Below are 141,996 nucleotides of genomic sequence, written 5' to 3'. Positions count from 1 at the left end.
ATGTGTTTATTAATGTCACGGAAGCTTGTCCATGTGCTGTTAATTTCTGCTGACTACTGTATTTCACTGTGAATAAACACTTTACTCTGTCTCTTAAGCGGAGTACTAACGGCCCCGTGAAGCAGCTCAGTCTCTGTGGCGCAATCGGTTAGCGCGTTCGGCTGTTAACCGAAAGGTTGGTGGTTCGAGCCCACCCAGGGACGAAGGTTTTTCTTCTCCTCCCTCTTAGTCCTTTCCTTTAATCACACTCTGGTAGTATCCTACCAGATTGAGATTAAGAAGACCGATCATGAAAATGTGTTTGTATGTACATAACCCTTCCGCGAGGAAAAATAGTTCCATTCCGTCACACATTTAACGGTTTTTTGGTCTGTGAAAACTACCAATAGTACCTTGTTGTTGAACAGTATGTATTTGTACTTTTAAAATCCTAAATATAACGGTGTATACCTGCTTTTAACACGTATGTATTGCCTCCTTTAAATATTGTGCCTGATCCACTCAGCAATACTATGCAGAGCAGCAGATGGACTAGTCTTTAATTGTAGAAGTGCTCCTGTATGATCGGTTCAGCTGAGAGAATGGATCATGAGTGTAGAAACAAGGAGGAGGTCATAACTTTATGGCTGATCGGTGTAGATACATAGCCAACGTTTTGTCGCTGTGGCGTGACGTCTTCCGTGGTTCCGATTTTAACATTCCTTTAAAAGCTGTGTTGTCAGCCCGGCTAGCTCAGTCGGTAGAGCATGAGACTCTTAATCTCAGGGTCGTGGGTTCGAGCCCCACGTTGGGCGAGATGTTTTTCCTTCTTTGTGGGGCCTGATCTGCATTTTAATGAGAAGTCTAAAGGCGTAGAGATCTTGTTCCCTTTTTGTTCTAGCTCCCTTAACCAGGAAGGGCACTTTCTAATAACATGCAGCATGATGGCTGAGATATGTCCTTACCATTTACCCATTAAATTCTTTGCGAGCAAGATCGTTCGCATATCGTTCTGAATATAATATATTTACATAGACAAAGTGCTTATCATTTGAAAATAAGCCTCTAGCCACAGTGAATTAACTGAAAGTCCTGTCTTTAGACACCAGGTGCAACCCAGTCTCTGTGGCGCAATCGGTTAGCGCGTTCGGCTGTTAACCGAAAGGTTGGTGGTTCGAGCCCACCCAGGGACGAAGACTTTTCTTCTCCTCCCTCTTCTTCCTTTCTTTTAATTAAACTCTGATAGTATCCTACCAGATTAAGATTAAAAAGACCGATAATTGGAAATGTATTTGTATGTACATAACCCTTCCGCGAGAAAAAAATAGGTTCGTTCCGTCACACATTTCTTTTTGCTATTTTCAACGAACTCTGGATCTTTATCTTGTGCGATGTTAAACTCGTCTAAATCAGGACAGAAGCAGGGATAAACGCATCAAGTCAATAAAATATCATGGTTTAACCGTTGTTTACAACGAATTCAGATCGTAGTCAAATCATACACTAAACGGTGCCAAGTGCTCACTGTTTAAGTTAAAAGTGAGTATTTTAGAGTATCGCTCCAAAGCTGTGCTGCGGAGTTTGCGAACGAGAGAACCGGAGAAAAAAAAGACGCCGCGATTCGAGTTAAACACAATCACAGAAATAAGAAATAAAGTGCGCGAACGGAAAATGAACCTGCTCCCGTTGGGGGAAAAAGTCCAGGTTCTGTCTTGTAAACCCGGGCGTCGTTGATAGGTTGGTTACATGTATTTTGCGGAGTGATACCTGAAGACATTCGGTCAGAGTGCTGTTATCGTGTAATATTATGGAACGCCGTTGGTCTCTAAACGTGTTGGATTCTCCGTGTTAACACGTAGCGTATAATTTCGTGTTAACACACTAAGGTATTTACGTGTTATCGTGTTTCGAACGTTAAATACGTATCCAGTGGAAATTCACAAACATTAATTTTACTGACGTCCTTTGGTAAAATTGCATTACCTCAGCTCCCCACAAATAACTAATCCAAATAGTTCTTTTTGTCCAAATAGGTCCAAAAATGCTGCAACTACACTAGTTCAGACATCTCCAGTCTGAATGTCCATGACATTCGGAATCTATTTGCTGTAATATTTTTCAATTAAAATGTTTTACGATTGTTTTTATTGTTTACAAGAAATTATTTATATTAAATATTTTCTGAAACATTGATTTAGCTCATTGGGAGCACAGATTAGGTCACTTTATAACCAGTCCAAATAAACATGTTTAAATGTTATTCATCTTTAATTTCAAAACACAAGCAAATATTTGGATGCTACCAAACCAGTTAACTCGTCGTCTACAGGCAGTAAACCTGAATGTGACATTTCTGCAGATTTTGGTTCATAAATACTGTCCGTTTTTTTAAGGTAAAAGAAATTAATAATATAATGTAACTAGATTTATACTGACTTATTTCAAGGGTTCCGATTTAACACACCAGTAAAAATAAAAGGAAGTTGCTCTTCATTGAGTAGGTAACTCAAGTTTAGGAAAATGAGGAAAATGAGGAAGGGAAATGTGGTGGAACTGAAATAAACTGTGATCTGTGCTGGATTCAAACCGCCAACCCCAAGGGCAGCAAACAAGCACTTTACTGTTACGCCAGTGAGGCACCTTTAAAATGGGTGGGTAAGCAAAAGAAACGCCAACCTTGGTGTGCTTATACAAAGACAATATTTAAACAGGTTGTAAACTGGCCATTTGCTGAATTTGACCAAATTTGAATGTGTATTACTTTCTAACTTTCTAACTGGAATAAATTAAAATAGTTGGTATTTTGTGTAAATTATCCCTTTAAAGTAGAAAAATATGTGGTTTTTGACCATAAGAAAGTGTACATATGCTACCAACTGACTCCTGAATGCCCAGAAATTTCGACGCTCAGTTTTTTTTGTTTGTTTGTTTGTTTGTTTACACGTTATGTGACTGTAGAAACTTCATCTGGTATCCAGTTTGTGGCTCAGATGTGGATCTTTATGTAGAAATTTACCAGAAAAATTTTGAGTGTTCCAAATTTATCTCAATAGAGCATTACATGTGCTGCGACAAAGTGTTTTTTTTTTTTGGGAATCCACAATAGGTTTTTGGTAAAAATACTGTATATTTTATAAATTACTACAAATATACATTGCATGGCTTATGTTTGGGCCATGAAAAGTCATATTGAGCAATAATGGTTTCTAACAAGCAATAATGAACTTACTAAGTGTGTAATAATTCGTTCTTTTTGAAAAATTGGGGTAATAAATCTCCAAGTGTCAGAAACCGTGTCAGACTGCTCCATTACATTGAATAAAACGCTAAATAAGAGTTTAGGGTGCTCTCTTGTCGCAGGTAAAAGGTATCGCATGATAATGTTCAATTCAGCAAAAATATAACATACAAGAAAACAAGGTTTTCAAAAAAAAAAAAAAAAATACGCATGCGCAGTCCAAAATGCCCTGGGCAATCACTCAAAAACGTATCTACAAGCTATAAGTTTTACGTCTGAGATTTTTTGTGCGATTCTTTTTTTTTTTTTTTGGCACAAATCTGATTCCATACGTTTGGAGCGATTTGAAGGGCGCAACAGACGTATTCTTCGTTACCAACAATTCTCTGCGCATGAATGGCTCTTTGGAGAAAATAAAGAAGACAGTGAAAAAACGGTGTAAAATAAGTAAACTATCTGTCGCTATACCATATTTAATAAAAAAAACCCTATGTACCACAGAAAGCATATATTTAGTAGTAGTATTCATTTTTAATCTCACCTGAAATGTAAAGGTTGAAGATTGTTTGAAAGGTAAAGAAAAGTAAAGATTGTTTGAGTGTTTATAGGTTGTATGTAAGAATGAGTTTTAATATTTTTTACATAGTATTGTCGTGCAGGATACTAATAATAAGCAAATACAGCTTATTTTAACTCACGACGCAGCTTCCTTTTGACAATTTCATTTATGTGATCAGGTCTTAGGACACATCCTACCTTGGCTGCAGCCTAGGCTTTGGAACGCAGCTCATAAAACAATCACTGTAAAAAGCACCAGGTAGATTAATCTTGATTTTGACTACAATTTTAATTACTTTTCACACTGAAATACATTATTTTAATGCAATTGGTCCATGACTGCTTTAATTAGCTTCTTATATATTAGTCAAACTGTTGGGAACTGTCTTTTCTGGTTTGCAAACCTGTTATGTTGGTGGTGATGGTCTTTCTTTGACCACCACCACCATCACCCTTATCACACCTACCCCTCCTCTCACTCCTATTTTCTCCTACCACTCCCGATTTCCATCCTCTCTCACCTTTTCCCTCCTTCCTGCCTCACACCTCCTCTTCACACTTACCCCACCTCTCATTCTTATTCTGCCTCGTACTCCTCTCCCGATTACCATATTCTTCATCATCCTCATTCTACGTACCCCTCCTCTCACTTCTCTTCTTCCTCTTATTTCCTTCCCCCATTTCTCCAATTCTAAAATATTTGGTGTTAGACTGGACTGAGAACAGACTGAATTGGGTACAGAATGAACTGGCTATAGACTGAACTGGTGACAAACTGATGACCAAGCTGTGCCTGTGCTTTTCTGCATGCACGTGAGGAAACTTCTGAACCTCCTGTTTCCAAACTTCAGATCATCCTGAGATAGACAGATCACCCAGTTGTACTCATAAATGATCCTGTGTATGTGTAAATAAACTCCAGTCAACGCCGAACTCCAGTCTCCTGACTCTTCAATGCCGAATTTCCAACGGTGAAGACGTGCCGAACGGGTTCCAAATTTTGTTCGCGAACCGTTCTGGTTCCTCATTGGTGGAAAAGTGCTGTGTGTTGTGAAAATGTGTGATTTCTTTTAAATATTGTAGGACATTCAAGGAGTTAGGTAAATTACAAATTATATTTCATGCATCTGTTAGACTTATTTGTGTTTAAGAATGTGACATATTTAAGATGCAGTTGATTACCAAGTGTTAAACCTCATGGTTAAACTTCAATAAAAGGTTACAGTCCAGGTACAAATAACATGAAATAACCAAGTGTAACAGAATCATTGTAATTTTTGCGTTTTGAAAACACTCAAAACATTCAAATATTAAACCCAGTTTATCTATTTATTTATTTAAATCTATATATTTAGGATACATGTATAGTACTGAGTTGTCAAAGTTGCAGGTACATCACACAAGAAAATATAAAATAGACCAAAGTGATTAAGTTAATAAGATGTGCTATCTTGAAAAAAATGGCTGAACAGATTAATGCTTCTACTGTATCAGTACTCAGTGCTTTGGTCGGTGACTTGAGCAATTTCAGGGAAATACTCAACATATCTATCTGTAAAACCTGATGCCCCAAATGTATGCATTCATAAAACTACCCATAACCGCTACATACACATGCATCTTCAGCGAGTAAATATCAGTTTTTATTCATATTTGTATCTAAACTTAAGGTATTTGTGGGGTATCAGAGAACCTTTGTGCAATAACAAAAAAAAAAAAGAAAAAAGAACACACGTTAATGGCAGTTCTGTTTGAATTCACTATGTAGTTTTGCCTCCGAAGGTGTGAGATTGCTGTCTTTGTTTGTAGCTTTAGACACTTTTGGCCGATTGTCCAGAGCTAGCTGCATGGCCCAGATGCTAAGAGGTCTCATGTAAGCCAGAGAGCGATATATTCCTTTCTCACAGTATGCCTCAGGTGTCTGAAAAGCCATTCCTGACCGTTCCCACACTGTTCGGTAACAACCTTCAGCAGTGTGCAGACCCTCTTCCAGCATGCCCTGAGAGTTACAGTAAGAGACACAGCCAGTTATTAACAACATACAAAAATTACTCTATTTATTTATTTATTAACACTGACAGGGCAAAAATCCTGTTTTTTATCTCAAACTTCAGGAACAGATCCCACTTCAGATGAGATAATAAGAAAAAGCACTGCAGCTGTAGATGACAAAGTATGTGCTTTTTGAGGAAAGACCTTTTATTAGCAAATTGCATTATCCTTGTTTTTAGTTGTAGAGTAATGGCAGCTTCATTAGAAAGTTGCACCTTCTTCTTAATCACATCCTTAAGAATATTTCATCATCAATGTGCACGTGGTAACGCATCTTAACCCAGTTTCACTGAATGATCTGCTTGTATATTTTCTCAACGAGTTTCCATGTTTCCGTACGTAGAACAACAAATCATAATTTAAAAAAATACCAGCACAAGAACAGATCATTGACAACTTGATCAACATTGCACATCCTTAATCACTGATGTTGGAATTGTTAATAATTATTAATCTCTGCTTACCTCATGAATCATCGTAGCTGCCAGTCCATAAACTACACCAACCCAGACTTCATCTGATTGAACACTGGAACGGTCAGGCACTCCCTCTGGCCTCATTCCATTCACAGCCCCCATTTGTCCTCCGCCAAAGTTCATTACGTTCATATCAAACACTGATTTAAGAGCGCTGCGTATCTTCTCTTCAGGGAAAGCCTGTGAAAAGAACTCACAGTATTGCTAAGAGCACATTACTAACAACAATGCTTTATGAAATTAATGGAACATTAGCATAAGCAAGGCAACTTGGACTCGACTGAACTTCATAAAACCAAATTTTAGCGGCTTTATAATAACATTAATGAAAATGAGACTGCAGCTATAACATATTTACACAAATAAATAAACATTATTAAAGGATATTCAAAGAAAAACAAGAACAATAATTACGAAGGATTTTCAGAGCTAACCTGGAATTCATCATTTCCCAGTCCAGATGCCCTCAGGAACCAATGGCCTGCACACTGATCAGACATGATGCTGTTGGACAGGCTTCGCCCACTGCTGTCATAGTTATAGTATTTTCCTGAAAAAAAGACAGCCAGAGGGAAAATGTAACAACCAATAATACCATGACCTACAATAACAATCTAATATTGATACACAGTTTAACAGTCCACCCCATTTTTAGACAAGTAATGATAATTGCGCAACCACATTTGTACTGGTGCTATGCTCCTTGCAATGCTTTCATGTCGTATATGATGATATCTTTTTATACTGGTCACATCTAGAAGTTTTAAACACACACAAAGTACTATCCCAGACACATAAATTTAATAATCTACCAAACACAAATTTCCTTACTTTTTGTATTTTGTTGTAACAGTTGGCAATAAATCTTATACCTGTTGGGAAGCCTGTTAATTTCCCTTTTAAATGGTGCCACATTTGTAAGGAACATGCATTTGTGGGAAGAGTATGTGGGTTGCCCATGAAAAATTTGCCAAACCTTTTCTGCCATTGCCAAACAGCTTATTTTGCTGTTGCTATTGACACTTGTTTTGAGCTTCTGGTACCCCCAGGTGCCTGACTGGTACTTGATTGGCAGCACCTGTGAGCATGGGCCCTGCTACAGTGGTCAGTAGGTGTCTGCTCCAAGAATCGACATGCCACGTTTGACTGATCTGTATAGGGCAAGTTCAAGCTGGTGTTCCACAAAACCAAGTTGCGGCATTATTTGGAGTGCGCCCTAGTACCATCTCCAAATTGAAAGCCAAGTTCCATGTAACAGGGGATGCCAGAGACAGGCCACGAAGTCTCCAGGATCGTCTCCTCATCCTGTCAGCACTTAGGTACTGTAGGCAGTCTTCTAGAGATTTGAAGTCAAGGTTTGCAGGACGATGTGGCCGACAACTCTCTGCACAGACAATCCGGAACAGACTGCACGCAGCCAGTCTCTGGTCTCATCGGGCTGCCAGGAAGCCTGCCATGACTGCCCTTCACCGCCAGGCCTGTTGCGTGCACTGGAACCTGAACATGTGGAGGAACGTTATGTTCAGCAATGAGTCCAGATTCTGTCTACAGCAGATGGATCGTAGGGTCAAAGTGTGGAGAAGACACGGAGAACGCTATGCTGCTTGCTGCACCGATAGAGTAACATCCTTTGGTGGAGGCAGTGTGATGGTGAGAGGTGGGATCTTCCTCACTGGAAAAACAAGGCTTGTCATCATTGGAGGCGATCTCATTGCAGAAAGATATGTAGATGAAATTCTGAAACCAGTGGCAATCTCTTATCTCCACAGTCTGGGACCGAACTCTATCCTCCAAGATGACAACACTCACCCCCACAGAGTGGGGTTTATCAGAGACTACCTCCAGAATGTGGGAGTGGAGAGGATTGAACGGCCTGTCAGCTCCTGACCTCAACCCCATTGAACCCTTGTGGGATCAGCTTGGGCGTGCTGTTGGTGCCAGAGTGACCCACACAACCTTGTTGGCTGACTTGCGAAAAAAGTGCTGGTTGAGGAATGGGATGCCATCCCACAGCAGTGTGTGATCAGGCTGGTGACCAGCGTGAGGAGGAGGTGGAGGCTGTTGTGGCTGTGTATGGTTCTTCCAAACATTACTTTTACACACGTTTGTTAAATGTATAAATTGTTAAAAATTGCCAATATGTCTTGTTTCTTCAAACTTCAATCATCCAGTCCACCACCGAACACCAAATGAGTCAACGGCAGAATAAGCTGTATGTCATTGGCAGAGAGGATTTGGCAAATTTTTCATGGGCACAACGCACATAGTCAGCTCTGATGCTCATCCCACAAATGCATGTTCCTTACAAATGTGGACCATTTAAAATGAATAATAACAGTCCAACGGTATAAGATTTATATAAATAAATAATCTACCACACACAAATTTCCTTACATTTTGTGCTAAGTTTATGCTATGTCATTTGGTCGAGTACCATAATTAAAACATAGGCATATGACTGTGGCATAGATTATGGCAAAATGCAACAGAGAAAAATGAAGTGTACAAATTTCGATTAGTTAACATTATATATTTTGGAAACATCTATTGTTTACAAGTCATTTAAAAAAAACAAAAGCCATATCACCACTAACCATTCCAAAGTAGCTTATCGAAGGCAGCGCTGCCTTGCTCCAAGATACCTCTATAGCGCTTGTATACAGAATCATTCTTCAGAAGCTGTGCCATCTTACACATCACACAGACTGAGGCTATCCACAGACCACCACAGTATGCGCTGAAACATGAACCAAATGAATACAAAGGATTTAAGATAAGATAATCCTTTAAATATCCCAAAGCAGGGAAACTTATCATTTACATTATATTGTTCAGAATTACACCTATGCAATAATTTATAAACTTTTAATCCACAACTAACCTGGGCCCGGTCACAGTCCATCCATCATATGTCTGGTCAGCATAGCCAGAGTTCTCTATCAGCCCATCCCCATCCTTATCAAACTTCATTTCAGTCTCCATAACTGCCTACAAAACCCAGCAAAGTACCTATTACTATTTGTGGATCGTAACTCGAAACAAAGACTAAATAACATCCTGAATATTTCATTGTTAAAAATATGCAATGGATAGTTTAATCCTGTGTAAACATGTCAGGATGATACATCACTCTGCAGCTCACCTGGCAGATGGGCCACATATCCGTCAGGTACTGGGTATCTTGTGTTAGGTGGTAGTCACGGTAAACTTGCAGAACAAACTTTAAGTTCAGGTCTTTCCAGTCAGCCGTGTCATGAATCTGGTAAGCATTGACACGTAGCCAAGGCTCGTCATCTGGTGAAAATAACAGAAATTTTTACAGCTACCGGCTTACAGTGAAAAGGGAGTAAATGCAAATGCAAAATTCTCTTAATAAATCATTTGACCACACCAACAGTCGGACTAATGCTTTGGCAGTCAAACAGTTCCACGTTTGTCAAATTAATGTCTCCCAACATAAAGGAAGCAGGAAGAATCAGTCAGGCAGCATTTACTGACCTGGATCTCCAATATCATGAGGTACAACATTGCGGGTCTTGACTGCTGAGCAATGACCAGACATGAGATTGATCCTTTCTGTAGGGTCATGTTGTACCACACTGCCAGCTAGGGAAGATGAGAGGGAAGTTTGTTGTAATAACAACCAGAGAATGAAGAGGACTGAAGGATGTTACTTAGTTTTTACAGTAACAGCAAGATTCATCTTACCAATGTCATACTGCATACTCAAAGCCAGTTTGGGCCATAGCATGATGAGTGCAAATGAGGCATAAAAGTGCACATCATATGTGTTATACATCCTGTACTCCTGACCTGGGAAGAAAGAGAAGCTTATATGCATTGGAACTTAAAGGTTAACACTTTATTTGACTAAGCTGAGATCAGGAAGCAATGGCGTAGGTTTGTTGTTGACATAGGAGGGGACCTATGAATCTACCCTTTGCTCCGTGATAAAACAAATGTAAGAGAACTGACAATTGGTAGTTTGTTGTGCAGTTAATGTCCATACCATTCATAGCTACACACAATTTTAGCCTAATGTTATTATTCATTCATTCATTGTTTCATCTGAAACTGCTTATCCAATTCAGGGTCACAGTGGGTCCGGAGCCTTCACAGGGCAACACACACAAAACTACGGACACTTTTGAGTCGGCAATCCACCTACCAACGGGTGTTTTTGGACTGTGGGAGGAAACCGGAGCACCCGGAGGAAACACACGCGGACACAGGGAGAACACAACAAACTCGAGCAGAGAATGTGATTTAACCCTTTCTGCACCTCTAGGTTAATGAGACGCTAGCTGCATCTCAATTCAGGAGCTGCATCTCAATTCAGGGGCTGCATCCTTCGAAGGACGCATTTGTAGACCGATTACGCCACAGCATCACAGCTAGACTGTTCCACTTCGGAGGCTCCTTCATATGCGTCCTCTTTTCCTATCCTTCACCAGCCGAGATATCCCATGGTGCATTGTGTACTTTCAGAATGTTGCAACGTTAGAGGAGCGAGCAGAACGCATTTTGTTTTAAAGATTACGGTTATGTGTGATGTGTTTTACAACTACTAGGAAGAGAGCAGAGCTGGAGAAAGATGAGCCGAGGGAGAATTTTTTTGTTTAATTAATGAAGTTCATTAAACAACTCCAATATCTACTGTCATCATTGTGTTTTTGTGGAAAAAAATAAAATGAAAGTGTGCACTAATGATTCATTCATTCAGGGCAACACAGACACACACACCCCTACGGACATTTTTGAGTCGCCAATCCACCTACCAATGTGTGTTTTTGGACTGGGAGGAAACTGGAGCACCTGGAGGAAACCAACGCAGACACAAGGAGAAGACACCACACTCCTCACAGACAGTCACCAGGAGGAAACCCACGCAGACACAGGGAGAACACACCACACTCCTCACCGACAGTCACCCGGAGGAAACCCACTCGGACACGGGAAGAACACACCACACTCCTCACAGACAGTCACCCGGAGGAAACCCACTCGGACACGGGGAGAACACACCACACTCCTCACAGACAGTCACCCAGAGGAAACCCACACAGACACGGGGAGAACACACCACACTCCTCACAGACAGTCACCCGGAGGAAACCCACACAGACACGGGGAGAACACACCACACTCCTCACAGACAGTCACCCGGAGGAAACCCACGTGGACACAGGGAGAACACACCACACTCCTCACAGACACTCCTTGCAGACCTACCTGCTGCACCACCCTGCACTAATGATTATTACTATAAAAAAATAACCAAAAACAAGCATATAGAGCCACAAAGGTGGTAAATGCAACAGGAGAACATTCGATCAAAAAGGCTGTTTCAAACTATGATTTATTTATTTATAATTTTTTTCAGTGAAATCCAATTTGATCTTCAGCTCCAGATCTCCAGAAAACGTATGGCTCGGCCTTTAAGGTGCAGGAGCAGCGTTTAGTGATGGCTCTGAGTGACGGTAACAGCTGTAAAACAGGAAATCTGCCATAGAGTAGACTGTCCCATTTCGGTTTAGTTTTCAAAGGACATTCAACAGCCTTCGAAGACAGGCCTCCGTAGACCACGTCCTTCAAAGGATGCAGCCCCTGAACTGAGACGCAGCTGTTGACAGATTGGGATTTTTTTTTTTTTTTGGCAGGGGATAAAATTATTGGTGGAGTCAATTCAATAATTGCTGGAGATCGGTAGGGACACGTCACCTCGGTCCATGCTAATTCCACACCCTTGTCTGGCACTAATGTCTCATTATAGAGGATGGTCTAGCACTTCAGCTAACATTCATGAACACTCACCCTCTAAATAGGCAATACGGCCATACTCCTTGATGATGGGTGGCTGGGCTATTAGACCACCATCTTCAGGGCGGAGCCCTCCACTGATGTCACAGTCCTCAGGAAGTTCCACCCACACAGTCCCACCATCCACAACAAAGTACAGCTCATTAAATAAAGCTGATTTATACCAAGAAGGGAGTGAACTAAAACATACACAAACAGCAAGCACAACGTGGTTATTTCAGGGTAAGCAGCAGGACAAGAAACTTATATTTAATTAGTCAACATAATCAGGAACAGCGACTTTATAAATGATTTATAATGTAGTAAATACATGCAGTATATTAAAACATTTCTTTATCTTTATTATTTCTTTATTTATTTTTTGTCCACACTGACATTCTTGCAGTTGGGTTGGTCCACTTCTTTTAAGTTTTGTATATTTTTAAATGAGAATGTTTACCTATCTTCCAATATGGGTGTCTGCCATTCCTCAATTCTCTTTTCCCAGTCTTTGTAGTGTGTCAGTGCATAGTGTGAGAGGGAAGGGCCTGCATCCCCTTTGGTACCATAGTAACGAGTGTATCGTCTGTACAAAGAGGGGGGAAAAGAACATTGAGTATTGCTTTGTTGTTTAGGCATATGCTTCCTTCAAATATTGCAGAGGAATAAAGTAAATGGCTGCACTTTATGGGTTGGATACAGTTGTTAGGTTTGATATCCAAACCTATTATTTTATTATATTATATTATAAACAAATAATTTCCAAAATAACAACAGTACACTTGAGCAAACTGATATCGTTTAAGTTTTCACAATAAAATCCAAATTATTTAAATCTGTTAATTTTGTTGATGAAAAATATAAACTGACATATGTTTCACAACAAAAATATGAATGAGAAAAAAAATTGTCATTTGAAGCGGCGAACCAATGACAGAACATTTAGTACAGGGTGGGCCATTTATTGTGTTGGATTGTCAGTGCAACCCTCTTCTCACACTCTTCACACACTGATAGCAACACCGCAGGAGAAATGCTAGCACAGGCTTCCAGTGTCCGTAGTTTCAGGTGCTGCACATCTCGTATCTTCACAGCAGAGACAATTGCCTTCAGATGACCCCAAAGATAAAAGTCTAAGGGGGTCAGATCGAGAGCCCTTGGGGACCATTCAACTGGCCCACGACGACCAATCCACTTTCCAGGAAACTGTTCCTCTAGGAATGCTCGGACCTGACACCCATAATGTGGTGGTGCACCATCTTGCTGGAAAAACTCAGGGAACGTGGCAGCTTCAGTGCATAAAGAGGAAAACACATCATCATGTAGTAATTTCACATCCAGTGGCCTTGAGGTTTCCACTGATGAAGAATGGCCCCAATATCTTTGTACCCCATAAACCACTCCATACGATCAAGATGTGCAGCACCTGAAACTACGGATACTGGAAGCCTGTGCTAGCATTTCTCCTGCGGTGTTGCTATCAGTGTGTGAAGAGTGGGAGAAGAGGGTTGCATTGACAATCCAACACAATGGGCAGCAAATTTTATAAGTGGTTAGAAACTTGTAAATAACTCATTAAAGAATAAAGTTACCATTGTTTTTCTTGTGAAATTCCCAATAAGTTTGATGTGTCACATGACCCTCTTCCCATTGAAAAAACAAAAGTTAGATCCAAAATGGCAGACTTTAAAATGGCCGCCATGGTCACCACCCATCTTGAAAATTTCCCCCCCTCCCATATACTAATGTGCCACAAACAGGAAGTTAATATCACCAACCATTCCCATTTTATTAAGGTGTATCCATATAAATGGCCCACCCTGTACTTTCAACCCAATAAAAATTAAACAATGTCAAAGGAAATAACACATGTATATGCTCAGTCTGTGTGCTGCTGTCAGGGTGAAATATTTTAAATGGCACGAGTTGACTCTATATCTTAAAAAAATTAAATAATACCTCTACTTTTTTTATTTAATGGACTAATGTTAGACTGAAACTAAATTAAGGCTAAAAAAAAAAGAATTAAATGGTTAAAATAAGGCTAAATCTAATACACCTTTGTGTCAAAAGACAGAAAACTATTTCAAAATTAGCACTGATTTACAAACATGTTCATGAATTTATTTATATGCAATAGCATTAACTTTGTAAAGTCAAGAAAATGTACCTAACATGCTGCTTCTCTCTTGAACCAAAAGTAATTTTTGGCATGTCCCAGGCCAGGCTGAACTCCATGTGGTTGTGTCCATGAGCAGGCACCGGACAACCCACTGCGAGTGCAGCTGCCACCTTGTCTCCTTTTTGCGTGGGTGGGCTGGAACCCATGGGCGAGTCCAACCGTCCATCATTAATGAGGTCACTCCAAAGAGTGCTGCAGGTTCCCTTTGGACTGAACGCAGTCCAGTGGCTGATCTCTTGGTCAGACTGATACATACAAAACAAGAATAAAAATATGGAATTGTTAGTCCCCTTTGAAATTTATAGAAGTAGCTCAAAGTGAATTCCACAAATTCTGTGAAATTAAAAAACTGGATTTAAGTTATTCAAAGCAGATTGTAAGAAAATGTGCTGCAGACACTGACACCTGGTTTCTTTTGAAAAATCAGCCATGTTAATATGTGCTGCACATAATGAAGTTCACAAAAAGTATCGCTATGACTGACTGGGCAGGTCAAGTTTGGCCACTAGTGGCTACACCCTTGAATGCGATTCAGAACCTGACTGCCTTGTTCTGTGAGCTTGTGCAGATTCCTGGATTACAGATGTGCTGTCCTTGTTCCTATATGTTCCACTTCATAATAATAGCATTTGGTTTTTGCAGGTCTAGCAAGGCAGATAACTAGGTTGTTGGACAGCAGGCCATCTGTGATTTGTGCTAAATGTCACTGAACCCTTCAGTACGACATATTCTTTTGCCAGTGATTGTCTATGACAATGACAAAGCTGTATAATTCATTTTATGACTTTTTTTCCTGTTATGGGTGTGATTAAATCTTTAAATCTAGATTAAAAACCTACCTTTTCAAACAAGCTTTTGGTTAATCACTCACTTTTAAGTTACTCCTTCTATATTGGTGTTCGAGCTGGTTTTCATATTATCACTGTTCTGTATTAACCCGGTCATATGACCATAGCTACAGCTCTTTTAGTTAGCTTTCTAGTAACCGCCAACACGCTGTCTGCCGCTGGGTTGCATGTCTGTCGCTGGGTTCTCTTGCCTGACCCGTGGAAGCGCTATATAAATAAAATTTGATTGATTGATTAAATAAGCCAGACCTAGTCATTGTAAAGAATTTCCACATAAATCTTCTTCATCCTTAACCAGGGGATGTAAAAAACTACTCTCTTTGAGCATTCAAGGTGGTTAAAACCCTTTTCATTTGTTATGTTGTTATTCTGAAGATGTGTCACCTGTTTTCGTGCTGCCATGCACAGAGTGTACGGATTCACAGGAGTGCAGTGGTGGAGCAAGACCCCTGACACAGACTCGCCGTCCTTGTCCAAGTGAAATGGTTCATTCCAGTGACCACCACTTTTATCATCCTTGTGGCCTGACCCATTCACCATAGTGAACATGATGGAGACGTCCAATGTGTAGTCATTCTTGTTCTCTATGTCCCACACAAACACAGCAACAGGAAGACTGGAATCCTGTAATTGAAAAAATGTGTTGGTTAATCCTTGTGGTATCCTTGTGGCATGATAATAACGTTTCATTTGTACAACAGGGGACTGTGTTAACTTGTGTTACCTAGGGGTATGGGGTGTCCCATTTAATGACGACAAATACTATACTATATCCAAGCGGACAAAAAAATGAAACATTAGCAGAACCTCACCTTGTAGTCATGAGGAATGACAGGTGACACCTGCCTGCAGGTGAGTGTTACATTCTGTCCTGGCAGCTGGTAGACAGTCCAGGCTCGAGGGTACAGTGCATGGTAAAATGCATATTCACCACAATATCCCCAGTTCCAAACCTGCAGGGTGTGAGGTCTCTCGGTGGACAGCACTTGCTGGTAAACTGTCTGCCCACCTCTGCGTAGACATACTGTAAACTGAAAGAAATAAAGCTCATTTGAGGAAATAGAATAGAGGAATCAATGAAGTGTACACATCTTTAACATGCACAAAAACATGCTTATTCAAACAAGAATATATTTAGAATCTGTCTGTGCAAACTATCTGCTATTCAGATTATGTGGCTTTTTTATAGATCTAACAAAACAATATTTATAACATTAATTGTTTGTTTCCCTGTGACGGACTGGTGCCCCCTCTAGGGTGTGATTCTGCCTTGCGCCCAGTGATTCCGGTCAGGTTCCGCGACGCTGAACTGGATAAGTGGTTACAGACAATGTATAGACTTGTATCTGTTTTTACTGGTGGTTGTAATGAAAGTTATTCTTTCTATTTTTTAAAATATGCATTAATTAAGTGCTCTTGTAATTTATTATTAGTTTTTGTCCAAATTGTTTATTCAAAATTATGTTAAATTATCTTAGATTTTAAACTTTACCTGGTCAGCAATGACTGTTTTGTAGTGGTACATTCCTGGGTTGAGCTGCCACCTGCAAAACTCCCCCTTCCATCCACGTGTAATGGTACCACCCCCGATGCCACCAAGAGGTGCACCTACAAAAAGACAACATGAATGATTATTGTGCATGATTATGAGCAAATGATAACAGTGTACTGAGATATTTTCTGTATGTTCCTCTGGATAAGAGTTCTGCACAAGAGTTACCATAAATCTGCCTTAGAGGTAATGCCCCAAACATGTCGATGAAAGGTGCTTTCTTTTCCACCTGTGTTTTCTTGTACCACCATCTTAGGTACCTGCACACACAAACATACACTAAGGATGCAGTTTTAGGAAACAAATTCTAAAAGATCTTTATACAGTCTCCATAATCATTATATTCATTCATTGTCTGTAACCCTTATCCAGTTCAGGGTCGTGGTGGATCCAGAGCCTACCTGGAATCACTGGGCGCAAGGCAGGAATACACCCTGTAAGGGGCGTCAGTCCTTTGCAGGGTGATACACACTCACACATTCACTCATACCCATGGACACTTTGAGTCTCCAAACCACCTACTGAAGTGTTTTTAGACCGTGGGTGGAAAACCACGTGGATACAAGGAGAACACACCACACTCCTCACAGACAATCACCCAGAGGAAACCCACACAGACACGGGGAGAACACACCACACTCCTCACAGAGAGTCACCCGGAGGAAACCCACGTGGACACAGGGAGAACACACCACACTCCTCACAGACAGTCACCCGGAGGAAACCCACACAGACACGGGGAGAACACACCACACTCCTCACAGACAGTCACCCGGAGGAAACCCACGTGGACACAGGGAGAACACACCACACTCCTCACAGACAGTCACCCGGAGGAAACCCACACAGACACGGGGAGAACACACCACACTCCTCACAGACAGTCACCCGGAGGAAACCCACGTGGACACAGGGAGAACACACCACACTCCTTACAGACAGTCACCCGGAGGAAACCCATGCAGACACGGAGAACACACCAAACTCCTCACAGACAGTCACCCGGAGGAAACCCACGCAGACACAGGGAGAACACACCAAACTCCTCACAGACAGTCACCCGGAGGCAACCTACGAAGACACAGGGAGAAAACACCACACTCCTCACAGACAGTCACCCGGAGGTAACCCACGCAGACACAGGAAAAACACACCACACTCCTCAAAGACAGTCACCCGGAGGAAACCCACGCAGACACAGGAAGAACACACCACACTCCTCACAGACAGTCACCCGGAGGAAACCCACGCACACACAGAGAGAACACACCACACTCCTCACAGACAGTCACCCGGAGGACACCCACGTGGACACACATTGTATAGCATTCTGCTCCTTCCTCTAGGACAGCAGTTTTAACACAAAGTGCAAGAAAGTACTACTTAGTCAGAATACTGGTTTTTGGCACGGTATTTAAAAATCTGCCCAATTGGTCCAGGTGTACTATTTTACAATTTATAACTATAGGAACATGTATATAAAATATATATGCCCTGTCTTCTGAGTACATACCAATAATCATTCAATCATAATTCTCAAATTAGCCATTTGATAGTCTCTTAACCTCTCGCAATAACTTTCTAACTTGATTTATTTTTCTCTGTAGTAAAAGGCTTGCACAGCTGTCTGCAGTTCTGTAGTCCTGTAGCACTCAGCATGAGAGCTGTTGGAAACAAGCCTTTGACCAACAGAAAAGGAACATTCTGCATTATGGGACAAGGGATAATACTGGGAATTGTCTCTGTCTGGCTAGGGTTAGGGCTTTTTATAGACCAATGACCTCAGCTTCCTCTTCTCAACTCTTTAGTGTTCTGTATTTCAGAGAGAAAACTGTTCTCAGATCAGTAACAAAGGCTAGACTGTGCATGTTCAACAGTTTGTTTGTTGGGTTTGAATGGCAGCTCAGGTTTTGTAGCCGACAAAGTAAATGTTGCTTTTATAATGACTTCCTGAGATTAACCATATAATTTTCATACACCAGTTAATTTGCCATAACCCAGTATTAAGTATTCTCTGTATCACTGTTATAGCAGATGTATGTTAAGACTTACATTTTGCCAGTTCACTGATTAATATAAAATGGAGTCTAATCTCAGCTTTGTTAAAAAAAACCCTGTTTAAATGTGATATATCTGACCAGTTAAAAAGTAATTTTTGTAAGCAATTAGAGCCCTGAACATCAGAGTCCATGGAAACGTTTATACATGATGGTTACTTTGGCAAACATGAATCCACTGGTTGTGGTGAAGAAGTTTCAATCATTAACAAATGTCCAAAGTATTATTTAAGATCATTGTGGATCAATTATTAACTCTAACTTCCTTAAGGGCTCCAACATCCACAACCAGACATTGCGCAAGTCCTATAGCACATATAAGAATTAAGATTGTATTGAGAAAAAAAAGCAAATACGCCCCTCTGGCCATCTGTCCAATCTAATGACTTGAACACGGTTCTGAAAACAGAGTCACTGCCCTGTTTTTTGGAACACTAGTCAGTTTATGAAATTTGCACTTTGTTACTCAGAGGCAGAGGTTAGGAATTCTGATAACTCATTTTCAATCTGGATGTAAAATAATGTGACTGTTAAATATTCTCAGTAGCAAAATAACTAAGTAATAGAGTTGTTAAACTGTTCCCTCGTGGTTTGGGGTCATGTCTAAACGAACACGTCTGAGTCTGAGTCATTATCAGAGATGGCCATAAAATACTTGTGCTTTGAGTGCGGTGCATCAGTTGGATCTTGTAATAAATGTATCCAAGTGTAATCTACTACTTTTCATCTCAGTTAAATATATACTTGAAATTATCTTGAGAAATAATGTTTACAAGTGATTATGCAATAACACACCCATTTAACAAGAAAGCACTTGATTAGATGAATGTAGTGGTCTAATAAAACTGCTTTTTGAGGATTAAGCCCACTATTCTAGAAATAGGTGAGCGTACACTCCAGTAAGACAAAAACGAACCAATGGTTATCATCTGTAGGTTATAAATTTATGTTCATATATTTATTATAGCATTTTATTAAGCTGTGTATACACTCTCAGAAATAAAGGTAGGGTAGAAGGACGTTATTGGTCAAGGTACAAACAGTGTAAAATGTACCTTTAAAGGTCCAGTTGTGTTCCCTAAAGGTACATTACATACTGTTCTCCAGAAGGAAAAGTGAATATTTATTCGTTTCATTATAGAACTGTGTCAAAAACAACTCCTGGAGATGAAACGGGGCGTATGAAATAAACACAATTTTAAAATCTACAATTAGAATAATGTATAATTATGTTCCCTAACTAAAAGGTACAAATATATAACCTTGAGGGTACCACCACAGTGACAAATTCTCTGACAGTGTAGGGGCTTCCAAGAACATCTTGCTAGAAACTGGATGATCAAATTTAAAAAAGTCAACAAACCTGAAACACAAGTCTTTAGTGAAGTTGTGCCAAAGATCAACAGCATCTTAAATTGGATTTAGCCGAAGAGAATTGTGATTACGTTTTGCAATTCAATACCTTAGGCCTTACTTATGAGTGCAGTCCATAACATACATGCAACACACTGCCGTTTAAATACTTGTAATGACATTAGTTACTGCCTTGATAAGAATTTAGTAAGTACTGTTTATGTTTACAATAACACAATATTAATCAAATATGATGACTTTAAAACATAATTTACCTGTATCAATCTGCCCTGCAGTAACTGATTCTGTGATTAATTATGAGTATTATAGAGCGTAATGCAGAAGTAAAGGAGAATAATTGTTTCATGACATAATATTATTACATTTGGGGGAAAATGTAGTAAGTGATTGTTAAAGGATTACTTTTAAGGAACTACTTTGACACTAGGTCTGCACAATACATTGTTTCACCATCTTCACTCAGATCTTAGTATGTGCAATAAAAAGAGGAGGAAAAACGGAAAGTACCGTATAATATTCAATGTATAAAATCCAATATCTTACTCACAGATAAAACAAACATTTGGGGTTTACGTCTTCCTCAGCATGCTCATGGTGCACCAGCCAACAATGCTATACAGACCAAACACAGGTGTATACCACCAATCTTGCATGTGAAAATGATTTATCAAAATCAGAATGATATGCTACAGTTGCAACCATTTACATAAAAGTAAAAAACACTCTAATTATTTAAAATGAGAAATTTGCAATATGGGGGGCACGGTGTCATCGTCACACATCTCCAGGGGCCTGGAGGTTGTGGGATTTTTTCCCGCTCTGGGTGACTGTGTGAGGAGTGTGGTGTGTTCTCCCTGTGTCTGCATGGGTTTCCTCCGGGTGACTGTCTGTGAGGAGTGTGGTGTGTTTTCCCTGTGTCTGCGTGGGTTTCCTCCGGGTGACTGTCTGTGAGGAGTGTGGTGTGTTCTCCCTGTGTCTGCGTGGGTTTCCTCCGGGTGACTGTCTGTGAGGAGTGTGGTGTGTTTTCCCTGTGTCTGCGTGGGTTTCCTCCGGGTGACTGTCTGTGAGGAGTGTGGTGTGTTCTCCCTGTGTCTGCGTGGGTTTCCTCCGGGTGAATGTCTGTGAGGAGTGTGGTGTGTTCTCTCTGTATCTGTGTGGGTTTCCTCCAGGTGACTGTCTGTGAGGAGTGTGGTGTGTTTTCCCTGTGTCTGCGTGGGTTTCCTCCGGGTGACTGTCTGTGAGGAGTGTGGTGTGTTCTCCCTGTGTCTGTGTGGGTTTCCTCCAGGTGACTGTCTGTGAGGAGTGTGGTGTGTTTTCTCTGTGTCTGCGTGGGTTTCCTCCGGGTGACTGTCTGGGAGGAGTGTGGTGTGTTCTCCCTGTGTCTGTGTGGGTTTCCTCCGGGTGACTGTCTGTGAGGAGTGTGGTGTGTTCTCCCTGTGTCTGCGTGGGTTTCCTCCGGGTGAACGTCTGAGGAGTGTGGTGTGTTCTCCCTGTGTCTGCGTGGGTTTCCTCCAGGTGACTGTCTGTGAGGAGTGTTGGGTGTTCTCCCTGTGTCTGCGTGGGTTTCCTCCGGGTGACTGTCTGTGAGGAGTGTGGTGTGTTCTCCCTGTGTCTGCGTGGGTTTCCTCCGGGTGACTGTCTGTGAGGAGTGTGGTGTGTTCTCTCTGCATAAGGCTTACAGATAATGAATGAATTTGCAATGTGTACAAAATGTTCAATTAGGAAGGCAGCCTGTTCTACTGGTTATGAACAGGTTGTATCACAGCCTATGTGATGTAAAATAAAGCAAATTAAATCAAACAGATCATACTATCAGTTTTTTCTTCTTGATGCAAAAAGATAACTTACAGAGTTCTTATTTTCCTTGACTGACCTACATGACCAATCTGATTACATTTATTCCAATTTCTTGGATACAGTTTCACAATAACCCAATAAATCCCAAATCACAGTCATTCTTGATCAGTTGACTTTAGCTTAGATCGACGGAAAGGTACTAAAGAGTACAGTGGTAATGGTGAATTAACTAGTGTATTAAACCATTACATAAAAATCATTTCAGCAGATTAGTTTTGGTGTGGTGAAACCAACTGTACAGCATTAAAGTGAAAGAGAGATGGTTCAACATGGTAAAAGTCTGTAGAGAAAAAAAGTTATTTTCCATTTGTTTGTTTTATTTAACCACATCATCGTGTTCAGCATCATGGTTGGTCTGGAGCCTGCCTGAAAACACTGTGTACAAGAGGAGAATACACCCTGGACAGGGCACAAATCCAAATTAAATATTATTATTATTCAATGTGAGTACACTCTTCTACAAAATGACTCCAACTAATCTAGAATGATGAACTCTTTCCAATAAAAAGAACCGTTTGTGCAACTGGTGAAACTTCCTGTAATTCTCACACTATACTTCTGTACATACTGCAAGGACAACAATATTACATTGTCAGTTTTTTTCCCCAATAGTGTGCAGGCTTCCCTGACTGTTAAGATTAAACCCGTCCAACACGTCAGACAGCATTATGTCTCTTTAAAGCTGGGACACGTGATTGGTCTTAAAAACCGTTTTTGACGTAATTCTTGAAACACTCTCTATATACCAATAGTATAAATACATTAAATGTAAATATACAGTAAAATTAAAAGTAAATTAAATACTTTGACAACATAAAACTTGTAAAAACCCTGTCCAATTATTTCATTCAGGCCAAATAAAATGATTGGATGTGTTACATGCCATTCTACATCCCCCTGCTCCGTGCATCTGTGGAGACACACAGTTGGAGGCAGCGAAGGTTACTTCTGCTGAAGCTAAACAAAAGGATGGCGGTGGAGAAGGCTTCCAACAAAAAAAAGGCTGAACGAAGCCAGAGTGAACATCTGTGTAGCTGTTGGGTGTTTTCCTACATGTGAACGAGACATGATATAGGTGGATAGGGTTTAAACATGACTCGATATAGTTAGAAAATCACAGGGTTCCTGTGTTAGAGAAGGGCATTTTTAGGTGGATTTTATTTTTACAAAATGTCTTATACATATTGGTTTATACAAAATCACCTACTCTAGATTTAAGAGAAGACAAAGGTTATAGACATTTTTATTTCAGACAGGGAAGATTTGTATAAAAATTTCTTGTTTCTGCAAAATACAGGAGGTCCTCGGGTTACGTCAGTCCCGAGTTACGATGTTCCGTGGTTACGACACATCTCCCATTTACTGTATAAAGCCTTGTTTTGACTTCAGTGGTTTTGCGTCATAAACGTCGTAACGTGAACTTCGTGTTTGGTGTGTGCAGCGCGGCGGAAGAATACACGGTTACGCGGCTCGGGACCGAGGAGGATAGGTGTTAGGACAGGATAAGTGCTTACAGTATGTTATTTACGTACAGTATGTACGCATGTTCCAACTTACACCGAAAATCGGTTTACGACGCGACGTAGGAACCGATCAACGTTGTAAGTCGAGGACGCCCTGTATTTCTTAACTGAACATGGCTAAGACCACATGCACACATCTGTTTGGGACCTTCCAACACCTAATCCTCAAGGAGGGTGCATGCACATGCACACACACACACACACACACACACACACACACACACACACAAACCGATATCTAATCTAATATGTAATCTAATTATGGCAAAAGGTTCCTGGCCCAAAACTCTCCAAAACAAGAAAAGAGTTGATTGAGTATTGCTTATTGTTGTAAGCCTTTGTCAAGGTGATAAAGCGCTTAAAACACAGAGGTTTCTTTGGGCTTTACTCATAGCAACGCTAATGGCTAAGCACTGAAGAAAGTAAATAAAGCAAGCATTCATGTGGGTTTGTCTGACTCCGAAAAAAAAAGTTGACTTCCTTGTTCTGAAATAAAATCTAATGGTATGATGGGCTAGAAATAAAAAAAAAAATTCAACAATATTAAAAATAGCTAATCTTGAAAATCCATTACATAATAAATTTTACCCAGTGATTGTGGGTAGGCTCCGGAACCCACCACAATCCTGAACTGGACAAGCAGTTACTGTGTGTTAAATGTAGTACCATGTCCTGGAAAAACTGGAGGAAAGAGTAACAACAAATTTACAAATGACTTGAACAAATCCTGGAGTTAAACCAGTGCAGACTAAATTATAGACACTTTTCTATAACATTTTGTTCATCTGTTTGAGTTCTGTGGTTGTATGCAACATAGCAATATCAGAGGAAATACAAGCGGCACTTGTTAAAAGTGTGCCACGCCATGGATATGTCATGCTTTCCTCATTCTGTCCAAAAATTCAAACCATGTTACCAACAATGGGAAAAGAATTCGGTGTTGCTCACCTGAGCCCTAAGCCAAAATGCTGGGCTATGTTGGAGAGTGACACATCTTTGGCCTGGAAGGGCTTTCTTTTCTCCTTGAATTCATGGGCCAAGCAGATCCTCCATCCATCCTTTGGAACACCGTAACCCGTTTCAGTCGACCGGTATGTGGCCATAAGTTCGGCCAGGGAGATGCTGTCGTTTAAATCCATGACCTAGGTATAGTTCTCAGTGCCCAAAACTGGCTCTCAAATCCCCTTCACAGTTGATAGTCCTGGTAATATGAAATTCAATAAACAACCTCAACGTGAACCTTATGGCTGACTACAGCTGATCTATACCTTTACAGCATCAAACCATAACCCGTGACAGACCACAGGACTCTGCTACAATGGCTGATAGTCATATCAATGAGCGAAGTGCAATAATGTTGTTCTGACGTTGGATTGACCTGAAGCTACCTGCTATCATTACTATACTGAGTTGTAAATAAAACCTAACATAGGTTTATGTAATTCTTAGCATTAAAACCACTGTGATGATAAAGCAGCCACTACTGTGTACAAGAAATGTAGACAGAGAGCTGCACAAGAAAACAGACCCACTAGGGTTCAGTCATCAACAATATCTTCATCTAAATATCCATTATCTCCTATATTAGTCCCGTCCAACTCGCCTAGACCCCTTCTCTAAATCAATCCTATACTCAGCTAGCCGCAATGTAGCCTCGACTAGATCTTCCAGATCTGTTTCACAAGTGTCGGTGCAGGTGAGTCTCCTCTGATGAAGAATTGTACACTATCACCGCACTGCCTTCCCTCGGCGGACTGGCTTTTCAACCCTGTGGACAAGGCTCGTTGGGGAATTAGAGGAATATCAACCTTCACCTACACAGCTGTCCGTTGCTACACTGCTGTGCAGTTTCATCATGGGAGAAAACCCGTATCCGGGGCGAAAACACGAGCGTTTTCCCCTGGGAAAGTGGAGCAGTAACTGAACTCCCGTCTACACATTATAAAACGTACTGTATGTACAATGGATCTGCACTATGAAGTTAAACAGGGTCAAACCAACTTCAACAAGCAGGAGGCGACACTAAATTGTACTCCTACTTTATTTTCATTTATTTAAAAGCAGTACTTGTGTAGTCCACATGTTTTAAATACAATCTGAAGTTAAAGTTGCTCAAGAACAATTAAATCTAAATGCGCACTGATGATGTTTGCTAAAAGAGTACCCCTTTTTTGTTTGGTTTCGACTCCTTCCTGCGTCACTTGTGCCACGGGGCTGTGTCTGTTGGCCAGCCATAAAACACCGCGGAGTTCACAGAGCCGCTCCGATCCAGAAACTATGGAGTCGACACAATTATGAATAAGCGTTGAATAGAAACGTCGATAAGACAAAATTAAAAACGAGGCCAGAAATGGTACAGAATGAAACAAATAAAAAAGACAGCAACAATTAGTCTTATGTTATATTAACAATAATGTGTATCGAACTTTCTCTGTCAACACTTAAAGGGGTGTAGAGAGCTTTCATTTAATTTGGCACTGAACTTAACTTTACCATTTGCTGTTTTACACATTGTTAACAGTAGAAAAACAGCAATGTATGCGTAAACTGTCGAATGGTGTTTTTTATTTCAGATACTTTTATTACAGGCTATTTAGATAATAAAAGCCAAATCGTTTGAATCGACTCTCTGAATATAACAAGTAGATGAATCGATTCAGTTTTTAGATCGATTCCCAGCTTTCGTTGTTTTTATGGTATTTGTTTTTTTTTCGTAATCAAATATATGTGAACAGAATAGCGAGGAAGGCAAGGTTGCCCCTGAAGAGTGGTCAGACTATTTCTGCAGCGATTTGTCGGTGTCCAGTAGATTCTCCGTCGTTCGGAAGTAGAGGTGACTCGGGGAAGTGTTATGTTTGGCCGGTATTTTAAACCAGCTCTCGGCTTGTTTTGTTTTTAAGGGTCTTCGGTGTATTCGCCGGTCGACTCGAACAAGTCCTTTTTGATTTTAAGCGTTAAATCTCAACACTGGAGACCGGGAGCTAGTGAATTTCTACTTTAACCAAGGCCAAGGTAATTTACTCTTTATACGTGATATATACGGAGTTAGTTTTGGACAGTAGTGTTGTGTCGCTTGTTAACTTTGGTCTGAGAGGTTCGGTTACTACAGGCCAGTGGTAGTTGAATTGTATGCTGTACACTAAAACCCTTTAATACAACTATAAGGTGCTTCTGTATTGTCGAAGGAGCGGATTAATTGGAAAATGAATGTAGGAAAAATAGTTAATTTTAATTGATCCGTGTTCATTAGGTATTTTTCTATAAATAGGCTACATCCCAATACTTTCACACTACCAACATGACCACAATAATGTCATCAAATTTATTTAAATCCTCACATGCTGTTACACTAACTCTAACTAGGCCTGCAGAATGATGTTCTCTTGTTAATTAGTGCAGTTGCTAAGTGATGTGTGGCTGTTATCCACAGCATGTTTAGCAAATTATGTTGTTTATTACAGTATCACAATTTATAACAATAAAATAATGCAATATTTCCAACCACTTAGGGCTGTGCCATAACATATAATTCAAGATAATATTTCATAATCATAACCTTTAAAATGATTTTAAAAATTAATATCATGATAACAGTGATATTCTGATTTGTTTACGCAGTGTCGTCATGCAGTTACACATAACATGGCGTAGGTTCATTACATCAGTCATTTAGGCACAGTGAAGTTTGGTGGAAAGTGGCTCTGAGGTAAAGGGATTTGCTCCAAAAAAGGGGAATGATTTCAGTCGTGTGGAGGTGGTTTGGTTACAAAATACCAGATGTACAATAAACCGTGGTATTATTTAACAAATGAATGGTTGTGTGGTGGGTGGCACGGTGGCACAGCAGGTAGGTGTCGCAGTCACACAGCTCCAGGGACCTGGAGGTTGTGGGTTCGAGTCCCGCTCCGGGTGACTGCCTGTGAGGAGTGTGGTGTGTTCTCCCTGTGTCTGCGTGGGTTTCCTCCGGGCGACTGTCTGTGAGGAGTTTGATGTGTTCTCTCTGTGTCTGTGTGGGTTTCCTCCGGGTGACTGTCTGTGAGGAGTTTGATGTGTTCTCTCTGTGTCTGTGTGGGTTTCCTCCGGGCGACTGTCTGTGAGGAGTGTGGTGTGTTCTCCCCGTGTCTGCGTGGGTTTCCTCCGGGTGACTGCCTGTGAGGAGTGTGGTGTGTTCTCCCTGTGTCTGCGTGGGTTTCCTCCGGGCGACTGTCTGTGAGGAGTGTGGTGTGTTCTCCCCGTGTCTGCGTGGGTTTCCTCCGGGTGACTGCCTGTGAGGAGTGTGGTGTGTTCTCCCTGTGTCTGCAGTCCAAAAACAAACGTTGGTAGGTGGATTGGTGACTCGAAAGTGTTTGTGAATGTGTGTGTTGCCCTGTGAAGGACTGGCGCCCCCTCCAGGGTTTGTTCCCGTCTTGCGACCAATGATTCCAAATTGTAATCAGATTATACAAATCTGGTTATTAAGTTTTATTAACAGTTATAATATTGGTTAATTGGGCCACTTGAGAAGCTAGAGTTTGTTAGAGTCATTTTAAAAAGCTTTAACTTAGTCAGAATGACTGCATATTCTTAATATGTACCAACATTTTCTTGCTCTAAAGTTATTATGGCCTATTTGTCCCCTCAGATGATAGAGGTGGTGGCCTCCATGGCCCGGGGGCCAGTATTTCTGGCTGGAGAGGTTTTAGAGTGTCTCGTCACCTTCACCAACCCCATGTCCCACCTTTCTACTAGTGCAAGCAGGTAGGCATTGCATTTTTATTTTGGTGTATGTATCATGACTTTCCCTTGCCAGGATTCAGGCTGAGTACCTCTGCTTTAAAGTAGAAGATATTGTGTCCTCTCTCAGTAAGATTTTAAGCTCTGATTGGCAGCACAAAGTAGCAGCCAACGACAGCAGTTTGCAGAAGGCAATGCCCACTAGCTGCCACTAACTAGTCAGTGTGCAGGCGACAGCTTCTATTTACTGGTCAGTTCCTGTTCCATCATGCTGCCAGCTGTCAGAGACTCAAAATGTTCCTTAGAGATGCAAAATGCTCATTATTATAATGCTATGTACTAGGTCCTAGTTGCCACTCATGGTCAGAGGCAGCAACCAATGACTGTGGGACCAATCTGCACTTTTTTGATCTGTACAAGCTACTGTAAACATTGTCTATAACAAACAGGTTATATGTTTCCCTTTATGCATGCAGTGGAAAATATAACCTTACTGCCTCTTATCATGTCTCCTTTATTCTTAGTGAGATGCTTGCATGGGCCAGTGCTCAGATCCACTGCCAGTTTCATGCTAGTGAAAGCCGCGTAGCTCTACCCAGCCAAGGAACCAAGCAGGACGTACAAGCTGAGAGTGAAACTGTACTCATCCCCAGCAGAGGTGAGACCTGCACTGACCTTAAAGTGGTGTCACTACCATATCTTTCAGGACATGATTATGGCCAATTAATATAAAAATGTCAATTCAATGTCAATGTCATATTCCCTTTTCTTTTTTTAAGGAGTATTTATTAATAATTAATAACCTTTAAAAAGAAGTCTCTCTTTCTCTCTCTCTCTCTCTCTCTCACACACACACACACACACACACTTCTTACACCATTACCTATTTATTACTTCTCTACCTACCCCATTTTTAGAAAAGTTGGGACACTGTGCAAAATAAAATCAGAATTCAGTGGTGTGCAAATTATTTAAACTTAAAGGAGCGATCTGTAGGATATTTACTGTACTTAGTCATAAAATGTGCAGGGTGTGTGGTCATAGATTAAGGAAACACTAAGCTAAAACACTGCTGCCTCTCACAGCATTGCTGAAGCAGTATATTCTCCTTCCTCTGAGGTCCTGCCTGTGTCCCAACCTCTGTCCAATCATTTTACAGTTCACCGTGTGGCCTGGTCTACAAACAGTGTCAGTGAAATGACCAAGTGAACATATAGTTAATGTTATATTTGGAGGCAGTTTAGAAGCAGCAACACTACAGAACAGAGCCAGAGCTGGATAATACACCCTGGAATGGTGGAATACACCCTGGAGGGGGCGCCAGTCCTTCACAGGGCAACACACACACATTCACTCACACCTACGGACACTGAGTCGCCAATCCACCTACCAACGTGCGTTTTTGGACTGTGGGAGGAAACCAGAGCACCCGTAGGAAACCAACACAGACACAGGGAGAACACACCACACTCCTCACAGACAGTCACCCGGAGGAAACCCACACAGACACAGGGAGAACACACCTCACTCCTCACAGACAGTCACCCGGAGGAAACCCACGCAGACACAGGGAGAACACACCACACTCCTCACAGACAGTCACCCGGAGGAAACCCACGCAGACACAGGGACAACACACCTCACTCCTCACAGACAGTCACCCGGAGCGGGAATCGAACCCACAACCTCCAAGCCCCTGGAGCTGTGTGACTGCGACACCTACCTGTTGTGCCGCCCGCATAATATACAGGATTTGGAAAACTAGATCATAATGCAGTCAAACAGCTAACCATCATATGACTACAGTGGAAATATTAGCCGTCTGAAAACATGATGCATTTTTTATATTAAACACTTAATAAATACAATTAAAGTCAGAATGGGAAGATTTCCTCATTTCCTTTTAGTGTTTTCAGGGTGATTTTTCAATCTTTCTTTAACATATACCCCTTTTTTTTGCTAATGTTCTTTATGTCCAGTCATTACTGGCTGTTCTTTAACTGGCAAAAATCTCAATAGAATTGTATTTCTGTGTTACTTTTTTCTATGTAATATTCTTTCCTCACACTGTCCCAGTTTATAACACAGGTAAAAGTCCAGATATTTTGAACTTTGTGTAACCATGTGAAAAGGATTAGATTGGGCATTTTATGTGTATTAAGGACACCACTCATAAATAAGCTCCAATTTCAACATTATTCAAGGAATAATGTCCAGCATGTGACTCAGCCACCCAGGGGTTTACGTGTGTTATAGTGTTTTTTCCCCCTGTTAAATAATGATGGTTTACCCATGATTTTCTTCTCCACATTCCCTGACTAGGAGAGCGAGGTCAGTGTATGTTGGACACTCCACCAAAGATCCTGTTCTGTGACCTCCGGCTGGACCCTGGAGAGAGTAAAACCTGTAGGCAAATGTTTAAATCTGGACAATGAACTAGACAACTTATTTATTTTTATTTTTTACATGTTATGCTTGATGTAAGCTACAGCTAACTCAAATATTTGACATGCTTAGATATAAAATAAGATATATATATATATATATAAAATTGTGTTATAATACACAAGAACAGTAATTGATGCAGAATGTTCACTGATAACTCGCATATAACTTACAAATTATTATTATTATTATTTTTTTTTTGTACAGATTCCTACAGTGAACTTGTCCCCACAGATGGCCCTCCTAGTTTTCGTGGTCAGGCTGTGAAATATGTCTACAAGTTAACAATAGGCTGCCAGAGAGTGAACTCTCCTATCAAACTGCTGCGTGTTCCCTTCAGAGTGCTTGTGCTGCATGGTAGGTCTTATTACCTGCTAAAGCTTAATCACTAGCTTACAGTAGCATCATCGGTACCCTGGGAACTTGTTTTCTGGTCTGTAATGAATGCAATAAGGGCAGTCTGTGGTGGTCTGATAAATAAATAAATTTTGCGGTACAAAACATAAAAGGCATTGTTCGAATTATTTCCTGCTAACGCCCAGCAGAAACACAGATGACTGGGATTACGTCTAATATCAGAGGAAAATGAGTTTATTTGTATTGGGTGAGAACCCAGTTGTGCTTTTCACATGTGCTTTGATCATAGTACAACGTCATCATGGATTGTGTGCATTATAGGGATGCCAGAGCCCCCTTTCCCACAAGATGAGGAAGTAGCCCCTTCAAACCCTTTTTTAGAGGAAGAGGAAGGAGGGAGGAGAGACACAAGAACACTGGAGCAAGCACTAGACATGCTGATGATCACCACGTCACGCCGCTATCCACGTGAGTGTATTAGTAAGCATTGTTCCTTTAACTGTTGTTTTCAGTTTGAGTGTTTTGTTTAGTGTCTTATCGCTTTTTTCCCAACTACATCTACATCACAGTTTGTTTACTGTTAATCACAGTTCGCTTGTGATCTCAGCATGCCTGAATTTATTGTATAATTTAGGTTTCCTTCATTCACAGATCTGTTTAATATTACAAACATGAGAGGGAAGGTGGCCAAATTCTGTATCTTTAAGACTGTATACAGGCTAGGAGAAGACATTATTGGAACATTTACCTTCTCAGAGGGGGACATCCCGTGTTTACAGGTACAAAACAAATGGAAACCTTTCTTCTTTGTCTTTGTTGCTACCTAGTACTCCTGAGGTGTTTTTTTTTTTTAATATTCCTTTTTAAATATACATTTCATCTTGAATATTAATATAGAATTCATGAATTCTAGAGCCTGTTTGCCTAGTAACTGTTCGCCAGGTTAGTATGAGATGTGATACTATAGATCCAGATTGTAACTTGCAATATTTAATAGAAACGTCACAAAAAATTAGATCTTGAAATTTATATGGGGCTTCCAGAAATTCACCCATCGAGTGGGTTTGATTCCCACTCCGGTGACTGTCTGTGAGGAGTGTTTTGTGTTCTCCCTGTGTCTGCGTGGGTTTCCTCCGGGTGACTGTCTGTGAGGAGTTGGTGTGTTCTCCCTGTGTCCGCATGGGTTTCCTCCGGGTGCTTCTGTTTCCTCCCACAGTCCAAAAACACACGTTGGTAGGTGGATTGGAGACTCAAAAGTGTCCGTAGGTGTGAGTGTGTGAGTGAATGTGTGAGTGTGTGTGTTGCACTGTGAAGGACTGGCGCCCCCTCCAGGGTGTATTCCTGCCTTGTGCCCAATGATTCCAGGTAGGCTCTGGACCCACTGCGACCCTGAAATGGATAAGGGTTACAGATAATGAATGAATGAATGAATGTGTAAGTGCACCCCAGTGTTCGGTGGGTGGAGATAGGGGTATCATATAGATAAAGTTTAATCTAAGAAGAATATTCATTATCACCACCATAATCCTGGCCTGTGGAGAAGTAGGGAGTTTTGTCCAGTTAAGCGTATCAGATTTAATCAGTCTGAAAACACCTTAAAACTTTTTATTGGCAATATTATTCAAAGAGGTATATACATCTGCTCCTAAATATTTCAGATGCTTAAAGTTTAAATCACATCCATTTCCAGCAAATCAAATTTGATGAGTGTTGTTCTAAAATTGAGACATTAGTATCCACTCGTATATTTGGGGAAGTGAGGATAAACGAATTATAATCTTTCCCTAATAAACTTTCATCCATCTTATTGAACGTATATGGTACACAATCCTACTGTAAAATTTTAAAGCATTTGGAAATTGTGTAGTATGTGTATGTTTATTCTTATACATAGCTATGCACTCTAATCCTTTGTGTGTGATGTTAGTACTCGGTGAGTCTTCAGAGTGAGGAGGAGGTCCATGAGCAGTACCAGCGTCGGCCGGGTCAGGCTGTAAGCGTTACAGGTCATGGGCGGCACCTAGAGTCTTGTCTCCACACGGCCTCCAGCCACTTCTCCTTACCTATTCCCCTCAATGTGACACCTGGCTTCAGCACAGACATTGGTCAGTACACTTCAAGGGTACCCTTTCTTTTTTAATTAACTGAATATTTAAACGGCTTTGTTTCGTGGAATCGGCTTTACACGCTGCAATTAAGCTTTGGAATTAGCCGAGTATGTTGTTTTTGGACCTGATTTATGCCTGTGTCTGTAACTTAATCACTAAAGGATTTCTTTCTCGTTCTTTCTTGTTTTTGTAACTTTGCCCAGTGGCTGTAATTATCAGAATGTTAATCATACAAAGTACATCGAATACGGTTCTATAATAACTGTAAAGACAGCTTGATTTAGAGAAGAGGTACATTACATTTGAAGGGGTACAGAGCCTGTAAGAAGTATTCAATCTCTTGGATGTTTGCCTGCTTTGTTGCTTTTCTAAATGGAATCTTGGTCAATATATTTTGGCTAATTTGACAAATATATGTATATTAAAAAAAAGTAAAAGATTTATTAAGTATCCAGAAGATGCATTTTTGGCCACAATCACAGCACCGAGTCTGTGTGGATGGGTTAAAATCAGGCATGCGCCCTCTTCCAGTTGACCTTGGAGTCTCAAATGCCTTTGGGTGAAATGTAGTTTAGATTTGAGTTTTCTTCCTCAGTGGTTTCTCTTTTACCACTTTTTCTGTTTTACCACTTTGAAGCTTGGACTAGTGAAGAACCCAGGCAACAGTTATCGTATGCAGAGTCTCTCACATCACATAATAATAATAATAATAATAATAATAGGTGTCTTGGTTGCCTCCTTCACTATAATAATACTTTGAAATTCTATATATATACAGGGCGTCCTCGACTTACAACGTTGATCCGTTCCTACGTCGCGTCGTAAACCGATTTTTGGTGTAAGTCGGAACATACGTACGTACTGTACGTAAATAACATACTGTAAGCACTCATCCTATCCTAACACCTATCCTCCTCGGTCCCGAGCCGCGTAACCGTGTATTCTTCCACCGCGCCGCGCACACCAAACACGAAGTTCACGTTACGACGCAAAACCACTGAAGTCCAAACAAGGCTTTATACAGTAAATGGGAGATGTGTCGTAACCACGAAACATCGTAACTCGAGACTGACGTAACCTGAGGACCTTCTGTATATATTTTAATATATTTTTATAGGCACTGAAGTAATTGCCTGTTAACTCTTTACAGCATGTCAAGGACTGTTGCTCCTTACTTACTGTAGTTACTGTAAAACATACTGGACATGATACCTCTATGAGAATCACCAAACTTTAGTGAATGTTTTTTTTTTTTTTTTTTTTTCTCTGTTTAGTGGCACTAAGATGGCGTCTGCATTTTGAATTCGTCACAGCAAGGGAGCCAGTGGAGTTACCCACTGTTCTTCAGAACCAGTCCGAAGTAACAGTATGGACTGGGACAGAGCATGTGGATGTAGACACTTTCAGTTGGGATCTTCCAATCAAAGTGCTACCTACCAATCCTGCACTATCTTCATATGTTTCACAGTTTACTGGGACCAACAGCATCACTATCTGAGTTGAAAGTGTGTGTGGTTCTTGCGTGCTATTCCAGATCAAAAGCCAGCATCATAGTCTTTCTGGTTGTTTTATTTTTTTATCTTTTGCAGTGCAATGAATATATATGTATTTGTCAGCCTGTGATAAATGTTTTTAACATTTCAGACATGACCACCCCAAGTCTTTATTTTCCATATTTATTGTAATTTTCGACCTGCTAATATATAACGTTTTACATTACGTCTTGCCTGGTGAGCTGCTCTTTTTTTATGGAAATTGTATGTTTTTCTGTGTTTCTAACTAGTGTTTGGAACTTTTACAGTGGCAAAATAAAATTGTGTAATTGCAGAGGAATACATATGACTTTTCTTTACATGAATATGATTTATTTTCCTCGTGTTTTAATCACAGAAATGTAGTAAGGAACATTAGAATCAAATACATGTTTAACAAGTGCAAAACTGCAATTATTTACAATAGTGCGTTGTTATATAGACATAGGAACCACAACATTGCTTTGTGTGCTGACAAACATGAAATATAATTAATAATAAGGGAGAATAATATCTCCAAAGGTGCATATTAACAGGGTATGTATGCTGCTTTAAGATTTGTAAATAAAAAAAAAACCCTACAAAGAGAGAATCCTACAACTTAATTTTAAATCTTAAAATTTTAATCTTAGTTTTAAAGGGGAAAAAAAAAACATTTTAAAACTGAAACAGCTGCATTATTTCTGCTTCACTGAAAAATCAAATTAAGGCCAACTTTAGTTTGTAGCTGGTCTAAAATGGTTAAACGTGGTCAGCTACCATCATCATCTTGGGGGGGAAAAAAGCAGGGAATTTATTTTCTGGACATGCATACTTATTGGCAGTCAAGTGGCCAATCAGATCTTGTTGGCAGGTAACAAAAACATCCATCTAAAAGAAAATACCCTAAATATTGGTAAATCAGTGGGACTGCAAATCAGCTGAATTAGCTCTAACCAGAGCAAGCTATGTTTTTTCAGAATCAAAACCTCACATCGCACTGACTTGAAACTCACTCATACACATCCTTAACTGTGTCCTTTTTAAATGCACCCAATATAAACATATAACACTGCACAATGAGAAAAATAACCACTTAGGATTTTCAATCATGTTCTAATCCCTGCTGTAGAGAACCTTTAATCGCACCAGAGCCAAAGTCATAAAAGCAGTACGGTTTACGAACATGCGCAGTAAAAATAGACCCAGAGAAAAGCTATGTATCATTCATTGTATAATAAAGGTAAATTAATTTTAATGTAACATTCTTACAGATAGAGGAAGTGAAACTAGATGCTAAGCTTATTGTGGAAAAAATAGCAATTGACCCACTACTTTGTGGCCTTGTTAGCCTGCTAGCTTCATGTTCATAACTCCATGGCTGGGGTCCAAACTGTTCCCCTCTCCAGGGATACAGGGAAGCCGGGGGTCAGAGGTTAAAACCAGGGTCACTTTACAGACCGGAGACTCAACACGAACTTCACACCAAGGAGGGAAGTCCACAGGCCAGTGAACACTGCAAATGAAGGACAGCAGATTTAGCACTGTGAGTTGAGCCATTGTTGAAATAGGTGTTTGATAACTATCACTAGTAAGGTAGTGTGATTCATTGATTTGTAAATTTGGAGTATTTTTATTGGTCGAAAACACTGTATATACACAGTATATACAACTGCTTCCCAAAGAGACAATGTTTTGCTCTGATAGTACAGATATGTTTTGATTTGGATAGTGACATGCTGGTCATAATAGATGACCGTTTAAACCAGCTATTTGACTATTTCTAGGAATCTGCAGGAGGTGTGGGTCTCATGTTTGAAAAATGGTGTTCACATGAGACAAATAACCAGAAATGACTCAGTCATTGTAGTATTTTACAGGGCTGTCCTCTAATCTGCTAAGATGTTAAGATGGCATTTCCAAAAAGCACATGTGTCAGCAGAGAACTGTTAGCATGTACTTATACAGTAACTGGCTTGTAGTCAGTATTATCATTGCTGGAATAGAAGGGATAATGATCACTGACGTTTCACAGCATCCAACTCCGACTGGATGTAGACAGGTGCACTGCAGACAGCCTTCCATCCACGTATCTCCCATAGAATAGAGTCTCCCCTCATACTTACACAGAGCTGTGGAGCAACAGAGATGCAGACTTTTACCACACATGCCTCTTTCAGCAGACAGTTGGTAGCACAACTTCATAGGTACATTATTCATTATTCCAATGCCTAAGGTCTTATACCCCTTTTGCTGACACTAGGCACTGGGAATGGTCATCTTAGGCTCATGTGCCACTGCTTCAGATCTATTCCCAAATGCTGTTAGCATAACGTATTAGCCTAATCCTAGTTTCCACTCCCTACTTCGAAGTAATTGGATGGTGGTGGTTTTGAGGAATGGGAGAAAGTAATGTATCCGTATTATTCAGAAGTCAGACTTTGACCCTGGAATGTCTTGTTTTCTAATAATTTAAGGTGAGTTTGAGCAAAAACATAAATGGTGTTGGATTCTAACTCTCCAGCACCAGAGTTTGATGCCCGTACTTTGGATTATATTTAGGTATGATATTGTTTTTATATATGACACTTGAAGAAATTGATCTTACCTTGTGAGTTGAAGTGGCATTCCATTGGAGCTGCTGAACACATGGCCCAGAGCGAGACCCCAATCAAGATTATCATCACGGTCCGCTGTCCTGCCATCTCTTCTCTCTTCCTCTATCACTTGTTCTCTGAATCCCGCTCTCAGTTTACGCGCCTCATGTATATTCTCCAGACTTTTATAAAGCCAGGTTGGGAGGGATTTGCCCCCAGCTCACGGCGTAGCTCTGGGGGAGGGCAGGTTTGTTTTTGGGGGTTTGTAGAGGAAAAAGGCTGTGGCTTGGCACCATTTGATCTGTTTCTCCGGAGATTGCCATTCTCCGCTCCACTGGGCATGACCTTGAAAAACGATAGAAATACTGACACATCCTGAGATGACTAAGAGCAAGGGAAAGGAGGGAGAGGTGAGCATGTGGAGAGAGGTGAGACTGAGGGGGAGAAGATGGCGTAGCCAACAACGACCATCCTTTTACACATCCTAGGCCATCACATCAACATTACTGATGCCTTAACACCTAATATACTTGTCACCTGGTGCGTTAAACTCTGATGATTCTGTGTTAAGTATTGCTCCTGATGATGGTCAACTTTACATTAACAGAGTCGCAGAGACATAACTAGGTTCACCTCAGGCACACAGATATAGGTTTCCTTCATGACCCTCTGGATGGACAGAGCGTCATCTGTTTCCATGTAGTTATACTATAATGACGATGTTATGGATGTGTCTCCATGTTGTGACCTCACATGGGCCTGGTCCAGCTGAGGCTTCGCTGGATGTTTGGATAAGGGAAGCCCATAAAGTGAAGAAGAAGTTTGAAAGAAATTGGCTTTAACTGCCCCACTGCTGCAGGTGTGTTTGTGTGTGTTCTTGGGAGTACATACATCTCCCATCCAAAGTTTTTATTTCAAAATGTTATACATAAATTAGGTATGTTTTATTTGTGGTTTTGCATCAACTGGAAGGGGTTTACCAAGCTAAAATAAATGCTGGTCTTGCCTTATTCTGAAGCAGTTCACTCTGTCCTTTAAACACATTTACTTATCCAGTTCAGGGTCACGGTGGGAGTATGGAGCCTATTCGGAATCACTGCGCACAAGGAGGGGACACACATTCTGGAGAGGGCACCAATCCATCGCAAAGCAACACACACTAGGCAGTCCACCTACCAGTGTGGGTTTTTTTTTTTTTGGACTGCGGAAGGAAACCGCACACACAGACACGAAGAGAACAAACAAAACTCCTCACAGACAGTCACCCGGAGGAAACCCACGCAGACACAAGGAGAACACACCACACTCCTCACAGACAGTCACCCGGAGGAAACCCACGCAGACACAGGGAGAACACACCACACTCCTCACAGACAGTCATCCGGAGGAAACCCACGCAGACACATGGAGAACACACCACACTCCTCACAGACAGTCACCCGGAGGAAACCCACGCAGACACAGGGAGAACACACCACACTCCTCACAGACAGTCACCTGGAGGAAACCCACGCAGACACAGAGAGAACACACCACTCTCCTCACAGACAGTCACCCGGAGGAAACCCACGCAGACACAGGGAGAACACACCACACTCCTCACAAACAGTCACCCGGAGGAAACCCACGCAGACACAGGGAGAACACACCACACTCCTCACAGACAGTCACCCGGAGGAAACCCACGCAGACACAGGGAGAACACACCACACTCCTCACAGACAGTCATTTGGAGCGGGAATCGAACCCACAACCTCCAAGCCCCTGGAGCTGTGTGACTGCGACACCTACCTGCTTCACCCCCAGTACTAATTGTCAATGTAATTTTACTGCAGCAGCATTCATATTAATATTAATAATTTCAGAAGAAGAAATGCTGGATAAGCAGGTGTCCACATAATGTAGTGCCCATAGAGTCTATATACTGGGAAAAGAGAATTAATTTTAAAAATAGTTAAATAGTCTTTTATGCATCTGGAAGAAAACTACATGAGGTTGTTTAAGACTTACTTCATAAGCACACAGTATAAACAAAATTGAAAGAACATATTTTTTGGTTTAGTTCCTTTAAGATCTTTAGTCCACAGTTTATTTTGTGTTCAGCTTTCTCCACAGCCTCGTAATGAGGAGGTGAAGAGGGTACGTTCTGCCGAGAGTCCTGGGGCTGGAGCTCCTCAGAGAAAGTGTGTAGGGGCCGAGGGGCAGTGAGTCACTCTGTCCACCCTGTGGGATGTCATCCAGTCAGTAAGCAGCAGCACACTCGCCTGACACAGCAAGAGCTTTCAACACCTCTCAAACTACTGTGGGGGTGACAAGGCCATGCATGCTCCAAACACAGAAATGTGAGGCCCCTGGGTCCCTTAAAGAAAAGGCCTGTTTCTCCTATCACAATTTTTTCCACCTTGATAGTGAAGGGGATGAGAGATGAGCTAATGTGAGGGTGAGCATGTAATGTTTGGTTCTGACTCAAAAAGCATTACATTCCAAGCATTGTTGTTCCATACATACACAAACCCATGTCCTCCCATCCTTTCTCTTCAGGACATAAACATAAACACAAACCCATCACATTCAACACCTAGCTTCACTAAAAAGACCTTGAATGAGGGAAATGAGTCCTGTTCAAAGACGTTACATTTTTCTATCCCCATCTGACAGACAAAACACACACTTCTACATATCATTCATTCATTCATACATTCATTCATTGTCTGTAACCCTTATCCAGTTCAGGGTCATGTTGAGTCCAGAGCCTACCTGGAATCATTGGGCGCAAGGCAAGAATACACCCTGGAGGGGACGCCAGTCCTTCACAGGGCAACACACACACACACACACACACACACTCACACCTACAGACACTTTTGAGTCGCCAATCCACCTACCAACGTGTGTTTTTGGACTGTGGGAGGAAACCGGAGCACCCGGAGGAAACCCACGCAAACACAGGAAGAACACACCACACTCCTCACAGACAGTCACCCGGAGGAAACCCACACAGACACAGGGAGAACACAACACTGTCCTCACAGACAGTCACCCGGAGGAAACCCACGCAGACACAGGGAGAACACATCATTCTCCTCACAGACAGTCACCCGGAGGAAACCCACGCAGACACAGGGAGAACACATCATTCTCCTCACAGACATTCACCTGGAGCAGGGCTCAAACCAACAACCCCAGGACCCTGGAACTGTGTGACAGTGAAACTACCTACTAATGCAATGGATTTGGTAATTATATTCCCGTATGTGTTTTGTTTCTGACACCAGGAATACATTATTAGACAACTTTACACATCAAATACCTGTGCAGCATTGGAGAAAGAAACAAAAAGATAAAAAGGCAAAAATCACAGCCCCTTGGGGATCAGCAAAAAGAGGATAATTAAAATTTAACAGGCTACATATGTTCAGTGAAAGTTTAATACTCATTTTGTACTGCAATGTCTCCGATTTTTGTTATTTTGGGATGTGTTGATATGTAGCAGCAGTCACACAGCTCCAGGGACCTGGAGGTTGTGGGTGCGATTTACGTTCTGGGTGACTGTGAGGAGTGTGGTGTGTTCTCCCTGTGTCTGCGTGGGTTTCCTCCGGGTGCTCCGGTTTCCTCCCACGGTCCAGAAACACACGTTGGTAGGTGGATTGGCGACTCAAAGGTGTCTGTAGGTGTGAGTGTGTGAGTGAGTGTGTGAATGTGTGTGTTGCCCTGTGAAGGACTGGCGCCCCCTCCAGGGTGTATTCCTGCCTTGCGCCCAATGATTCCAGGTAGGCTCTGGACCCACCGCGACCCTGAACTGGATAAGGGTTACAGATAATGAATGAATGAATGAATGAATGAATTAGTACTGGTATCACAAATACCCCCTTAAATCATTTCAAATGTATTTCATTAAGCACCATTACTCTGTTTTAATGCTACAGCAATGGGGATGTAGATACCCTAATGCTCCAGGAGTTTGCTGAATGGCATGGTGGCACAACAGGTAACGTCACTGTCACATAGCTCCAGGGTTCGAGGGTTGTGGGTTCAATCCCTGCTCGGGTCACGGTCTCTGAGGAGTTTGGCATGTTCTCCCTGTCTCTGGTTTCTTCCCACAACTCAAAAAACACATGATGGTATGTGGCTTAGTTATTCAAAAATTGTCCATTGGTGTGAGTGAATGTATGAGTGTGTGATGCCCTGTGGCGTCCTGTACAGGGTGTGTTCCTGCATTATACCCAATGAATTCAGGTAAGCTCTTAACCCTCCATAACTCTGAAGAGGATAAACTGGTTACAGGAAATTAAAGAAAGAACTAAATTAAGTTCACTAACGGTACAGTCAGGACCTGAAAAAAATCCCAGAATATTCAAATGCTCTTACACCTCTGAACCTGCTTTGAGATGTTTAGAGAAGCCAGGCAGTTACTGTTTCCACATCTGTAAACATTAGATGTCAGGTGCTTTGGAGCATTTCTCCTCGTATCATCATTTATATTTGCACAATATTATGTGCATTTCCAAAACGTTTCGTACAAACAGCGCCACACAGTAGATTACGAGCAAATGCCTGTAACTTCATTAGAATGGTCCCAGAATTAAGTATTTATGTCAGTAAACATCACGCCATTTCACCACTCCTGTTTATCCTCTGCATTGACTGCATTGGTCCTGGCCGATCTTCAAGTGCCCCACCCATAGTCACAGACAATGTCTTCCTCACGAATGACACCTGTGGGGGCTCACAACAGCAAATCCAGCAATGGAGGACCTGTCTGGATGATTACGGCATGCGCCTCAACACCAAGAAGACATAATACATGGAATGCGGCCCCGGAATGACGGCACCATCTGCATAGGTAGTGAAGACATGGATACCATGGCTCCATCATAAGCAGTGATGGCAACACCCTTCCCAGTGTCCGAGTTTGAGTAAGTGAAGAATGGCAGAGATGGTGACAAGTCACAGGGGTACTCTGTGGCCACCATGTGCCTGACCACCTTAAGGCCAAAATGGCACAGAGTGCTGGCTAATGTCTGTAAAACATGAGCAAATCCTCCATGTCATGGAGATGCCCATGCTTCAGTGGAGCTAATGAGGTGGGACCACATCAACAACAAGTACGTCCGGAAATGCCTGAGTATCACCTCTATCCAAGAGAAGATGAAGGATGCAAGGCTGGTACGGACACATCATGCAGCACGGAATGAATCTTTTTGAATGTCTTATCCAGGTTCTACATACATCAATGGTGATGACCTCACAAATCTAACAGAAATGTATAAAATATGCATCACAGCTCTTGACAAATCAATGCAGATCTTAGAAATGCTCCAAAGTGGAACATTGAAACATTGGACTGATGTTCGTGCACAGCGTAAAGCTCATTTTCTACCTTTGGCCATTGACTGCCAAGAGAACCCCACATAGTGCCGCAGCATCAAGCCCCAGGAATGTGTGTTTGTGTCAGGGAGAAAGGCCAGAGCGCTAGCTGGGAATGTGGAAGGGCAATTGTCCTTGTCCTCTTAAACAGCTCTTAAACTAAGAAGAACATGCAATGGAGCGAGGTACGGCGCTGGTGTGGACACTGACTCATCACACAGTGTTATATAACCTCAGGCCAGCACATAGCAGGGAAGAGTGAGTTCTGTATTTGTAACTGGGCACTGATCAAGCTGAACCCAAACTGTTTCTAAAAAATGTGAATTAAATGAAGGAACACTGAGTTCTTCTGCTAGTTTCATTGGCTTGGTCCTTCTTCTTCCCTCGAACATAAAGGTGAATCGTACATTTTGCATGCAGTATTGATAGATGATGTACCTGTGTACCTGTGTACACTGATCAATAATCGACTGTGCAGCCAAAACTGTCAAGAAATCATGATTACTAAAGCCCAAAAATGTTCTTGCATTGCTAAAACTGATCAAAGGTCAGTGATCTGAAAGAGGTCTTGCCCAAATCAGCCCATCTTTGATCTCGACGTATTACAGAGTCACTTAATATTTTTGTTTTAGGAATGGAGGGTTTCAGTATTTGAGTAAAGTGTGGGACATCCTTGCAGCCGTGAAACAAGATGCTGACAACACCATGGCAACACATTTGCCCAAAGGTCTACCAAATTTAAAATGCTTAGGTATACAGTTGTCATGAGATGTTGATAAGAGAATAGTATTTAACTGCAATGTCCAGTTATATCATTCTATTTTAGTTTACCATTTCGGTTTGATGACAGATATGAGCAGTATATCAGTTAAATGTATTGACATGTATAATTACATATGAGAATGGTATAATTTGTGAAAGGTGGCACGGTGGCGCAGCAGGTTGGTGTCGCAGTCACACAGCTCCAGGGACCTGGAGGTTGTGGGTTCGATTCCCGCTCCGGGTGACTGTCTGTGAGAAAAGTGGTGTGTTCTCCCTGTGTCTGTGTGGGTTTCCTCCAGGTGACTGTCTGTGAGGAGTGTGGTGTGTTCTCCCTGTGTCTGCGTGGGTTTCCTCCAGGTGCTCTGGTTTCCTCCCACAGTCCAAAAACACACGTTGGTAGGTGGATTGGCAACTCAAAAGTGTCCGTAGGTGGGTGGGTGTGTGTAGATGTGTTGCCCTGTGAAGGACTGGCGCCCCCTCCAGGGTGTATTCCTGCCTTGTGCCCAATGATTTTAGGTAGGCTCTGGACCCCCCGCGACCCTAAATTGGATAAGCGGTTACAGATAATGGATGGATGGATGGATACAGATAATGAATGAATGAATAATTTGTGAAATTGGTAACAAAACACTTGAAATACTTGTATTTGTGTTTCACTGATTCATCCATCTATTTTATTTTTATATTAGACACATTTTTATCGCTAAGCTTCAGCTCTGACAAAACAATTAGAAGGATAAGCCTTATCTGCATCATGGAGCCTGCCAGGGATCAAGTGAAGTAATTTTTGGAGGAGTGTAAAAAATCTGTACATATGAATGACACTAAAAACCAGCAATTATACATTAAGACCACCTCCTTGTTTCTATATTCACTGTATTTCTCTCAGTTCCTTCACCAAACTGACAACACAGGAGCACTTTAGCTCTACAGTTACAGACTCTGCTCTGCGTGCTTTGTTTGCCCCCCTTTACCTTGCAGTTCAGTGGTCAGAACGCTTCATAAAACCACCAATGGATGGTAAATCATTCTCAGCGCAGTGACACGATCTTTTCTATAACCTCTAAGATCAGGATCATGCTAAGGCAAATAAATATTTGATTAGTTTGTATTATCAAATTACAAATGATCATAAAACCAGTATCACATACAATTTTGTACCTTCAACCATTTGATGAGCAACTGGCAATTTGTAACAAGATACTTTTTGATGTATTTGTGCCCTTCTCTGATGGAATTCCCCAGTAATTAAAAATAAATAAATAAATTAATTAATAAATGACTCAATTAAATTAATTTCTTCCATCATCATCATCATCATCATTTTCTTCTCCGCTTCTCCATTTCAGGGTCGCGGTGAATTTCTTCCATAATAATGATAATAAATATAAAAATACATAACGTCTGTCTGTGAGGAGTGTGGTGTGTTCTCCCTGTGTCTGCGTGGGTTTCCTCCGGGTGACTGTCTGTGAGGAGTGTGGTGTGTTCTCCCTGTGTCTGCGTGGGTTTCCTCCGGGTGACTGTCTGTGAGGAGTGTGGTGTGTTCTCCCTGTGTCTGCGTGGGTTTCCTCTGGGTGACTGTCTGTGAGGAGTGTGGTGTGTTCTCCCTGTGTCTGCGTGGGTTTCCTCTGGGTGACTGTCTGTGAGGAGTGTGGTGTGTTCTCCCTGTGTCTGCGCAGGTTTCCTCCAGGTGCTCCAGTTTCATCCCATGGTCCAAAAACACACATTGATAGTTGGATTGGCAACTCAAAAGTGTGTGTGTGTGTCTGTGTTGCCTTATTGACTGGTGCGTTCTCCAGGGTGAGTTCCTGCCTTGTGCCTAATGATTCCGGGTAGGCTCCGGACCCACCGTGACTGTGAACTGGATAAGCTGTTACAGACAATGCATGAATTTATTTCTATAACTATTTATGTTTCCATTTTCCTTGCTCTTATATAATAATAAGGGGGCTGTCCATCAATGTTACTGAGTCTAAACATTCTTATTGGTGTATCGATGCCTGATGCCATAGATCAATTGTACATGTCTTGCAATGCGATGTCATGCAAACTGTAGCTGGGCGAACTCCAAGGACATAAATGCCACATGACAGATATTACTCCATTTCATTGAGGTCGAGCAGCTGCCTTTCTCATCCAACACCAACCTTCACCCTGACATTTGTGCTCTCAGACACTTCTATTAGACTCTACTGCTCTGTTCTGGAGTTGATTGCTAAGCCTGAAGGTGAAAAACATGGCCCTTCATTAGCATATGACTATATAGAAAATGAATAAATTTAATAAATAAATGGATAAGTACATTAAACAAAAATATAATTATAAAAAAGTCATTTATATATATATATTCCAGAAATAAATATACTGAGTATATGCACAAAATGTATTTATTGGTTTTATATCCCATATTAATCAATTAAGTATTAATTAATTCATTTGATTTTATTTTTATATTCCTCACTTCTTGTTTTCTTTTTTAATTCCACTTGTATTTATTTATTTATTTATTTATTTTACTTTTGGAAGGTTTGGTCCTCCATAAACTGTAGGTTCACACAGCCCAAATATAAACTTATATAAACTATAAATTTAAACTTAATTAAAATTTTTCAAACTGTATTATTGCCAAATTCTGTTTTTGTTTCTTCTTACCAGAGTACTAAATGTTTATGTGCAACTTTTAGATGTATTTATATGTACTCATTTTTGTGTAGTTTTACGTGGTGATTTGTGTGTAATTTTATTGTAATGTGTGATGGTATAATAAAACAGCAAAATAATATTGTATTAATACAAAAATATTATTAATCTTTCATAAATCCATACACATTTTCAACAGTTCTTAAATACACGTCCAATTCACTAAGAACCAAACCTGATACAAATAGGCGTTTGCCGTAGTTTTCTTTTTCTATGAAGTTTGTCCCTCTTCACTTTCCGTCCAGACGTTCACCCAGACAGAACTAATCGTATCAGATCGGCGGGCCGAACTGTAAGAGCCGGCGCAAAGCTCTGTGCTCGATTGTGTGGATTTGTTTTTTAATAACAGTTCTGTTGAGCTCGGTAAAAACGGAGCATAGCATGGAACCGCAGAGCAGCATTAAACTTTCTCCCTCTACTCCGTAACTTCGCTTCAGCCCAGAGTCTCATCCTCGGGCTCCGTCAGCACATCCCCTTATTCACAGAAGAGCTCTTTAGAGACACAATACATTCTCTCTCTCTCGCTGTGAGGCCTGCTGCAGCTTCAGTATCAGTTTAAGTTCCTTTATCTTAGATTTCCACACGGTTTTCTTACACAGTGTTTCTTTGAAGCTTTTAAATACCCGAAGATGGACACTGACAAGTTTAACTATGTTTACAGCTGCGACCTGGACATAAATGTTCAGCTGAAGATGTAAGTGTTTCCTCCTGAGTCATTGTTTTGATGCTATTCGTCAGACTCACTGTACAGCCGTTATAGCTTTCTGAGAGAAGTGGGTCTGTTAAATGCTTAACTCTAACTGACCGTTAAACACCTGCGGACAAGAGTCTGAAAAGTAATGTGTTGTTGACTTAGAAATAGTAATTAAAGGCATCTTCAACAGAGAGCACACTTCTTTACAGTGTAAGGCACTGCTAAGTTGCTGAATTTTTATCTTAAATTTTAGTGATCCCTCAACTAAGGAAACAGGTGCAGTGTGAAGAAAAGTGTTCACTAAAGTGGCAGAAGACGCCATGATTTTCTGTGCCCTGTGGAGAATGTAGAGAACTTGTCATTTGGCCGAGTATCCACACTTCTGCTCACTGCTGTTCCATCACCAATACACTGTTAATGGATATGTGTTTATTTCAATAATGTTGATTACAACCAAGTGGAAAAAAAGTAAGAGTAATTTCAGAATGCTTCACAGAGCAGTATCTTCTCTGTTCATTATTTTACAAAGTATTGTTTTTACTACTTTTATTAATTTATCTGCATTTTTTACGTATTTCACAAACATTCCAGAAAGTTATTTGGATGCTTTAACCTTCATTCATTAAAGTAACGTAGGGCCAAATCCCAATTAAACATTAGCACATGAAAAATCAGTTTCATCTTGGGAATACGTCTGTGATCAAACTCTCAGCTGGTACGAGTATATGTGAATTTGAGCATGTGTATTTACATTATACCATCTCCCCCCCATTATTTAAAATTTTGGTCATTAAGTGTTCAACATTTAAGCTCCGCTTATGATCACAACCATTGGCTCACGAGCGTCTGAATTCCATCTTGTCATTGGGTCACTATTAGGACATGCCTCATGTAAATAAGGCACGTGCAGGTGGTGCTTAATTTCATACACTGAAGCTGATTCATCAGCTGTGCTCAGAATCTGTTGTTTTGAATGGTTAAATTGTTTAAACATCACATGAAAATATTACGAATCACATGATAATTAAGTCATTAAGTGGTGTCAAATCTGCATTTGTTTTTAATGCAGTTCTGAGGGAACTTTAGTTGAAATATTGGTTTGATAGTGGTTTATGCCCACAATGTTTTACTGATAAAACGGGCGTCAAATTGAGACGTTAATTACAAGAACATAAGTCATATTTCTAAATGTTAATACTTTGAACGATGCAAGACATTATTTTAATAAGATGGTATGTTTTTATATTAAGTAACTGTCTGAAGGAAAGAGTTATTATTTAAGTTAATTAAGTTGGCAGTGCTGCAAGAAATAAGAAATCTTATAGAGGAAGGTCTTCACATCCGTAAACCTGTTAGGCTTGTGTTGTTGCTCTGTAACATGAGCCCCCCTCCCTCTTAGACCCAGAAGACACAGAGTTATGAAATGATATATGCATATCTCAGAAATGTTCCTCTTCTCAGAACTTGTTTGTTTTTTGCAGAGGTAGTTTGGAGGGCAAGCGTGAGCAGAAGAGCTACAAATCCCTGCTGGATGACCCAATGCTACGTTTCTCTGGCCTCTACCAGGAGAACTGCTCTGACCTGTATGTTACCTGCCAGGTGTTTGCAGAAGGAAAGCCACTGGCCTTACCTGTTCGTACATCTTATAAAGCTTTCAGTACCCGCTGGAAGTAAGTAAACTAAAGAAGTCTGGCCCTCCATTTTGGGTGCTGTAGAGCAATTGAATATATTCAGTATTTTGTTCAGAGGTTAATGGAGCAGTAGTTTGTACAGCAGCAAAAAAATAGCTTACAATATATATATATATAATTTAAATGGTTGTTTATGATTTTTGTAAGTGCAACATGTAAGTGTCTGAGACAAAGAAAATAACTGCCTTGTAGTTCCTAAATGACCCAGTGTATGCTACATAGTGGGTCGCCCAAATAGGTTTAGTGTAAAATGTTTTTACTTTATGCAACAAACATATGTTGGCTGATTTTGGGTGAGGTTGATATTTAGTAGCGGCATGGTGGCGCAGCAGGTAGATGTCGCAGTCACACAGTTCCAGGGACCTGGAGGTTGTGGGTTCGATTCCCGCTCCGGGTGACTGTCTGTGAGGAGGGTGGTGTGTTCACCCTGTGTCTGCGTGGGTTTCCTCCGGGTGACTGTCGGTGAGGAGTGTGGTGTGATCTCCCTGTGTGTGCGTGGGTTTCTTCCGGGTGACTGTCTGTGAGGAGTGTGGTGTCCTCACAGACAGTCACCCGGAGGAAACCCATGCAGACATGCTCCGGTTTCCTCCCACAGTCCAAAAACACATGTTGGTAGGTGGATTGGTGACTCAAAAGTGTCCATAAGTGTGAGTGTGTGAGTGAATGTGTGTGTGTCTGTGTTGCCCTGTGAAGAACTGGTGCCCCCTCCAGGGTGTGTTCCCGCCTTGTGCCCAATGATTCCAGGTAGGCTCTGGACCCACCGTGACCCTGAACTGGATAAGGGTTACAGATAATGAATGAATGATATTTAGTAAATATGATTTCTCACTGAGCTATCATGGTAATGTTAAGGTTGGTTTCTTAGTCAGTTTCAGATATTATAGTGGATTCAAAAAAGGAGGGCATAAACACTATTTATTTAAAAGCAAGTTACTCGGTGTCCCTTACCTCACATAGACTTTGTATTTGTGAAACAGTAAAAAGATAAATTATAATGAATGTATATGTTTGATTATTTTATTTATTCATCTTGTGGCATGTTTGTTTTTTGTTTGTAGCTGGAATGAATGGCTACGGTTGCCAGTGAAATATCCTGACCTGCCTCAGAGTGCTCAGGTAGCTCTGACTGTGTGGGACGTTTATGGACCAGGTCGGGCTACGCCTGTAGGAGGCACCACTGTAACCCTGTTTGGGAAATATGGGTGAGATTCCATTACACAAACATGTAATACAGCAATGACTAAAAGATTATTTCTAATGATTTTCATTAGGGGCTTAAATTATTTAGTTAAATTATGTTTCTTTAGGGAACAATGTAGTGCACCTGGGCACAACTTTAGGGAAAAAAAGTGTATTTCTTTATGCCTATTAACGCCTCCCTTCCTGTCCTTCATTTCAGAATGTTCCGGCAGGGCATGCATGATCTGAAGGTCTGGCCAGGGGTGGAAGGTGACGGAGGAGAGCCCACCTGTACGCCGGGCAGAACCAGCAGCACTTTGACTGAGGATCAGATGGGCAGACTTGCTAAGGTTAGAGTGGGAACATAATTATAATCATACACAGGATAAAATAAGGTAAAATATCCTAGACCTTCACATAGGGCCCACCACACACTCTTCCTACCTGCAGCCACAAAATTGTTCCTACACCTCAACACTAAGGTTGCTGTGGCCGTTTATGATCCAGTCAGCTACATCTAGAAACACATATACGTGTGTTAATATGGCGGAATGTTGCACTATATCTTTAAAAATTGATCCCTCCTGTGAAAGGAATGAGTGGAGGAACAATGAGAAGGACTGTATTCACACAGTTTTAGATAATGTAAGTTATCTAGTGTGAGTGAGAGAGAGATATGAAAGGTCATGGTTTAACTGCTATCTGTTCCAGGGTCCAGACCTGGAGCTACTTAGTGATGTGAGTATAAGAGTAAACACAGGACAGGAATGCTGAATGTGTGATTGTGTGATGGCCCAGGCACACCAAACGGATGACAGAACTACCCTCAAATGCAGGACAAATGTGGAACAATGATTGCCCTTCTTTCAGCTAATATTTGTCTCTTGTAAGTCTCTTGTAAAAATATACACTCAAATTGACCCTTCCTGCCTAGCCAATGAGGGTGAGGCCAGTTGACATGTACTCCTGGATTAGTTAAGTAGTCAGCATCTGACAGCTTGGTGTGACAGGCCCTAAATGTGTGATTGAATGGTTGATTGTTTGAATGTCAAGCAGTGTGTTTATTCCTATAATGGATGTGGTTGAGAGCTTATAAGCTTCTCTCCTTAATGTTCGGTCCACGGTATGCATTCATTGTGGTTATATCTGCTCTTTGATATGGAAACTTTGCCTGTGGACAGCAATTTGATTCAATTTCTGTAACTGATTTGCCTTTTAGAATGGATTTCTCTTTGTATGATCACACTGTAAATAAAATAAAAGTTAACCAAGTGTCTAAAGTGGCTATGAATCATCTGAAGCTTCATCACTGTAACAAACCAGAGAGTTAGACATGCAATTATCTGCATTGTTTAATTTGAAAACATAGGTGGGCAATATTATATGTTTCAGTCATTATCATGGTTTATTATCTATAGTGTGAACAAGTATATTTGTTAAAAAATGATAACTAATGTAGAATTAAATTCTGTGCCTATGTCCACTGTATTCCTATGCATATGTCAGTGTCAATACTGATACAGAACTTATCCAGTTCAGGGTCACGGTGGGTTGAGAGCCTACCTGGAATCATTGGGCGCAAGGCGGGAATATACCCTGGAGGGGGCGCCAGTCCTTCACAGGGCAACAAACACACTCACACATTCACTCACACGCTCGCACCTACGGACACTTTTGAGTCACCAATTCCCCTACCAATGTGTGTTTTTGGGCTGTGGGAGGATACCGGAGCACCCGGAGGAAACCCACACAGACACAGGGAGAACACACCACACTCCTCACAGACAGTCACCCGGAGGAAACCCACGCAGACACAGGGAGAACACACCACACTCCTCACAGACAGTCACCCGGAGGAAACCCACGCAGACACAGGGAGAACACACAACACTCCTCACAGACAGTCACCCGGAGGAAACCCACGCAGACACAGGGAGAACACACCACACTCCTCACAGACAGTCACCCGGAGCGGGAATCAAAACCACAACCTCCAGGTCCCTGGAGCCGTGTGACTGCGACGCTACCTGCTGCGCAAAAGTGCAGGGAAAAGGAATGAAATATGCTGATGCTGATGTCCTACTGTGCACTTTAATCATATGAGAGGTTTAATTTGAGTTTTTTTGATTTGACAAGATATATATCCCAACTGCAATAAAATGTACTGAATTAACCTCAGTCCTGAACTACATATTTAATCCCTCTTCTAAAACTATCTGTTTTCAGGAGCATAATTACCTCTATTTGGGTGTAGTTTATCCAAGAAAAACTAATTTTTAAAAAGGATTAATTTTTTCCAAATATGAAATTTTCATGAAATAATTAAAATATCAGATTAATTTATACGAGTATTGTTCAAAGCCACTTAACAATTTGACCACCTCCATTCTTTGCCTCTTTGACTTTTGTACTTTAACAAATGTGGAATCTTACTAACCGTGCTCTAGTAGGAGACGTGTGAGCCGCTCACTGAGTGATTTGATTGACTTAAAAGTTTGAATGCATGTGTGACGCTGTGTTTTGTTGGCACAATGAATTGCTCTGTTTACACAACAGGCTTCTTCCACGGTTAAAGTTTGAACTTCTTTGTCCATCACTAATTTGTGTCCCCCCCCTCCCCTCCAATGTCTCTCTCTAGCTGACAAAAGCTCATCGACAGGGACACATGGTGAAGGTGGACTGGTTGGACCGCTTGACCTTCAGAGAAATTGAGATGATTAATGAGGTGAGATGCAATCGAAGAAGTAATGTTTGAAATATCATGAGGTTAATTTTAGAACACATGAAAGCCTGGCATCAGAGCCAGTTACCTGGGCTGAAAGGAGGGTCAGTGATATGTTAACAGCCAAACCTGTGTTAACTCAAATATGCTGTGTTTCTCTTTTCAGAGTGAGAAACGTAGTTCCAACTTCATGTACCTCATGGTAGAATTCCCTCGAGTCAGGAGCGGAGAGAGAGAATACAGTATTGTTTACTATGAAAAGGTATGTCCCCTATAAGATAACTGTCAAACAGTTCATTCTTAAAACACAAGTAAAATATTCATGCCATATTTGTCCCATTGTACATTTTCAGTGAAAATATAAAGGCAATGCAATATTCCCCTTGTCTCATATGTGTTTTAGTTTCCCAAGACACAGTACATGGATTTATCCAACACCTAGTTTATACGTTTTTAAATAGTTTTGGTGACAAACATCAAATTATTTTATATAGATGCTTCTCCAAGTACAACCTACTTTTGCATGTCTGTAAATCACTTCCTGGGGCTGTTGCCTGGGCGACTATTGAGTGAACAGACTTACCTATAAGGACTTTGACCAGGGTTTTCAAAGTCACATGTAATTGATCTTGTTTCTACAGGATGGGGATGAATCCTCCCCTTTGCTGACCAGTTCAGAGATTGTTAAAGTCCCTGATCCACAAATGTGCATGGTGAGTCGAGTATAGAGCTCTTTAAAACTGGATGTACAGTTGAAAACGTAATGTGTTCATCGGGCATTCGTTTGGGATATGCTGATCTTGTGATGTCTGTACTGTAGGAGAATCTGGTGGAGAGCAAACATCACAAGCTGGCCCGAAGTCTGCGGAGTGGACCGTCTGATCACGACTTGAAGCCGAATGCTGCCACAAGAGACCAGCTCAATGTGAGTGAGAGTAAGCCCTTGAGTGATTGGTGTACATGTAAACTCAACACATTGAAGTCATATGCTGCTGGTGAAATACATAGGTCTGAAGTGCACAGATTAATGCATAGTTATATTTCTATTAAATTTTTAATTAAGATTTGAAAACTTGAATAACATTAAATAACTGAAATGTGAGAAAAGCACAGGATATTGGTTTATATATATATATATATATATATATATATAATGTGTGTGTGTGTGTGTGTGTGTGTACTGATTTCTTTCTTCTATAATTTGAGTGGGTGATAGTTTGCAACTTCAAAAACAGCCTTTTTCAGTATTTGTTTGCATTTGATATAAATGTTAATTTCTGTGGAATGTCATAACTGTTTGATTATGATATTACTGTCTATATTGTAAATTAATCAGATTTGATTAAAAGAGCAGAAAAATGCATTGGCGACTAACGCGCTAACAGTGTTCAATTAGTCCCTATGACAAAAATGCTAATATGGCTAATAGCATATAATGCCATTTTTCTCCTCATTGTGCGACACTGTGGAATCCTGTGGGCCTCTGCTGGAGAGAGAGTTAAAGTAGGCAGAAGCACACAGGGAGAGGAGCTGTGTTTAAGATAAATATATCCATCAGTCCCATCTGTTTACAATACAAAATCAGACAACTGGTCTCCAATATGGCACCCATGCCAAAAGTCACATGGCCCCAACCCATGAATAAATTTCATGTCAAGGCTGATCTCACAAGGCTGATATTACTGTCTATATTGTAAGTGGTAGTTATCAGACACTGAACACTAAGCTCCTGATGGAGCCAGTAGATCCTAAATCATGGGCAGAGCTTTATTACTTTCCATTGTTTGTAATAGATGTGGAATCTCAGAAGAACATGTCTTCCAAATTTCATACACACTGACCTTTTGTTCAATATATATATATTGAACAAAGCTGAGTTAATTATTGTGATCATCCCTTGAAGGGGGAGTTTCAACTTCTTCCATCAGGTTGACGTTATAGTCTTCTGAAAATACGCTGCAATAGATTTAAGAATTATTTTATTCTTGGTGCAATTTTATTGTTAAATAAGAGAGCAAAGCAGGGTCCTTAGTTCTTTGCTGTATACTGTTTGTTTTTGGTGTATATGAACTTGTTTGCTAATGTTTGTCTTTTTACTGTATGTAAGAAATAAATCCAAATATCTTGAAAACAGTACTAGACTAGATTTGACTAGACTTATATTAACATAGTTGTTGAATTTGGTAAACGTTACTGAGGGTCTATAGCCAAGTATTTTAGTTTCTTACTGCTCCTAATTTCTATGAGCTTATTTTTTTTCTATAAAATGTTTTTATGTCCACAGATCATTGTCAGCTACCCACCAACCAAGCAGCTGAGCTCAGAGGAACAGGATCTTGTGTGGAAGTTCAGATATTACCTCACTACTCAGGAAAAGGTTTGTGCAGCATTAATGTCAGTGTTTTTTTTTTTCATTACTACAGGGACTCAAATAGACATTGAGTATTTTACTTAACCGTCAACACAACGTCTTTTTTTCAGAGTTAAAAATGTTTTGTTGCCTGCAGAAATGTTATTTCATTTTCTCTGCAGTCGTTCATTGATTTCATAAATGTAACACAGTGTAGTTTGTTTATACAGAGCACAAAGGTAAAAAACCCTGTTATTTCAGTGTTATTTCATTTAAAATTTCAAAAGGGTTTTGTGGCTCCCAGTGTTTTCTTTACTGTGTGAAACGGGTCCAAACGGCTCTTTGAGTGGTAAAGGTTGTCGACCCCTGGCTTAGTTGAACAACAATGAATCGTTCCCTCCTATACTATGAAGTGCAAATAATGATGATTATTAATATATTGTGGTTGGTTTCTCAAACACAGGACAAGTCATTCTGTAATCAGTTTTTTTCTAAATACAAATTGCTAAGCAGTTTGTTAATAAACCTACAAGGGATGAATTTATGTGATGTAACATTCAGTTTTTCGCAGGTTTCATATAACATGGAGTTTGTGGTATATATACTATACTTTCAAATGTTTTTATGACTCTAAACTGCACATAATGCCTTATCACCTTTTTGTAGTATAGCATAGTACTAATTGTTTGCTGTTCTCTAGTCCTGTTTGAAGATAAACAAGATCAGATCAAGGATATGCGTGTGCTAAAACCTTGAGGTGCATAGTTTATCTGATCTAGGAAATCTTAGAGTGCTGTCTATATGGTAACATGATCCCATGTAAATGATCCATGTAAAGTCACTGTGGAGTACGGGATGGCTTTACCCATCTACATTGAGTTTTACAGTACACACGTGTGTGAGTGCACAGGGAAAACTTCTCGCTGAAAAGTGCAGATATTAAAACTCCAAAAGAAGTGGTTTGAAGTGGCCCATCGTAGTTGGTGGCAAACCCAAATCTATGCCCTTGGCCAGACAACATGCTTTGCTGCTGTAGTTAAAGGGGCCAGGCAAGTGAAAGCAGGGGCTGTATATGGCCAGTGGCCCGTAGTTTGAAGACCCTTGGTGTAGGTCTGTGCCATATCGTATCGTTTGCAATAATATTGTCATCATTTTTAAAACGATTTTAAAAAGTCAATAGCGTGATATTCTAACATGTTTACCTAACGACTTCATGCAATTAGCCATAATATGGCATACATTCTTTACATGAATTAGACACAGTGATTTAATAAATAAAGCCATTTAATACTTTTAATATATACTATATATATTTAATATAATTAATAATAAAATAACACTTTTTTTGTTGTAGTAGTGTGTTCTTAAAATTAATCAAAGTATTTTTTATTGTTTCCTCATATCGCCAAAGACATCGTTATCGTGAAAATACCTTCAAATATTGTGATATTATATTAAGGCCATATCGCCCATCCCTACCCTGGTGTGTCGTTTCTGTTTTAGACAGACTTTATTCTGCTTCTTCCAGCTGTCCTTCTATCCATCCATACATACATATCTGGTTTCACTTAGTTGGAAAGAGTCACCTTTTTTTCCTAATGAATAATACATTCATTCTCTCCTCCAATGCAAACCTTTGAATGTTTCAGGCCCTGACTAAGTTCCTGAAGTGTGTGAACTGGGCATTACCACAGGAAGCAAAGCAGGCTCTGGAACTGTTGGGGAAGTGGAGGCCCATGGATGTGGAAGACTCTCTGGAGCTACTTTCCTCCCAATTCACCAACCCCACCGTCAGACGCTACGCTGTGGCTCGTCTGCAGCAGGCCGATGATGAGGTGAAAATCTCATGTGGACTTCATCTGTTTGATTTTCTGTTCATAAAATAATGCTTTATAACATGTTACATACATAATGTTTGCATTTATCATCAGTTATTTTAGTCGCACTCAAAAATCCATGGGTTGCGGGTGGCATGACTGTGGGTAGTAGCCGCCATATTGAGTACTTACTCATTACTCAGACACAACTAACTGTTTTATTGTTTCTTTCAACATTCTTAAAAGAACTGTTAAAGACATATAAGTATGCATCCCTGATCTATTTATCCATGCCACGTTTGTAAACAGAGTCCTGTTGGTCTCTGTCAGTCAATATAGAAGAGCTCAGGCTTCAAATTAAATAGCATAATACTCCATACATAGTGGGTGTAGGGAGACATTGGATTGGCCACAGACCGTCATGATAAAACATTATCCTCCAAGTTTCACTCTGAGTGTAGGGATAGCAGGATCAGTTTATTTACCCTGTAAACAGGGGAAAAGTATTAGACAGAATAATACTTGTTTTGTATCTGTAGCTTCCTATACACTAAAACAAAACCCTTGTTAAATAAAACGATCACTGAAGCTTGTATATAATCTGTGTATGAATAAATTAATCAGATTTGATTAAAAGAGCAGAAAAATGCATTGGCAACTAACGCGCTAACAGTGTTCAATTAGTCCCTATGACAAAAATGCTAATATGGCTAATAGAATATAATAATTTATAAAATAAAATAATTTTAAAAATAAAATAATTTTTCTCCTCATTGTGCGACACTGTGGAATCCTGTGGGCCTCTGTGCTTCTGCCTACTGTAACTCTCTCTCCAGCACAGGGAGAGGAGCTGTGTATGAGATAAATATATCCATCATTCCCATCTGTTTACACAGCTGGTCTCCAATATGGCACCCATGCCAAAAAAAAATCACATGGCCCCAACCCATGAATAAATTTCATGTCAAGGCTGATCTCACAATTCTACAGTCACCGTTTAAATTATTGTCTCCCTGTGTAGGATCTGTTAATGTACCTGCTGCAGCTGGTTCAGGCTCTGAAGTATGAGAATTTTAATGATATCCAGGGTGGTCTGGAACCTGGCACTAAGAGGGACAGCCAGGGAGGCCTAGCTGAGAGCTCTTCTCTTGGTGATGTGGACAGGTAAGGCACTAAAAAGCTCTGTCAATGTACTTTAATGTAAGTTAAAGTAAAATGGTTCTTATTCATTTCTAGTGGTGCACTTGTCAATAATTTTTGATAAAATATATATGGTGTATATGGCATTTTCAAAAAATAAAATTTCAAAAATGGAGATAAAACTTCCCACAGCAACAGTATATTCCAATATAGTCAAAAGACATGTTTTCTGTCTGAAGTTTGCTTCACTGGATAGCTATATTTACCTTGCAGCATCAGTGCAATCAGGCATTCCCACACTGATTTTTGAATGCCTAAATGCATCAAATGATTTTTGAATTGTTGGGTCAAATAGACTTGCTTTTAGCTTATGATCAAACACTGGCAGAATTCAGACATTAGATGATTTTGGCTACAGTTTTTGGAGATCTGTATGAGATTTAAATCCAGAAATGTAACACAAATCGAAAACATTATGACCACCTATTTGTTTCTATACTCCCAGTCCATTCTCTTAGCTCCATCATACCTGCACTGTGGTGGTCCTGATTGTTGAAGAACAGACCATTGAAAGGGGGCAAACAAAGAATACAGAGCAACAAATGTACTCCACTCTGTAATTGTAAAACTACAAAGTGGAGCTGAGAGAATGGATCGTGAGTTTAGAAAGAAGGAGGTGGACATAAAGTTATGATTGATCTGTGTATGTGGAACTATGGAATTAAGGAAATTATGTTGGATCAGTTCTCAGATATCATCAGCTGCTATGACAGCCCCCAGCACACAGAAAGGAAAAGAGAGCACCGATGGAGAGAATCTGGAGGTGAGATATCTGGGGCTTGTTTTATAAAATGTACTGTAATTTTTACATTTAATTTGTCTTACAGTTAGCATTTCAATTATACAGGGTGGGCTATTTATATGGATAAACCTTAATAAAATGGGAATGGTTGGTGATATTAACTTCCTGTTTGTGGCACATTAGTATATGGGAGGAGGGAAACTTTTTAAGATGAGTGGTGACCATGGCGGCCATTTTGAAGTCGGCCAACTACGGATACTGGAAGCCTGTGCTAGCATTTCTCCTGCGGTGTTGCTATCAGTGTGTGAAGAGTGGAAGAAGAGGGTTGCATTGACAATCCAACACAATGGGCAGCACTTTGAACACATTTTATAAGTGGTCAGAAACTTGTAAATAACTCATGAAAGAATAAAGAACAAGCACACCATTGTTTTTCTTGTGAAATTCCCAATAAGTTTGATGTGTCACATGACCCTCTTCCCATTGAAAAAACAAACGTTGGATCCAAAACACCCGACTTCAAAATGGCCGCCATGGTCACCACCCATCTTGAAAAGTTTCCCCCCTCCCATATACTAATGTGCCACAAACAGGAAGTTAATATCACCAACCATTCCCATTTTATTAAGGTGTATCCTTATAAATGGCCCACCCTGTATATAAAACTTTAGTGTTCATATATTGCACATGTGCTTAATTACTCTGGCAACCTGTTTTTATTGTTTTCATCACATTAACTCCTCATGTCTATAGTTTGTAAATCACAACACTGATGTTACACCTTTTCACTTGATCATTTTAAGGTACATGTGCATACAATCATTGTAGAAATGAGGCATGTGTGTTTTAGAAGAATAGAGGGATGATGGTGATGGTTGGTAACTGTGTGTATATATGATGTGTATTCTGCAGCAGGATCTATGTACCTTTCTTATATCACGTGCCTGTAAGAACTCAACGCTAGCCAACTACTTATACTGGTAAACATACTCATCCACAATCAATAATTTTCCACTTGTGCTTGCACAAATGACACACAAAGTGTGCTTCTTGCTTGACAAACCATATGTGTGTCTGTGTGTGTTTGTTCTTTAAAAGGTATGTAATTGTGGAGTGTGAAGACCAGGACACACAGCAGAGAGACCCAAAAACACATGACATGTATCTGAATGTGATGAGGAGATTCAGTCAGGCTCTACTCAAGGTTAGATACACACTAATACACACGTGTGAATGAACTGGGTTGAACTGCAATTATGTATTAAATCACATATTTCTTGTTATCTATTTCCCTAGGTAAAAATCATAGAACTTGATGAAAATTGATGTGTTTCTCTTTCTCTCTCAGGGGGATAAGAATGTGAGAGTGATGCGCTCTCTGTTGGCAGCACAGCAGACGTTTGTGGACAGGCTTGTACAGCTCATGAAGGCTGTTCAGAGAGAGAGTGGCAATCGCAAGAAAAAGGTAAATATCACACACATAAACCTCACTAACTCTGGATATAACAGAATTTTTAGAACTGTTGTAGACAAACTAAAACAGTGTTTTTGGTTTTGGTTGAAGTTAAGGTTCAGGCATAAAGCCTTCACACCGAGTATGATTTTTTTTTCGCACATAAATACGAATGCGATTTTTATCGTAGTGGAACCTTCATGCCAAGTCCGACATGTTTTCCGTCTCAGCGCTCTGCAATCACAGGAATTAGCCTTCCTGCTAATTTGCTTGGTCTGTAACCATGACAACAGCGCTCTGATTGGTCAGCCTGATTTTTAACGCATCCGTTAAACGCAGAAAATTAAAAAGGTTCTAATTAAAAATTTGACAAATTGTCGCACTTTGCCAGTTTCAGACTTGGTGTGAAGGACACTGTTAAAATGTGTGTTTGTTTTCAAAATGTGATGTGTGGGGTTTTTTCAGACTTGGTGTGAATAGGCCTTTACAGATCCTAACATATCATACACATGGAGCACATTGCCACATATATGGGTATCTTAAACACATGTCGTAACAAAAAAGAAGGACACTGCATTATTGAATAGGACACCTTGAGGGACATTTTGTGTGGGTGAATATGTGAATCACAAGCCAGTTCTATGGCTTTCTTTAGTGTATTACATTATAAGCAGCCAATAGGAATGCTCCAATAAAGACATATCTGTCTATATTGTCTTGAAACTTTTCAATCTACATTATCTTTTTTTATTTTATTTCAACTCAATTATACGTTTTTGTATTTCACAAGTGTGTATTTCCTTGCAGACGGAGAGGTTGCAGGCTCTGTTGGCCGATAATGAAAAGGTGAGTCTTTCTGAGATTGAGCCTATTCCTCTCCCACTGGAGCCTCAGGTTCGCATCAGAGGAATCATACCAGACACCGCCACACTTTTCAAGGTAGAGATTTATCATATATTTCCTTACTTTTTTAATCAGACCATCCTTCTGTTCCTTTATTTCATGGTCTCCTGTGGTTTGATTTGTGCTGCCACTATTTGGGAAAAGCTGACAGCCTTGACTTTGAATGTTTTTTTTATATAAACCTTCTCTATGTCTGTCTCTCTCACTCTTCTTTTATTGACTCCATCACCCAGAGTGCTCTGATGCCAGCTAAGCTTATCTTTAAGACTGAAGATGGTGAGCAGTATCCTGTTATCTTTAAACATGGAGACGACCTTCGACAAGATCAGCTTATACTACAGATCATCTCATTGATGGACAAGGTCTGACACCATTATATACACACATAGATGGACACAAACATTCACATGTAGGTCTTTGTGCCTTTTGGTGGTTAACTTTGTGTTCTTAGTTGAAAACTTGTTTAGTATACCTGCAATAGAAATAGCTAATAATATTAATTTTAGAAGGGTCTGTGAGGAGTGTGGTGTGTTCTCCCTGTGTCTGCGTGGGTTTCCTCTGGGTGACTGTCTGTGAGGAGTGTGGTGTGTTCTCCCTGTGTCTGCGTGGGTTTCCTCCGGGTGACTGTCTGTGAGGAGTGTGGTGTGTTCTCCCTGTGTCTGCGTGGGTTTCCTCCGGGTGACTGACTGTGAGGAGTGTGCTGTGTTCTCCCTGTGTCTGCATGGGTTTCCTCCGGATGACTGTCTGTGAGGAGTGTGGTGTGTTCTCCCTGTGTCTGCGTGGGGTTTCCTCCCACAGTCCAAAAACACGTTGGTAGGTGGATTGGCGACTCAAAAGTGTCCGTAGGTGTGAGTGTGTGTGTTGCCCTGTGAAGGACTGGCCCCCTTCAGGGTGATTTCAGGTAGGCTCTGGACCCACCGCGACCCTGAACTGGATAAGTGGTTACAGATAATTAATTAATTAATTAATTAATTTTAGAAAATGGTTTACAGACAAAAAAAAATATATCATGTTTTATGGGGAGTATCAGTGTATTTTCCAGCCATGAATAAACTCCATATGTTTTACCTTCCTCAATATTAATAATGATTGCTTAAGTTAATCACAAATATATTCTGTGCAATTATTTTCTTGGAAGAATAGAAAAACACTAAGTCAATAGAGAGGTAGTCACATATTTTGTAGGTGTGCTGTATTTGCTGTATGCCTCAAAATCTTTTGTTGTCCACAGCTGCTAAGGAAAGAGAATCTAGACCTGAAGTTAACGCCATACAAAGTGTTGGCCACAAGCACTAAACATGGTCAGTCTTGGACTCCAGTCTCTTTAGTTTAACCTGGATGCGAGAGTGCAACATACATTTATTAATCCATACATCCTCCTTGTTTCTGTTTGCCTTTTCAGGTTTTATGCAGTTTGTGCAGTCGGTTCCTGTGGCAGAAGTTCTTGCAACCGAAGGCAATATTCAGGTGTGACATATGAATGCATTTTGACGACTAATAGAGTGTAGTTTGTGAGTAACTCGACAGGGGCGATGTAAAACAAGGCTGTCATTTCTATATGACTTTCCTGTGCTAGTGAGCTCTTAAACCTGATTCTATTTTTATTTCAAATGCACAGGTGTTTCTGAACCCTGGTCCTGGAGGCACACTGCCTTGTACATTTTAGAGGTTTCCCTGCTTTAACATACACCCTGCATATCTGAAAAAGCTTGATAATAAATTAAATATGTGGTGTTGGGAGAAGAGAAAGCATTAAATGTGCAGGTCAGTGTGCCTCCAGGTCCAGGGTTGAGAAAAATCTGAATTACACTGGAGAGCGGAACAGGAAAGAAGCCCTTCATTATGTAATTACTTACAGACTTGACTAATACAGCCACTAGATGAGAACAGTGCCAAGTTTATACAAACTATTATTATTATTTTTAAGGGAATTTTTTCCTGTTAAAATCAAAACTCAATCAAAACAAGATGAAATGTGTTCCACTGCTGTGTGTAAAACCACACTCTCAAACCAGAGCGGGTAGGTTTCAAGAATTGCCCGCTTTGAAAGCACTATTTGACTAACACTTTGTGGAAACATCGTCTTCAGATGAACCTTTGCTGAAGTTCAGTAATGTGGGTGTGCAGTAAATGAAGCTTTGGATGTTACTGATCATGTCACGGTTAGCGAATTGGTACGGTAGGAACGACAAAAAGCTAAGAAGGATTGAATGGAAGAATCAGTTGCCCATTTTAAATAGCATCCGGTCGTCTAGCTGACTGCGGTTTTGAGTAAGAAGTTGTCTTGTCCCAATCCTGCAGTTAAGGAGAGGTGGTGGAATTATTTTCTTTCCCTATATTGTCTAAAAATTGAGTCTGTTAACAGCTGACCCCTGTTTCCACTCTTCAGAGTTTCTTCAGGAAGCATGCTCCTAGCGATAAAGGACCTTATGGTATCAGCTCTGAGGTGATGGATACCTACGTCAAGAGCTGCGGTGAGATAGACCCCTCTCTAAGCCAGCTATATGTTTTCTATGAAGGGAAATGCATATTGTAAATCTCTGGATGGGTTTTCTTTCCTCTGTGGGTGTACGTTTTTTTATGCTTGTACTTTGTGTGTATTGCAGCTGGCTACTGTGTGATCACCTATATCCTTGGTGTTGGGGACAGACACCTGGACAATCTGCTTCTTACTAAAACTGGTAGTTATTTGTACCCTCTTCTTAATAGTGTAATATAGTGCCAAAATGTGTATAAAGCACTGCATGTGTAGATGACTCAGCCTTTCCTCGCTCCTGCAGGGAAGCTGTTCCATATTGATTTTGGCTACATTCTGGGGCGGGACCCCAAACCGCTGCCTCCACCAATGAAGCTAAGTAAGGAAATGGTGGAGGGCATGGGAGGCATGCAGAGTGAACAATACCAAGAATTCAGAAAACAGTGTTACACTGCCTTTCTCCACCTGCGCAGGTAACTTATAATTACATTTGGCATCAATAGACATTATAAATAGTTGGATCTTCATCTGTATCAACATATTAAAGCTTGATTGATATTTCAAACCTGTAAAAAGTTATTTATTCGTGTACTCAAATATAGCAGAATATGTATGAGACGCTGGGGTACTGTGCTAAAATACATTGTATTCAGTTTATGTTTCTAATCGTCTGTAAATAGATGTTAACTTTGTCTGTTAATGATAATCCTGGAGTGTCTCTGTTCTGTGTTCATTATTTCATAGGTACATTTTACCATATGTACAATACAAACATGATATTTTCATCTACTCACATTTCCATATTTGTGCATCATAATGTTAAAATGTGTTTAAAAAAGTACAGGTCTCTGTCTTAAACCCTGGCATTATGTCTAACCATAACTTATTCATAACTGTGACTACAAGCCTAATTAAGCGTACAAAACCACTGTTTTGAAGCACAGAATGTTGCTGATAAAGCGCAAAAAAATCACAGGATATCATTCCACAGTGTTGCTTTTTACCTGAAGTAATGAGAACAAAAGGTTTTTAGCTATGGCATACCTACTATTCAGTGAAAGTATGTGGTGTTTTCTTCTTCTAGATATTCCAACCTCATTCTGAATCTCTTCTCCCTCATGGTGGATGCCAATATTCCTGACATTGCTCTTGAGCCCGACAAAACAGTTAAAAAGGTATGTGCAATTTTGTCCAGTGTTTCAGTTTATTTCTGTTCTGGGGAAAGAAAATGTCATTATTTTGCAACTGTAAGAGCAACAAAACATTGCTCTCAGAAATAATAAAAATAAGTAATTGAATAAATGAGTTTGTGTTTATGTGAAACTATATGAAACATACACTGTTTTGGTGATTACATTTTTTTCAACAGATCCGCAGATATTCATTCAATGTCTGTAAGCACTTATCCAATTCAGGGTCACGGTGGGTCCGGAGCCTGGCAGGAACACACCCTGGAGGGGGCGCCAGTCTTTCACAGGGCAACACACACTCACACATTCAGATCACCAGATACAGGAGGTCATCGGGTTACGTCAGTCCCGAGTTACGACACATCTCCCATTTACTGTCTAAAGCCTTGTTTCGACTTAAGTGGTTTTGCGTCGTAAACGTCGTAACGTGAACTTCGTGTTTGGTGTGCGCGGCGCGGCGGAAGAATACACGGTTACGCGGCTCGGGACCGAGGACGATAGGTGTTAGGATAGGATAAGTGCTTACAGTATGTTATTTACGTACAGTGTGTACGTTTGTTCCGACTTACACCGAAAATCGGTTTACGACGCGACGTAGGAACGGATCAACCTCGTAAGCCGAGGTTCCCCTGTATTTACTTTTCAATTCCATTCCTTCCAGGTGCAGGATAAGTTCAGATTGGACCTGTCAGATGAGGAGGCTGTGCATTACATGCAGAGTCTAATCGATGAAAGTGTGGGAGCTCTGTTCGCTGCTGTGGTGGAACAGATACACAAATTTGCTCAGGTACGTGTGAGACAAGGGGTTTGGTGTGATCAGAGGAGGAAGGAAAACACTCAACTTTATTTGTTCTGTTTAAACCAATCTCTGAACTGAATTCCATTCTAAGTTCTCACTCATACACCACTGCTATGCACCTGGCAATAAAGTAGTATTTCAGTGAGATATATACATGACCAAGCCAAAGTCTTTAAACGTCCTGTCAGTGAGATATTAAACTTAATAGTTGTTTTGGAAAAGTCTTTGTTGTACAGCACAATATAGAATTGCATGGTTCAGTCTTATTCTTGCTAAGGAATGTGTCATGTTGCCTCAGTTTATTCACCTGTTTTACTCTCCCCATACAGTACTGGCGCAGGTGAGGTGTGCAAGTGGCCGAAATTCAGAAGTTGCCATAATAATGTAAGCAAGACAGATCAAATGCGAGTGAAGGGACAGAAGGTGCCAAGAACAAAGGTCGCTAGCTTTTTTTTCCCCCTCTCCACTGGAAAGGCCTTGGTCTGGATAATGTCTGTAAATATTATAAATATCTAAAATGATAATGCATTGTTTATGTACAAATGTCATGGTCAAATATAGCTATTAACTTGGAGATTTCACTAAAACGTCTGATTTTATTCTTTTGTATTTCTACTAAAATACGCAGTATTATTTTTGGTTCCTTCACATATTGTTGCTATAAAATGGCAGCAAAAGATTCAAATTTGTTGCAGTAAAAAACAATTGCCCCCTTCAAGATGCATTATAATGGTTTGTGGTTAGTTTAGGTTTTAATTAGTGTCTACACCAGTAAACAATTAGCCGTTGATTCAACGTTGAAATAACGTAATGACTGCCGTCTAATCAACGTTCTCTTAAGGTTGAAAATGAAAGCTGAAAAGACGCGTTTTGGACGTCCACTGACGTTATCGATTGGTCACCGCTTGATAACCAACTTATTAAGATGGATTTTGGACGTCCATTGACTACTTTTAGACCTATTTTGAACGTCCAGGGAGATTCCATGTTTACCGGGACTCTTCTACATGGGCAAGAAACTAGATGCTGAAACGTTGTTGGAATGTAGCTATATGCCAGATGGGTTAGCATTCGCACGTCTCGTACAATAGTCACCATGGGTGCCCAAGACACACACTCGCTAGTTCACTGGTAGTCCTCTTTTGGATAATGGTTAATAATGCTTTCTAGCCACAGCAAACCCCCAAGAAGGTCTATGCATTTGGGGAAGCGCCACGTCCAGTCACTTAGCCATTACAAATTGGCCCTTGTCAAAGACATTCCGATTCTTACGCTAGTTTATCCGTTTCTGCTTTGAACGCACCAACACCAACTGTTCACTTGCTGCAAAATATATCCCACACTTTGACAAGTGCTATTTTTACAAGATGCTCAATTCTATTCACTTAACTGCTCAGGATTTTTATAATGTGACTGATCCAGGCAATAAAGAGGTGGAGAGATAGAGGTGTCTAGCTGAACCAAGTCAACTGTTCAGCAATTAGAGCGGTTACTTGAATGTTCTCACAAGGTTCATGTAGCTTTGAGGTGAGAGTGAATCATCAGCTGAGTCAGTTCACAAATGAAACTCATTAAAGGCACAAGTTTATTACTGACCTTTATTACTCACTTTAACCAAAAACACAAGGTAACAAATGGCTACCTACTGTGCTGTATATGAACAGAAATGTGTAGCTGAATATATTCCACTATGTAGGAAACCGATTTTCTCCATTGTAAATTTCCCTGTTGCTGGATTAGTAAATGATTAACATCTTACTGAGGGGGAGTTCTGCTCTATTTTATACTAATTTCTCAATTTATAATACATTAGTAGTACATTAAAAATCAAATATTGTCAACACCCACAGACACGAGTTACCTGTAGGCATCTGTGTTTTAAAAAGAAACTAAGTAGCTGCGCTTGTAGTTTAAAGCTTCCAGGTCCAGGATATCCCCCCACCCCACACGTTGTCACTTGTGCTTGTTTTTCAGGCCTGTGGCTTGTGGCTTTATTAAAGCAGTGTTTGTTTCCTCTGTCTCTTCTGCATTTCACTTTGGTTAACTTGAATTGTGACATTTAAAAACACCGGGCTCAAGCACAGGTGTCAAGTTTGGCATCTCTAGTTTTGATTTACAAGTTGCATACATTAATTCGCTGGTGGAATAAATTGCTGTAGGCTTCATCTGAAAGGTCACAGTGGCACCGAACCATAAAAAAAAAAACCCTACTGCCAAACGACAGGGCAGCAAATCAGCAGCCTTTTTCCACTGGATTAAACAGCATGAGATGGAGCAGAACCAATTGGAGAGCAATCAGAGTTCAAAAAACCTTGAAAAGTTCAGCGTAGCTAGAAGCTGGAACAGCACAGTGGGGGGCTAAGTACACAACTGGACGGGATTTCTAATTAAAGCCACACATGGCAACAACACAGTGGCAATGCATCGGACTTCTGAGAACTTGCTTGGTCCTTTGGGTCTGTTGTGGTTTTCAGAACCACGTTCAGTGACTTGTGCTTCATGGGCCACAGAAAACGAAGCCATGACCAGCAACGGTGAGTCAGGCAGGAAAGACATGGAAAAACAACACAAGCTATAGAAGACCAAGAGAATCCACGGGGGGTAAACCTGACAGGACGGGATTTATTACAGCCTACAGAAATGAGTCACACCACCGTATAACAGAAAATCTGGAGTCCATTAACAACGTCCAACACATTGAGGGCTTTCCATCTGACCATTTATTTGATTTATTGAATACATAGAGCATACGTAGGCGACACGTACACTACCGCCAACAATAAGCGTTAAAATGACTCCATATGTACAAGGTCCTGACCCGACTACAATAAAACACACCGATTCAGTATCGCACATTAAGGACAGTGAACATCACAATCAGTACATTGTAAAACCTAAGAGATTCTCTGGTTAAACAAGAACCCATTTTTTTTGTTTGCACATTTGTAAAAGGTGCTTTAGAAACAGGCTTCGAGTCTTTCGAAAACATTAACCGATGTTCTAGTGGAAAAAAAGACCATTGGAATTGGGGTTGTTAACTTCTTCAGAATGAAGTTGGGACGTTGTGTAAAATATAAATAAAAACAGAATACGATGATTTGCAAATCTATTTCAACCTTTATTCAATCGACTACACCACAAACACAAGATATTCAAATGTTTAAATGGATAAACGTTGTTATTTTGCAAATATTCACTCATTTTGAATTTGATGCCTGCAACACGTTCAATAAAAGCCTTGGTCTCGTCAGAAAAACATCCCTGCAGTTTAAAAAAAGAGACCTGAAACACGGCTTGTGAAATGACTAGAGGCTGTAATGGGTGCAAAGAGTAAACACACTGAATTCTTAAAAAAGAAAATGTATATTAAGCTGTTAAAAACCAAGACCACATGGCTTCTGTCAAACGACTGGCAGCACAAGCCAAACTGCATGTGAACCAAAAGTGGGCCATATGTTAAAAACACTAAATTGGTCACATCTGGCCCACTTTTGTTAAAGATAGGGCTGTGCTGGCCGCAGCAAACACATCTCCCAAAAACTGGTAACATTGCTCATGGTACCTGCTAATACGGCCCTCATTTGGAACGCAGGAGCACTCTGCTCAAGTGCTCTCAAGCCATGTGAGAAGTGGACCATGGGAATTGATGATGTGGGCCTGACCAGGTCGGGAAACGTTGCTATCTGGGAATTGTTGTATTACTGTGTATTCAAGTGTATATATGTGTGTTAAAGCTTTATACCCAAAATGATTGAAGTCTAAGGGTGGTCTCTGACTTATTTTGCCTTAATCAAACACCCCTGATCCAACTAATCAGAAGTCTGGACTGTGGACTTTAATCTAAACACCTTCTTGACCAATGTTTCTTCTGAAGGATGTTATTTCAAGGATATTGAAATACTCCTTGAATGTAGGTTGTCTCCTTTTACTCTAGTTACAGCTTCTACTCTCCTAAGACGTCTTAACACATGGCAATCAAATCCTCACAGCAACAAGAGCACTAGTGAGTTCAGGTACTACATACTGCGTACTACATACTACTACAGCCCACATTTGCCTTTATGCATGGTGACCCTTGGTGCATGTGCAGATGCTCCAAAGAGCCATATTCTATTGGCAGTGCACAGGTGTGGGCAGAAATCACTCATGAGAAGAGGTGTCTGCAAACCTTTGGCTGTATAGCGCTAATTTGTCAAGACAGGAATTAGTCTCTATAGACCCCATAAGTAGGGTTTGGGCAGCCCTTAATAAAGATTTCAGTTAATCAATAATAGGCTCCACGCATCCTTTACTGAAAAAGCCATTTATTCATAAGAAAATGGCAATAGTTCTTTGAAGGCTTTTGGGAAAAACTACAGCCTGGAACAGGAAAGATTTCATTGATCTTAAACCACTGTCTGTAAGTCAGTGATAATGGAAAAGGAACCATCTCCACCAGCCACTTATGGAGAATCATTACTAATTTTCAGGTCCAGAGGTATCTTGAGGATACGATCCAATTCTGTCTCTTCTTTGTGAGTGCCAGCTACTCTCACAGAGCTCAAGGGAATGCAGAAATTCCCCAGAACAGGAGAGGGGTCCGGTGAACCTGCTGGACTCTTTCCATGCGCTGCTTCTGATGGATACAGATTGCTTGGATATTGAACTTGAGACGCATCCCCATCCGTTTCCACATTAAACTGGTAAACAAGTTCTTCATCATCGGCCTGGCGGTCCCGAATGGATGAAAAGTAGTATCCATTTCCAAAGCTGTGGGAATACGCGTGTGTTGACTGGGTCTCAGTAAGAGAAGACAGGGAAACAAAGGACAACATAACTAAGTTCTCTTCTTCTTCTGAAGCCATTTTCTCAGATTCACCCACACCTTGAAACTCCTGATCCATATTTGCAAGAGACATCTGTGCAAACACACCCACAACATTGGAAATGACGAAGCATTAAAAATGTACAACACAGTGACGGAGCACAGTACACCCTTAATAACAATAATATAAACTCTTTAACGTTTAATTTGTTTGTTATAACAGCTTCTTTTTATTCTTGTTATCGGTTCTTCAAAGAAATCTGCAGCCATTTCTCCACACCCACAACGTTCAGTCTTAGAAGTTGGTTGCGTATTCTGCATCTCATGCTACATGCATTCCTAATAAAAGTTTTAGACTTGTCTTGTATTAAAGGCTAAGCAGCAGCTCTATGAAAGTGTCAAACAAATAAATACAGTGGAATTTGAGTTCCTAACTTGTGTTTATTGATAGTCAGAAAACATGTTATTTCTTACTAATTGAAGGAATAAGGTTTAAAAGACCGTTGAGCGGTGTTGGGAAACTCTAATAGGCGTCTTGCCTGTGACGTAGATGGTGGACAACAACTCTAGAAGCTGCACTTAATTTAATGCAAAACGATGAAAAGGTGTGTTTTTGGCTGCAATCATTCAATGTACAGTGGGACATCTGTGCACAAATGGCCCAAAGATCCCAAAATATCCAGAAAATGGACTAAATTTGTCAACTTTAAACGGGCACTTTGGAAAGGACCATCCGCTCACTCCGTTATCTGTAGCTCATTTCACTGGCGCTTTTCCAACAATATGGGCATGTAAGGACACCAACGAAAGGTGTTCAAGAGCCTCTGTAACATGGAGGTAAACAGGGTAAGGACACTCACTTCGCCTGTTTTAGTTGGTGTTAGTTAACGTTAGCTTGACTCGCTAAACTCGGTGTCTCAGATTATACTCGGCTACGTAGCTGCATTACGGAGGTTTATAGTGTCGGATGAATTCGAGTTCGACTTCGATCACATTTACAAGAATAACGGTACCTCTAAATTTGAGTTTAGCTTATTGCTAGGCTATTGTCATGAATAATGTTGGTTATTTAGCTAGATACTGTCATAACGGTGTTTTACCGCGGCGTTGTTCAGCTGTTGTCCACCAGTGACGTCACGGTTGCGTTCAAGAATTTCCGTAGAGAGCTCGGGTTTTTCCGTCAATTTAATAAAATTGTCAGTTTTAAAGCACATTAAGCAGCTATTTTCATTTTAATTCATACTTATATATGTCAGTAACTACAATAATGTGAAATATTCATGGAGGTCCATTAAGTGGTGCTTAGCCTTTAAAGAAATTACTCCACATCAGTGTTTTCATTGTCATAAGGAAGGTTTGAGTTCAGGATCCTGATATAAATACAACGTCTTTGGGAAATAACTGTTTGAGGTAATGAATAATATTAATAATAAACAATTCAGTCATTTATGGAAATTTTGTTCATTTTAATCACAATGTATTTTGGTGCCAATTTTATATCAACTCTGATTCATCTTAGGAACGACACCGCAGTGATTTCCCCACAGTTGCAATGCCTTGAATGAGTCAATGCTGTTATAAGAATTAAGATTTTCATTACTTTACTCATGTAGCTGTTGTAAATGTTGGAGGTGTATGGGGTTCAGATCTAAAACAAGTTTTGTCTAAATTAAAGTACCAGTGATTTTGGGAGTCTGGAGTCAGATGAAGCCCACCATTTCCACAGCAAAATCATTCCTATGAGAAGAAACGCAATGGCCACTCCACACAGCACTGCTAGGTACAGACGTCCTGGAGAACGGGCACAGATATCAACAGCCAAGTTATTCCATCTAATAGTGCTCCTATGGCTAGAGTGAAAAGTTCCACACACCAAAAAGTATTTGCCACCAAGTAAACACTAGCTCTGTTCACATGCAAAACTTCGCCAATCCAAATGATTAATTTCTAAATGTAGATTAAGACTGATCCGTTTATGACAGCATTAGCCAGATTTTCAGCATGTTCACTACGCAAAATTTTTCTGGGGACAGCACTGCATTCGATTCAGAACTAATGTGTGATTGGGCAGAAATGTAAACAGGATAGCTCCGCCCAGACCTATGCGTTTGTCTGCTGTGACTGACAGAAATGTCTCTGGAAGAATAAATGTGTAATATAACTTCCTGTTTTGTTACTGTACACTTAGTGCTGTTTCATGATTGGTTGAAAGTGCTGCAAGAAATCTCAGTTGTCAATGTAACTCACTGCCTCAGGGGAAGCTGCAAAATGTTATAACGCTCTGTTTCCTCTAATACAGATCCTGTACACTTAAGTAATAATTGCTGCCTCTGAAGGAGCTACTTTCCACAGAGGAAAGACAGCATTATTGCTTGTCATTCTGCGGTCTGGGCAATTTCGTGTCACTGTCACACAGCTCCAGGATCCTTGGGATTGAGGGTTCAAGTCTCACTCAAGGTGGCTTGGTGTGTTCTCCTCGTTTCCTCTGGGTGCCCCTGGTTCACTCACATGGTCCAAAAACACAAGTTTGTAGCTGTATTGGCTGCTCAAAAAAAGTGTCCATAGGTGTGTCTCTTCCTTTGAACAACGGGTGCCCCCTCCATCATATTCCCACTTGCACCCTATGATTCTGGACCCTATGAACCACTGTGACCCTGAACTGGTGGGTAAACCCACATGAACACGGGAAGAACACACCAAACTCCTCATAGACAGTCACACAGAGTGGGGATTGAACCCAAAGCCCCATGATCCTGGAGCTGAGTTACAGCGACGATACCTGTTGTGCCACCGTAGACACTAGGTTCCACTATTATTTCCTTTCTGATTGGTCTCAAGTGTTTTACTGTAATGACTGAGGTGTATATATAAGGTTTATTAGACTTATTAAATTATTAATGGATCATCCATCTGCATGTAAAACATAACCACTGAAAATGAAGAGGACACACACCTGAACGCAGGATTTACCTGAAAATGGAATGTACACGCATTGAGGTTCCGAGAGCAGGGAGGAAGCAAACTTAGCCACGATGCAGTATTCCTGACCCTCCATCAAAAAACCAAAGTCATGTCTCAACCAGTTTTCATGGACCACTTCACTGAAAGACTAGAACAGAGACAAATAATTACATACAGAAAGCATGACGGACCACAACTAGAAACATAATACAATAGTTTCACACGAGCAATTCACCCGATTCATTTTAATATGTTTATGTACAAGACATTTAGCCATCACCCAACTCCCCGTTTAAATGAACACACTTTATGCTGAATTTATTTACATCTATAACATTGTTGCAACATTTAGAAATGTCAAAACTCAACAGAAATATATATTATATATTAAACATATTATTTAAAATATACATGATTTACCTATACACTTAAAAACAATAAATAAATAAATATATTTTTGATGCAAAGCACCATTGTTATGAAAAGCAACAGCAAACCAAAGGCCCCTTTGTTGAGAATCATTAGTTTGTTACATATGAGTGAACGTGGGAGTGATTACAAACCAGGTTTATAAGGTGATTTACACTCAATTTATAAAAATAAATATAGCCCAACAACATACACAAATACTTCACCTCTGTGAATGGCTAATTGGCTATTATTTCAAGTCATTACCACTTCCTCAACATTCCTAATATTTACATTGACCATCTCATCTTTCTTTCGTTATTCTGAAGATCAGCATTTGCCTTATTTATAAAAAAAACAAAAGCAGAACAGAAATTGGACACCTGAGTATCAGCCGCATTGTGTTTGTTGTATAGCGTCACTGTGGCATTGAGCTTAATGAATTGGGCAAGGGGACAGCAGTTTACAGCCACTTTATTATCTTCCTCTTCTACGCTGTCGCAGTACACAGAAGGAGCACAGGGAAAAGTCACCTCCACATCCAGCCCTTTCTCCTTCAGAGAGACAGAGACAGTGGGAGGACTGAACCTTGCATCTGCTGCACAGTGGTAGAAGACAAACAACACTAAAACTTACCCAGATTGATTTTATCATTTAGAGTTAATGCAACAGAAGCATTTTTCAGTTATAAATGTATTATTCCTAATACCACTACTACTACTACTACGTAAACGATGTCATTCATGTTCAGTTGATCAATATAACATATTTTAAACATACGGTTCAAGATTTGACTGGGGTATCCAGCCTACATTTGATTGAAACTTCACACACACCCATCACACTGTCACAGTTCTGCACTGGAGATGCCTTAATCAACTGCAAGTGCTGTTGACGCAGAAACATCTTTAGATGTTTTGACATATGAACTCACATAGTGCACAAAGGGAGATTCTGTCAGATGTGTAATTTCTAGCTGGAAACGTTGCAAAAATGGTACTCTGGAACATTAGCGGCTCAGTTCACACGTGCTCACACAGTGTTAAGTGATGGGAGAAAGAGTGGACCATTCAACCCAATGTGGGGAGAGCGAGGATGATTGTGTTTATAGATATGCTTGACCCTGCTCAACATTTTATAGATGAAACACTGATTATGAGACAGATCTTATCACTCAGCAAAACCGACAGCTAAGTCCCGAAATCTAAGAAAAAGAATGCTATAGGAATGCTTTATACTCATGTAATATCACTAAAGGTATTTTACCAGGCAAATGAAGACAAGGTAAAAGGGGAGAAAAAAAGCAGTGTTTGCACAAACATACACAGAAACAATTGGGGAAAAAAAAAATCAGCAGAAATGTCCACACTGAAATCTGAAAGTAAACTTTACTGTGATCAAAAATATAATTAATATCATTAATTGAATGTTTAGTAGTAGTAGTAGCAGTAGAATGCAAAACAGTAAACATCATTGTAAAGACTTGGTTCGTACAATCTTTGAGTGGGTCACATAATGTTGTTTTCCACTGAGTGTCTCCAGGTTTGTGGTTTAGTCCCAGTCTTATATGTTTATAAAGAACAAAATCTGTAAAGGCCTGAGACACATCGCAGCTGTAGGTGGAGGTCTGGAAACACTCAGAAACATTCTGCCACTCTTCCCTGCAAAACAACAACACAGAAAAATATACACGTGTTCAGGGTTGTTACCAAGTAACTAAATCTACAAAATATTATTGATATTTTAAAAGTTATTAGATATTGTACAAAAGGCATTAAATGAGCAACAAAAACCCATACATTAACCTTTTAAAGAGTCTATTGAACTGCATTAAGACCAGCAATGTCTTAAATAAATTAATATATATTATTCATTCATTGTCTGTAACCCTTATCCAGTTCAGGGTCACGGTGGGTCCAGAGCCTACCTGGAATCATTGGGCCCAAGGCAGGAATACACCCTGGAGGGGGCGCCAGTCCTTCACAGGGCAACACACACACACTCACACACCTATGCACATTTTTGAGTCGCCAATCCACCTACCAATGTGTGTGTTTGGACTGTGGGAGGAAACCGGAGCACCCGGAGGAAACCCACGCAGACACAGGGAGAACACACCACACTCCTCACAGACAGTCACCCGGAGGAAACCCACGCAGACACAGGGAGAACACACCACACTCCTCACAGACAGTCACCCGGAGGACACACACGTGGACACAGGGAGAACACACCACACTCCTCACAGACAGTCACCTGGAGGAAACCCACGCAGACACAGGGAGAACACACCACACTCCTCACAGACAGTCACCCGGAGGAAACCCACGCAGACACAGGGAGAACACACCACACTCCTCACAGACAGTCACCCGGAGGAAACCCACACAGACACAGAGAGAACACACCACACTCCTCACAGACAGTCACCCAGAGGAAACCCACGCAGACACAGAGAGAACACACCACACTCCTCACAGACAGTCACCTGGAGGAAACCCACGCAGACTACAGCAGTGCTGCTGGAGTTTTTAAACACTGTTTCCATTCACTGTCCTCTCTGTTAGACACAGATAAATCGGCCGCATTGGTCCACCTTGTAGATGTAAAGTGAGAGATAGTAGCTCATCTGTTGCTGCAGTTTCTTTTGGTCATTCTCTAGTCCTTTGTCAGAGGACACAGGACACTGTTGGCTGGATGTTGTGGTTGGTGGACTATCTATTTATCCAGTGGATTAAAAAATAACTACTTTTACTTTTTGATTTACATAAATCCTTGAGTAAAAAACACAAGTCATTACACACACATATACATAATATACACACATATACACACACACGTATTTATATATATATTTATATTTAATAATATTAAATATATTTAATATTTGTAGATTTGTAGGGTCCGTTTCCTACACATGTTCAACTGAAGAAGGCTCTGAGTGTAACTGTAAAGGGACAATATATAAAATATTCAATATCTTCAAAACACAGAATACAAAATTATTTTCAGCTCCCACACATCTGCCAAACATCTGGTTTGATTCTATTGTTGAAAAAAAGTTGCAAATTCATGTTAATATCTTCATTCTTCATTTGACTGGTAAGCCCCATTTACTCAAAAAAGAAAACAAAACAAACAAAAAAAAACCCTTTTTGAATCAACTCCACTTTACAATGACAGAGGCTGAGTCACAGGAAACTGAAAAGAGTATCGTCCTTTTCATTTCTGAGATAACAAAAGCAGGTGCGCGCACACACACAGCCAGGGATGAAGCCTACACTGTGGCTTTGAGCTACACCACAAGCTACAAGTTTCACGAGACGAGGCAGAAACACAGCTCTACCTCTTACCCCCGCCTTTCTTTTCCATCACGGTTTATTTGTCTTTGTTTTTTCATGTGTGCGGTGCATGGTTTCCTCTGCAGTGTGTAATATTCACACTTCTGAATCACAATGTAACTGATAGGGATCTATTCATTACAAGATGAAGGTATTCTCTCTTATCAGTTCACACTCCTTCAGTAATCAGTGGGAGATGGTGTTTAACAATGTGTGTGTGTGTGTGTGTGTGTGTGTGTGTGTGTATACACACCCTTGAGTCTTTGTCTGGACTGTGAATGTAGTGCTAGATTTTAGGACATCATCAGGACAGGTCCACTGTAGGTGACAGCCCAAATCCAGTGTTCGGACTCTGAGAGCGCATGAGTGACAGGGCCCTAAAACAAACACAAACAGCAAAAAAATAAACACACACTCATTTTAATTTCAAATGCCTAAATATAAAAAAACCATTAGCAATAAAATATCTGAGCACCTGCGTTAAATAAGAACAAAACTAACAAGACTGTGTTACTGTGTCCTTCCTTTGCCTTAATTACAGCTTTTAATCTTTAAAAAAAATGAAAGTAAAGTTCTTAAAAAGTCATGTGAAGGGACAGTCTCCCACCTCCAAATTTCCCACAACTCAAATGAAGCCAAACACCGTGATTCTGAGGTCTCGGACCTTAAGGTTTTCCGTTAACTGTTCTGATGTTCTGAGAACGCAAGCAACGAGGCTGAATGCCTTTGTCTTTCAAACGTGAAAATGAGAATTCTCACACGGTTTATTTCGGTTTTACAAGTCGCCTTTTATCGAGCCTCAGAAAATAAAACATTCCACTGGAAATTAAATGAAGAGCCTTATAAATAAAATCTGTTTCTACGCAACAGAGGCCTGTGTGCAGGTGTTAGAAGTGATGTGAAACTCGTGGCCAAAATTCATTTTAGAAAATAATAATTTTGAGAAATCACAGTAAAAAAAACCCAAAAAATTAAATAATGAGAGAACAATGAAATTCTAAACAAATTTAAAAATCCAAATCAACTCACCCACTTTCAGCATCAGACAGAGGACACAGAGGGCTGAGACAAAAGTTGACATCTTCACAGTTACACAATGACCATGCAAAGAGAGGGCTTCTGAAACCTGTTATTTAAATATGACACCTGTTATTTAAACGCTACATATTTAAATAACTATAATACAAGATTAAATATATTTACAAAAACAGGCAAGTATTGAGTTCAAAGAAGAAAAAAAAAGCAGAGGGTCTGGGGAGGCTCACCTTCACCAGAATGAGTGTAGAAGCCAGAACACACTCGGTGAAGAGCCACAGAACAGCCACTCATACGTCAGACACAGAGAGAACGACAGCGAGACAAACACACAACAGCTCTCTCTAGTGGAGTTAGTTCAAAATTAAACTTTAATGCCATTTCTTTCAATTATTATTAAAATAATACATTTGAACAAACGTTTCTTATATCCCACAAAAGGCTGCATTCTTTATAAAGTTTAAAAGAGCATCCAGAACAATAATCAACATCTCAGGTGCCAGAACAGAAAGGCAAACATGAAAGGAAAATAAGTTATTAATATCAATAGCACTCTCGCCATAAAGAGCTACAGTGAGGTTACACTGATGTGCAGCACCTCCTTATTTCATACGATATATGACTGACAGCAACAGCTCAACTGCAGCATCAAAAGCATCAGAGTAATCGTATTTACAACAATTCTTAATCAGACATTCGCTTGCAGGAGGGTCCGGTCCGTCAAAGGGAACAACAGGGAACATTCAAGTTAGGAGCATTGGAAAAGTGTATTGGATCCAGTCACTACATGAGCCAACAGGTCCATCACATTAGTCTACAAGTCTATAAGGTGCCAGACCAAGGTCAAATGACCATTATCCAGTTTTATGTGTGTGTGCTGGGCAGAGCGAGGCTGGGCTCTGTAGGTGAAGGCAGCTGGACTCTGCACAGCAGCCTCTTTGTGGCTGAATCTCTGTTTAAGTTCTTGTACGGGTTCCGACGGGTTCCACGCAGGCACATGGACGGAAAACTGAAGCCTGCAAGACAGCAGCCAGAGCAAGCCACCACTTCCTCCGACTCTGGAGGAGTCACGGGCGTCGTGGTGCCATTGTAACCGTTGACCGACAGTTCCAGTGGGGGTACCTCGCTGTTGTTGTTGTCGAGGTCGGGTAAAGGAGGTAAAGAAGGGGGTCCGTTCAGTATGGGAGGGCTCCAGCCGTTAGTGAAGGGTTTTGGATCGGGGGAATCGGGAACAGCATCGTCTGGAGTGTTGGAGGAGCTGCTGCAGTCCATTCCCTCCTCCATACTCTCCTCCGTTAATCGGTCTACCGACATTAACTCAAGATCCAAGGGGAGACCAGAGTCATCAGCTGGAAAGTCATTGCCTTGCTTCCTCTCCTTTCTTTCCTCATCTTTTTCTTCCAGTTCTTCCTGTATGGAATCTTTTATTGAAAATCCTTGCTCTTTCTCTTGCTCGGTGGGTGATCCCAGCACAAACTTTGGTCTTTGGAGATTGTGAGACACATCGGAAAAACTGCTGCCAATTTCAAGCAGGATGTGAGTGTCACCAGTGAGGATGTCTGTCGGCGAGTTGAAAACATTATCATGCTCAATCTTGGTGTATATATTCAGCACACTGTCTCTGTTCATATCCGGTGAATTGTGTTGCGCTGTGTCAAGATTAGCTTCGGGACCTGTTATGCCTGTGCTGCATTCTAGTGCAGCACTCTCACTGTTACTCCTCAGTGATTGGATGTCTTCAGCGGTGCAGGGCAGTGATTGACAACGCCTGTGGAGCCGCCGTGGGGCCTTCCTGCATTGGGTGGGACTGCAGGTGTCAGGGCGTGGGGGCAGTGTGAAGGTAAGAGAGATGACAGATTTACTGGGTGTGTCAAACAGTTTTATGCGCCCACCATTGAGGTCATGGCGCTGAGAGAAGGGGTTGACCCGGGTTGGTGTAACTTGGGCAGGGTGAGGTGGGAGTACATCAGATTTGCTGCGGGACAGACGACCGTCTGCTGGAGCGTCCAGAGATGACCTCCTCCAGCTTGGAGAGCGCAGGCTTGGAGAAACAGGGTCTACTAAAGAAAGGGGAATGAAACAAAACACAAAGAACAATAATAATATATCCAATTTCTTGGATGTAAAACCACTGTGGAGGATCAGACACATCTGGAGCTGGGCTCTGAGTCCAGAGTACTCAAAACACCACTTTAAATCTACTAAAAATTATTAATGAAATAACATATAATAAATTCAAAAATTCACCCAGTTTGAAGTATATCATAACTGTTATAAAATTCAATTAGCTACAGAAAAGTGACTTTTTCTATATACAGAGAGCATAAGCCATATTTTAAATATTATATGTATAATTAGGTACAAATTCCTATTAAAACCCAGAGGAAACCCATGCAGACACAGGGAGAACACACCACACTCCTCACAGACAGTCACCCGGAGGAAACCCACGCAGACACAGAGAGAACACACCACACTCCTCACAGACAGTCACCCGGAGGAAACCCATGCAGACACAGAGAGAACACACCACACTCCTCACAGAGAGTCACCCGGAGGAAACCCATGCAGACACAGGGAGAACACACCACACTCTTCACAGACAGTCACCCGGAGGAAACCCATGCAGACACAGGGAGAACACACCACGCTCCTCAGACAGTCACCCGGAGCAGGAATCGAACCCACAACCCCCACAACTGTTGAGAATAAATAAACCTCTTAAAGGTAAAGCCTTTTTAAAATGGCTTTACTCATCTCACACAGCTTAACATAAGCTTTAAATTAACGACAATTTATTTTATCCAGATCAACAGAAGTGAGCATATGCATTTTGCTGACTCACCTTTAGCCTTTACCGACTGCTCCGTCTGCTGTCCAGCACTCATTTTCTTCTCCAGCTCAGCCACTATTACAGCAAACGGGGGACGACTCTGGGCTCTCATCTAAGAGACAGACAGAGATATTAAATGCAATGTCTGAGATTTCCCTGCAGAACATTAATGTGTTAGAAATGTCTGCATGTGAGACGTACACTACAACAGGTCACCGCTAAGCTGAAGAAAGCAGGGGGGCAGTCTCTGACCATGAGCTGGAATGCATCCACATCTAGACCAAAATCCTAGACCAAAAAAAGAAATCAGTTTCATTCTGTAATGCATTCAATTTTGTTTACAAAAGGCAAAGACATTAAATCATTGGCCTAGATATGTTTAAGACAAGTATTTCTACAACCACCAGGGAGCACTAGTGTCCACACCTCACAGAGTTCAGTAATAGGAACGTCTAATATGGACAAATGATCCTAAATTAGTACAGAGTTGTACTAGTTGATGATACTTTTTTTGAGTTTGGTAAACTGTCTTTGAAAAGCTCCAGGCTGCTTTTACTATGTTTAATATGCATGCATGAGTGACTGAGCCCAAGTTTGCATAACCAAACACACTCTACACAGGTGTTTTGAAGTAGTGTAATAAAAATAAACCACATATTTTAACCTAGATAACACTTCTGTTTGAACCCAGATTGATTATGATGGCGAATCATTCTGAAGTCAGGGTGTTAGTGAATTTTATTTGTATTCTTATACTTTGCACATATGAGAAACTTGATTGCACTACCACTAAAATCCCGTCAGCCAATCAGATATCAAACAATGGAAAAATATTAACAGGTTGACTTTGTTAAAAACTCAATACAGATGTCTTTACAATCAGTTATAACCATTAAAGGCAATTTATAACCATTAAAACTAGTTATTGCAGTCTGCTTAAATATGCCAATCCTACAGGGGATGTCAACTATTGACCATCTGTGTACGCTTTCAACTCTGTGCTACTGTCTAGAGGTAATTCTGTTCACTGAAACCATGATCTTACAAATAGGATTACTGTGCAATGAGGCGTTTCATCCATTCATTCATTAACCCTTATCCCGTTCAGGGTCGTGTTGGGTCCAGAGCCTACCTGGAATCATTGGGCGCAAGGAAGGAATACACCCTGGAGGGGGCGCCAGTCCTTCACAGGGCAACACACACACACACACACTCGGACACTTTTGAGTCGTCAATCCACCTACCAACATGTGTTTTTGGACTGTGGGAGGAAACCGGAGCACCCGGAGGAAACCCAGCTCCTCATAGACAGTCACTCGGAGGAAACCCACGCAGACCCAGGGAGAACACACCACACTCCTCACAGACAGTCACCCGGAGGAAACCCACGCAGACACAGGGAGAACACACCACACTCCTCACAGACAGTCACCCGGAGGAAACCCACGCAGACACAGGGAGAACACACCACACTCCTCACAGACAGTCACCCGGAGGAAACCCACGCAGGCACAGGGAGAACACACCACACTCCTCACAGACAGTCACCCGGAGGAAACCCACGCAGACACAGAGAGAACACCCACAACCTACAGGTCCCTGGAGCTGTGTGACTGCGACACCTACTTGCTGCAACACCATGCCGCCAGATTCAGATATTCATACCCTTCAAATTCAGTATTTGAAAATGGCCGCTCCATACAGTACATGTATGCACTTGGCATCTGGTGACTTACAAGCTTTATTTTGTTACGTCAGTGGGAGAATGAAGCGCTAACATTCATGCCTGAGGACTCATTGCTTTAGTGTGATGTTCTAGCCTGAGTGTGGAACTGAACCTTACTCTGCTGCTTGAAAGGTAGGCAGTGATGTTCATTATGACACTAACAATTGCTGTAAGAAAAAACCATTCCACACTGCTTTAAGTCCAAATGGAACATCTTTTAATATAGAACAGCACTTGTCAAACTTAGCCATAAATGCTACATGACACAGCTGGGATTGGAACATGGATCTCAGCAGCGTGAGGAGAGATTTAATACCTCTGTACGCGGCAGGAAGTCTGGATCCGCCTGAATCCGACCAATAATTTCACAGAGGATGATCCCATAGGCAAAAACATCAACCTGTACACACACACACACACACAACATGATTAGTCAACAAAGATGAGGAACTTTGTTGACAAGTCATTCTCCACAGTTGAAATACTGATTAAAATGATTAGCTTTTAGCGATAAAGACATGTTCAGAGCGCTGGCTGAATTCAATGGAACAATCTTGATGTAGGAATCGGAAACACTGACTCATCCCACCTTTTCGTCATACTGCTCTCCTCTCAGCACCTCCGGAGCCATCCAGTAGGGGGAGCCCACAATGGCCAATGGCTGCTTCTGTGACCCATCACTAAGAAAAGAGCAAGAAAACTCAATCTTTTTTTTTCTTTTATAGTCTTCAGCATCTGCACCACACAGTGATCTCAGTCTTCTTTAAGGTGCTAATACGCCTTTGTATGTGCTTTGTGAGCGTCTGTATGAAAACCCAATAAAAACAGAGTCAGCAACTTCCTCAGGGATATTTCAGACTTAAACCATAACAGAGAATAAATAGATTAAGAGAGATGTTTAAGATTGACAGAAGAGGAAGTTCAGAAAGAGGAATAAAAAAAATAGGAAGAGGAAGAGAGGACGAGAGATTCGTAGAGAGAAAAAAATAAAGTGAGTAAGAGAAAAAAAAAAGAAATAGAATGCCAAAAAAGATAGAAAAAAAGAGAGATAAAAGACATAACAGAGGAAAAACGAATGAAAGAAATAAAAGAGAACAGAGATAATGTGAGAGAGAGAGAGAGAGAGAGAGAGAGAGAGAGAGAAAAAGTGTAACAAACTTGCAGTGTAAACACCATTTGGGGAAGTGCTGGTGGAGGCACACTAAGCAGCAGCTTGCTGGAATAGTTTGACCGTATTAGGAGAGCTATCCAAAAACCTTGACCTAATACTCTCCACACACACACACACACACTTTTTCTCCTCCAGGACAGCAGTCTGTCTGTCATTTGAGACACTCTTAAATTATGTATATAGCCAAACACCTGTGAACCAATTATGGAGAGGGAAAAAAATATAAATACAAAAAACCCCAAAAAGCTCCAATTCAGTCCAGCGAGTATCAGGATAAGCACTGCCACGCAAGCACATACACATGCACACACACACACACACACTCCAGCCCAACTCTAACACACACTTATGGAAACATTAGGAAGTTGTACACAAACACACAACGGAAACAGAGCACCCGCCGCACTCAAAACACTCACACAGGCAGCTGCAACAGTGTTATATAAGAGTGTGTGCACGGTTCTGATGGTGCATTAAAGGGGAAGCTGATAATAAAAAGAGAATTAATGCCACAGCAAGTAAACGTCAAGATCATAAGTTAGCACATCACATATAAAAGCAACAGACCATTCTCCACAACGTACAAAAATATTTGAGGGACTCACTGACTAATCAAACATTCTTATCGTGAAAAACAGTGTTACGTTCCGGTATCAAGATGCAATAATAAACATTCTTGATGCACTTCATATCTTTGCTGGGGGAGGCTCAGAGCGGTTTCCTCTCTTTAACTGATGGACACAAATGACTTGTGTGCAGTTCTTTCTCTTTAAAATTATGCAACATGTTTTGCTGTAGAAAGGTCAGACGTTGACAGAAGCCTGTCATTGCTTTAAAACATTTTACAAATGTTGTTGTAGTTAACTCTGGTGTTAAGCCATAGATTTTAGTGGAAAACTGTAGTTTTACATCAACAACTAAAGCTGAAGCTGTGTGGAAAAGCTGAGAACTTTACTCAGACATCGGGAGGTGATTGTTTTTACAGATAAGTACGTGTACAATATTCAAAGTCACAACAAAGTTGGGATGCAGCATTTTCTTTCCTCCTCAAGGCAGAGCTCTGACAATCTGCTATGCATTATTTAATGCTTTGTCTGTATTACACCAAGGGGGCCATTTCTGGTAGACAGAGACGTATTGCCATATTATTATACGCGCCGACACAAAAGGCCATGCACCTGTACTGTCTTAGGGTCAATCTGGGCATGTACCTGCTGGCATTTGCAGCTTTAAAATAACCTGCAAACCAGGACTCTAAGGAATCAACACAGATATCAACTGTGTAAATATCTAATGTAAAAATATGGCTTTTATTTTGTATTTCTGACTCCTTCCATTTATTCCAAAGCAGTTACCACAGTAGCATTAACACACATCTGAGAGATCGGCCTCTTTATGTTGTGTATATTACCCTTGTCTGCAGTTCTAGTCAATTTAGACGAAGATTAAAAGCACATTAACCGACCTGTAATCTGGAATTTTCTCTGCCAGGCCAAAGTCTCCAACAACAGCAGTGCAAGAACCGTTCTCCCAACGCACCAGACAGTTCTACACAAAAACAGAAAGATAAAATACAAGCATGTGCTTGTGTCAGATTAGGGTTGTCTTTTATTAGATAGCTATTGTACAACTGCAGTGAAAAAACCTATGACTTGATATTGATTCAAAGTGCAAGGGTGTGTGTGTGTGTGTGTAGTCTGTGTGTGTGCGCGCACGTATACCCACATCTCCCTGTAACTTTTGTGAGGGAATTCAAGTCTGTGATCTTTCTTTTTCCCAGTCCCTTTATAAGAAAGCTGTACTATATTATTTGAGAAAACTATGATTATTTTTATGAAATATGTGGGACTACGTTGGCAGAGCAGGGGTTAATATATACCCTGCGTGTGGGAGTGCGACAAATACTGTTGGTTTTTGTCGGGAGCGAGATAATGCCTAGTAGGTGTGGGATGTAAAGAAAAAACAACAACTGTACACTCATACAAATAAAAGGTGCTACAAAAAGGGTACGACACATTTCTCTATTACTGTCTGAGAGGGAGAGATGCACCTTTGAGGTGAGGTCTCTATGGAATATGCCTTTGCTGTGAAGGTACTGCAGACCTCTGGCTATATCCAGCCCCAAACCCATCTTCACAGACCATGACAGGTACATGTCGCTGTCCAGCAGCTGTTCCAGATTACCACCATTAATGTACTGAACACAGAACAAACACACAATTAACATACACACTCCTGTTGACAGATACAGCTATTATTTGCCTGTGTATAACATTAATACAAAACGTCCACTTGACAAAATAACTTTCGTCTTCTAACTGGCATTGTTAGGAAATGTTCTTAACCACTACTTCTGCTTTCTGCATTTTGCCATATGGGTGTATGTGTGTGTGTGTGTGTGTGTGTGTGTGTGTGGAGAGCTAAAACAGTACCTCTGTGAGAGCATGGAGGTGTCCCTCATGTACACACACTCCTACAAACCTGAGGGGAAAGAACATGTGCACACAAGATACTGAATTTCATACACAATGCAACTGAAACAGATAGTAAACCAAAACTTTAAGAAAACATGTTCATACAGGAGTGACCAAGCAGAATCAATGAGGATGTGTAAAATACAGATTCACCAAAACATATTTCAAAACTCATTGCAACATCACATGCTGCAGCAGATCATGGGGGTTCTGCACCGGCAGGCTAAACAAAACATGGTTTTAAGACAGGGCCCATCCCAGTAAAAACCGGAGTCCTGTACCTGTGGTGTAACACTATACAGTGCACTATAATAGCAGTTTACCCTTAAACACAAAACGTGTCATCCTCAAGATTACAGGTTTCTTTTCTTGTAGACCAGTTTAAAAATGTTCTTTATTAGAAATGAGAATTGTCACTATTTAATTAACTAAAAGAACACCAACTGATGTCACCAATGAGGAAACAAAAACAGCTTTAAGAAAAAGGTTAAGGTTATCAGGTGTTTAAGTTTTAGTGCCATCAATTTTACACACTGATTATTCATTATCTGAAACCCACGCACACACAGGGAGAACACACCACACTCCTCACAGACAGTCACCAGGAGGAAACCCACGCAGACACAGAGAGAACGCACCACACTCCTCACAGACAGTCACGAGGAGGAAACCCACGCAGACACAGGGAGAACACACCACACTCCTCACAGACAGTCACCTGGAGGAAACCCACGCAGACAGAGAGAACACACCACACTCCTCACAGACAGTCACCAGGAGGAAACCCACGCAGACACAGGGAGAACACACCACACTCCTCACAGACAGTCACCCGGAGGAAACCCACGCAGACACAGGGAGAACACACCACACTCCTCACAGACAGTCACCAGGAGGAAACCCATGCAGACACAGAGAGAACGCACCACACTCCTCACAGACAGTCACGAGGAGGAAACCCACGCAGACACAGGGAGAACACACCACACTCCTCACAGACAGTCACCAGGAGGAAGTCCACGCAGACAGAGAGAACACACCACACTCCTCACAGACAGTCACCAGGAGGAAACCCACGCAGACACAGGGAGAACACACCACACTCCTCACAGACAGTCACCCGGAGGAAACCCACGCAGACACAGGGAGAACACACCACACTCCTCACAGACAGTCACCCGGAGGAAACCCACGCAGACACAGAGAGAACACACCTCACTCCTGGACAAACCTGAGGATGTTTGGGTGACTGAGTCGATTCATCAGCTGCACTTCTTTCAGCATGTTGGCCCTGTTACTGGCCAGAGTATTCATTTTCAGTGCCATGACCTGCCCTGTGATCCTGTGTTTCACCTAAAAGTAGAAAGCAGGTAAGAGAGAAAAAAAAATGTAGAGGACAGAAAATAGTAAGAACGGAAAAGAATCAAAAATAAAGCGCAGACACATTAAAAGCAGGTTCTCTTCACAGATTCATTGAGGTTAATGCAGCCGTCAGACTCTCCTTCACTCACACACACTTGATTCATCGTAGACTTCAAAGAGATGGCTTTTAAACACGAAGGGGGAAGAAAATCTGAGTGAATATATAAAGACTAAAGTCTGATTCATTAAACCCCAAGTTTCCACTCTGTCAACAGGTTCTTCTCCGACGTAGATCCATTATCGGTTCTAGAGCGTCACACTCCTAATGTTCCACTGATCAATTTCTAGACCTAACTCTACAGAATGAATTTACATTCAAAATCTGTTGCCTTCTGCAGAGATCTGCTGTAATTAATGTTCTCTGAAGTGTTTCCTTGACTCCCTTAACCTCCTCCTGGGCTACATTTTGCTTAAAAACAACTACAAATAAAAGTAAACCCAATCCATCGTGACATAAACACACACTAATCCCTCGCTACTTCGTGGTTCATCTTTCGCGGGTTCACTACTTCGCAGGTTTTTTCAAGGGGGGCTTATGGCCGCTATATCACGGATATTGAGGGAAAATCTAGGAAAACCGTGAAAGATGAATAGCCAAAAGTGTTTTTTGTTTTTTTTATTATTTCCATGAATTAGACTTAAGGCTGTAGGTGACAAAATATATCATTTACAAGTGTTTCTTACGTACAGTACATGTGTTGTTCACATCCACATCCGAGTGAAATTTACTGACGCTAAATCACAGCTTAGGAATGACTCTATTAAGGAAACTGGTGGAATATCACATGTAGTTCCAGCTGAAAAACATTATAGAACGACTGTTTAATGCAAAGTGTGTGTTGTTAACAGCAACAGGGAGGGGTTTAAAAGTTCCAAATACTCGTTAAATACATTAAAAAAAATCTCTTTCCTCTACTTCGTGTAAATTCGTTTTTCGTGGGTGGCCTTGGAACTCATCCCCCGCGAAAAACGAGGGATCACTGTAATCAGATCAAGAAACCTCTATTTAAACTTCAATCACACATCAGAGAAAGCAAGTGCTTCACACTCCCAACTCGGAGGCACCACCAAACACAGAAAGCCTAGCTACTGGATGGAACTGGGAAATGAGTTAGTGTCAATAAATCTAAAATAGTGTTTTAAGAAATTAATTTTACAATTATATTCTACAACTTTTTAATTAGGGACTGAAATAATATTTACAAACATTTTATTAAGTAGAAGACAGATTGGTGAGTGGAGCACGGACTGGTCACCTCCTAATCGTTTCCTGTCTGTAGATGGCCATGTATCTGCAGGCCCTAAGAGCTCAGCAGAGTGCCTTTATTGATATTTTCACACCGTGTGTGTGCCCTCATCAATACGAAATGAGTTTCAAGGCGCTCCTCTCCCTGACATGGCACACAGTCTGGCGCAGTCAAACTGTCTGGTTGTCAAGGCAACATGCAACTGCCATTGTGTACAACTCCCACTCACTCACAGTGTCAGACAACATCCTCTGCTTCTGGTCCGAGAGGTGGGAGTGTGTGACACTGAGAATGTCCTAAAGCAAGTATGTGTGTGTGTGTGTGTGTGTGTGTGTGTGTGTGAGAGAAATAGTTCATCTCTGCTAGAAGAAAGCCCACCACAGCACTACATAAGATCCTCCTCCAATACTCTCAGCAGATTCTCACAACAGCAGCAGAGCAAGAGTGAGACTCACAACCAGTTAATTATGCAGCAGAAGTTCAGAAAACACCATTTCATTATTTCATTTCCGATTTTTTAATTATTCCTTTATCTTATTATTTTATTTTATTTTTTAACTAAAACCATCACATGATTTTGGCCAGAACTGTCATTTCAGGGGTTTTGGGGGTCAGGGAGCCGTACTTTGTTCAGAGATGTTAACACTATTTAATTAATATTTAAACAATACTTCATTTATATGAAAGTTAAAAACAGATTTGTATACAAGCTTTAGACACACACTGCATGGTTTAAAAGGTTTGGGAAAGACAGACTCCTTTATAAAACAAGTATTAATCTTCTTGGTGTTCATTCATTCATTATCTGTAACCCTTATCCAGTTCAGGGTCGCGGTGGGTCCAGAGCCTACCTGGAATCATTGGGTGCAAGGCGGGAATACACCCTGGAGGGGGCGCCAGTCCTTCACAGGGCAACACACACACTCACTCACACCTATGGACACTTTTGAGTCACCAATCCACCTACCAACGTGTGTTTTTGGACTGTGGGATCAAACCGGAGCACCCGGAGGAAACCCACGCAAACACAGGGAGAACACACCACACTCCTCACAGACAGTCACCCGGAGGAAACCCACGCAGACACAGGGAGAACACACCACACTCCTCACAGACAGTCACCCGGAGGAAACCCACGCAGACACAGGGAGAACACACCAGACTCCTCACAGACAGTCACCCGGAGGAAACCCACACAGACACAGGGAGAACACACCACACTCCTCACAGACAGTCACCTGGAGGAAACCCACACAGACACAGGGAGAACACACCACACTCCTCACAGACAGTCACCCGGTGGAAACCCACACAGACACAGGGAGAACACACCACAATCCTCACAGACAGTCACCCGGAGTGGGAATCAAACCCACAGCTCCAGGGACCTGGAGGTTGTGTGACTGCGACACCTACCTGCTACACCACAGTTCTGCCTCCTTCTTGGTTTTGTATCATGCAAAAAGAAATAAATCCATGTGGTAGTGCATTCATTTAGATGATCCGAAAGTCTGCAGTAAAATTGTTTACATATATATAAAACAACCGTTCGAGTGCTCAGCTCACAAACCACATAGCAACACTCTTTTGTGCTGCATCAATGGGGCACTTTTCCAGTTTTCCCACTCACTCACACTTCAGACTGTAGCTGCAGAGAGACCTATTGTATTTTGACTGATGTCTGCTAAAAAATGCCAAGAGAATCATTTGGAGATTTATAAGCTTAATAAGTAATCACATTCATCAGAGCATGCCTCTGCATGCAAGAGTTCAGCTCAGTCATCTGTACCATGCTCAGTAAATATAAATATAGTAACTAGGGATGCACCCAATTTGATCTCTTCCTCTCTTTTGTTTTCAGCTCTAATGTTGAGTGCTATCTTCATTTTGTTACCGATGGTAGTTTAAAGTATTTTTAGGAGAGACCTGTATACCAGTTTGCCACATGGAGATTTCTGCCTACATTACTTATTTTCATCTCCTTTACATTCACTAACTTGAACAGTCTATAACCTGGAATCATCCCACTGGAGGAAGCTGTGTTCACAGAGAGGCTCATCAAGGACTACAAACGCCAGCGTGGGTACAATGTCTTATGCAAAATTTATTCAAATTATAACCTATAGGGGCTGAGGTTGGGGGAAAAAAACAATAAATCTGATTGTTAGATTTTTTCATATATGCATTTAATAAAAAAATAAATGTAACTTTAAAAAAGAGAGAATAAAATAAAATTCACTGAATATAAATATAACGCAATACGTTTGATTTTCAAAGTCTAAAGCATTTGTGCAGTTCTCATGACAGTCACCCGGAGGAAACCCATGCAGACACAGGGAGAACACACCACACTCCTCACAGACAGTCACCCGGAGGAAACCCACGCAGACACAGGGAGAACACACCACACTCCTCAGAGAGAGTCACCCGGAGGAAACCCACACGGACACAGGGAGAACACAACACACTCCTCACAGACAGTCACCCGGAGGAAACCCTCACAGACACAGGGAGAACACACCACACTCCTCACAGACAGTCACCAGGAGGAAACCCACGCAGACACAGAGAGAACACACCACACTCCTCACAGACAGTCACGCGGAGGAAACCCACGCAGACACAGGGCATTTCATGTTAAATGTTTCATACATTTTTTAATATAAACGTCAAAACAAGGAAGGTAATAAATATTCTTATTATAAGTTTAACATCATTAGTAAACACTGTTTGTTGTGGGTAGGACTCGGGCCCCGAATGTGAATATAACTCAATAACAAGTGTAAGCCCTGATTAGAACCCAATAAGAGCAATTCTAAACTTATGTAAGAAACTTTCTGCACAACTGCTAAACCACCGGAAGACAAGTGCATCGTCTTATCACGTACTCACACTTGCTTATGAACTTTGGAGTCCACATAATGAAATCTAATCTCATTTCTACATCAAAGGTGACTTTATGAACCATGACACATAAAAAGTGCATCAATAAGTAGGTAATCTATGCTCAAATTTAACTACACACCTTTTGATTAAAGGTACAATTAAAACAACACAGCCATAGTTTCTAGGGCCCCATAGGTAACAAAATACGAAGTCTCTTGTGTTGAGTTTAACATTAGAAACCTAGGAGCAGTAACGGAGCAGGTGTTTACAACTGAAATAGATTGGTAAAGACTGCACGACTGTAAAGGGTTGGTCTCTGTGTGGTCTTATCAAACGTAAACATAGTCTAATGACTTTATTTGCATTTCTCAGTGCAGATACTGCAGACGCCCTGACCACTTCTAACCCTCAAAGCCCTTGTGTGAGATCAAACTTCACTTAGACACTGAAGGATAAAGACTGACTGACGGTCCACTCATCTGTCTCTCACACACATGCACACATTGTAAATACTAGGCTGATGTGAGAAAAGGTTAAGTCAGTGCAATAAAACTGTAGAGTGATATATATATGAGAGAGAGAGAGAGAGAATATATTTCTGGTTATTTTCTATGTCTGAATTACTGAATTATGTTCAACGTTAATAGAAGTTGGGGTCTCAACGATCATGCTCCACACACTAATACTGTTCTTCAATGTTCTACAGGGTGGGCCATTTATATGGATACACCTTCATAAAATGGGAATACTGGAAACTATGGATACTGGAAGCCTGTGCGAGCGGTGTTGCTATCAGTGTGTGAAGAGTGGGAGAAGAGGGTTGCATTGACAATCCAACACAATGGGCAGCACTTTGAACACGTTTTATAAGTGGTCAGAAACTTGGAAGTAACTCATGAAAGAATAAAGTTACGTTAAAACCAAGCACACCATTGTTTTTCTTGTGAAATTCCCAATAAGTTTGATGTGTCACATGACCCTCTTCCCATTGAAAAAACAAAACTTGGATTCAAAATGGCAACTTCAAAATGCCCGCCATGGTCACCACCCATCTTGAAAAGTTTCCCCCCTCCCATATACTAATATGCCACAAACAGGAAGTTAATAGTTAAGTTTTCCCCATCAAAACCAGTCTAGTGAATCAGTTAAGACATGTTTGGGGTCTGAATTTTACTTCATTAATATACTAGGGCTATGAAGCTGAATAATTAACAATTACAGTGGAAGCAAAAGACTGGCAACGAATGTGTTAACGGCAGTGGAGGACCCTCATATTAATTACATTTTTATTTTAGTGCATTAACATCTTTTCAACCCTCAGTTCAGTGACACTGTCTGTGTACTGTCATGACCCAAACCATACGTGCAGCAAATCTCACAAACTGTAAAACAGATCTCTTTCTGAAAACATGCTGCTACAGCTTCCCTTGATCCAACATTATGTGATCAGCTGAATAGACCCAAACAAACGTCTGAGCACGCAGCAGAGAGTCACCGTGTGCGTGTTCCACGCTGCTCTGTGTCAGCACGGCACTCTTACTGTACTCCAGACTGTTCAGTCTTAACCAGAACGACGGTGTGTTTCCCAGGGTGCAGTCACTCCCGCCCACACTTTATGATCATACTGCATTACCAAGTTAAATTTGATGCACACGTTCAGATTATACTTCAATACTACTACTCTATTCTAAAACAATAAAACAGATGACACTGGCAGCATGTTAGTTTTGAGTCATTCATACCTTCCATTATTTTATTTTACATAATTACGGTGCAAGTGTAAGTTGGAAGTTGGAAAATGTCCAAACACAGACTCAGGCCTAGTACACAAACAGACCCCAGGCCAAACGCACAGATCCAGGCCAAACGCACAGACACACACACATCCAGGCCCAAAGGCACAGGCCCTAACAGACCCAGGCAAAACGCACAGATCCAGGCCAAACGCACAGACACACAGATCCAGGCCAAACGCACAGATCCAGGCCAAAAGGCACAGACCCTAACAGACCCAGGCCAAATGCACAGAAACGCGCATATCCAGGCCAAAAGGCACAGACCCTAACAGACCCAGGCCAAATATGCAGATCCAGGCCAAAAGGCACAGACCCTAACAGACCCAGGCCAAATATGCAGATCCAGGCCAAAAGGCACAGACCCTAACAGACCCAGGCCAAATATGCAGATCCAGGCCAAAAGGCACAGACCCTAACAGACCCAGGCCAAACGCACAGATCCAGGCCAAACGCACAGACACACAGATCCAGGCCAAATGCACAGACGCACACACATCCAGGCCCAAAGGCACAGGCCCTAACAGACCCAGGCAAAACGCACAGATCCAGGCCAAAAGGCACAGACCCTAACAGACCCAGGCCAAAAGCACAGAAACACGCAGATCCAGGCCAAAAGGCACAGACCCTAACAGACCCAGGCCAAACGCACAGATCCAGGCCAAAAGGCACAGACCCTAACAGACCCAGGCCAAATGCACAGAAACACGCAGATCCAGGCCAAAAGGCACAGACCCTAACAGACCAAGGCCAAACGCACAGATCCACAAAGATCCAGGCCAAAAGTCACAGACCCTAACAGACAAACGCACAGACATGGACCCTGATCTGGACCAAATACACAGAAACAGACCTGGACCAATAAAACCGACCCAAGAGCAAAGACATAGACCCAGACCAGTCACAGACCCTGAAAAGAGACTGACAAATCCAGAACACACACAACTCAGACACAGAGACCCAAAACAAAGGCACAGAAAAGTTCAGGACATAAACAGAAAAAACCCCAGATCAAATCCAGGCAATTTGGCCTGAGTCTCCATCTCTGTTTCTGGCCTGAGTCGGTGTGTTTAGCCTAACACCTAGACACAGACCAAACAGAGATAGAGACCCAGAAACAAGCTAAACACAGACACAGAGACTGTCAGCAGAGCGTGTCCTGACAGACAGACACTGAACAAGCAAGCAAACGAGAGAGAAAGCTAAGTGACACCGAAAGGCAGAAATGTGCTGTAAAAACATTCTGCTCTTCATGTCAAAACTGGCCCACAAATTGTTTCAAACCTCACACTTGGCTGCCAATCACAACAACTCTAACTGCACTGCACAGAAAGTGTTTAACCAGGACAAATACCCACTGCCACACACACACACGATAGAGATGCTATGTTTTTTTTTTTTACTTTTAACTTCACTTCTGAGGCAAGCGGACTAATATTTTTATTTATTGTTTATATATTATTAGTTCACAACAACATTTATAAAGTGTGCTACAGGAGGAGGAGGGAGTATGAGCTTGCCACCTAGAGGAAGCGGAGGATCGGACTTAAGATCGAGCCCAATTAAACCGATACAGATCAGTAAAATAACGCTGTGATCGGCCCCCATACTGATCTTTGAGATCGGATTGGGACATCCCTACTTTCAGGGGACAGCAAGGTTAACAATAGTTTGGAAAAGACAACCATTAATTTGCTAATTATATAAATGTTTTTGTCAAGAATACATATGACGCAAGGCTAATATACCCAAAATATTAGCATATGACGCTAGGCTAATATACCCAAAATATTAGCATATGACGCTAGGCTAATATACCCAAAATATTAGCATATGGCACTAGGCTAATATACACAAAACATTAGCATATGACTATTTTAAAGGATAAAATAGTCAAGTTTTTATATAAATGGAAAACAGAGAGGCAGAAGTTAGGTCACAGTGTTAGGAGTCTCACTCAAAGTCTTACATCGGTTTACTGTGGTTGTGCTTAGCTGAGCATATCTGCTGATAATTATATAACCCTGTTATAATTTTAAACATCATAAAACATTCCATTATATTAAAACTCAAATATAGATATGTATCTACACACAAACACATTTTTGTAACTTCCTCATAGCTACTGTACACCTTTCCGTTTTCTTCATTCTATCTACAGCAGCCCAGTGGTTTAAAGTGGGTTCAATAATAAACCGTTCCTTTAGATTTGAGTGACGTTGCCTACAGAGCACATTTAAATGCTTCTGCTCACTGTAGCAGTGTACAGTTTCTTTCTCCATAGAAATCTGAGCTGCAGGAAAACATTGAGAAGCATGTGATAATTAGCCAACAGCAGGAACAAAGGACTATTCTCACAGATGGGTCTTCATTTACTTTACAAAAATAACTCGCTCCTCAGTCAGATGTGAACGCAGACCTAATTACCCAACAATAATCGTCACACGTGACACCGATGCCAAATTAAGAGAAATTAACCACAAAGCTGTAATTGTTAAGTGCTAATGGAGAAAATCTCTCTAACAAGCTTTTATTAAGACTTTTTTTATTCGTTGTGCTCAGATCTATAAATATACGATTACTCAGCTGCCAAATCACAAGTTGACCGGTGGTTTCTTCAGGTTTATGATGCAAGAAAGTCTTCTTGTATGAATCTGCACATTTGAGACTGTTTGAAGAACATGAAGTGTATAAACAGCATCGTATGAACATGTTAGGAACACAAACACTTGATTCTCACACTGTAGGGGGTTTAAACTGCAGAAGAGATCTTTAAAACAACCTTCCTGATATTTTTTAATAACATTTGCTTTTGTTACGTATCATATATTTGTCTTTTTTTATTATTACTCTTGTTTGGTTCATTCAACTGTTTGTTTGTTTTTTTATTTCCTAATGTATTGCATTTTTTGTTGATATTGTAGAAGTTGAAAGTAAACTTTGTAGATCTTCAGTAGTGGGGTGGGCTAGTGCCCTGTAGCACAATTTCACTTTATCCTAACAAAAAAGGATTTGTAAACTATGTCATGTTAGGATTTTTGTAAAATGAAAAAAAGCAAATAGACATTCATTCACATAAGAAAAGAAAAAGAAGGCTTGCAGGCCTTTTGTGGTTTTCTCTCATTACAGCTATAGTCTTTCAATGAAGAAAAAAAAAGAGAGACTGGAGGGAGGGGATCGGCAGTGATATGCTCTTCTGTTGGGGCAAGCTGTAACTCAGGAAAACAAACACTACCTGAAGGATGTGTCATGACAGGCACAGACAGACACCTCCCTCACTCCACTATAGAACCAAAACCCTTCTCAAAATCCAAGCCATCAGCACCAAAGCAGGCAAAAACCTAAGGAAGAACTAACCGATCCAAACCAAAATAAATCATTTTAAATTAGCCAGTGGGTAGACTGTACAGCAGATCTACGATAAATAGATCAGAATAATGGACAGCATTATAGACACATTTTTCATGTAAAGCCTGACAGGATCTAATAGGTTCTCCATCACATTTGCATACATATTGAGCTCATTAAGAGTGACATTCTACAAAGAAGGGCAAGAAGGCATTACTTCAATTGAAGGCAAGGGTCTTTTCATGCTCTGTTTCACAAACACATACAGACAAAAGCTGTACAGGGTGGGCCATACACCTTAATAAAATGGGAATGGTCGGTGATATTAACTTCCTGTTTGTGGCACATTAGTATATGGGAGGGGGGACACTTTTCAAGATGGGTGGCGATGGATACAGGAAGCCTGTGGTAGGTGTTGCTATCAGTGTGTGAAGAGTGGGAGAAGAGGGTTGCATTGACAATCCAACACAATGGGCAGTACTTTGAACACATTTTATAAGTGGTCAGAAACTTGCAAATAACTCATGAAAGAATAAAGTTACATTAAAACCAACCACACCATTGTTTTTCTTGTGAAATTCCCAGTAAGTTTGATGTGTCACATGACCCTGTTCCCATTGAAAAAACAAAAGTTGGATCCAAAATGGCCGACTTCAAAATGGCCACCATGGTCACCACCCATCTTGAAAAGTTTCCCCCCTCCCATACACTAATGTACCACAAACAGGAAGTTAATATCACCAACCATTCCCATTTTATTAAGGTGTATCCATATACATGGCCCACCCTGTACAATAGATCCATTTTAGTGAAAGCACAGATCGGTAGTTTAGCAAATGCGAATTTAACATGCGGAGAGCGATAAAAGTAAATGTGATAGCCTGGCTTACGTTTTGAAAACAAAATGGACTCATTAGAAACAAGGGGCAATGCAAATGTTCATGTGCACTTTAGATGCTGAAATATAAACATTAATAAAATAAAGGTTTAGCATTAACAAGTAACTCTGGCTTCACAAAACATTACATTAAACATAACCATAAATATCACACTGAAAGGTCAAATCTAATAATCTTACCAGTTCTTTAAGGAAATATCTGTCTCTACTGATATGAATCTATTTTAAAACCCATACTCTAATAACCACACACACACACACACACACACACACACACACACACACACACACACACACACACACACACACACACACACACACACACACACACACACACACACACACACACACACACACACACACACACACACACACACACACACACACGATGTCCCTGTACTGAGTGAGTGCTGAGTGTCCAGTGCACCTGCATGTCTTGTCATCGGGTATCCATTTCACACCCTCAATGACCTGCTACCTTTTCACAGGTCATACACTCCAGGCTCTACCGAAAAAAGACTTCCATCATCACTTTTCTCACTGTGCGTAAAGAAAATGTGATCTTTGCACAATTAAATAAACAGTTATAAGAGAATAAAAGATATAAAAGGTCTGTACATGCTTCTGAAGGAGATACCGCTGCTTGATAACATCCTCTCAAGATTAATTCATGTGGCAATGTGGGCTGAACTTTGAACAACTTCATCAAAGTCTTCTTCTGTTACAACTTTTCAAACAGTCGGAACACTCTCAATAAAAGAGAATGACGACTGAGCTCCTGAGACATTACTATGCTGACGAATTCTGAATGGTCTAAGGCAGGGGTGCACAACTCCAGTCCTGGAGGGCCGGTGTCCAGCAAAGTTTGGTGATTCCTCTGCTAAAACACAACCCTTAATCATGTGTGTGTGAGCAAAGGAATCACCAAACGTTACTGGATACTGGCCCTCCAGGACTGGAGTTGTGCACCACTGGTCTAAGGTGTTTAACCGTGGTTCTGTGGAGAAGAACCACAGCACTTAAAATGTTCTAACGCTTTTGAGTTCAGTTAGCATTTCACCAATCTGCCAAGATGCGTATCCTGAGAACGTAAGCGTGTTACAGGCCTAAACCCACAGAGAAAATCAGGTACGATGAAAGATGGGGGCACGTTAAAACGCCCCTTGGCAGTTCTTTAGAGAATGGTTCTCTGAAAGATATATTTTAAACTTCAGGAGTTCTGATCTTAATATTGTTTTTAAAAGAAAGCACCAGTGGCCTTTTATATTGTGTAAATATTCTGGACGAAATTATCTTCCATTAAAGTTACATTTACTAGTTTATTCCCAGGAAGTTAAGTTGTGCATCAAGCACAAACGCCAAATCTGAAGTAATATGTTTGTGTGGTTAAAGCTTGGACGAACAAGTACGCTGAACGACTTCTCAAACATTTCTTCTGACACCAAGTACACGATTAACAGGAACACAGCCACAACATCACTTTGGACTGGTATTGTGTGGAATAATCAGGTCTGAAAAACCAAATCCACCAAGAGTACCGCACAGCGTGCACGCTCTCCAGGGAACATTGCTCCACTGCTGAAGGCTGGAGGTTTATAACACGTGTGGCGGTGCTAGGCATTGAGTTACCCCTTCGACTTTACACTTTACTATGGAGATCATACACGTGAACGTGTGTCCACACAATGGGCGCAACTTTAAGTTACTCACTTCGTTAAATTATGCCTGCAGTCGTTTGAAGTTATATTAGATAACATTATCTACATTCTTTTTAAAAACAGCCATCCAGACGTTAAAACCTTCATTTTCTGTCGTATGGATTGAGGAAAGCCAATAGAAAGTACGACCAGAATTAACTAAACACACAGTCCTCACCCTCATCCATCACCTTACCTTAAAAACTTCTGAAAAGAAACCAGAGCCGATCTTCTCACAGGAGAAATCATCGATGCGTGCGAGGCTGGACACGGCGCTCCGCAATGCTCGATAAGACGAGGGTCTGATACGCTGTGCTGAGGGGGCTCCATGCCCTGGGCCCTCAAGGGCCTCAACCTCAGCCTCCATCACTGGAGCTCCCTCGGTGTCAAGCACAACGCAAGTCCTTTACATCTCGACGAATCAGGGAGCTGCAGAAATTCACTTAATTCCAGTTAGATGTACGTTCCTCCATCTGTTCCGTTTTTTTGCAGAGGGTGAGGATGTTGAGTATTTAGCGGCAAGGAGGACTCCACAACATACATCCCCTAAAATAGTGCAAATGTTTAGGCTTCAGAAGCTCCACGTTCCATCACGTCCAAGTTAGTCTTCACGGCATTCCTCTCAAACCTGCAAAGAGACCAACAGTAGTTCACTGTCTAAACATGTAACACTCCTTAAGTCAACATTTCCTTTGAAATCAAGGGCAGTCCTGAGGAGTTCTTCACTCTTTTTTGCTTTAGCATTGGCCTCTTCTCTTCTGAGAGGGATTAACACTAGGTGTTGGAACAACGCTGTGAAGTTCTCATTGCATTCAGCCACAAGAGCACTAGTGAGGTCAGATCCTGATGTTGGAGCATTAGTTCTTGATCACAAACTCCACTCCTAGTGCTGCCCAGTGCTGGGGACCTTAGCTGACACCTTGAACTAAGGATGGTAACCTTAGGCTCATTTGGGGCCAACTGTGTCACCCATGGAGGCAAAGATTATTAACTCAGTAGTTTGAAGGTGTCTGGATACTTTTGGACACACTCTGTATGTCTACGCCTGCACTGCGCGGTCCCGTGTACAGTGCTGCTGCAGTGGTGTTTGGGACATAACTGTGACGCATCTCCGAGTGAATAATCGCAAACTGCAGATAAAGATATAATCAAACACTGCACCGCAGCTTCAGAAGTTGCACTTTTGCGCCACGCCGCAGGACAGCTCGAGGAGGTGAGGCGCGTGCGCCTGCTCGTGCATGTACTGCTGAGCTGCAGCAGCACTGCGGAGCCGAGCACGAGCGCCGTTAAAACAGCGTGCGCAGCAAACAGAGCTTCACTCACCGATATTTTGGAGCTCGCGCACCGGATAACCACCACCGTTTTCGGGCGAAGTTGGCTTCTTGCTCCAATATTCCGTTCCACCTTAAATGCTAAGGCGTACTGTTCGTAAAATTTAAGGTGGGTTTAAAAATCGAACACGACGCTGGCAAAGGGAAAAAAAGCCTAATGCAGTTGCACCGCAGGCGCGAGCGGGACTTTTTACCTGCGACTTTTAAACCCCACCGTTTAAGGTGGAACGGAGAGTTAGGTGAGGAAGCCCGTGTCACTCTCACCGCGGGGATGAGTGAGTGAGTGTTTACCTGAGCTGCCTCCTCCCGCCCTCTTCAAGTCTCGTGGTCCTCTGCGGTGAGCTGCACAGGGCAGAACCCGCCAGGCTCGCGCCGGTAAACTCGCAGAAGGAAAAGCGGCGGTGTAGAGGCGAATGCTCTTTATTGGAGGCTCGAAGCGCGGAGGCGGGTCCCGGGAACGCGAGCGCGGGCGGCGTCACCGCGCGGGGGCGCGCAGCTACCGTATGTAAGCACTGCTCACATAAAGAGCTTTCTCAGTTAGCCACTAACTTAAGGCCACATTTGATGACTGTCAAATCTCCCTCAGCTCTGTCATTGGACAGGGATGATTTCTGGGCTTAATTTATCTGGCTTTGTGGAATCCCAGTAAACAATTAACCCGTTGATTCAACGTTGAAATAACGTAATGACTGCCGTCTAATCAACGTTCTCTTAAGGTTGAAAATGAAAGTTGAAAAGACGTCCAAACACAGACATTGAAAAGACGACTATTAGACGCTTTTTGGACGTCCACTGACGTTATCGATTGGTCACCACTTATTAAGGTGGATTTTGGACGTCCATTGACGTTTAAAATATGTCCTTGACGGACAGACTACTTTTAGACCTATTTTGAACGTCCAGGGACGTTCCTTGTTTACTGGGATAACCCCAATATAATTCATGTAGAACTGTCTGACAGGAAGAGATAGGAGAGTATAAACTAGCACCAAGACTACAGCTGTTAACATGTCCTGACCTTGATTAAAATAAATAAATACAATGTTATATATCCACACAGGGCCCCCTCCAGGGTGTATTCCCGCCTTGCGCCCAATGATTCCAGGTAGGCTCTGGACCCACCACGACCCTGAATTGGATAAGGGTTACAGATAAAGAATGAATGAAAGGATATCCACACAGGAGCACTTTGTAGTTCTACGGTTACAGACTGTAGTCCATCTCTTGCTGTGCATAAATGGTTAGCCTCCTACCACCCTGTTCTTCAATGGTCAGGTCCAACAGAAAGCGGGTCTGATTTGCCCGGTGGATCATTCTCAGCAGCGCAGTGACACTGATGTGCTGGTGTTGTGTTCCTTTGTGTTGCACTGATACAAGTGGATCAGATACAGCAGAGCTGCTCGAAATTTTATAAACTTGTTCAGTTCAATATTCACACCAGGGCTGTGACCTCTCTCTACACACACACACACACACACATGGTTTTGTGTAGAAAGTCATAAATATACTTTTGCCCAAAATATCTTAAGATTTCCCTTCACTGAAATTAAGGGACCTAGTCCAGCCCCTAAAAAACAACCCAATAGCAATATTCTTCCTCCACTAAATTTTACAGTTGCCACACTGCAGTCCGACACTGTCAGATAGGGGCGGCACGGTAGCGCAGCAGGTAGGTGTCGCAGTCACACAGCTCCAGGGACCTGGAGGTTGTGGGTTCGATTCCTGCTCCGGGTGACCCTCTGTAAGGAGTGTGGTGTGTTCTCCCTGTGTCTGCGTGGGTTTCCTCCGGGTGACTGTCTGTGTGGTGTGTTCTTTCTGTGTCTGCGTGGGTTTCCTCCCACAGTCAAACACACGTTGGTAGGTGGTGTGAGTGAATGTGTGTGTGTGTGTTGCCCTGTGAAGGACTGGCACCCCCTCTAGGGTGTATTCCCGCCTTGCGGCCACCTGAACAGGATAAGGGTTACAGATAATGAATGAATGATTCTTCATAAGGTAAATGTATGAAAATGTACAAATATGGTCCTCAAGACCATTGTTATACACTCTAAAGTATATATATACTGTTTTTATACTTTTGTTTTTGGGGGGAGTGGGGTCAGTGTATATAATAATGGCAGAAACGTGTGCTTTCATATCAAGCTAATTATGAGGAGGTCTTTTGTGATCAGATATAAGAGCCTCATCTGGTTACATGAAACAGAGCACCTGTCAGTATCACTGATTTCAACATTGAACAGTAATATACCATGTCTTTAGTGCTTTGATCCTCTTGAGCCGGCCATCTTCCTGCAACAGTCTGTGACAATAAAAGTGCAAGAAAGATCTTAATACAGTAGAATCCGAATACGTAAGAATTTTAAAACCACACAAACTATGAGAGAATAGCTGAAGATGGAAAGTTTCTCATGGGCCAGAACAAGGCAAGCCCCAAGTGGACAGTTTACATTACTCATGGCTTTTGCAGATGACTAATAACCTGCACTAAGCCAACAAATCTGCAGAGAAGAGTCTCATGATAAATTGGAGTTAACAGTGCAGCACCATATATCACCACATATACACATGCCTGAGAGTATAACACAGTCTAGCAGTGCCTTGGCCCCATGTTATTGCTCCAGGTACCATTCAAAGCGCAGTAATGGATAACACACAGCATGTCTAGCTATCACTCCACTATATATTATTCATTGTCGCCTTTATTGGCTTGCTTATTCATGGCTTGGTGGTTTATAAGTGCAATGTGAGAAACGTAATGCCTGGGTGACACCACTGTGTGGACAAAGCAATAAAGTTTAAATTATTAAACATTGCTGCTAATTTATTAATCGCTTTCAAAACAGTTTTCATTTTAGTGATGACTCCAAATTAAGACTGTTTTTGACCTTTAAATCTCTTCAGAAATAAGTATTATAACCTCCAAAAAACATACACATCACTCTTAAGAATCCACATTTCTATCACCGCTTTAGTAAAACTGTGCTCTATATATATCGGGCTGTTTGCTATGACCTTTTCAACTCCCTCTGTTGTTTTATTGACAGTGTAACACTAGGCCATCGTGCTAAACAATTCACAGCCTTAACACAAGCAGTTAGGATTCCCAACCACAATTACCAGCCATATAAAGACGTCACGTGTTAAACGAAGCATGTGTCTTTGCTGTCTTATTAAAATGAGACATGTGAATGTGCAGAGCTTATTAAAATCTTCCTCTAGGTGCTAATGGCGGTTTGATGTTGGTTCATTGGCGAGTTTAGTGATGCTGTTATAACAAAACGTTATATTGAAAATGTAGAGAAATTACATAACTTTAATTTATCATGGTTAAATTCTAATTACAGAATAACACCCAAATCTTCAATTGGCCTCAATACAAGCAGAAGGCAGTACATTCTGGATTATCATAAACATCTTTTATTGTCATAGATTTAGAATTTTCAAACATACCTGTCTTAGAAGTTGGTTGTATTTTCTGATGCGCACTACTTAAGTTACCTCAGACATATTTGGTGATGGTGAGGTCTGGGCTCTTGGATTGAGAACAGCAGAACCATTTCTTCTTGATTTAGCTTGATAGCTAATTGGTTCCAATCAAGCAGAGTAGGGACTAAACATGATGTGTAAACCTTGCAGAGCATTTATTCGCCAAAAAGACTTGTCAATCACAATGAAATGCAGACACTCAATACAAATCATTCATTCATTCATTCTTTATCTGTATCCAGTTCAGTGTCACGGTGGGTCCAGAGCCTACCTCGAATCATTGGGCGCAAGGCAGGAATACACTCACACCTACAGACACTTATGAATCGCCAATCCACCTACCAACGTGTGTTTTTTTGGACTGTGGGAGGAAACCGGAGCACCCAGAGGAAACCCATGCAGACACAGGGAGAACACAGCACACTCCTCACAGACAGTTACCCGGAGGAAACCCACGCAGACACAGGGAGAACACACCACACTCCTCACAGACAGTCACCCGGAGGAAACCCACACGGACACGGGGAGAACACACCACACTCCTCACAGACAGTCACCCGGAGGAAACCCACGCAGACACGGGGAGATCACACCACACTCCTCACAGACAGTCACCCGGAGGAAACCCACGCAGACACGGGGAGATCACACCACACTCCTCACAGACATTCACCCGGAGGAAACCCATGCAGACACAGGGAGAACACACAACACTCCTCACAGACAGTCACCCAGAGGAAACCAACGCAGACACAGGGAGAACACACCACACTCCTCACAGACAGTCACCCAGAGGAAACCCATGCAGACAAAGGGAGAACACACCACACTCCTCACAGACAGTCACCTGGAGCGGGACTCACCCACAACCTCCAGGCCCCTGGAGCTGTGTGAATGCAACCCCTACCTGCTGCACCACCCAATACAAATGAGGTGTTTGTAAAATCTCCAGAGATTATGTTTATTATTGTCTGATTTACAAGAGAAGCTCGTAAAATAATGCTGTTTTTTGAAGAGCTTCGAATGATCCTGGGATTTGGGGTTGACAGATAAATCCAGCATGAGCTGGACAGTGCAACTAGGAATAAAATGACTGCTGCTCTATCTGAACTTGTGCACAGACCTGTGTTCAATCTCCCCACCCCCACCCCAAGAACAAAATGAGTAAACAAAGTTTAAGTGAACACCGCTGTTGTTGTCGTTTTCAAGCTACATTTCAGGGGGAGCCATTGAAATTAATAAACAGGCATGTACTCCCGAACCAAGCTGAGTAGGTACCACACTGTGGAAAATTTATTTCTCCTTCACCCTAATTAATATACATGAAAATTGTAATAAAAATGTAATTTTGAGTTATAATAATGCTGAACAACACTTAATCAAGGTAAGTAATAAATCTGTGTGAGACATGCACATGTTTGAGAACAAATCGAGCAAATCTATGTGAGAAAACCTAAATGATAAATGTCTGTGTCAGACTGTGGGTGTGTGTGTTTAGGGGTCTTGCTGTTATTCCGGAGCTCCAGCTGTCTCAGACAGACACTCGAGGCCTCTGGTGGGAGGCTGGGAAACATGAGGGAAGAGCACCTGGAGGCTGCTTCTCTCACAGACCCTGCTCTCCTTTGGGAAAAGTCAAAAGCTCCCACAACAATTTAAAGTGCCATTTTCACCAATTCACAGTTTCCCACACAGTTTGATGTACTATTTAAATGTTGTTAGTTTCAAAACATACAGTTCACTTCTATATAATTGAATAGATATATAAACAAAGCACATTGTGAGGGCATCATGGTTGTGACGACTCCTCCGTGTATTCATTTGCATAACAGCTGCCAATGAAATTTAGACGGCCGTTTATATTGAAGTGATTATGACGGACAGCATTTGGTACTGTATTGTTTGATGTTATTTTCACACAGTATATCAGTATATTTTAAACACCTGTGCTATATGTAGTGTCACTGCCACACAGTTTCAGTGTCTATAAGTGTGTGTACTGTGTCTGCAGGGGTTTTCTCCAGTGCTCTGGTTTCCTCCCACAATCCAAACACACATGTTGGTAGAAAGATTGTGTAAAATTGTCAGCAGGCATGAGTGTATTAAGCCCTGTGATGGACTGGCACTCTATCCTGGTCTGTACCTGTGTAGTGTCCTACAGTTACATGTGGTTACAGAACATGAATGAAGTGGGGTGAGGGGTGGGGGAGTGGACCACTGAGAAAGTAGGAATAAAACATGCTAGAAGATGATCTCTGTTCGGTGCTGTTTGTTTCTTTTAAAGCCTATCTTCATTATTTTTCTTGTGCTTAAGAATGTGAGTGAAATCCTTTTTAAAAAGGGTCATGTCAAGGGTCAGTTCTTAAAAGGCAAATGGAAATCATTTTATGGCTCCCAGTAAACAAGGAACGTCACTGGACGTTCAAAATAGGTCTAAAAGTAGTCTGTCCGTCAAGGACATGTTTTAAACGTCAACGGACGTCCAAAATCCATCTTAATAAGTTAGTTATCAAGTGGTGACCAATCGATAACGTCAGTGGACGTCCAAATGCGTTTTATACAAGTAATTTATTTCGGGACCAATTAATAACGTCAGTGGACGTCCAAAATACGTCTAATAGTCGTCTTTTCAATGTCTGTGTTTGGACGTCTTTTCAACTTTCATTTTCAACCTTAAGAGAACGTTGATTAGACGGCAGTCATTACGTTATTTCAACGTTGAATCAACGGCTAAATGTTTACTGTGCTGTTTTCAATAATAAAAAAATAAATATGGCCCTCTTATGCTATAAAGACAATCAAGAGAAAATCATTGTGATGATTTTGGGACAAAGGAAAACATAAAAAAATTAGCTTGTTGTCTGCCAAAAATACAGTGGGGATAGAAATTTTCCTCAATAAGTTAATGTATAGGTATAATTATAAGTTTATAGGTTTGTCTTGTTTAGTTTAACCTGTGTGGCAGAAGCAGGCCTCAAAAGATTTCTGATGTGTTAAAATGATAGATCAAATTGAAAATCAGAAACAATAAATATACACGTTTCAGTGGTTTCATTGCATTTTATTCTGGACTCTGTTATGGTGGTAAACCAGCATTAATTAAAACAAAATCATTAATACAATGCTGGTTGTGACACACCTTTAAAAATTAATTCAAGGCAAAAATAAGAATATATTACCGTTAAAGCCAAACAAAATACAGTAAATGGAGAATGTGTCTTTAAATGTACTGAACTTAACTTAAAAATCCTCCATTCCCACGTTGAAGGGCAAGTGAATGAATCTATGCTGCCTCTTAGTGGTGGCACCCAGAACTGCAGCTACCTTAACCCTATGGTCCAGATCATGGGTCGGCAACCCGCGGCTCCAGAGCCGCATGCGGGTCTTTGATCTCTCTGATGCGGCTCAGCTTTTGAAAATAATTGATGAGTATTTAATTAAAATGTAATTTATTTTGGTTCGTTCATTTTCAAAATGTAATTCTATGAAGATTATGGCGATCTTGTAACATCTAAAATATTTTAATATTTAAAATATTTTTGTCGCTCTTAAAACACGTCACAACTTCCAACGTGCGACACCCGTCAGTGTGCGGTTTCTTGAACTTTCTGACCGTTGACTGCACGGCGCCAGTAAAATAATGACGTCACGCAGAGAGCGTTGTTGTTTGCTGCCAGTGGATAATTTAAGTTCGGCGTTTTTTTTCATTACTACAGGGACTCAAATAGACATTGAGTATTTTACTTAACCGTCAACACAACGTCTTTTTTTCAGAGTTAAAAATGTTTTGTTGCCTGCAGATATGTTATTTCATTTTCTCTGCAGTCGTTCATTGATTTCATAAATGTAACACAGTATAGTTTGTTTATACAGAGCACAAAGGCAAAAAACCCTGTTATTTCAGTGTTATTTCATTTAAAATTTCAAAAGGGTTTTGTGGCTCCCAGTGTTTTCTTTACTGTGTGAAACGGGTCCAAACGGCTCTTTGAGTGGTAAAGGTTGCCGACCCCTGGTCCAGATAAAAGTAGTAGGCTACAGCAGCAAAGCAACATAATGTCGCAGTGGCGGATGCTGGTCTTTCAAGGAGGAGAAGCTCAATTTCGGCCTACATCATAAAATGTGTGGGTTTATTTACACGTAAATTCTACCCTCCGTTCCTTTTTAAGAAAATGATCTGTGACCCTGTCGTACCAACAAGGCGTCTTTTCCAGGGACTTGACTAGTGTCCTCTCAATGGCCAGCAGAGCTAGGCTGCTTAAACGGCCTTGGCCCATGTGAAGTGTGTCCGTCTGTGAGTGCTTTGTGACGGTGGAGGGGCTCAGCAGCACCCGCTGGACAGAAACTGTGATAGAAGTCAGAAAGAGTGATAGAAGTCAGTCTCCAAACACAAGCAGCTACAAAAAACCCACCAGAAATAGAAGCTCGATTTGTCGCTAGTCGTTTTTAACAAAGAAAATGCCGCTAAGAGGATTAATAAAGTCTCCGGTTTAACTCAGAACAGAATGAAAATGTAATGCTCCCACGGATCTTTACACCAAAGCATCGCTGATTCGCTCATTTCGCTGTCAATCAAAAAGGGATTCAGCCTCAGACAGATCATCCAATCATCATGCAGACGCTGAGCGTCCGGGCCAGCCGAGGCCAGCCTGCCCCATAGACCCCCGCTGAGCGTCCGATGGGCGGGACAAAGCCCAGCATTTATCCAATGACTCGTCTCGTTTCGCTGCCCTTCGCTGCTTCGCTATTGAACTCTGGACGCTCAGCGTCCTCACTGTTTAAAGCACTGTGAAGCTGCGGGAATGATTGAGAGGAAAGCCGCGTGATAAGAAGCTGATTCTGAACAAAAGTTGAGTGCGTTGTAGTGCATATTTATTCAATGACATGTACACACAACAGTATATATTTGATCACTTATTTTTTGACATTGTAGGGGAAGCTGAGCTTCCCTTGCAGTCTTAGAGCAATCGCCTCTGCTTGAAAGTAGGATGCAGCCGGAATTTCACAAAGATTTCCTGACAACTTCAGTTGCAATAAATGCTCACCATGAATGAAACTGAATTAAAACCCCAATATTTTGCCATGTCCTTTTGGCAATAAAAACCTAGCTATGTATTATGTAAAGAACACCTCCTCTGGTGATTGATTCAACACTTAAAAACCACTATCAGTTCAACAAAATAATTTAGAATTTCCAAGAAAATAAATAATGTCACCTAATAACTTAACTGATGTAACTCCACATGTCAGCTCTATAAAAGAGTTCTTGCTACTTTTCTACAGCTAATGATAGGGTTAGGGATTTTCTGGGTTAAAAACAAAAGTATTTTCTTTGAATTTGTTGTAAAAATTCCTCGTATGACCAGTTAAAATGTAAACATATTAAAGTCATTTTAATTTAAGACCTTGCAGGTTACAAATGGCATACCATGCAGCCACATGGGAGAAAGTCCACCTCAATCCAATCAGGACGTCAAGAAAGTTCACTACTGCCCTGTTAATTAACAACTGTCTTTTATGGGTTTATTGACTCGTCCTGGTGGGATCCGATGCCAGGTGAACTTTGTATGTAAAGCTTATAGATCTTCAGCCATGTAAACATCCGACATCTGGTACATGCTGGGAGTTCAATGGGTGATTCAGCTGCATAAGGGATCTTGTTCCCTCAACAAGGTCTGAAAGGCAGCGCTTCCTGTGAGACAGCGCCAGCATCGCCCCACCCACGGACTTTACAGCCAACCACAGTCAAGTTGAGCGGCAACACTGCAACCAATGAGAGGAGCGAATACATGTTAAAATTGTTATATGACTCAGAGGCTGATAACTACTTCTAGATGCCTGTAAGACTGATAGTTAGTGAATGCTCTTAGATAAATATGTTAGAAATGTTATATGCCTTAGAGGCTGATATCTGGTTCTAGATGCATGTAAGACAGATATGTAGTGAATGCTGTTAGATAAATATGTTAAAATTGTTATATGCCTCAGAGGCTGATATCTACTTCTAGATGCCTGTAAGACTGATAGGTAGTGAATGCTCTTGTCTGATAAATATGTTTAAATTGTTATATGCCTCAGAGGCTTATATTGGTTCTAGATGCCTGTAAGACAGATAGGTAGTGAATGCTCAGATAAATATGTTAAAATTGTTATATGCCTCAGAGGCTGATAACTACTTCTAGATGCTTATAAGACAGATAACTAGTGAATGATCTTGTCAATAAAATATATTAAAATTGTTATATGACTCAGAGGCTGATAACTACTTCTAGATGCCTGTAAGACTGATAGTTAGTGAATGCTCTTAGATAAATATGTTAGAAATGTTATATGCCTTAGAGGCTGATATCTGGTTCTAGATGCATGTAAGACAGATATGTAGTGAATGCTGTTAGATAAATATGTTAAAATTGTTATATGCCTCAGAGGCTGATATCTACTTCTAGATGCCTGTAAGACTGATAGGTAGTGAATGCTCTTGTCTGATAAATATGTTAAAATTGTTATATGCCTCAGAGGCTGATATTGGTTCTAGATGCCTGTAAGACAGATAGGTAGTGAATGCTCAGATAAATATGTTAAAATTGTTATATGCCTCAGAGGCTGATAACTACTTCTAGAGGCTTATAAGACAGATAACTAGTGAATGATCTTGTCAATAAAATATATTAAAATTGTTATATGCCTCAGAGGCTGATATCTGGTTCTAGATGCCTGTAAGGCTGATAGTTAGTAAATGCTCTTAGATAAATATGTTAGAATTGTTATATGCCTCAGAGGCTGACATCTGGTTCTAGATGCCTGTAAGACAGATAGGTAGTGAATGCTCTTTGATAAATATGTTAAAATTGTTATATGCCTCAGAGGCTGATATATTATATATTATATATATATAACTCAGGGGTTATCTAGTTGTAGATGTCTGTAAGACTAGTGAATGTTTTTTAAGATAAACAGTCTATAATTGCTATGTGTCTCGGAAGCTAATATCCAGTTTTTAAATATTTCAAAAGTCACTAGATTGGCAGCTCTTGAGAAAAATGCTTGATGCCTCAGCAGCAGAACAAACTGTATGTTTCTCTCCATTATCCCACCTAAAAAAATAAATAAATCTTGTTCTGTTGGTGTGACAAATAATGATATTGACACTATAAAGATATTTGCACATTAAAAAAGTGTAAGCAACACTTCATGTCCAGCTGGACATCTGGACTGAGCGTAATTAAATGTTGCTGTGTTTATGTTTTATTATATTAATATACAAATGGTCAATACAAATCAATATGTTTGTTTAAGACTTATTATTTAGGACTGTTTTTTTTTAAGTCACACAGTCTGGACACTCAATTAAGTCATTTTTTTCAAGTGTACTATAAACAAATCTCTTCCATGATCCAGTATATCCATATGTGGATTTTAAAGATAATTCTGTTGTTTAAAAAGATCAAATTGTCCTGCAAACAGTTTATACATGCTGACACAAACACACAGACACCCCAAGCCAATGCATGGAGGTGTTTGATTCTTAAAAAAAATACAGAAAGGTGTACAATATGTGTCCTGCGCCTTAGGAGTTTCAATTAATCTAGGAAAGATATCTGTCTCTATTAATTTAATTAAAATATTTCCCATATACAAGTCAGAAGTATCCGTAATCCTGTATCACATATAAGTCAGTATTATTCGGAATAAGATACATGCGCAGACTGCTTTTGACTTTTATTTCTTCTATACATGATTTGTTTGTGCTCTTGTTTAAATATTTGGAAGACCTCCATGATGCAAAGAGGACACATGGTCCCAAATCAAAAGAACTTGAAGTGGCTGCAATTGCCATGGGATAAGGGACTTGGACAACACCTACAGCATTCCAATCGTCAGTGCAATGTTCCCTCAGAGGTTGATCCTTCCAAAAACTACAAAGTCAATGTTGCACTCATGACTTGTGAATGTCCATCATCACTTAATGACATCATCACTTGTATTTGCAAAACTCATACTCGATGAGCAAGAACAAGCACTGATGACCTACGCCGAAAGATTGCAAGCTCACTATAATTGCAGCATAAATTTGCAATTTATTTGTGCATTATGATGGAGCTACAGATGTTGTGCACATGCAAGAAAACCACTGTACATGTCTGGCTAACAGCCTTGGAGAAGTCTGCATTTGTCTACGATTGGCAGAGATCATTCCTGGGCTGCCTCAACAGGACCTGACAGCCATGATCACACCCTTGACACAACTAACTCTGAGCTAAGTGTGGAAGATATGATCTGTCAGTTGAAAGAATGGGTGGATAGCAGTGAATATAAGGAAAATGTAGAGTTTACTGCTGCTATTAAACATGTGATGCATTCACAAAGACCAGAGTCTAAATTTAGAAGAAGATCACATATTAAAAAAGTGCAAACCTTTCATGCATTGATGTAAGTGAATTCAATTCAAACTCACCAGCACGTTATCAGCTGTGTTTATTATTCACTGATGTGCCAAACTGAGAGTAACTTTTAATTCAAATGAATTATTTACTTAGTACTTTTACCGGGGCATCAATTAACTAGATTCAAGAAAATCTAAAAGAATTATGACTTTTTACAAGTGGTACAAAAGAAAAATGATTGTAATATGTTTCTCCCACTTAATCATACATCTCATTGTTTTTGTTCATGACATTTTCAATCACCAGGTTGTACACATCCAGGATTCCAAACGTGATCCCTCTCTCTTAACTTCCTCTGTGGCCTTCTGTAGCATTGACCTCTTTGGAGACAAATATTATCAGTAGATTAGTTTACGTAAGATTAGAGTTTCTAGACCAATACTTAAAAAGAAACATATCAGGACACTAACTTAAATTCATGTAGCTTTCCTAACGCACTTGCTTTGTGTGGCTCCCCAGACATGAAACGCATTCTGTGAAAAGGCAGAAGTTTCACAGTCAACCTCCCAAAGCCTTCAGTGATGTCGGAAGCTTCCTCTGATCAACATGTACAAAATTACTGTAGTTATAAGGAAATCTAAAATGTGTGCTCCAACTTTCTTCTGGTGACGGATTTCTTGTACATGACACTAAGCATATCTTTGACTTTACTATGTTTTTAATGCAACTGGCAGTGCTGCATCTGAGTTTACCCTCTGTTATTTTGGAAAACATGGATGTTAGAGTTGTAGTTTGCCCTGGGCTCACTCCTGCCATTCTCAGCTCCTCCTTTAGCTGTGCTTTTTTATTTGTTGACATATAACTCTGGTGCCTGAACTCTCCTCTTCACTTCGTCAACAGAGACTTTATACCTGTTTTAAAAAATGTGAACATACCTCATGTACATGTACCAAATGTAAACATACCTGACATGTAGGGTCGGTTTGGCTAGGAATGGCAATAGGTATTGTCAGTTTGGCTGGAGACAATCATTAGTTTAGAGTGAGTTTGGCCAGAAGCAGTCACTGATGTAGAGTCAGTTTGGCTGTGGGCAGTCATTAGTGTAGAGTCAGTTTGGCTGTGGGCAGTCATTAGTGTAGAGTCAGTTTGGCAAAGGGTGGTCACATCTGGAGTTTTAGGGCCAGGGACAGACTCATGTGTATAATCACTTTGGCCAGGAGCTGTCCTGTGTGTAGACTTTGTGCATTCAGGGTCATCTTCAACAATATTAACAGGGGGTGGATGAATAATTGCCTGTGTAATTAATGGTGATTGATGAAAGATAGCAGGCCCTTAAAAGAAATCACAAAGATCACAGTCTGAAAGACCTAGAGAGCTTCATGGAATGGGTTTCCATGGCTGAGTAGCTGAATCCAAGCCTTACAACACCAAGCACAGTGCAAAGCGTTGGATGCAGTGGTGTAAAGCACGCCATCAAGGGACTCTGGAGTGAGAAATCACAGTGCTTCGTCCCTTGTGCGTGTTTTTGGATAATGGGAGTAAACTGGAGAACCTGGAGGAATCCACATCGATCTGCCGATCCAATGGACGTGTCTGGCTTGGGCGGGTGGGGATGACCCCTTATTGTGCCAACATGACTGCACACCAGTGCACAAAGCAAAGACATGGATGAGCGAGTTTGGTGTTGAAGAACTTGACTGGCTCTGAACAGAGTCCTGACAGAACACCTTTGGGATGAATTAGGGTGGTGACTGCGAGCCAGACCTCATCCAACATCAGTGCCAACATCCAACAACAGCTGCAAAAAGTGGGCCGACATCATATTAAACCCTATGGATTAAGAGTGGGACGCCACTCATATTCATAAATGTTCGAAGGCATATGAGCGAATACATTTGTCAATATATAAAACTTCTAATATATTGATGAAGTAAATTATTGGAAAAAAAAAACCTTCTTCTGGCTGGCATTACTTGAAGTAATTACAGAAATGATCACTGAAAGTCTAATGGATTATTAAGCTTTGTAACTCTTATAAAACAAAACATATATGTAAATATATTGGAACATATACTGCAATAGTATAATACATAGATAATACATTTAAGTGTATGGGAAATTAGTGCTATGCTGCAATAAATGCATTGATCATTTATGTCTAAATATTAAAACAATATGTATTTATAAATATATTACATGCATCTGGTACTATGTATCAGCCTCTGAGACATAACACTTGTATTTATTTGATAAAATCATTGACTACTTATTTGTCTTGCAGGCATCTAGAAACAAATATCAGCCTCTGGGGCATATAACCATTTTAACATATTTATCTGACAAGAGCATTCACTAATTATCTGCCTTACAGGCATCTAGAACTGAATATCAGCCTCCGGGGCATATAATAATTGTAACTAAATCTGATAAATGCATCCATTACTTATCAGCCTTACTTCTAACCTTCATCTAGACAAGAGCTGTGCATTTATTCACCATTACTAGTCATTCTTCATCACACTTGAGATTTATTTGACGATTTGGGTAAACTTTAGCATAGACTGGCTGGCTAACTAAGCTAGTTAGTAACATGTTAGTGCAACTTGCAGCTAACGAAACATATCCATGCTTAAATGTATGATTTATAACCATTCCTGCAAAATAATTTTAATTAAAAATATGAAAATACAAATGTCTGTGATTTACCTTCTGCAGGTTGGAGGGAAGAAAGCAAAACGTCCGCGCACAGATTTTCGCTCCTCTCATTGGTTGCAGTGTTGCCGCTCAGCTCGACTGTGGTTGGCTGTGAAGTCCGTGGGTGGGGCGATACTGGCGCTGCCCCACAGGAAGCGCTGCCTGTCAGACCTTGTTGAGCGAACAAAAGTCTCTAGTGCGATTCAGCTCGTCTGCGTTGAACTAGAGCTCTGTGCAGAATGGCTTTAACACCGGCGGAGAGGGTGCAGAAGTGGCTCTTAAGAGCTTTTTCAGGGTTTATCTTCGCTGTTTTTCGTCTGTTTTCGCGTCCCGTCCCACGGAAAGCTACCAAACTGCCTCCAGTTAGTAACCCTCTGCTCTTAAAACCCGCGGTAGAGCTGGCCCAGAAAATCCGTAGGAGAGAGGTATGGACTTCTGCACACCTTCAAGTCTGTATCAAACACAGCGTAGGCAGAAACCCGGGGGTTCTTTGCACAGACTCTACAATCAATGACTATAGAGTAGTGGAAGAACCGTGGAATTATGGGAAGTGTAGTTTTTTCTCTACATGCGCCCACAATACAAACACCTATAACTTGTAAGCCACAAAAAAGGCGCGCACGTTATTCCACACTCGCTGTGCATTTTATCAGCTTCAATGACGACAAAGACACTTTTTTGTAGAGCTATAAAAACCGTAGGTCAGTGTTATTAAAGGGTCACTGGATACAACAGAGCAGGATCTGGGTGGTGGATCATTCTCAGCGCTGCAGGGACACTGACCTTGTGACATCTTCCCCTAGTCTTTTGCAGCAGTTTGTGAGTCTAGCTTTTAACCTGCGCTCAGGGGATTACTCCAGCAATTGGACACAAGGTCAAATACGTGCAATTCAAGTAAATATTAAAGTGTCCAGTGAGTGTATACAAACGTAATTCTATAATATATGACCTTTCTTTAACGTTTATAGTTAACTGGTCAGTGCACTGCGCATGCTCACTAATGGTTTAGGTTACAGGGTTTAATCAGCTGCCACTATAACCATATTTCTTTAAGTTAAGAGCATAGTTATACAACTGCTGGCCTGTGTCCATGACCTCTTTATAGTCAAAGCCAGAAAAACAGTGATGCACTCTGGCCCAGAGCAGGCAGAGAACGAGGGGTGGCCGACTAGCCTCTCAGGTTACCGTGGACCGCATACCTGCGGACCATAATCACACTGGCCCTGCCCACGCTGTGTATTGCTTAAGGCATGCAGGAGCACTCAACGTGAAAGTTCAGGTGACCTCAGCACCGCCCACATTGGGATAAAGAGGCAGATTGACTCCAATTCAAATGTAATAAGATGCAGTTTCCTATCAAATGACTAGGGTTCTCAATGATGGTGAAGAAGAAGGGGAAAAAGACATGTAAATGAAATGGGATCCTTTATAAAAGCCGCACACAAGCTTAATATTGGACTGTGGAGCACTAGAACTGTGTTCTTTTGGGTGTTGGGTGAATGGCATACGCCATTCTCAACCTATCCCCTAACAGACCTGACCTTCCTAACGTTCTTGTGACTGAATCCTAGTATAATCCTTACAGAAGTAAATCCAACAACTAGGGCTAAGCCTTCCCAGAAGATTCAAGGTTCTAGCTGTAGATAAAGAGGGACATTTAACCAGTAATATTTTTAATTTCCAAATGAATATTGGATAAGCATTTGTCTGAAATCTAACAGTGTATCCACGCTGTTATGAACCCAGGTAACGAGTGTAGAGGTGGTTCAGGCCTATATCGACAGGATCCAGGAAGTGAATCCACTTCTCAATGCTGTGGTTAAGGACAGGTGAGTGAAACATCGTACAATATACCATTTGTATACACGTGAACCTCCCAGGAGGAGAACTTTATTGACTCAACAGACTCAAGAGCACACTTTAAGACCAACACCTTTGCTTGGATATTATTAAATTATTTTTCTTTATCTGTTGAAGGTAGATATTGTTCAACATTAGATTTATTCTAAGGTCCTATTTACTGGAGGATCACAGGAATGGTGTCAGACCACTTTTGCTACAAACTAAATTAACAGGTGGATTTAAATATGTAAATAAATATACTCATGAAATTAAGTTTGGAGAGGGACTATTTCTAATTTCCTGCTTCCTCGGTATTGCAAGCCATGCATATTTTCCTCTTGGAAATATAATTGGGAAAGTGTAAAAGTATTACTTCATATGAGGCCTAATAATGAAAACCATATCAGCCATTTCCATTTTTAATCAATTTTAAAATATAGCCCAATAAATTAAAGCATGGCGGCACGGTGGCGCAGCAGGTAGGTGTCACAGTCACACAGCTCCAGGGACCTGGAGGTTGTGGGTTCGAGTCCTGCTCTGGGCGACTGTCTGTGAGGAGTGTGGTGTGTTCTCCGTGTCTGCGTGGGTTTCCTCCGGGTGACTGTCTGTGAGGAGTGTGGTGTGTTCTCCCCGTGTCTGCGTGGGTTTCCTCCGGGTGACTGTCTGTGAGGAGTGTGGTGTGTTCTCCCTGTGTCTGCGTGGGTTTCCTCCGGGTGACTGTTTGTGAGGAGTGTGGTGTGTTCTCCCTGTGTCCGCGTGGGTTTCCTCCGGGTGACTGTTTGTGAGGAGTGTGGTGTGTTCTCCCTGTGTCTGCGTGGGTTTCCTCCGGGTGACTGTCTGTGAGGAGTGTGGTGTGTTCTCCCCGTGTCTGCGTGGGTTTCCTCCGGGTGACTGTCTGTGAGGAGTGTGGTGTGTTCTCCCCGTGTCTGCGTGGGTTTCCTCCAGGTGACTGTCTGTGAGGAGTGTGGTGTGTTCTCCCCATGTCTGCGTGGGTTTCCTCCAGGTGACTGTCTGTGAGGAGTGTGGTGTGTTCTCCCCGTGTGTGCGTGGGTTTCCTCCGGGTGACTGTCTGTGAGGAGTGTGGTGTGTTCTCCGTGTCTGCGTGGGTTTCCTCCGGGTGACTGTCTGTGAGGAGTGTGGTGTGTTCTCCCCGTGTCTGCGTGGGTTTCCTCCGGGTGACTGTCTGTGAGGAGTGTGGTGTGTTCTCCCTGTGTCTGCGTGGGTTTCCTCCGGGTGACTGTTTGTGAGGAGTGTGGTGTGTTCTCCCTGTGTCCGCGTGGGTTTCCTCCGGGTGACTGTTTGTGAGGAGTGTGGTGTGTTCTCCCTGTGTCTGCATGGGTTTCCTCCAGGTGACTGTCTGTGAGGAGTGTGGTGTGTTCTCCCCGTGTCTGCGTGGGTTTCCTCCGGGTGACTGTCTGTGAGGAGTGTGGTGTGTTCTCCCCGTGTCTGCGTGGGTTTCCTCCAGGTGACTGTCTGTGAGGAGTGTGGTGTGTTCTCCCCATGTCTGCGTGGGTTTCCTCCAGGTGACTGTCTGTGAGGAGTGTGGTGTGTTCTCCCTGTGTCTGCGTGGGTTTCCTCCGGGTGCTCCGGTTTCCTCCCACACTCCAAAAACAGAGTGACTGCACTTTACAGTATCTCTCATAAACTCCCCTCTCCCTGGCTCTCTCAGGTTCTCTGCAGCTCTATCAGAAGCAGCTCACGTGGATAAGCTGATAGATGAGGAGACAGATGGCGAGGAGGCACTGGCAGATCGCTTTCCTTTGCTTGGTGTGCCCTTATCTGTCAAAGAATCCATTTTCTTACAGGGTAAACACATTGGAATTCAGTAAGAATATTCAGCATCACCAGCACACTCAGTACTGTCTATTTACTCCATTAAACGTCTTATTCGTAGCAGGGGTGAAGGTTTTAAAGCAGTTTAGTTTTTGACAGACTACAGTATATTTATTGAATGTGGAGAATACTACATCTACCAAAAAATTCTATAGCAACTTAAATGGCCAAAATCATGGAGTCCTTGAAATTAAAAGGGTAAAAAATGTAAACATGTCTGCGTGCATCCTTGTATTAGTGCTGCACTCATTTCTAGACTGAGAGTTTCTCAAACTTCTCCCCCTTTTAGTTGTTGTACCTGTTTGCCAGTTCCTCTCTTTAGTTAGTACTCATATCTCACAAGGCTACCGAGCTGGTAGGCCAGCAAATGCTTCCTGCAAAGCATCCACTCTCTGTATTTTGTGCAGGTATGCCCTGCACCACAGGACTGGTCTCTCGAGCTGGACTGCTGTCTAGTGGGGATGCTCCCTCTGTAGCTCTGCTGAAAAGAGCTGGAGCCATTCCTCTAGGAGTGACCAACACTCCTGAGCTCTGCATGTGGATGGAGACCAATAACCACCTGTATGGCATCACAAACAACCCTTACGACATACAGCGTATGTGTGGAGGTAGCTCAGGTAAGTCATCAGGGCTTACATCTAAGATTCTACAATTCCCATAACATCTGTGTTCTCGGAATAAGACGTGTATGGTTATTTCTATCTCCTGCAGGTGGACAGGGCAGTATTCTGGCCAGCGGAGGGGCAGTGATTGGGAATGGCTCAGATATTGGGGGCAGCATCCGTTTACCCTCCTTTTACAATGGCATATTTGGACACAAAGGAACAACAGGTGACTTTATCAAGCACCATTTAAATATTTATTCAGCTGTGTAAAAATAAATAATTCAATAAATAAAATTTGGTGGCATGGTGGTGCAGCAGGTACTGTTGCAGTCACACAGCTCCAGGGGCTTGGAGGTTGTGGATTTGATTCCCGCTCTCGGTGACTGTCTGTGAGGAGTGTCGTGTGTTCTCCCTTTGTCTGCATGGGTTTCCTCCAGGTGACTGTCTGTGAGGAGTGTCGTGTGTTCTCCCTTTGTCTGCATGGGTTTCCTCCAGGTGACTGTCTGTGAGGAGTGTGGTGTGTTCTCTCTGTGTCTGCGTGGGTTTCCTCTGGGTGACTGTCTGTGAGGAGTGTGGTGTGTTCTCTCTGTGTCTGCGTGGGTTTCCTCCAGGTGACTGTCTGTGAGGAGTGTGGTGTGTTCTCCCTGTGTCTGTGTGGGTTTCCTCCGGGTGACTGTCTGTGAGGAGTGTGGTGTGTTCTCCCTGTGTCTGCGTGGGTTTCCTCCGGGTGACTGTCTGTGAGGAGTGTGGTGTGCTCTCCCTGTGTCTGCGTGGGTTTCCTCCCACAGTCCAAAAACGCACGTTGGTAGGTGGATTGGCGACTCAAGTGTCCGTAGGTGTGTGTGTGTGTTGCCCTGTGAAGGACTGGCGCCCCCTCCAGGGTGTATTCCCACCTTGCGCCCAATGATTCCAGGTAGGCTCTGGACCCACCGTGACCCTGAACTGGATAAGGGTTACAGATAATCATTGAATGAATGAATAAAATCTGAACTTGAATATTAAGATGATCCTTTCTGTATTATGATGGTCTTAGTGTTTGATATTAAACCATGTGCTCTTATTATTATTTTGTTTTTTTGCAGGTATAGTCTCCAATGAGGGTCAGTACCCTCCTAGCTCTGGGCGCCACAATGAATACTTGAGTACAGGTCCAATGTGCCGCTATGCTGAAGACCTACTGCCTATGTTAAAGATAATGGCTGGAGCCAATGCAGACAAGTACGCAGACAAGTACACACACACACATAGATTTGCACAACCATTTTGTCATAATCTGCTGCCATTTTGTTTCCAGGCTTTCTCTTTCCTCTGAGGTGGATCTTAAAAAGTTACGCTTCTTCACTGTTTTAGATGATGGAGGATCCCCACTAACCTCCCCCGTGGACAAACAGCTTTCTGAAGGACAAAGTAAGGTGAGAAAAACATTTAATCAAGGCATATATTTAGATGTAAGCTGTTTGAAAACTAACTACTACAACAACAACAATTGCCCTTGAGCAAGGCACTAAAACCACAACTGCTCCCCACTCTGGGTGTGTTCACAGCCGCTCATGCACTAGTGTGTGTATGGGTTAAATGCAGAAGACATTTTGTTGTACAGTGACAAATAATTGCACATTATTAAACAAACTGGATTCCAAAAAGGTTGGGACACTAAAGAAATTGTGAATAAAACTGAATGCAATGATGTGGAGGAGCCAACATCTAATATTTTATTCAGAATAGAACACAAATCACAGATCAAAAGTTTAAACTGAGAGAATGTATCATTTTAAAGGAAAAATGTTGTTTCAAATTTCATGGCGTCAACAAATCCCAAAAAAGTTGGAAGAAGGCCATTTTTACACCACTGTGTGACATCCCCCCTTCTTCGTACAACACTCAACAGACGTCTGGGGACAGAGGAGACCAGTTTCTCAAGTTTAGAAATAGGAATGCTCTCCCATTCATGTCTAATACAGGCCTCTAACTGTTCAATCGTCTTGGGCCTTCTTTGTCGCACCTTCCTATTTATGATGCGCCAAATGTTCTCTATAGGTGAAAGATCTGGACTGCAGGCTGGCATTTCAGTACCCGGATCCTTCTCCTACGGAGCCATGATGATGTGATTGCTGCAGAATGTGGTCTGGCATTAACTTGTTGAAAAATGCAGGGTCTTCCCTGAAAGAGATGACGTCTAGATGGGAGCATATGTTTTGAGCATATGTTTTGAACATATGTTTTGAACCTGAACATAGTTCTCTGCATTAATGGTGCCTTTTCAGACACGCAAGCTGCCCATGCCACAAGCACTCATGCAACCCCATAACATCAGTGATGCAGGCTTCTGAACGGAGCGTTGATAACAACTTGGGTTATCCTTGTCCTCTCTGGTCCGGATGACATGGCGTCCCGGTGTTCCATAAAGAACTTCAAATCGTGACTCATCTGACCACAGAACAGTCTTCCATTTTGCCACACTCCATTTTAAAAGACCCCTGGCCCAGTGCAAACGTCTGAGCTTGTGGAGCTTGCTTAGAAACGGCTTCCTCTTTGCACTGTAGAGTTTCAGCTGGCGACGGCAGACGGCACGGTGGATTGTGTTCACTGACAATGCTTTCTGGAAGTATTCCTGAGCCCATTCTGTTATTTCCTTGACAGTGGCATTCCTGTTTGAGGTGCAGTGACGTTTAAGGGCCCGGAGATCACGAGCATCCAGTAGAGTTTTACGGCCTTGACCCTTACGCACAGCAATTGTTCCAGATTCTCTGAATCTTTTGATGATGTTATACACAGTTGATGATGATAACTTAAAAGTCTTTGCTATTTTACGCTGGGTAACACCATTCTGGTATCGCTGCACTATCTTTCTGCGCAACAATGGTGGAATTGGTGATCCTCTCACCATCCTTTTCCTTTAAAATGTTGCATTTACTCAGATTAAACTTTTGATCTGTCATCTATGTTCTGTTACGAATAAAATATTGACATTTGCCGCCTCCACATCATTGCATTCAGTTATTATTCAGTGTTCCAACTTTTTTGGAATCCGGTTTGTAAATATATAAAGCACACTTAATTTTCTAATTTTCTGAACGATTTAATGTTTGATGTAAAAGTGTCATCAGGACTAGGTTGCTGTGCCATAGTGAGGAACTTTTTCAAAGTAATTTTCCTTGCAGTGCTGGTAAATTTGTTCCACTTGCACATCCACGTTAGGTTTTAGAGTAGAATGAGTGCGCACAGGGCTGCTTGCTGAAATTCATAGACATTGAATCGCAAAAAGAGCTTGACTCAAATGGCCCTAAATTGCCAGTGTACCTAGTGGCCAATTTTAGTTTATATTGTTAACATTAGATGTAACATTGGTTAGTTCTAAGATGTACAGTGGCCACACCACATACGTTGCTGCTGTAGATAGAGGTTGGTCAAATTAAAGCAGCAGACTGCAGTTTGAGGAACCCCTGTTGTAAGTAATTTTGGGGGATTTTTACATCTTATTAGTTGATGCTTGGCATTTATCGTGATGACCTTGGGGCTTAGGTTCATGTGAATTGTGACTGTCACGTCAGACTACAGCATGAGAAAATGACCAATTTAGAAAATCTGGAAGAGTTCCTTTTAAAATGTAATATGTTGTTACTGATGTTTGCAGGTGGTTCATCGACTAGAGGCAGACCTGGGTGTGAAAGTGAAGGAGATTAGCTTCCCTCAGCTGAAATACTCCTATCAGATTTGGGACACATTCATGGCTCTGCCTGATAAAGATGGAAAGGTCTGTGTGTAAATGCTCAGAAGGAAAAGTCTTACGCTGGTGCCTTGTTAATATATGAATTAACCATGACTGTCTGTCCCAGTCCCCACAACCTTTTGTGGAGTTGATGGCGGATGGCGGTCCAGCTGTGTGGCCGGTCTGGGAGCTTATCAAGTGGCTCTTTGGGAAATCTGACCACACAATAGCTGCCATTGGTAATGCATAGTGGAATATTATTTTATTACCGTTTGAACTTATTGATTCAGATTTTAATCAATCGTTAATGTAACTGACTGTCCCTGTAATTGTAATAAGAACTGCTGACATGGGTGTAACACCGACTGTACAAACAGCTGTCCTTTCACATTTGTACTGCTTTAGGCTTAGCTCTAACTGAGAGCACTCGCAGTGCCACGCCATCCCAGTTCATCCTCCAGCAGAAGGAGGCACTGCAGCGCAGTATGGAGGAGATTCTAGGGACTGATGGAGTGCTGCTGTACCCCTGCCAACCCCTCCTGGCCCAAAAACATCACCATGCATTGTTCACACCGTTCAACTTGGCTTACACAGGTCACAGCACTCACACAAATAACTAATGATGAAAAATGTGATGGTTCTTCTGTCATTCTTCGCAATGTCTTTAAGAAGGTATTTTCAGGCGAAAAAAATTGTGTCTCTTCAGAAGAGAAACCAGTAGATTACCCAAGGTGCTTGAAGTAAGTAGCATAGGTAAAAGCTGTATGGTGTTGCTGTTCACATTTAGAGTGGACACTTAAAGGCCTATATTTACAGGCGCTCTATAAATGTTGTCATAAAAAGCTTGTATATTTGTGTAAATTTTCATTTTATGCTTTACTATATTAGGGTTATACCATTGTAATCTCTAACATTCATTTCCATGGATTTACAGGAATCTTTAATATCCTGGGCTTGCCTGTTACCCAGTGTCCTCTGGGGCTTAGTGTGGAGGGTCTGCCATTGGGGGTTCAGGTAGCAGCGGGGACGCTACAGGACAGACTGACCCTGGCTGTGGCGCTGTATCTGCAGAATGCTTTCGGTGGCTGGAGAGACCCAGGAGCTGCTTAAGCCAGTGGAGCAGAAAAGCACAAACATTTAAATGCCAGTTAAATAAAAGTTTCTTAGACGTTTAATACTTCAGTTTTGAGAACTGTTGTTGTGGCAAAAATCCACTCTGGGCTACAGTCATTTTTATGTTTGCCTTGAGCCAGGAAGAGAGATTTTGGGATAGTGGTGAAAAGTAAATCAACATTTTCATAAATTATAATGTGACTGACACTTAAAATAATAAAATACTTGTTTTTTAAAGGGGTCTGTTAGTTTTTAAGATTTAATTCATTTTTGATCAGTGCTAATCTCTAGCACTGCTTATTTTACTTCAGCAAAAGGTGATAATTCCCTAACATTTCTGTAATATCCATTCATTTAGATTTTTTCCTAGTTCTGCTATTATATGGTGCAGCAGGTAGGTGTCGCAGTCACACAGCTCCAGAGGCCTGGAGGTTGTAGATATGATTCCTGCTCCGGGTGACTGTCTGTGAGGAGTGTGGTGTGCTCTCCCCGTGTCTGCGTGGGTTTCCTCCGGGTGACTGTCTGTGAGTAGTGTGGTGTGTTCTCCCCGTGTGTGCATGGGTTTCCTCCGGGTGACTGTCTGTGAGGAGGGTGATGTGTTCTCCCCATGTCGGCGTGGGTTTCCTCTGGGGGACTGTCTGTGAGGAGTGTGGCGTGTTCTCCCAGTTTCCTCCCACAGTCCAAAAACACGTTGCTAGGTGGACTGGTGACTCAAAAGTGTCCGTAGGTGTGAATGTGTGTGTCTGTGTTGCCCTGTGAAGTACTGGTGCCCCCTCCAGGGTGAGTTCCAGCCTTGCGCCCAATGATTCCAGGTAGGCTCTGGACCCACTGCAACCCTGAACTGGATAAGCGGGAAATGAATGCTATTATGTTTGATAAGACAGATGCCAAAGGTGCTTATCCCATCCTGTGACAGGACACCCCCCCCCCCTCTTTGCAAAGGAACAAAAAATAAATACTTACCACTTACTGTTGAAATGTGGTCAGGCATCAGAGTGCACAAGGTTGTAATTTGATGTAAAACTACAAAGTACAGCACAAAAATACATACCTAGAATGTCTTGCCAAATCAGAACTGCTACGTGAGTACACAGTTTAGAGAATACATGTTTACCACTGTTAGCTTGGTGGTACAATAACCCAGGACATTTGCATGACGACAGAAATGAATCATCACTGACGCTAATGTTCCTGTATTTAAGAAAAAGCGTGTATACTAATAAAATAGTTTTTCTGCAGTTTTAAAAATGTTATTCAGTTCAGTTAACTAATTGTATGAAGAAGAAAAAAAAACAACAACAAGCAGTGTGAGAGCAGCTATTAAATTCAAATTCACTCATTCATGCCTGGATATGTATCGCTTTATTACTTCCCTTCTTCAATGAGGCTGAAAAACAGACATCTTCAAGAACTATCCAAAAAATTGTAACTGGTGAAAGCAGTAAAGATCCTGCCGTCTCATTTCCTTTCTCTCTCCAAAGTAATCCTTATTCTTACAATTCTCCACTGAAATAGATGAACACGTTTTTTTTGGCATGCAATGCCATACTGACAGCTGTCAATCAAAGAAGGTTAAAGCGATCCAGAACATTCCCGTTTTTCTTCCATTTTCCTCAACTTTCTGGAATTTCTTGGGATACTCTTTTCATAAAAATGAAGAAATGTTACAAAGCACAAAAAAGAAAAAAATAAAGAAGGTCCCTGGTTTTTGGCAATGCAGGAACAGACAGGATGTGAGGTCAGCCAAAACAGGAAGTCCACTTCACTCCCGTTAACCACCCACAAAAACCCTCCCATGAAAAGTTGCCCTAGTGCCAGTCATTCACAATTTGGCCCACATACTGTGTGTACGTTCTAGAACAGGTATTTGATTTGTCTGTGTGTGAATTTGTGTGCAAGCATTCGTTTGGAACCCAGTCTTCAGAAGATACAGTGATATGTGAAGTGTGTGTGTGTAAATGTGTATGTATACAAATGTATGTGTGTGCGCAGAGAGAGAGAGAGAGAGAGGAAAAAAAAAAAAAAAGTGTCTATTAATCTTCCCTCACGAGGTGTTGGTAATGGGCTTGTATTTTTTGAGCCGTGTCCACTGGCCCGTTGAATAGTTCATCTCAAACACCGTGTCCACCAGCATGGTGGTGCTGCCTGTTCCGTCTGCTTTGGGCAGAACCTCTGTGTGCTCGCTCAGTTTGATCTGGATGATGTCACCCTGCTCTGGACATGGGTTCTCTAAGAGGGTGAACAATACAAAAAGAACAAGAAACAACATGATGGAATTGTTGTTTTGCATTGGAAAATCATTACATTGGCTATGCCTGTGAAACTGATTTGTAGCAACAATTCTACAATAGTTTGTGTTCCAAAGCGTAGCTAAAAAGGCTTTGCATAAACTGCAGTGTTTGAAAGTACATTAAGAAGATTTAAAATTAGAGAATAATATGCAGTTTCTTCAGGCTGAAACTGATTTTGAATGGTACCACAATACCTCTTGATCCTGCCATGAACCCCAGTATAAGGGCTTTCTCTGGTCGAGTGACTTTGTTTGCAGTTTTGAACATTTCCTGCGCAGCATACATCTGTTCTCTCTATAATAATGGGGAAAAATATGTACATCAAATTGGAGTTCCTTAAAAGAAAAAACTTATGCTGCCTCATAATAAGTTAACTCACTGTTAGTGACAGGTTCTTTTTGGGTTGCTGCTGAGGAGCTGGTGTCGGGGCTGGCTGAGCCGTGGTGGTGGGGGGTGGTGTGGCTGTTTCGGCTTGCGCTGCCGTTGCAGCGGGAGCTGGAGCATTGTTGACGGGCGTACTGGTGGGTGTGGTGGGGGATGTGGGGGCTGTGGGGTTGGCAGTGCTAGCATTGTACATTGGCGTTCTCTGTTTAAACTGTGCTGGCAGTGTGGTCGCCGCAGCCCCGGTAGCTGTGGACTCCTCTGGCTGTCGATTTGTTGCATCACGTCCTGAACCACCTGCATTGGCTAAATAAACAAGGGAAGAGAGTGGAATATGCTGATCAAGTAAATAAAGATTTTCCCGTAATCATGATAAATAAATAAACACATATATACATTTGTTAATGTTAGTATGTATTCCCGTCCTGCACCCAATGATTCCAGGTAGGCTCTGGACCCACCGTGAGAGTGGACTGCGAGTTGAAACAGCATTTAAAAACTTTAGTAGCACTGCTGTGTCTGATCCACTTGTACAAGTACTGCGCACACACACACTAACACACCAACACCACCACGTCAGTGTCATCGAAATGATGAGAATGATCCAACAGCCAAATCACACCTGTGCTCCAGTGGCCCCAACTACTGAATGTCATGGTGAAATTGGGGATAAAAGTTGTGAACAACCACAAGATTCTGTATGCACAGTGGAGCTGAGAAAGTGGAGATACGAGGTAGCGGTAATACTGTGGCTGATCTGTCTGTGTGTGCATACACGTCTATAATGAGTTAAGATTTACCTGGTTGTGTCTCTGAGCTGGGAATGTATGAGGATGAGGGTACCATGCTGGGTGTGGCCGGGAGGTAGCTGGTTGATGGTAGGGCACTCTCGCTGTTCAAAGCCCCCAATTTCTGTTGTAGAAATAATTGGATTTACGCATAGATATTCATTTTACACACCAAAAAAAAAACAAAAAAAAAAAACAAAAATGATACTAAATGACTGGCCAAACCTGAGTTTTTAATATAACAAAAATGTTATTTGATAAAAGATGAATCCCACTGTGCGGTACTGACATTAAATTAATGGCAAAACGTGCATTTATGTGGGAAAAACCCATGTTTACAAATAAAATGATGGGTTCTGCCCATACCTGTGTGGATACCAGGCCAGCGGCATAATCTGGGGTAGCATTCTCCACCACCGCCTCCTCTTTGGCTGCTTTCTCTCCTGCTTCCGCGTCTGAAAGAAGAAGGTGTAATTAGAAATTAAAACGTCCCAGAGTCAAACTTTTAATAAAGCCACTGTGCAATGTGAGGACTATGAATTTCTGTGACTGAAATTACCCAATGTCTTTCTTCTCCTCTTGGCTTCTCTGCCTGCTCCAACCATATCCAACTCTGAGATATCTAATAACTGAATAAATAAATAAAAACGATAGCTTAAATTAACAATAAGTACTTGCTGCATCTCAACAGCAAGAGGCTGCATATTAACCCTTTGCAAATCATTTTCAGGTTTATTTGGGGATACTCCCGACAGCCTGAGAATCACATTTGTCGATCTGTAAATCGAACCTAGTACGGTCAGCAGCCTCCTGGTAAATTCTGGGCTTGTGGTGCAGTGTTGCTATGATGGATTACCTTCACTCCTCTCTCTTTGCGCAGGGGTGTGCGCGCTGGGGCAATAGGCGTTCTGTTGCTGGGGGGGCTGAACATGCTGGGGGTCGTGGGGCTGCGGAAAGGAGCCTTGGGTATCCCTTTAAGTGGTGCTGGAAACAAGAGATATCACATGGTGTGTGTATAGGGGGTGCAGAAAGCAAGCTTCTTGAGACCTGTTTGTTACTAAGTAAGAATTAATAATAGTAGCCATCTTGTTCAGAGCTTTAAAGTGTTCAGTGGAGAAGTATGGATACATCACTGAGCACTAAATTAAAAAAAGGCAAATTGGACAGCTAATACAATAACAATAACACACATTTTTAATTATTAAACCAGCCACAATTATAGCACACTCACTTGTGGTGTCAATCTTCTTGACGAGTCCTCTTCCTTTAGAATGAAAAGGCACTCCGGCTGTTTTCTTTAACTGCTGTGCAGTTTCTGTAGCTGAGATGCATGCAACAAGTACATAAAAATCATAAAAAAACAAAACCCTATTATAAACGAACACATACGCTAAATAGTTTAAAGGCAACATTTGTTATCCATACTCCCACAGAGATAAACATATATACTCACATTTCTGGAGGAGCTCAGCTCTAAGAGTGGCACTCTTGGGTTTCCTCTTCAGCTGGAAGTGTTTGATGGGCGGTGTGAGCGGTCCCACCAGTGTGGTCAAAGCACTCTTATTCAGGTATTGACATTCAAGAGGCAACATTGAGGATGCTTCACATTCACCCACTGAGGGAACATAAACACACGACACAAAGCAAACAGTGAGTATGTGTCAAACAACTCCTCTCCTCTAGTCTGGGACTCCAATCAATCAGAGGTCTGCAATTTTATTAGTCTCTAAATCTGTTTAAAAGAACACTTTCAGCATGAGGCTTTGTGTATGAGCACATTTGTCTTAAAGGCTAAGCACCAGCTCTATGAAAATGTCAAACTTGAAAAATTTGAGTTCCTAACTTGTGTTTATTGATAGTCAGAAAACATGTTATTTCTTACTAATTGAAGGAATAAGGTTTAAAAGACCCCGCCCCCAACGGTGTTGGGAAACTCTAATAGGCATCTTGCCTGTGACGTAGATGGTGGACAACAACGAAATGACGAAAAGGTGTGTTGTTTTTGGCTGCAATCATTCAATGTACAGTGGGACATCTGTGAACAAATGGCCCAAAGATCCCAAAATATCCAGAAAATGGACTAAATTTGTCAACTTTAAACGGGCACTTTGGAAAGGACCCTCCGCTCACTCCGTTATCTGTAGCTCATTTCACTGGCGCTTTTCCAACAATATGGGCATGTAAGGACACCAACGAAAGGTGTTCAAGAGCCTCTGTAACATGGAGGTAAACAGGGTAAGGACACTCACTTCGCCTGTTTTAGTTGGTGTTAGTTAACGTTAGCTTGACTCGCTAAACTCGGTGCTCAGATTATACTCGGCTACGTAGCTGCATTACGGAGGTTTATAGTGTCGGATGAATTCGAGTTCGACTTCGATCACATTTACAAGAATAACGGTACCTCTACATTTGAGTTTAGCTTATTGCTAGGCTATTGTCATGAATAATGTTGGTTATTTAGCTAGATACTGTCATAACAGTCAGTCATAACGGTGTTTTACCACGGCGTTGTTCAGCTGTTGTCCACCAGTGACGTCACGGTCGCGTTCAAGAATTTCCGTAGCGAGCTCGGGTTTTTCCGTCAATTTAATAAAATTATCAGTTTTAAAGCAAATTAAGCTGCTATTTTCATTTTACTTCATACTTATATCTGTCAATAACTAAAATAACATGAAATATTCATGGAGGTCCATTAAGTAGTGCTCAACCTTTAATAAAATAATATTTTAAGATTTTTGTTCATCTTCTCGACTTAAGACTTTGCTGACCTTTCTCTCGAAGTTCTCCCAGGATGTCCTGCACATTGGGGTTCTGCTCTTCCAGGTCCAGATTTAGGGAACCTGTTTCAGGAAACGATTTCAGGATGTCGGCCACCATGAGCACCCAAGGCTCAGAGTCTACTGTTGCTAACTGAATGATCTCAGACAGAGCCTCTTTCATCTGAAAAAAAAAAATCATGCAAGAGAAAACATACTGGACTTCAGACTTCCTAAAGCAAGTGTATAGTTGTGAAGACCACCGCAGAAATTAATCATTGACTTCAGGAGTGTCATAAAAGGGTGGCGATTGAATAAAGCTGCTTTTCATTTCTTGATACAATCTCACAATGCCCCATTCTTCGTTTCTCCCACAGAAATATAGTATCACAGTATACAGCAATTGAATGATCACCATTCATAAATATATGTAACCACTACAGAAGCAACACCAAACTACAAAGAAGACAGTCAAAGAGGAAGCACAGCACCTTGTAGTCAACAAGCTAACAGTATCCCAGACACCTACAGGCCTGTGTATAAGTGGCTTTACTTTTCTCATAAAGAAGTGAAGGTAACGGCTTTTTGATACAGACACTGGTGGTATTTCCCACCAACCCTAAAACATAGGGTTGAACACCACCTATATGTTCGACCCCGAGTTGGACCCAGAGCAAGAACAAGAGCCACCTGCACAAAGAGCCAGTCCAGACTTTCCTGGGGCCCTACCCAAAATTTTCAACTCTGACCCTCCACTAGCACTCTCCCTCCTTTTTTGGCTTAAGAATAAACAACCAGCCATTTTCAGATCAAAATGTGGTGTAAACCAACAACATTCATTTTAAAAATATATAAACAGTTTTAACTTTGTGATCAGCCATTCAGCATCCAAGTCAGCATTTGTCTGATTCTGTAACAGCTGCAGTCCTTAAGGTGGAATAGAAGAAAAAGAAGCAAATGTAGCTGTTTATACTCCAAGCTTGCAGCTTTGTGTCAACATGCAGTAGTTTTGTCCAGGCCCCTGTAACTGCTTCACTGTTTAAGGTGTTTAATGAAAACTTCAGATTTATAGTGGAAGCATTTAAGGTGGAACTGAAATTTCGAAGATCTGGGTCGGCTTTTTTTTTTTTTTTTTTTTAAGTGGTGTAAAATAGTATGTAACTTTTAGATTGTACTCGTGTGTTTGGGGAAGTTTAAACAAGTACTAGAGTATTAAAACATCAGTATACGTTCACTTTTCAGCTTCAAAGTTTGGTTCATGACACTGTGGCACTGCGAGGCTTTTAACGTCGTGGAGAGCAGCTGCACAGCGCCCGCCACCTTTAAATATATTCTATAGGGGTCGGCAACCTTTACCACTCAAAGAGCCGTTTGGACCCTTTCACACAGTAAAGAAAACACTGGGAGCCACAAAACCCTTTTGAAATTTTAAATGAAATAACACTGAAATAACAGGGTTTTTTTTCCTTTGTGCTCTGTATAAACAAACTATACTGTGTTTCATTTATGAAATCAATGAACGACTGCAGAGAAAATCAAATAACCTTTCTGCAGGCAACAAAACATTTTTTAAAAAAGACGTTGTGTTGACAGTTAAGTAAAATACTCAATGTCTATTTGAGTCCCTGTAGTAATGAAAAAAAACTCTGAACTTAATTTATCCACTGGCAGCAAACAACAATGCTGTCCTCTCTCTACATGCCGTCATTATTTTACTGGCGCCGTGCAGTCAGCTGTCAGAAAGTTCAAGAAACCGCACGCTGACGGGTGTCGCACGTTGGAAGTTGTGACGTGTTTTAAGAGCGACAAACATATTTTAAATATTAAAATATTTTAGATGTTACAAGATCGCCATAATCTTCATAGAATTACATTTTGAAAATGAACGAACCAAAATAAAATACATTTTAATTAAATACTCATTATTTATTTTCAAAAGCTGAGCCGCATCAGAGGGATCAAAGAGCCGCGGGTTGCTGAACCCTGGCATAGACTATTAACAATCCAACCTCGAGAAGAACAGTCACAGGTTTACCCAACAGCTGTTCCCCCAGCTCAGTCTCATGGAGTCTTTTTTCTTCTTTTAATTTCCTGAATGATAGTTTCTCATCATCTTCTGATTACACACAAACTCCCCCTAACTTGAGATCAGGGAGCCTTTGTTAATTTGAATAATTTCACGAATGCCAGGGTGGTTCTATGCAAATTTCCCTAGTGTGATGTTACAATAAGGAAGTCATCCAAACGGCTCGTAGAAGCATATGATTCCTGACAGAAAAATCTTTCATCTGACTCAGAGAAAATGGATGGATGGACAGACTTTAAAGGCAGCAATATTTCAACATGTGGTACATTAATAATCACTCACCAATTAATACTCTGAAAATTAAAAATAAAGGCAGGGTTTTATAACACATCTAGTTCAGAAACAACTTGGCGCCTCAGTAGACAGCTTTCATGTTGTTGTACACACCCATTGACAAAGGGATTAGTTTTAAAAATCCAGTCTCTTAACCCTTATAGTTAAATATTCTAATGATAATAATTACTACGCTGTTGATAAATCAGTTGAATTAATTTAACATGTTCCTAAAGATTCCTAATTTACAAATTATTTAAAACATTTATTCCATATAGTTTTAGAATTTTTGAAGATGCCCTCAAACATAAATATTTTTTTACCCTGGTTAACATTTCCATGTGTATTTTAAGACAAAAAAAACATGACAACAATACTGCTCTCCACACCACGGCTGAACATTTCTGCTTTGACAGTGTGTTCCAAAGGCAGTTTGAATATGGAAAGCCATGTTTTTGGAGCAGCAGGCAGCTGTGGAGGGGACAGAGTAATTGCATATTATCAGCTCATACTGAAAACACAGGCAAAGGTGTAGAATTCCATCTGATCCACTTTTAAGCATTTAAAGGATTTTTTCCTTTGGAAACACCTTGTAAATACGACATTTTGACAAAAAGATTACCCCAGTAAACAATTAGCCGTTGATTCAACGTTGAAATATCGTAATGACTGCCGTCTAATCAACGTTCTCTTAAGGTTGAAAATGAAAGTTGAAAAGACGTCCAAACACAGACATTGAAAAGACGAATATTAGACGTATTTTGGATGTTCATTGACGTTATTAATTGGTCCCGAAATAAATTATTTGTATAAAACGCGTTTTGGACGTCCACTGACGTTATCGATTGGTCACCACTTAACTAACTTATTAAGATGGATTTTGGACGTCCATTGACGTTTAAAATATGTCCTTGACTACTTTTAGACCTATTTTGAACGTCCAGGGACGTTCCTTGTTTACTGGGTATTTAATTAATAAGAGGGGGAGCGGTGTATCGATATGATTTAAAAAATGGTTTCAAATGGATATTTGAAAAATCATGAGAAGTTCCCCACCGACTTTTCTACAACAAATTACAAACTGAGGCGCACTGGAGAAATTTGAGTTTTCATCCTTCCACACAAAAATAAGACTTACAAAATTACTAACAAATGTAAACTCTTCACTGTTTGTTGAGTACTGATAATATCCTCAGGTTAATCTCCGCCCAGTGAACACAATTATAAAACCTGAAGGGCCATTAACTCAAGTTCACGAAAAGCGCGGGAAACAGCACCATCTACGACTAACGACTAACCGCCTGAACGACACTAACCGAAGACTCGCTCTCCACAATCATAAAGGGCACAAAAGCAGGTCTCGCCTATTCTTTAATTGTTCAGTGGCTCGGTACTTCAACAAACAATAACTTAGCTAAGCTTAAGCTCAAAAACTGTTTGAAGGAAACAGTTTTGAACCAGACAAAGCCGCGGCACCCTGCTGAAATAAAAATGTGTTTTTAGTCCGAAGACATTGTGGCTGTTAATTCGTAAAAAAAACAACAACAACAGCTTCAGCCTTGGCTCAAACCCACCTCGCTGGCGTTTAGCTTCAGTGGCGGTGTTTACATATGACACGACCCCATAACTGACTGCGGTGTACGAGAAAAGAAAGGTATCGCTACCGTTAAGACGAGCATGAACCCGCCCTTTAGAAGTGTGCTCCCAGTGGAGTGGGTTTGTTTCTTTCGTACAGACACTTGTTACTGCTTTTATAAAATCCTAACCCTGTTGTAAGTTTTGCTCTGGAGGAGGCGCAGCTGTTTTTCTTAACTCTGACCCACCACAGCCACTGGTACATCATTTACAAAACCCCAACGAAGATCTGACCCATCTTCGTTTTTTTCTTTCTGAATCAAACTGACACCGCGGTTACTGACTCTGCCTTTACTCTCCCACACTGCAGACTCAGAGCTGCCCTCCCGTGCTGAGTGTTTACCCGCTGTATCCTGACTGTGAATGTATGATGTGTCTGAGGGATGTAAAAACAGTGCGAGGGTCGTGGAGCCCCACCTCGTCCACGGTCCTCCGCGGGAGGTGCAGCATGCCGAGCAGCAGTTTCAGCTTCACCGCCGGAGACAGCGAAGAAAAACATAGCCGTATGTTGTCGATTACCGACACCGTGAGCAAGGAGCCGATGCTGGAGGGCGTCCACAGCTCGTCCGTGGAGCCTAGTTTGTTATGAAGCCACAGGCCGGTGTCACTGTCCCTCATCGACGCCATCTTGGAGAGACACGAAGAATCCTGCAGGCATTTTAACGGGACACCTAAAAACCCGAGCGCGCACACGGACCCTCAGGACCCATGTGACCGCGCTTTTGTTATGGGCTCTGTTTCAAATCGCTCCCTGAGCCCTAGGTAGTGCACTACGTCTTTAATTAAACGACTCCTTCACACAAACAGGGTACAATATACACGGATCAGCCATAACATTAAAGCCACCTCCATGTTTCTACACTCACTGTCAGTTTTGTCTGCTCCTTTACAAGCTACCAGTACCTGGTTTAAGGATCATGGTATCCCTGTTCTTAAATGGCCAGCAAACTCGCCTGACCTTAACCCCATAGAAAATCTATGAGGTATTGTGAAGAGGAAGATGCAATACCTACAACCTGGGCTCTCATATAACACCTGAGCAGTGCCACAGACTGATCCACTTCACGCCATGCCACATTACTGCAGTAATTCAGGCAAAAGGACCCCCAACTAAGTACTGAGTGCTGTACATGCTCGTTTCAGTCGGCCAGCGTTTCTAAAAATCCTTTTTTAGTATTGGTCTTAAGTAATATTCTAATTTTCTGAGATACTGGATTTGGCTTTTTTATTAGTTCTCAGTTATAATCATCAAATTAAAAGAAATAAACAGTTGAAATACATCAGTCTGTGTGTAATGAATGAGTATAATATACAAGTTTCACTTTTTGAATGGAATTACTGAAATAAATCAACTTTTTCATGATATTCTAATTATATGACAAGCACCTGTGTGTGCACTTTGTAGTTCGCTTGTTGCCTGCCACACGGTTTTACTCTGTTCTTCAATGGTCAGGACCACCAAACGTTGTTTGGATGTTGGATCATTGTCAGTGCTACAGTGACACTGACGTGGTAGTGTGTGTTGTAATTTTAAGAGTGGATCAGACACAGCAGTACTGCTTGAGTTTTTAAATACAGAAACACACAAACTAATCTCTCTGACTTTACGTTTGCAAGGTACATCAACATGGCGGTTGTATTTTATAGTCTGGACAGTATTTAAAAATGTTTGGGTGTTTAAAAGATCCAGTAGCACTGCTTTCTCTGATCAACTTGTGCAGCACACAGTGGGTCACTATGACAAGTGTCACTGCAGTGCTGAGAATGATGCACCAATCAAACATTAAATGCTCTGTAGTGATCATAAACATTGGAGAATAAGGTGAACAATGTCAGCAACTTGTGGACTACAGTCTGTAATTGTAGAACTACAAGTTGGACCTGTATGGCTGAATTGTCGGCCGAGCTGACAATTTTAACAATGTAGAGTTTTTTTGTGATTCACCCAATTTAATGTTACAAAGTGTAATCATTTCACTAAGCATCTGGAGCTTAACAATATTTTGTTGCTTATTTGTTTTTCTGTTTATGTAATTCACTTAATTTATATATGTACAGCTTTCTGAAAAGCTGAGAAATAATGCAAAATGCAATAAAACAAGAATCACATTTCCTCTTTTTTTTAAACTTCTATTTACCTGAATATAGTAAATAGGCCTACTTGATTATATTTTGTAAATATAAATACATGTATCTACAGCTCCTGTGGTTGGTTTGAGCACCACCCTACATGACTGTGAGGAGTTTGGAGTGTGGTGTGTTCTCCCAGTGTCTGTGTGGATTTCCTCTGGGTGCTCCTGTTTTTCCCACGGTCCAACTGTGACCTTGAACTGGCAGTTACAAAATAAAATAAAATAAAATAAATAAATAAAAAGAGAGAGACAAGAGAAAGGTGAAAAGTTCATCGAATATACAACCCTTTGAAACATTCCAACACAAGCAGGTGAATATAAAAAGCTTCAACGATTGCAAACAAAGATTTGTTGTTAATTTTGTGGCAAACTGAGAAGTGTAAAACTGTTCAAAATGAACATTTGTTGGTACAAGACTGCAAATAATTAAGGTCTTTCACAATCTACTGTGAATAATATTGTGAAAAGATTCAGGAAGTCTGCAGTAATCTCTCAGTGTGAGTAAAGGACCTGTTGAATGTGGGTTATATTCAAGCCCTCAGATGATTTTTCAGAGAAAAACTGTGCTATTCAGATAAATATTGCCACATAGGTTATTGCACAAGGAGAATGAAAAACTAGTGTGACCAGACGTCCTCTTTTACCCGGACATGTCCTCTTTTTTAGATTTAAAAAAATGTCCGGGCGGAATTTCCAAAATTCAAATTCAAAATTCAGTCCAAAATACGTCTAATAGTCGTCTTTTCAATGTCTGTGTTTAGACGTCTTTTCAACTTTCATTTTCAACCTTAAGAGAACGTTGATTAGACGTTATTTCAACGTTGAATCAACGGCTAATTGTTTACTGGGTATGTGCACGAGATAAATCCACTTTTAGCTTGTTTGGGGGGATATGGAGGCTGAGTTCTGTGTGCCAAATATGAAACTGTCCAGAATCTGGTGCAAACCCTAAGATCTGTAACGGTATGGATGATGTCACCATGGTATAGATGCAAATGCGAGAATATACATCAGGATCTGGCAACATTCATGAAGAATTTAGAGAGACATTATGCACCCATCAGATGGATGTAGTTTCCTGGGATGTCAATGGACAGCCAGGCCTGCCTCTGTACACGCATGGTCTTCTCTAGTGGGCTCAAAGTGCGGTTGAACAGATCTGGAGCCCATGTGACCCGTGTGAACCAATCCGAGCAGAGAGCATCTAAAGGTTCTGAATAAAACAGATTGGGGGTGCACCATTGTGGTCTGGTGTGCAGGAGACTGTTTAGAAATTCGTTGGGTTTGGCTCGTGATCCTGGTTCGTTTGATTGTGCAGGTAAACAGAGGCGTGTTGTGGTTCCCCTTTAGCAGAGAGGTCGGTGTCTGATAATATTCCATAGATCAGAGATGCAGCTCGGACGCAGAACAGACGCCGTGATTTTCTGTGTTTCTAGTTTGTTTAACAATGTTGTAATGTGTTCGGCGGTCTTCGTGTTTCCTCAGTGTTCTCCGGAGTGTCCAGGCCGTTGATCTCGGTGACTATGAGGTCCGTTAGCTCGGCGGTGATGGTGGTGTTGTTAGCGGCGGAGCTGCTATGTTTCTCCCAGACCTCCGCCGACCAACCGCAGACAGGGACCGTCATCCCCGCGGAGAGTAAGATGTTTAGCCTTACCGTTTTACTCCGTTATGGACGTTAAATTAACTGGTTTACTCAAATTTATGATTAAGACATATAAGGGAACAGGTTTGGGCTGTCACTAAACACGCCATGAAAACCGTTACGCTAAGGACCAGATGTTTAGTGGCACAAACGACGTCGAAACGATGTTCGTTTTCCTTTCTGACATTAACACTGTGCGTGTTAGGCACGCTGCTGTTAGAAAACTGGAATCAGTATTTTTAATAATTCAAACCCAAATGTCTGAATGTTTAGAAAAGATTGAACCCAGGTTAAGGACACACAAAGAGCTACAGTCTATAAAATGAAAAAATAATTTGTTTTAAATGTTTTGATGGGACCTGGAGGTTGTGGGTTGTGGGACGGTCTGTGAGGAGTGTGGTGTGTTCTCCCTGTGTCTGCGTGGGTTTCCTCCGGGTGACTGTCTGTGAGGAGTGTGGTGTGTTCTCTCTGTGTCTGCGTGGGTTTCCTCCGGGTGACTGTCTGTGAGGAGTGTGGTGTGTTCTCTCTGTGTCTGCGTGGGTTTCCTCCGGGTGACTGTCTGTGAGGAGTGTGGTGTGTTCTCTCTGTGTCTGTGTGGGTTTCCTCCGGGTGACTGTCTGTGAGGAGTGTGGTGTGTTCTCTCTGTGTCTGCGTGGGTTTCCTCCGGGTGACTGTCTGTGAGGAGTGTGGTGTGTTCTCTCTGTGTCTGCGTGGGTTTCCTCCGGGTGACTGTCTGTGAGGAGTGTGGTGTGTTCTCCCTGTCTCTGCGTGGGTTTCCTCCGGGTGACTGTCTGTGAGGAGTGTGGTGTGTTCTCCCTGTGTCTGCGTGGGTTTCCTCCGGGTGACTGTCTGTGAGGAGTGTGGTGTGTTCTCTCTGTGTCTGTGTGGGTTTCCTCCGGGTGACTGTCTGTTAGGAGTGTGGTGTGTTCTCCCTGTAACTGCGTGGGTTTCCTCCGGGTGCTCCAGTTTCCTCCCACAGTCCAAAAACACACGTTGGTAGGTGGATTGGTGACTCAAAAGTGTCCGTAGGTGTGAGTGTGTGAGTGAATGTGTGTGTGTGTGTGTTGCCCTGTGAAGGACTGGCGCCCCCTCCAGGGTGTGTTCCCGCCTTGCGCCCAATGATTCCAGGTAGACTCTGGACCCACCGCGACCCTGAACTGGATACGGGTTACAGATAATGAATGTTTTGATCCATAATAAAAACACATGACAAATATGAAATAAAACACATTATTAAGCGTAAATATAACTGTCTAAATTGGCTCTAGCACATTATGTATTACAGGTTTCTAATAATCAGTAGACAGCTGTAGCATAAACAGGAATTATATATATTTTTAAGTAGTCTAAATGCAGAATGTTTGCAGACGAATAGATAGATTGGATCCTGGATGCATGTCCTGTTCACCCTCAGAGGTTCAATAGCTGTTACTTTTCTTTATACAGATCATAAATACCTGTGATAAACGTGATAAAAAATCTAAATCTGGTTATAAAAAACAGTAATGTAAAAATTGAAGTGGTTATAAACACATTTATAATACCTTATAAACTGTAAGTGTTTAAAATGGCATACCTGACTAATCAAAAACGTGTAATTATTCAAATGAAAATATTTAATTTAATTCAAACCTTGTTCATTCTGATTCTCCTCCGTCAGGCCGGCCCTGTGTTGACTGTCACGCTTTTGAGTTTATGCAGCGAGCTCTGCAGGATCTGAAGAAGACAGCTTTCAACCTGGACTCAAGGGTAAATAATAGCCAAATACATTCTTATGTACTCATTGGCCTTTTTATTGGAAACACCTCCCTTATGTTATGCTCACGTTGCTATTTCCATATTTCATTGAATTTTAATGTACTATTCCAAAGCTTTTGATTTATACCATACCTCTGAAAGTGAGACTGTTTTAGGGTCAGCACCTTTGTCTATAATATAGAGGTGTCACCCATGTCACACCAAATGAACACAATTATTACCCAAATCTAAGCCAAATGATTAAAAAGTGTTATTAAAAGTCTCAGTAAATACAGAGCATGACGTCTTACGTGTGTGTTCAGTGGGATACAAAAGACTTGTGAGGTATTCAACCCTGTTATTTGTGTGTTCCTCAGACGGAGAGTTTGGTCCTGAGAGCTGAGAGGAGGGCATTGTGTGACTGCATGCCTGTCAGCAGCTTAAACTGAAACTCTGAGTCACTACAACATCCATTACAGCACCACTGGAAAGCTTTCAGGCCGTGACATCTTGTCCTTCTATACTTATTCACTTGCGCACTTTCCTTTCCTCTGTGATCTGAGCAGCATCTCAAGTTTGCATTCTTTTTACGAAACAAAACACTAGCATTTCAGAGATGTGCTGATCTGCGAGAGCCAATAGATTCCTGGTAAAAGATATTAGAGCTAATACATTACATTTTACAAATTTTATAATAAATGTTGTGCTTATGTTAATTGTTGATGGTCTGATGTTTTTTGATAAAATGCTTCCCACTCAGAAAAATTGTAGAAAATACACAACCCACAGCCGATTATTTGCACAGTAGAATGGTTTGGTTAAGTTACTATTAGCGCTTATTTGTCCAACTGTAAGAAAAAAACATGGATGGCGAACATTAGATACGCACCAGAAAATGTAGATGTATTTTCATGTAGAGAGTCTGTAGAGGAGATAATCAATGTATTTAAAATGTAATACAACAATGTGAAAAGTACTGGAATGGCCTTGTTTTGAGATTGCTGTGGATAAATAATGTATATGAAATTGCATGGAGACTACAGTAAATTAGCTGTTTTCTATGGAGATGTTTTGTCTGTCACTAGGCTGTAGCGAGTCTGATATTCTGCATTCCTTCGTTCAATGTAATAAAAACAATGCTAATCCAATGGCACAGCACTGGATCACCAAATGTAGCTGCTATAACTCTCATCTAAAATGTAGGTGGCTGTTTTGTTGCAACCTTTTGTACGATCACTTTAGTTTCAAACTGAATTAAAGATCATGAATTCACTGTAACACACGAATGACTGTCCCTTGTGGTGTTTATCAGAACGAGAGAAAAGCCTCTTACTGTGGTGTAGTAGATACATGGCAATGTTTCGCAGAGTGTTTTTCTCTGCGGTTTTGTGTGTCACCGGAAGTGCTGAGCATTTCTAAATGATCAATGTGCAAATAAATCAGTAAGAGTTCGTTTTCTCTTGTAGTCTATTGTGAGGATATTAAAAGCAGATAAAGCTGATGTCTACATAAAAATATAATGTGGTACTAAGAAGTAAAGCATTGTTTTGAGTTTAGTTTTTAAATCAAATTTGAAAATACCAGCTGCAATTTTCCTTATGTTTATTTTTATGACGATCATTTAGAAAATAATCTTATTTATATTCATATAAGGGCGGCACGGTGGTGCAGCAGGTAGGTGTCGCAGTCACACAGCTCCAGGGGCCTGGAGGTTGTGGGTTCGAATCCCACTCCGGGTGACTGTCTGTGAGGAGTGTGGTGTGTTCTCCCTGTGTCTGCGTAGGTTTCCTCTGGGTGACTGTCTGTGAGGAGTGTGGTGTGTTCTCCCTGTGTCTGCGTGGGTTTCCTCTGGGTGACTGTCTGTGAGGAGTGTGGTGTGTTCTCCCTGTGTCTGCGTGGGTTTCCTCTGGGTGACTGTCTGTGAGGAGTGTGGTGTGTTCTCCCTGTGTCTGCGTGGGTTTCCTCTGGGTGA

The 141,996-nt window shown here is 41.2% G+C and overlaps 9 protein-coding genes and 3 non-coding genes across 16 annotated transcripts; 7 read left to right on the top strand and 5 right to left on the bottom strand.

Annotated features, from left to right (window-relative positions):
* The first annotated feature begins 129 nt into the window (after positions 1 to 129).
* trnan-guu (transfer RNA asparagine (anticodon GUU)) lies at positions 130 to 203 on the top strand. Its single transcript has one exon. It is a non-coding gene; the product is annotated as a tRNA-Asn (tRNA).
* A 518-nt stretch (positions 204 to 721) lies between these two features.
* On the top strand, positions 722 to 794 carry trnak-cuu (transfer RNA lysine (anticodon CUU)). Its single transcript has one exon. It is a non-coding gene; the product is annotated as a tRNA-Lys (tRNA).
* A 304-nt stretch (positions 795 to 1,098) lies between these two features.
* On the top strand, positions 1,099 to 1,172 carry trnan-guu (transfer RNA asparagine (anticodon GUU)). Its single transcript has one exon. It is a non-coding gene; the product is annotated as a tRNA-Asn (tRNA).
* Positions 1,173 to 5,096: 3,924 nt separating this feature from the next.
* On the bottom strand, positions 5,097 to 25,460 carry gba2 (glucosidase, beta (bile acid) 2). Of its 2 annotated transcripts, XM_066681851.1 has the most exons (17): positions 25,314 to 25,460; positions 24,444 to 24,696; positions 16,853 to 16,944; positions 16,625 to 16,740; positions 15,945 to 16,163; positions 15,517 to 15,756; positions 14,273 to 14,529; positions 12,563 to 12,688; positions 12,118 to 12,302; positions 10,012 to 10,116; positions 9,802 to 9,909; positions 9,446 to 9,597; positions 9,185 to 9,291; positions 8,898 to 9,040; positions 6,738 to 6,853; positions 6,292 to 6,483; positions 5,097 to 5,774 (listed from the first exon to the last, which is right to left on the bottom strand). In XM_066681851.1, exons 2-17 carry the CDS (start codon positions 24,632 to 24,634, stop codon positions 5,511 to 5,513), a joined length of 2,613 nt encoding a protein of 870 aa, XP_066537948.1. In that variant the 5' UTR covers positions 24,635 to 24,696; positions 25,314 to 25,460; the 3' UTR covers positions 5,097 to 5,510. The 2 variants fall into 2 exon arrangements, with proteins under 2 accessions (XP_066537948.1, XP_066537947.1); XM_066681850.1 differs by having other exon boundaries at positions 24,444 to 25,432.
* Positions 25,461 to 25,734: 274 nt separating this feature from the next.
* On the top strand, positions 25,735 to 34,941 carry rgp1 (GP1 homolog, RAB6A GEF complex partner 1). 2 transcript variants are annotated; one of them, XM_066681680.1, is made up of 10 exons: positions 25,735 to 25,848; positions 26,396 to 26,507; positions 28,117 to 28,232; positions 28,733 to 28,866; positions 30,531 to 30,614; positions 30,861 to 31,010; positions 31,332 to 31,478; positions 31,662 to 31,789; positions 32,938 to 33,115; positions 34,393 to 34,941. In XM_066681680.1, the coding sequence occupies exons 3-10, from the start codon at positions 28,117 to 28,119 to the stop codon at positions 34,614 to 34,616; spliced, it is 1,161 nt and encodes a 386-aa protein (XP_066537777.1). In that variant the 5' UTR covers positions 25,735 to 25,848; positions 26,396 to 26,507; the 3' UTR covers positions 34,617 to 34,941. The 2 variants fall into 2 exon arrangements, with proteins under 2 accessions (XP_066537777.1, XP_066537775.1); XM_066681678.1 differs by lacking the exon at positions 25,735 to 25,848 and having other exon boundaries at positions 25,899 to 26,507.
* A 1,035-nt stretch (positions 34,942 to 35,976) lies between these two features.
* On the bottom strand, positions 35,977 to 37,373 carry msmp1 (microseminoprotein, prostate associated 1). Its single transcript, XM_066680465.1, has 3 exons — positions 37,238 to 37,373; positions 36,656 to 36,761; positions 35,977 to 36,145 (listed from the first exon to the last, which is right to left on the bottom strand). The coding sequence occupies exons 1-3, from the start codon at positions 37,332 to 37,334 to the stop codon at positions 35,977 to 35,979; spliced, it is 372 nt and encodes a 123-aa protein (XP_066536562.1). The 5' UTR covers positions 37,335 to 37,373.
* Positions 37,374 to 46,313: 8,940 nt separating this feature from the next.
* On the top strand, positions 46,314 to 65,831 carry pik3c3 (phosphatidylinositol 3-kinase, catalytic subunit type 3). The gene is made up of 25 exons (XM_066681378.1): positions 46,314 to 46,749; positions 48,231 to 48,419; positions 49,499 to 49,642; positions 49,840 to 49,969; positions 52,258 to 52,344; positions 52,508 to 52,603; positions 52,983 to 53,054; positions 53,162 to 53,266; positions 54,626 to 54,718; positions 56,341 to 56,526; positions 57,530 to 57,672; positions 58,393 to 58,471; positions 59,363 to 59,430; positions 59,549 to 59,654; positions 59,799 to 59,915; positions 60,711 to 60,842; positions 61,040 to 61,168; positions 62,038 to 62,107; positions 62,209 to 62,273; positions 63,196 to 63,280; positions 63,413 to 63,487; positions 63,587 to 63,755; positions 64,367 to 64,457; positions 65,134 to 65,259; positions 65,601 to 65,831. The coding sequence occupies exons 1-25, from the start codon at positions 46,685 to 46,687 to the stop codon at positions 65,613 to 65,615; spliced, it is 2,637 nt and encodes an 878-aa protein (XP_066537475.1). The 5' UTR covers positions 46,314 to 46,684; the 3' UTR covers positions 65,616 to 65,831.
* A 3,331-nt stretch (positions 65,832 to 69,162) lies between these two features.
* si:dkeyp-75h12.7 (uncharacterized) lies at positions 69,163 to 77,905 on the bottom strand. Its single transcript, XM_066681379.1, has 7 exons — positions 77,815 to 77,905; positions 77,039 to 77,162; positions 74,939 to 75,105; positions 73,828 to 74,042; positions 73,046 to 73,184; positions 71,754 to 71,866; positions 69,163 to 70,169 (listed from the first exon to the last, which is right to left on the bottom strand). The coding sequence occupies exons 1-7, from the start codon at positions 77,864 to 77,866 to the stop codon at positions 69,714 to 69,716; spliced, it is 1,266 nt and encodes a 421-aa protein (XP_066537476.1). The 5' UTR covers positions 77,867 to 77,905; the 3' UTR covers positions 69,163 to 69,713.
* Positions 77,906 to 78,180: 275 nt separating this feature from the next.
* On the bottom strand, positions 78,181 to 101,132 carry tesk1b (testis associated actin remodelling kinase 1b). Of its 3 annotated transcripts, none has more exons than XM_066682072.1 (11): positions 100,938 to 101,132; positions 99,512 to 99,943; positions 87,256 to 87,377; positions 85,983 to 86,031; positions 85,601 to 85,747; positions 85,016 to 85,098; positions 82,969 to 83,059; positions 82,696 to 82,779; positions 80,855 to 80,941; positions 80,666 to 80,765; positions 78,181 to 79,880 (listed from the first exon to the last, which is right to left on the bottom strand). In XM_066682072.1, exons 2-11 carry the CDS (start codon positions 99,680 to 99,682, stop codon positions 78,685 to 78,687), a joined length of 2,130 nt encoding a protein of 709 aa, XP_066538169.1. In that variant the 5' UTR covers positions 99,683 to 99,943; positions 100,938 to 101,132; the 3' UTR covers positions 78,181 to 78,684. The 3 variants fall into 3 exon arrangements, with proteins under 3 accessions (XP_066538169.1, XP_066538171.1, XP_066538170.1); XM_066682074.1 differs by having other exon boundaries at positions 78,181 to 79,877; XM_066682073.1 differs by lacking the exon at positions 100,938 to 101,132 and adding an exon at positions 100,639 to 100,918.
* A 14,246-nt stretch (positions 101,133 to 115,378) lies between these two features.
* faah2b (fatty acid amide hydrolase 2b) lies at positions 115,379 to 124,522 on the top strand. Its single transcript, XM_066681773.1, has 11 exons — positions 115,379 to 115,626; positions 116,948 to 117,030; positions 118,713 to 118,849; positions 119,284 to 119,493; positions 119,588 to 119,707; positions 120,564 to 120,699; positions 120,776 to 120,893; positions 123,116 to 123,235; positions 123,318 to 123,429; positions 123,596 to 123,784; positions 124,125 to 124,522. The coding sequence occupies exons 1-11, from the start codon at positions 115,441 to 115,443 to the stop codon at positions 124,298 to 124,300; spliced, it is 1,587 nt and encodes a 528-aa protein (XP_066537870.1). The 5' UTR covers positions 115,379 to 115,440; the 3' UTR covers positions 124,301 to 124,522.
* An 857-nt stretch (positions 124,523 to 125,379) lies between these two features.
* Positions 125,380 to 135,176, bottom strand: nelfa (negative elongation factor complex member A). Its single transcript, XM_066681385.1, has 11 exons — positions 134,931 to 135,176; positions 130,532 to 130,703; positions 129,217 to 129,378; positions 128,995 to 129,084; positions 128,620 to 128,747; positions 128,323 to 128,392; positions 128,130 to 128,218; positions 127,776 to 127,887; positions 126,974 to 127,281; positions 126,789 to 126,888; positions 125,380 to 126,532 (listed from the first exon to the last, which is right to left on the bottom strand). The coding sequence occupies exons 1-11, from the start codon at positions 135,138 to 135,140 to the stop codon at positions 126,348 to 126,350; spliced, it is 1,626 nt and encodes a 541-aa protein (XP_066537482.1). The 5' UTR covers positions 135,141 to 135,176; the 3' UTR covers positions 125,380 to 126,347.
* Positions 135,177 to 137,819: 2,643 nt separating this feature from the next.
* On the top strand, positions 137,820 to 141,306 carry nicol1 (NELL2 interacting cell ontogeny regulator 1). Its single transcript, XM_066681906.1, has 4 exons — positions 137,820 to 137,963; positions 138,131 to 138,280; positions 139,948 to 140,036; positions 140,402 to 141,306. The coding sequence occupies exons 2-4, from the start codon at positions 138,169 to 138,171 to the stop codon at positions 140,471 to 140,473; spliced, it is 273 nt and encodes a 90-aa protein (XP_066538003.1). The 5' UTR covers positions 137,820 to 137,963; positions 138,131 to 138,168; the 3' UTR covers positions 140,474 to 141,306.
* Positions 141,307 to 141,996: the final 690 nt, after the last annotated feature.

This window comes from Hoplias malabaricus, chromosome 9 (genome assembly GCF_029633855.1).
Source record: "Hoplias malabaricus isolate fHopMal1 chromosome 9, fHopMal1.hap1, whole genome shotgun sequence".
NCBI classification, from domain to species: Eukaryota; Metazoa; Chordata; class Actinopteri; order Characiformes; family Erythrinidae; genus Hoplias; species Hoplias malabaricus.
Note: the sequence above shows the minus strand (reverse complement) of the source record. Positions and strands in the feature narration are given on the sequence as shown.

Coding starts and splice junctions, on each gene's coding strand:
- tesk1b (XM_066682072.1), bottom strand. CDS start 99,682: ATGGAGGCTGAGGTTGAGGCCCTTGAGGGCCCAGGGCATGGAGCCCCC. Junction 82,780..82,968: donor GAGAGCAGTATGACGAAAAG/GTGGGATGAGTC, acceptor GTGTGTGTACAG/GTTGATGTTTTTGCCTATGG. Junction 80,766..80,854: donor TAGCGGTGACCTGTTGTAGT/GTACGTCTCACA, acceptor TCTGTCTCTTAG/ATGAGAGCCCAGAGTCGTCC.
- nelfa (XM_066681385.1), bottom strand. CDS start 135,140: ATGGCGTCGATGAGGGACAGTGACACCGGCCTGTGGCTTCATAACAAA. Junction 128,748..128,994: donor CAAGAAGATTGACACCACAA/GTGAGTGTGCTA, acceptor TCTTGTTTCCAG/CACCACTTAAAGGGATACCC. Junction 127,282..127,775: donor CAGCTCAGAGACACAACCAG/GTAAATCTTAAC, acceptor TTGTTTATTTAG/CCAATGCAGGTGGTTCAGGA.
- nicol1 (XM_066681906.1), top strand. CDS start 138,169: ATGAGGTCCGTTAGCTCGGCGGTGATGGTGGTGTTGTTAGCGGCGGAG. Junction 138,281..139,947: donor GACCGTCATCCCCGCGGAGA/GTAAGATGTTTA, acceptor CTCCTCCGTCAG/GCCGGCCCTGTGTTGACTGT. Junction 140,037..140,401: donor CTTTCAACCTGGACTCAAGG/GTAAATAATAGC, acceptor TGTGTTCCTCAG/ACGGAGAGTTTGGTCCTGAG.
- msmp1 (XM_066680465.1), bottom strand. CDS start 37,334: ATGGCAGGACAGCGGACCGTGATGATAATCTTGATTGGGGTCTCGCTC. Junction 36,762..37,237: donor ATGCCACTTCAACTCACAAG/GTAAGATCAATT, acceptor GTTGCTCCACAG/CTCTGTGTAAGTATGAGGGG. Junction 36,146..36,655: donor GGAGTTGGATGCTGTGAAAC/GTCAGTGATCAT, acceptor CTTCATTTGCAG/TGTTCACTGGCCTGTGGACT.
- gba2 (XM_066681851.1), bottom strand. CDS start 24,634: ATGGATTTAAACGACAGCATCTCCCTGGCCGAACTTATGGCCACATAC. Junction 16,945..24,443: donor CATTTTGGCTTAGGGCTCAG/GTGAGCAACACC, acceptor TTGTGTGTGCAG/GTACCTAAGATGGTGGTACA. Junction 5,775..6,291: donor CAGCTACGATGATTCATGAG/GTAAGCAGAGAT, acceptor TGTAACTCTCAG/GGCATGCTGGAAGAGGGTCT.
- pik3c3 (XM_066681378.1), top strand. CDS start 46,685: ATGGACACTGACAAGTTTAACTATGTTTACAGCTGCGACCTGGACATA. Junction 52,345..52,507: donor AAATTGAGATGATTAATGAG/GTGAGATGCAAT, acceptor TTCTCTTTTCAG/AGTGAGAAACGTAGTTCCAA. Junction 59,431..59,548: donor CTAGCCAACTACTTATACTG/GTAAACATACTC, acceptor GTTCTTTAAAAG/GTATGTAATTGTGGAGTGTG.
- faah2b (XM_066681773.1), top strand. CDS start 115,441: ATGGCTTTAACACCGGCGGAGAGGGTGCAGAAGTGGCTCTTAAGAGCT. Junction 117,031..118,712: donor AATGCTGTGGTTAAGGACAG/GTGAGTGAAACA, acceptor TGGCTCTCTCAG/GTTCTCTGCAGCTCTATCAG. Junction 123,430..123,595: donor CCACACAATAGCTGCCATTG/GTAATGCATAGT, acceptor GTACTGCTTTAG/GCTTAGCTCTAACTGAGAGC.
- rgp1 (XM_066681680.1), top strand. CDS start 28,117: ATGATAGAGGTGGTGGCCTCCATGGCCCGGGGGCCAGTATTTCTGGCT. Junction 28,233..28,732: donor CTTTCTACTAGTGCAAGCAG/GTAGGCATTGCA, acceptor CTTTATTCTTAG/TGAGATGCTTGCATGGGCCA. Junction 31,479..31,661: donor CACGTCACGCCGCTATCCAC/GTGAGTGTATTA, acceptor CTTCATTCACAG/ATCTGTTTAATATTACAAAC.
- si:dkeyp-75h12.7 (XM_066681379.1), bottom strand. CDS start 77,866: ATGTCAACTTTTGTCTCAGCCCTCTGTGTCCTCTGTCTGATGCTGAAA. Junction 77,163..77,814: donor CTGTCTGATGCTGAAAGTGG/GTGAGTTGATTT, acceptor TGTTTGTTTTAG/GGCCCTGTCACTCATGCGCT. Junction 74,043..74,938: donor ATGTGACCCACTCAAAGATT/GTACGAACCAAG, acceptor ACCACTGTGCAG/CAGATGCAAGGTTCAGTCCT.